Here is a 144179-nt window from a genome sequence, read left to right on the forward strand (position 1 = left end):
ACCTAAATTATTTGACCACATATTTCTGTAGTTGAAAAACATTTTATTTATTTATCATAAAAATCAAGCAACACAGAAAAACCCCAATTTTGGCACAAGTTACATGAGTAACATGTTACATGAGTTACATGATAACTAGTTGCTGTTCCCAGTGGAAGAAAACCCTTCCTACTTGGGCTATTCTAAGTTTCTAAACCCTCAAACAGCAATTTCAACAACAAAAAAAGAATGAATGGTTATTGTAAAAAAAACTAAAATGCAGTGTTTGGCAGAATATGAGATGTCAGAAGTTATTTCAAAGCTCAGCTAAAAGGATGTATTTAGATAAAGAGTTCATGCTTACAGTCCATCTTCCTAGCCATTATTCTAACTCTTCTCTATTGTGTCTGAGCACCTAATAAAGATGAAGTCATCAAAACAATACAACCTTATCTCTTGAGGGCATTGCACCCAATCTTCAGGTAGAAAGTTGAAAAACTGATTGATGAGTGACTTGCCAAAAAATATACAGAGAATATATGTATTGATGCCTGGAGTTAAAACCTTACTGCCTTACCCAGCAGTTCCTTCAGCACATAGTGGTGAATAAGGACCTAAATAACATCTATAGCAAAATTTCATTTCCTCACATTAGTTAAATCATTTACTACAGTAAGTAACACAGAAAAGTATCACAAGAGCAGCCATATGATGTCATATGAAAGATCTGTTTAGCACAGTATCCGACCCTCATCAGTGGCTGAAAACAGATGTTGAATGCTGTCACAAAAGCTGAATTATCCTTCTACTACCCTTCTACTAGCACATTTGCTTGTCTGATCTTCCTAAACTGCATGTCAAAGTAATGTAGAAAAACTCTGTGGGCTTTCCTATGTATTATAGACAAGCTATGACAATTCAGCTCAGTAAATCTGAGCTACACAGAAGCTACCAGTCCTGCCAGGTAACTTTCAAATCTCTTCCATCAGAAGTGATTATTTATTTTGTTATTTATTGAACTCCTAACTCGACAAAATTTTTTAGGGATCTGCAAGTCAAAAAAGGCTGGAGATTGCCTATTTAGAGATTAGGTTTTGGGTGATTCAGCTTCCTGTTGCCTGTTCGTAGCTGAGAAAATTCTACCATCTGCTGGAGAGAAGAAAATCTTCTCTGGTTCCTTCAGCTGTAACTACTCCTCCTGTACCTCATGTGCTCATCTCATTGTTGTTTCAGTACTTTTTTTATTTTATTTAAAAGTTTAAGATGGTTTAATGATCCTGTGTGCATAAAGATTTGTCTAAGTCACTTGTGTGCATTCATGTGTTGATATCTCGGATATTCACTCAGTTTTTTAATTCCCACTGCTGTTTCACAGTGAGGCAAACACAGCTTCACTTCATTCATAGTAATTAGAAGCTGTATGTGGGGGAAAAAAGCTTACTTGACCATAGTTTATTACTTATTGAGGTATAAGGTGACTTGATCTAGTATGTTTCTGAAAAGCAGGCTTTTCATGCAGACTACAACAGAATATAAGCAAATTAACCCAATAATGTCACTCCAATCCACTACAGTTCTTTACTTACTACTTTGCAACTTCCCACTAGCTTATTCCTAGGAAGCAGGACCAACAATTCTGCCTGAGCCTTTGTCTGGAATCAGAAATGGCCTAAGTCAGCTCTTCAAATCCTGGCCAGTATTGCAGGTGGACTGAGCCACTCAACCGAAGCACTTGTCACAGCAGATACTTTTTCAGACTTTGGAGGCTACCTAATGATGAAAACAAAGAGAAGCCCCTGAACCCCATTGCCTGCTGCGAGGTTTGACCATCATTTTTTCTTAAAGCACACAGCAAATGCAGCGCTGATCCATGCACTACCTGTCCCTTGTAATGAAAGGAATGCTGTGGAAGACTGGGCTGGCAGTTCTTTGGGACCCTTTTCACAGTCAGCTTTCTTCAAGACCCCAACCCAGTACAGGACATGTGCTCATTACATATTTAAAGCATGGTAACAGTTTCTTTTTGTCCATCCTGCCAGCCTGCTATCAGTTTCAACAAAATTCAAGTTATCTGAAGGAAGAATACATTATGGCAACAGCCCTGCCTATGACAGTGCATTCAATTCCAGACCTTTATCAAAGAAGACAGAAGATTGGCATATTTGCCATCACTACCTCATGGTGTTTATGTCCCATGTTAAACACAGGACACCAGGTCTAGATGCACGCACACATACATGCCTACGAGCTTGGTTGTGCATCCTGGCTCCATCTGCCAAGGCTTTGATGGACGCGTTTGTTGGAGCCAAAGCAATAGCTATGGCCCTCTTCTATGCTACTTCTGCAGTAGCACCATCCTCACTCCTACAGCAAACCCAAGAGCAAAAACACCAGGAATGCATTCCTGGGTGAGTCTGCTGGGGTCACATGGAGCTTGGCAGTATCACAGACATTTATTGCAACTCTAACTAGCCCTTTACCCCTGTAAATACTTGTGGTATTTTTCTTCCAGCTAAGTTAGCTTTTGTACTACGATGGACCATAACAAAAACCAGCAGGAAGCCAGGCAGACAGAGAAGTTCTTTGCTCTATTCTTCCTCAGTTTCACTACTTCTACTACCATAATGCAGCCCCAGTGTTCAACATACTCTAGACTCCCAGTTTTTAAACACCATTTATAATGACATACAATCTAAGAGTCAAACTCTTCCATAACTCTGTAAGTCACAGGTTTAAAAAATTTTATTTTATTCTTTCTACCATGTGTAAAAGCAAGGAAACCGAAAGCAATGGGACTCATATTCTGAACACTGTTATTCTGCTTTGGTCACCTGCAGTAACACCATCAAAAGAAACAGAATGATTTATGGCCTAATATATAGCTGTCTGCATTATGAAAAAACAAAAAGGAGCACATGAAAATCTGGCAAGGTAGCTAAGGTATCTTTGATCTTATATGTTATTTCTCTCTTCAAGTACATAAATTAAAACAGTAGGTTTCACTCTGCATTCTGTGCATCTGATACCTAGAATAATATGAAGAATCATGTAAAAGGACCTTTCTCGAACAATCTGAAGTCCGTTCTTTGAAAAGGTGAAAATCCATCAAGCCTACTGCTTGTTCCCTCCTGGACAGTTGCAGAAAAAAAAAGAAAGAAAAATCACATTCTGCAGTGTATCTGAAGATTGATAATCTACCTCTGGCAGATCACTGAGTTCTAGGGAATTTTCTGCATAATGGAAGTCAAGCACGTGCTGACGGGGAATGAGGGCTTTGGATGATTTTATTACAAAGTTACAGCCTGAAGTTGTAGTTGCAAGACACACTTCCACCTATTTCTATTTTGGGCATTTGCAGCAATCCAGCAGTTACCATAAACTTCAGCCTGACTAAAATGCATTGGGCATTAGGCAGAATGTTTTCCTTGTTATAAGCTACTGCTGTAGATTATCATTTCTTTTCATCGTACAGCTAGAAAAGAATATAATGCTGGAATCCTTTGATGCTTTACATTCAAACAAGAATAAGCTTTTCTGATCTAAAGCCACATACGGAATTAGAAAAAAAATGCAGGAAAAATAGTTTGTGAAAAAATCAGTTCCTTGGTGTGCATGAGGTATTTTAGATAAGAACATCATAGATTTTCTCAGGGAGTGTCAGCAAGCAACGTCGTAAATAATTTAAAATGCATATATGCAAGGAGATGCAGGAAATGCAAGGAGATGAAGAAAAGATGTAAAAATAAAAAAAACTGGAAAAATTAGAACAGCTAATTCTTATGATGTTTAAGTGAGGATAGAAAATACACACTAGAATCTTGCTTGCAGACACACTTTTGTTACTTCATCTACATTATGACTTCAACTGGTTTGTCTAATGTACACCCCCATGCAGATATCTGCATTAGTTTATCAGTTACTTATTTGGATGATCAGCTTGAAAAAAGTCAACATAACTTAGAGCTACCTACATATTGGCCTGCACTGGTATAAGTAAACAATTTCTAAAAATGTCATTGAATTCTGTATATGGATAAGACTTGAAATATCTCACTGGATATTGCTTAAAAGAGCAAAAAACATCTTCTGGAGAATCCATTGATAATGCTTCCATCATTCTAGAAACCAAGGTTAGAGAAAAACATTCTCTCTCATAGGCCTGTGAATGAAAAGACTGTAAGCACATCCTTATTTTATAGCTGTTTGATTGCTCTTGCTTCTTAGACACCTAGGAATCTCAACATCACTCAGGTTTATGCATGCAAGGCCACACCCTCCAAAAAAATGGCATTAGAAGAATATCAGTGTTCGAGAAATGCAGTAAGATCCAGGAAGGGTGCCTTTGCTGGTTTGTTTCAGTGTCTGGCAAGATGCAGTACTCACCCAGTACAATAACTCTATTGAATCAGGACCCCTGTCTGAACACAGCACAGAGAATATACCTGCGCTGGGGATAAGCAGTGAGTAATAGTAAGTAAACAATATGTGCTTTCAGAGATCAAAAAAGGGGTATTTTTAAAGGTAATAGATGCTAGGGAGAACATTCAATTTCCAAATCATGTTAAGAAGATCATCATCATTAAAAATTTGTAAAGGTTTATTAGTTAGAAAAAAAGCCACACCCATCAGTAGAAATGAGAATTCTCTCTCCTGAGCCCACCCTTACCAAACCAGCAATTGAGTCTCTGTCTCCCACAGCCACTGAGCTCAGCCTTGCTCCAGCTACAGATGTCCTCTTCTTGCCCACAAGTTCTTTTCCTCACCCTAAGCATTTCTGTTTGCCCTATTGTTTTCCTATAGCCTTTCCCTCAGACTGCATCATCCCATACTGCTCACTCTCTGTAGCTGAGACAATATTAACTATTTCCTTCATCTGGTGTCTTGCCCCCCTACTCATCCTCCAGTAAAAATTTCCTTGAACAAAACTCAACATGTATCACAAGTGAACTGCTTTTGATGTGATTTATTCTAGACATGATTGTAGAAATCCAAGCCAAAGCCCAAAATACTAAAAAAGCAGCATGAAAATAGCTTCCTATTGCCAGCAACAGAGTAAGAAGCTGTGAATTCTTTTATTCTGACTGTACGTTATTTATAGTAAGCAGGCAAGCACAGGAGTGACTGCAAATGACTCCGAGCCAAACAGAATCATGGTGAGATTTGCCAGGATATGAACTCATCATCACTCTCTCTCACTGCAAAGTACAGAAAAACAGGGAATGAGGATTTCCTGCCTGATATTCCAGGCTTTGAATAGCCCATTTTCTACCTTGATCAAGTACAAAATAAAGCAGGCATTTCTTCCTGCGACAGAGTGCTAGCAAAATGTTGAGGCACGGGTTTTCCTGAGGGTTGAAAGTCTTGTGCTTTTTGGTAAAGCTCTTGCTGTTTGGGATGAGTTTCCCTGCCACCTCTTAATGAGTTATAATGCCCAAGATGCTGAAAGAAATAGCGCCAGATGGAGCTAGTGATTTATGCATTGTCGGGCACAGAGGATAAGTGAGAGTGCTTATAGGAGCCATCTGTAGCTTTATAAACTGATCCTATAGTCCATTCATTATATTTGGGCTCGACACCAGCAAGAGGAAACCAGTACACAAGCGGCTGTGAACTGCAGTGGAAGTATACTAAGATCAGTTGTAACAAAGGTTTTCAGCTCCCTGGGAAGAGTAGCTTACCTTGGTCTTTTGATGAGGAAGAAAGCTCCTCCTGAAGATAATACCCCAATGCATCACTCACAGACATAAGAGTCTTTTCAGGGTAAAGTTTTCCTCTGTTTGAGAAACAGTCAGAAAACCTGGCATGCTTATTCTTTGTCACTTGGGTCAAATACTTCGACTTTCTACTTCAGCATTTCTATTTATGAAAAAAGAGGATACTTTACGTAGCTCTTATAGATATTGTGAAGCCATTTCTATATTACTAAATTGCTTTTAACATGCAAATGCACTCTACAGTGAAATAAAATGCATATTGCTTTTGAAAGGCCATCAGCCCATGTTTTAGGACATACAAAGCATGTGTTTCAAATGCCTGTCTAGCCATTTTTACAGTACCATAGGAAACCATGGATTTAGCAGAAGTAAAAGGTGTTTAAGACCTTTGTTACAGCTGGGGATGTCATGGAAGATGCAGTCTGGGGACATGAAGCCCAAGGGAGGCCTGAGGTGAAGGAGTGAGAAACAAAGAGTGGCAGAGAGCAGCCATCACACAATCAGCACCTCCCCCTGGGATGACTGTGTGTGACCTGCAGTGAAACAGGGGACTGGCATGGGAGCAGGAGAGATGTTGGGCCAAAGCAGAGCTTGAGGAAGGAAACATGTTTCCTAAAGTGTTTAATTATGTTCTCTCTTTTTCCCCACTCAATATCTGAATCAGTGATCAGTAGTTGGGGCTAACTGGGAGTAAATAAAAATTCCCTGATTTGAGAGTGTTTCACCTGTAACAGGACAAAAAGAAAAAAAATCAAACCCACTTTTCTCCCCTCCTGCAATTCCAGGAAATTCAAAACTGTCTCCCCCCAGGTTTTTTAATTAATCCTAGAATTGGGCTGGTTTTGCAGAGGCTTACAGGTTGTGTACCTATCTGTAGCTGTTCTCCCTCCCTCCCACTTGCACAGCTGTGCCTTTCACTGTCCTGCTGTCCCACACGCCCTCTCTTTTCATCTCATTTGCTTGCAGGTCTCACCTCCACATTTTTTCTCCTGTGCCTATTCCTATGCCTTCCTTTGCTGGTTTTTTTTTTTATTCTAGACTTCACAGCTGTATCATTTGTATGAAGCATAGCAGCTCAAAACACATTCCCCTAGCAAGCAGTGCTTTTCTGAGGAGTACTGGGGAAGCAGCAGGTGGTTTTAGTCCTACTCAGTTTATACTGTAATGATCACTCCATTGACTTAACAGAACCCTACCCAGGAAGGCAGAATTGAATTCAGAATCACTGAAATTTATTAGAAGTAACAATCTAGGTTCAGATTCAGCCATTTTTAGTTATGAGAAGCACTATTTAATGGAGCTATTTGCCAAGTTAAAACTTTCATGAAAAAAATCAGCCCCTGAAATTTTGGGTTTCAGATTTGAGGATGCAATAAGCTTGAATCTACACCCATTCCCACTGGTGTAACTCACTTGGAAGAGGTGGGTTCATTTCTGTAGTAAAGTACCACAGTGCAGAATCGGGTCAGAAATACACACTGGAAAATAATGTAATAAAGTGTCCAACTACAGTGGTTTTTTTCAGTCCTATGAGTTCATGGCTATTGAAGACAACTTAAACTGTGCAAATGCTTTTCTTCAGCAAACAAATGCTATGCACTGGCTGGACTTCATGAAGCCTTTACACAAGCAAAAATAGAAGAAAAAGCAGCATAACTACCAGAGTTCTCGCTACCAGAGAACTTTCACATTTATTTCAATAGAGTACATGAAATTAAGGATACTATTATATTACCTTTAACCCTTTTCTAAAACCCACAAGAGTCACTGGCAGCTTTTCTGTTTTTCAAACCAGAAAGCTAAAATTAAGAGTAGCTTATATTCCCACGCTCCAGATGTTATATTTAGACTGCGTCTTCCTATGTATTAAGGTATTACTAAATTTAAAACATATCACATTGATTTCCTCCTATTTAGAAACTTCCTTAGGTAGAAGAGGGCAATTCAAGATGATATTTTCTGATTTATTAATGCCAGCTGTTGCTCATTATCTTGTTATCTTCTAGTGTTTACACAGAGATAACTTATCCTGGAAGTGAAAGTGGGCTAAGTATATTTTCCTTGGTTGCTTTCTTCTCCTCTTCTATCCTTTCAAAGACCATCACTATGATTTCCATTTCACAGGCCTCTAGAATTTCCCTCATCCTCAATAATATATTTTCTTATGGAAATAAATAAAGGGCTCAGCACTCCTGGGCTGTTGCTCATGGACAAGTTTCATGGCAACTGCACTCACACAAATAAAACCTAAAAGGAAAAGACAGCTCAGATATTTCATGAAACAGAAATGCAGAGCCATTTAGGCAACTTCCAACTCTATTTGCAGACAACAAGGTTACAAGCAGAGAGGAATGACAAGAATTTTTTTGTAGCTGGGGCAACGGTGAGCATACACATCATATTTAATTTGTGATGTTTATAGTTATAAACATAGCTCTCAGCATATAAAGATCAGCTGTCAAGTCCAGATGTGAGACACTGGCCTTTAACACATTAAGAAGGTGTAAACATGATGAAGAATGAAAAATAGAATTGCATGACATGGTAAGGACCTAAAAACACGTGGGATGTATTGCTTTTACATAGTTTTCTCTGCATCAGACTTTCTTATGACATAAACAAAGTGTCAGATAATACAGGAACTGTGTGGTACGAGAACTGAACTAGAGAAAATTGCCTGAGTTGCCTTTCCCTGATTAGAAAATGTTTCATAAGCTTCTGACAGGCTGGAGACCACGTAATCACAACACACATTTGCAGAGGTGGATGGAGTCTTGATTCAATTGCCCTACTGCTAAATAAAAATCCTAATAAGACTCTGAGAGAGGTCTATTCTTTACACTGAATTAATGAATATTTGTCTGTGAGAGGAAATCAAATGTGACAGTAGACTTTCTTTGACAAAATCCCCCAAGCACTGACTATATAACCACCCTGAGCAGTGAATATATGTTTTGTTTTCAGTAATGATGTACTAGAGACCAAGCATTTACAAGCTAAGTGAACTTAGCTATCTGCCAAGAAAATGAAGGAACTGATACATGGTCAACACTACTTAAGGTTAAGATGAGGCCTGGAAATAGAGTATGCTTTGTGGATTATGCATTAATGACATACAACATAAAGACACAAAACCTACATAAATCAAGGGTATGAATCAAGCTGGCAATCAAGGGTCAGGAGGGAGGCTTACAGCAATACACAAGCTTTAATTTGCAGTCTGCTAAGGACCAATTGCAATTGCTGTTTCCACTGAAGCACTGATGTCAACAGCTAGTCACAAGAGAACCATATTCATACCTATCATGGTCCAGCTGCATGATCTTGCATAGCCAGCAACTGAAAATAGGTCTGAGAAAAGGGAGGGCCTGGACTCACTCCGAATTAACTGAATTTTCTTTTTCCAAATTTAGGCTATATAATAGTATTGCATTCAATATAATAGAGAGTTATTGGAAAAAACATAAGGGTGAAAGAATCATCCAGAGAACAAAAGCACTCCAAAAGGAGACTGAAAAGAGAGCCTTGATAAAAAGCCTGTGATGGAAGGACCAGCAGGTTCTGCCCAGTAACTTGACAAGGGACCAGAAAGAAACCTCACAGCTATGGAGGTCCCTTCCTCCTGCACAAGTAGGCTATGACCTTTTGAAAGACATAGTCTTTATGAATTTGAGTATATTTTCTTCCATTTTGTACACTGAGGAAAACACAACATGTCAGCCAGAAATTCTGGAAACGAAGGTTCAGCCTGGAGCATCCTGATCTTAATGTGCGCGTCTTCCTTCCTTCCTGAAAAATCGGCACATGGTAAAGGAATGGTGCCAATGGGTTGGCCCCAGCCAGCATCTTAGTCCCATGCAGCTCCTCCCTCCCCCACCCCCCCACACCTGTAGGATGGGGAGAGAACCCAAAAGGTAAAAATGAGAAAACTTGTGGGCTGAGATAAAGAGTTTAATAGGGAAAGCTAAAGCCATGTAGGAAGCAAAGCAAAATAAGGAATTCATTTACTATGTCCCCCCAGCAGGCAAAAAGAACTGACATTTTGTATGATGTGAATGTTTTACATCCTTCATGTACATTTACCATTCAGTGCAAGAGTAGATGCATTTTTGTTTTCTATTTCTATTTCCTCACAGTAACAAACACTAATACAAAAAGTTCTGAGAAAACTGACTGCAAAGATGTGCAAGCTAAGTGGAAGATGAAACAGGTGCATTAGGTCTCCTTGCTGGAAGAACTCCCTCTCAGTAGGATTACTGGATTAAAATCCTACTGATACAGCTAAATATAATCTTATCAAGATCAGTCCTCTGTACATGAGAAATGTGAAGCTCTCTGCATGAAAGTTGGAGGCTAAAAAGAGGCACAGGGGGAGAAAGAGCTTCTTCAAGACAGAAAAGGAGATGATACAGCAGATATTTAAAGAGGAGTTGTCAGACAAGAGCATACTGAAAACTGCAAAAATGACAAACCAGATCAGGGCTAAGAATACTTGAACTGGTGATGCAGAAGAATAAAAATATGCTTGTACTTGAAAAATGCCTGAGTTGAATTAAAAATCCTGTAACATCATGTCCTAAATAACTAAATATAATGCAAAAGATCAGGACTGACATATCTCATAGAGACAAGCTTAGATCTAAAGGAAGGAGGAACATTCTGTAGTGCCAATGTCTGTGACAGAATGAGTAGTTCTACACCTTATAAAATAAAAATGTGATCTAACACTGGAAAACTAAGTTTGATTTTTTTTTATGTTAGTCCTGTGCATGACTGGAGTAAGTGATGGATTACTGCAGCAAAAGTAATTTCATAAGGATAGCATTCATAACTGTGAAGAAACTGAAGACAATGAGATTTTCTGTACTGAAAATTATAAATACTTCAGATACCTGCCACACAGCTTTTAGAATCAAAGTGAAAACATTGTCATCTCATTTTTAATTAGCACAAACATGCTGACTTCAAATTAGAGACAAATAATTAGCAATGTCTGTAGTTTTAAAGCTTCAAAACATTGCTTCTAAAACAGCCATGTATTACCAAACTCCATCACAAAAAGGCTACTACTAAACATTGTTTCATACCATGTACAATGTACTTACCACCAAATAATAACCCTTTCTAATTTTAATTAAAACTCTTAATTTCATTGATGTCAGAATGCAGATAATTTCTCCAAAATACGGAGCTATGCAGAGAGGTCACAAGTGTTCAGTGGCTGCAGAGCTGAAGGCTCTGTCAGGAGCACTGAGAGTCTCCCACAGAGGGACATGGAGGGACACAAAACTATGCTGCTTTCCATCAGAACAGGCTAAAACCATTTCAGGTGAGCATTTGCCTAAAAAGTCTTTTGTTACTTTGTTCAACCCCAGCTGCTTTTTAATTAAAACCAAGATTTTTTAATTAGAACTAAGATCTCAATTTTAACTTTTACCAAAAATGTTTTCTTTTTCAAGCTGAGAACAAAACCCTCCATTCTCTTTGACAGGTGTTGGAAGCCAAAACTTTCAGGAAGAGCAAGGAAAGGACAGCTTCCCTGAAAACATAAAACTGCTTTCCTCCTCATGTTTTTAATACAATATTTCTAGTTTACTTCTAGTTTTGTTACTTTTTCCCTAGCTGTCAGACCTCTCTGCGCCTACAGATGTAGCAGGAAACTACTATACACCTCAGAGAAACCAAAAAATACAGGGAATGTGTGCAGAAGTCTCCCTTGCCAGGACTGTAGACTTCTCACTTTACTTCAGACTTTACTGTTGCTTTTAGTCTTTCTCCATTTTCCTTTACCCCTAAAGCCCCAAGTGGTGAGTGTTACCACTAGATAATAAGATAACACCCAGCAGGATTACAATGAATAATCCTCTAGTGACTCTGCAAGTGTGTTATCTGAGAACAGTGCAAATTTTATCTTCTCTCTTAACAAACCTTGTTTGTGTTCCTATAGCACCTACCAGCCCTAATCATGTGCATATCATAATCAAAGATATGTACAACCACAAAACAAAACACTCTGCCTTTTTGTTGGTGTTCACCTTCAGCTCTAAAGTACAGATGAACTTGGGAATGAACCATGAGATGGCAGCACTGTCAGAAGCTCCCAGGCTCCACATGGAAGCTGTTCTTGCCTGTGGCTGAGCCTCATGTCTAGCACACAGCTCTTTTGCTCACCATTTCACCCTTCCTTTTGCAAGAGTTGGGTCAGGAGGGAGCAGCTGTAGGTAGCTGAGGTGAAAGGCTTGGTTCAATATGTTATTGTAAATTTTATCCTGTAAGGAAAAAAGGAACTAGATGAACTCTTTGTGGTCCTGAGTGCATTAATAAACCTTAATGGCTATGAGCAGCCTCATCTGCAGCTCCTACTTATACCCATAGGCCCAAGAGCTCTATTTAAGCTTAGCCCTGGGCCTTCAGTCTTCACCTGAGCTATGTTAGAAGAGTACTAAGTCTATGCCATAGTACTTCTTGATCCAAGCCTCAACCTGTGGACTGACTACCTGGCTTGACATCAGCTTGGTCTCACTGCCTTGGTGGTTGCTGGACCTCACCCTAACCATGACTAAGGGATTTTGCTCCTGGCTTCACCTTGGATCTCTCTCTTCATTCTGATACTGCTTTATGATCTGGACTTTTGGCTGAATGTTACCTCTGTCTCTAGGTCTACCTGGCTCAACTACTGTGAGAGTGGGTCCTGGGTGGTGAAGTCCCTGCCCTGACAGTAAGAGCAGTTAAGTTATTAAGTTATCCTTTTTGACTCCTAGCTCACTTTCCCTTCAGGGAACAATCCTGTTCTTACTGTTCCCTGACAACCTCAAACATCAGATCCACCTTAAAGTTACTTGAATCCCTGCTATTTTAAATGCGTTGGAAACACGGTCTAATTAAAAGCCTATGTCAAAGATGAAACAGCTTCTCCCCTTTCATGCAGCAGTTTTCATATCCTTTTTCTGACCTTCACATTAACAAGGTTGGTAGTTGTGGTGTTCCTACAAGAAAAAATAGATCATTCTTTCCCTACTAGCTGTGGGCCTCCTGTTCGTTTATACCTGGTCACAGATGCAGGCAAATGCTTTCCCTAGTCCAGCTCTGGGATCCCCAATATAAGAAAGATGTGGACCTGCTGAAGCAAGTCCAGAGGAAGGCCATGAAGATGACCAGAGGGATGGAGCACCTCTCCTCTGAGGACAGGATGAGAGAGTTGAGGCTGTTCAGCTCAGAGGACAGCAGGCTCCAGGGTGACCTTACAGCACCTTCCAGTACCTAAAGCAGACCTACAAGAAAGCTGAGGAGGGACTTTTTACAAGGGCATGTAATAGGACAAGGGGGAATAGCTTCAAAGTGAACGAGGACAGATCCAGACTAGATATAAGGAAGAAATTTCTTATAATGAAGGATGGTAAAACATCGGAACAGGTTCTCCAGAGAGGTGATTGATGTTCCATCTCTGAAAACATTCAAGGCTGGATTGGACAAGACCCTGAGCACCCTGGTTTAGATGAAGGCACTTTGCTGGGGGGTTGGACTACATGACCTTCAAAGGTCCTTTCCTACCCAAACCATTCTATGACTATGTAATTGTAATACCTTCAAAATGAAATAGGGTAGATTCAGATTAGATATTAGGACGAAATTCTTACTGTGAGGGTTGTGAAACACTCAGATAGACTGCACAGAGAAGTTGTGGATGCCCCATCCCTGGCAGTGTTCAAGGCCAGGTTGGATGGGGCTTTGAGTAACCTGGTCTAGTGGAAGGTGTCCCTGCTCATAGCAGAGGGCTTGGAGCTAGATGGTCTTTAAGGTCCCTTCCAATCCAAAACATTCCATGATCCTATGTATTTGTGATGACAGTTGAGTATTTCTTCCACCTGACAGCCCTATGGAGTGAGGTACAAGATCCCACTACTCATAATTTCTCTGTGTCCTCAAATCTGAAAACATGATACTTTGTGGTCATTTCCCCGCATTTTCCCCATAAGAGGTCCTTCAATGCAAAATATCTGTGATATAATTCAGCTTTGTGTAAACTATGAAAACATCAGCACGTATGTGATTCAGTGTAAGCCACGTGAGCAGAGGTCTGAGCCTCTCCATAAAGTATTGTATTTTTGGTGTGCTGCCAGCCTCCCCCTTCTATCACAGACAGGAATACAAGAACTCTGTAAAGGTACAAAAGCACTCCAAGGAGTAAGTAACAAGAGTTTACTGGTGATGGCCAGGACAAGCAAAAAGCATAGTGTTGTGTCTTGGTTTAAAGACAAATGAACTCTCTCCTCAAACATAGAGAGACAAAAATGCAAGGAGGTATAAGTGAAAAAATAACAATTTACTGGCATGCAAAATAGCAGCACCATAAAGATATAAAAGAACTCGCTTACCCACAAAAAAAGGGGAATTCACGGCCTCGTGGGGTCCCCTGGGAACAATGGGGAAAGAGAATGGCAGAGGGTCCTCTCCACCAACGACCCCTGTCTGTCCAACTAAACAAAAGAAACAATGGGAGAACAGGGGCAAAAGCAAAAACCCAAGAAAACTGTGTTGCTCACAAGGAGTTACACTATTAAACTGGCTACTCTACGTCACCTGGTCAGGTTCAGGTCTTAACTGCAGTGGTGGTATTAGTTCGGAGTCTGTTCCATGCCACACGCTGCCCCTGGCACGGTGTCTTGGCTTGGCTTGGCTGGGCTGGGCTGTGGAGTAGCAGCAGGGGCTGCTCTGGCACAAGCGAGCAGCGGGAGCAGCGAATCATGCGGTGGGATCTGGATCAGTTCGGCAGCGGTCCGGGCAAATGGCTGGGGCTCCCCATGTGGGCTGTCGCGGTCCCGCGTGGTGGCAGCGATCAGTTTCACGTTTTTTCTTTCCCCACCTGAGCGGAGAGTGAGTGGCGAAGGCAACGGTGCGATCCCCGGGGCTGCTTCGACCCTGGCATGGAGCAGCGAGGCAGCTTTGCTGCTGTTCCGGTGTGGCAGGAATGATTAATGACACTGAAGGGAGACCCTGGAGCAACTCTGACCTGCACCAAAAACCCTCTCGAACTCCCCACGCCAGGTGGGCTGCGTGGCCGCTTCAGATGACATATATTCATTGCTATACCTCCCTCCCCTGGCTTGCAACCATAACGTGGATTCACCTGGCACACTCAGTGAATCAATTTCCAGCTGCACACAACAGCCTGGTATCATATCCTTTGTACATCTGAAATTGTAACCCCTCCACAGTTGTTGAGCATGACTTGAAGAATTCCATGTTTTTTTATGGAACTTTCGAAGTGTTAAAGTGTGAAATACTGTGACCTTAAAAATAGCTTTTAAAGCATTGCTCTGTCACAAGGCAAGACATAAATGAGTCACAAATTGCACACATGTGCAGGACTGCTTCCCAAAGCTAGACTCAGTCCATTGCCTAGACCGTGACCAGCCTTGCGAATTAAAGCTCTACTGCAAGAAACCCCCTGTAACTCTTGCAAGAGTGAATTATCTCATTACAGAGAGAAATACCGTTTAATTATAAAAAACTTTGTACAAAGAGCTTCATATCTAATGATGAAAACAGAATTGCTCTCTCTATTATTCAGCATTTTATACCTCATTGCTGAGAAGACAAAGCAATCTTCCACAGTCAGGAATATATGCCTATCTTTCTACAGAAGTATTAAAAAGTGTTGAGGAAGGAATACTCAGCCTTTTAATTGACTGATTATTCAAGGAAACAGAATGAAAAGACTGTGAGTGGAACATTAGCCCATGATAATGGTCTCCTAGTGACACTGCTACATAATTGAGGTACAGCAGATAATTCTATGAAAAATAGATTGAGCTAAAAGGCTTATTTTCAGAGTTGGAAACATTAATCCTTTGTCAACTTTTCTGCGTCATTAGTGAGCAGATCAGCGCTGAAGGTGCCAGATATCTTCTAAATGTACTGACAGTACTTTCCCTCGAAATAAGTGAAGATGCTCAGTATTTCCAAAAGTTATGCAGCATTTTACAACTGTTTTCAGTATTGTCAACTGACAGGTTGAAAACCTGAGGTATATCCTAATGTTATTTTAAATACAGTAACAGATCTAAGTTGCTCACAGTGGGTGGATCTTCTTACCATGGATGTGTTTAAAACTGCTAGGAGAAGAGGAGGCTGCCGGAGAGGAGGAGGCTCAAGGGGTAACCTTATCACTCTCTACAACTACCTGAAAGGAGGTTGTAGCCGGTGGGGGTTGGTCTCTTCTCCCAGGCAACCAGCAACAGGACGAGAGGACACAACCCTAAGCTGCACCAAGGGAGGTGTACGTTGGACATCAGGAAGAATTTCTTCACTGAAAGGGTGATTAGACATTGCAATGGGCTGCCCAGGGAGGTGGTGAAGACTGCGTCCCTGGAGGTGTGGAAAGACTGGATGTGGCACTTAGTGCCATGGTCTAGTAGACCACAGGCTGGTTCGGTCATAGGCTGGACTCGATGATCTCAGAGGTCTTTTCCGACCTAACTGATTCTGTGATTCTGAGAAGTCCCATTTTGAGACGGAACAAAAATGGAAGGAAAAAAAAAAGCAATGAAGGGTTCCTGTTGGGATGTTGGGAGAGATCATGTCTCTCGCTGACTTACAGGTATCCTTCAGTCCGCATATTATTTCCATTGTTACTACCTTTCGGCTTCCTATGTTATTCCTTAACACCACGCTAACAGAGCTCCTGCTTGCAAGAAGAGCGCTGCCTGGAAGGAAGCAGTACCGCAGTGTCCGTGTGAGCTGCGGGGCTCCCTCACGGGCTCCCCCAACTCGCAGCTCCCCGGCCGGGGGGACTCGCTCGGCTCCCGGGCCGCGGGGCGGGACCGCTGCGGCCGCGCCTGCGCGCGCGCTCCCGCCGCGGCGGATGAGCGGATCAAGCGGCGACCGGGTGGCGCCGCGCGGGCGGGGCCGGAGCGGCGGCAGCGGCTGGAGCGGGGACGGGGCAGGAGCGGCGGCAGGAGGAGGAGCGGTTGGTGCCGCGCGGGGCAGGCGGAGCCGGCGGCGGGGAGGGGTCCCGGTCACCGCCCACCCCGCACCGGACAGCTGCCCCTCCGCGCCTCCCGCCGGACGCGGCTGCGGGCAGAGGTGAGAGCAGCGGCGGGTCTGGGGCAGCGGACGGGAGTCAGGGTGGGGGTGTGTCATGATGCCACCCGGGTCCCTGCCGGCGCTGCGCTGCCGGCGGTGGCAGGAGGAGGTGGTGTGTGTGTTGCTGCCCCGCCGCCGCTGGGCGGGAGGGGGCTCTGGGAGCCCCTCGGAGTCTCCGGCAGTGCTGGGCCCGCGGTGGGTGTTGCCGGACGCTCGGCGGTGGCCGGACCGGGTCCCGCAGTGGAGGCTGAGCAGGGCGCGACAGGTCGGGTCGGTATCGGACCCCAGCGCTCCCGGTGAAGCGGGGCACCTCGGCCGGGGGCTGCAGGGCCGCCTCGCCATCCCTGGCTGTTCTGATTGCCGCGATCACACTCCGGGACACCCCGGGGTCCGCCAGCCACGGGTGGAAACCGCCTGCGGAATGCAGTTAAAATGTAGCTCCTTTGACTGTCGGCAGCCTCCTTCCCCTCCCACTGGGAAAACAGTCTTCTAACGTAGCAATGCCGCGGGGAATGAAACCTAGATCCGTGTTACTGTCCCTGGTCCCTTGCTGCTGCCAGCCGCGCTTGTGACTCTATTAGCAGGCCTTCTAAATGGCTCACTTCCGAAAGAGCGCGTTCCCCTCCTGTCTGAGAGCGTTTGTGCTTAACGTACTCGGTGATCGTTCAGATGAGCTTCAGACGTTTTCTTGAAATAGTAGTCTTCATAAATTGTGTGTTACAGCAACGCGCTATAGAATTCCTTCTATGAAAGGAGGAAAGCCATCAATCCAGTGTGTTACTGAAGATGTTTCTAACGAGTTTCATTGCTGCTGCTGTCCAAACAGTTCTTGGGACCGAGGACAGGAAACTTTTTAAGAACGGCTGGTTTTCATCTGTCAATTTTCATAATTTTAATCGTTTCAATTTAATCATAGAAAATATAAATCTGTTTGATCCATTAAGTTTTAATGTATTTGTGGCCCTGCTGATGCTTGTTAATTATCAACCTCATGTTTGAAGCGTTAAAGAGACAGGAGTTGATACTGAGTTGTTATCTGCAGTGAATGGACAGTAGCAGAAGTATATATGGAGTCGTGCTTCCCACTTGTCTTTGTCAGGTCCGTTCGTCAGCAAGTGAGAATTGAGAGTTGATACAGTTTTGGTTTTAAACGACATAAAAAAGAAGAGAAGAACAATTGCATTTGTTGGCTATCAAGTAGCTGTAGAAGGGACTGGTGAAATTTTCTGTGTGCTATTTTGTTTTAGAGTTCCCTTAAAGCTTTTGAGGTCATTTGTTGTTTTAGCCATGTACTAGTTTTTAATCAAAACTCCTGAACTTTGAAGTAATTTGTTTTGTGATTATACAACTTTCCAAAACTTGGCGTTAGAGCCCTCCTTTCCGGATGCTGGTTTAATACATTTGCTTCAGGATTGAAACTAGTTGGGAAAAGAGAGATGTGTGATTGTGATCACTTGTCGGCTCTTTGGTTCCTTTTTTTTATCGTTGTAGAGTTGTGAAGAGCATAGTCAGTCGTTTAGCTTGGAAAAGACTCTAATAATCGTGTTGTAAGTAAACTGAATTTGTCGAGGCTGATACAGCTAGCAATGAATAGATCTTTTTTTCTACTTTAATCATGGGTGAGGGAAAGAGCTCCTTTTAAACATGCTGCTCTGTCAAATTAGTTAAAAACTGACTTTTCAGTAAAGGGCCATCCAGCTCATATTTCTGCTGCACGTGTAAACTTCCAGGGTACTTCAAACTCTGTTCTATAAATGCTTGTGAAAGTTTGTTAACTCTTACAACATAAGGAGGAATTTTCTAATTTGCAGGAAAAAATGCTGGACTTGTATACTTTTTGCAGGGAACTGAATTGGGACAGAAAGTCAGGCTTCTCCCGTTCTTTTAATAGTGTTAGCTGTATAATCTCAGGGTTTTGCTCAAAAGGGAAATAAAATGCAGGAATTATTGGAAAGTAATTTTGGGAGAAAGGAAGTTTATTGAAGACTGCTCATTTTTAGATAGCCTTTTCTTAAATTCTGTTGAAGTGATCAAAAAGGGGCTGAGGTCATGCAGCACTTACCCATTTTCTTTTGTGTGCTGTTATGCTTTCAAAGAAATGGTTGTGCAATTACCTAGTACAAGAAAATGCATACTTTGTATTCTGTGAAGCTGTGCCCCAGCCTCCTCTCCATCCAGTAAATCTTTGCTTGGAGCACTCAGCCAAGTTTTAATTAACTGTGTCAAGTCAGTTATTAGGCTTTCATCTCTTCACTGATTACTGTTTTACCACCTGCCCCCCCCCTCCTGCCCCCGATTTCCCACAAATTCTGTTTCCTGAAGCATGCAGGGGAGTTTTCTAAGGGCTTTTGCTCACTTCTACCTCCTAGTGCTGTGAAATTCCTCTTGCTTTAGGCTGTCAGATAACTTATCTGTTAGTCTCTTGGTCTTCTGTTTCAGAACAGAAAATAAATTTTTTGGAGAAACTACTTGATGTCATATAATTAAAACTTCCCAATGGGTCAAGCAATGGGGTTTGCTTTAGTTTTGTTTCTTTGTTTCTTTTTAATGAACATGTATCAAGCTGTGCATTAGTCAAATGTATGCTTAAACACAATTTTTATTGTTCGACAAAATGGAGAATTGTAAAGGAAGACAGAAAAAGACCTTGTGAAGAAATAGTGATAGCTGTAGAAAACAGCATAGTCTTACTACCTACAAGTGTGGGTTTTGCTTCAGTCTATGCAGTGTGATAGAAGTAGTATAAACACAGAAGTCGATGATCCTGTTGCCCAAACTGTAATGTGGACATCTTGGTTGGGTAAATTGTGGTTCATAATACAGTATGCTGTTAATGAAGATCTTGCTTCTTCAGCAGATATACTGTTGGAGAGGAGAGGAGCAGTAATAGAAAGCTTTTTGAGGCAGGTATTTGTGCAGTTGCTGTTTTTACAGGAAGTGAAGCAGCATAGTTCTTCGCCTAGGCTATTTCAGTGAATTGGTGAGGAAGTAAAAAAAAGCACTTCTAAATGTCAAGTGATTCGTTAGATTTTTTCCTGAGTGAACTTTTTTTACTGTTTTTTCCCCTCCATATTCTTACGTTGTCATAATGATGTTGAATTAATTAATCTTTCCTGGCTTTTTAGACAATATTTACAATTAACTTTTATTATAATAGGTAGTTGGTTCTAATATAATTCAGAAATATATATCCTTTAAGATAGAAGAGGTGATAGGCAGTCTTGGTTGTTCGGTTTGGTTTAAAAAAAAAACCAAAGAAAAAAATAATCCAACAAAAAAACCCATAACAACAAAAAAATGTTTTTTTTTCCAAAGGCTTTGACTCATTTTAGAGGACTGTTTCTGGATTTTGCTTGAGTGATTTCTTTTGCTGTTCTGTTGTTTTGGGTTGATAACCTCTCTGTTTGGCTTCATCCTGTCAATAGTTTCCTGCCTTCCATCTGGTACCTAGAGCTTTCCCACTTATACAGAGTGGAGAGTCATGCTTTGAGTTTAAAGCTGGTGTAATGTAAAGGGTTTGTAAAGCTCTTGCTTCTGTTGAGAACGTATGAACAAATATTGAGACAGGTGTGACTTTTGCAAGTTTTCTAGATCTTAGAAGGTTTAATTGTAACCAGAAAGTATAAAAAATAAGTCACTGACTTTGAACAATAAGTACTTCATGGTATTGATAATTAGTAGAGGAGATATATTGTTGCTGCCTCATGGACTAATTGGAACCCCGGACTTGAAGAATCTGCATAGTTTCAGGGATGTTTTTATAAATTAGCTTCTGATTGAGGAGATGGTTTCTCTGCCTAAGAAACCCCATCAGTTTAGACACAGTTGAAGCAGCTTTATGTAGCTTTATCTTAAAACATACACTTTTTCAGCTTGTGGGAACAGCAAGTTGCATGCTTTTCTTGTGGTTTTTCTCATTTTTGTAATTTCATACTGTAGTAAAGAGACTTGGTGGATCTTGATGTTTCGAGGACTGACATTGACTTTTAAAAAAAGGCCTATGTGCAGTGTTGAATCCTCTAAATGGATCAAGTGAAGTTTGGGAAACAGTGCTCATAATAGGCCACTGATTAGTAGCAGATATGTTAGAAGTGTTTTATTCAGAGTAACTGGTTCTGAATTGTACACAGTTGAAATCCGGTGCAGTATTTTGCTATATTTGTTATAAAACAATGTTTTATTCCATCTGTACTCTACAAGAAGAAAATCTGTTGCAGATGTAACATATACAGTAGCATAAGAAGCCTCTTCTGAACAGCTAAAACTGCTTGACAGATGGTAAGAGGCATTTGGAAGTGAGATTTTAATTTTGAGGAAATAGCTTGGACTTCTGGTGTTAGGAGAGGAATAAATAAGCCTCATTTTCTTCACACTCTTAACTGTGGATATGAGGTTTTATATCTGCATGTTCCCTCAGTACAGGATACAGCACTGATCATCCATCCACTAAAAATACTACATCTGTCTGGAAATTCTTAAAGGTTAACAGTGACTTTGACACAGTAGTGGAATGTGTGTATATGATCTTACCCTTTTTTTCATTCAAGCATTCATTCGTCCATTTGAAAGTGTTCTCATTGCATCGAAGCTTGAGCTAGTTCATATGCTGTCTGTATGTTCATACATTTTCCAGTGCATTAATCCTGTCACCCAGTGTTTGTGTTGTAGTACTGCAGAAGCTGTTAATATGACTATTCAGTTGAGATAAGGAAAACCAGCATGTTTCTTTCCAGAGTTATCTTTTGCATACCTGCAAACAGAAGCCGTGGTATTTTGAAGATTATTTCAAAAGACCAGTGAGTTGCTTTTGAAAAGGATTGAACCTGGACATGCAGCTGTAATACAGGTCATTTAAACATGTGAAAAAAATATTTTTATTAAATTTAGTGTTCTTGCACAGCTTATGGAAGCATGCGTGTTGTAGGACACTTCTTTTAATTGACAGTTCTAGTTATTTAAGGAAATACGCATCAGAAAATAGGTGGGTTTTTTTAGAATTCACATGTTTAACTGGTAGTAAGAAGGTGGTCTAGTAAACCAGGTTGGGTACTTGACTGTGGCTTGGGCACTATTTATCTATTCCTAAGATAAAGCATTTCCAAGATTTAATAAATTAAAGGACACTTTTCATTTCTCCTTCCACCCTAACATAATGAATTATACCTGTAAATTATTTCCTTGACTCTTCAAGTAGCATAAGTATCATTCCAAACCTGGCTTTGTCTCATGTGCAGTAGGTTTTTTTCTAAATACCTCATGTGGCCACATCTCAGTGATTGCATATTTTTCCTCAAAAATATTCTTTAGATTTTATATTTCTTACAGATGATTTGGAGAGTTAAGGCAAACAATTTATTACTTAGAACTAGATGGTGATACTTAAAAAGAGTGTTATACTGTTGATACAAGATTTGTGTGGTAAATTATAGATTCAGTTGGTTTCTAGTTCATGAATTATAAAAGATTCCTGGATTTATTCTAAAGGCGAAATGTAGCATATTAAGATTGATGAAATACTTTTGGCCAGGTACACAGCAAGTTCCTTTGCTTGAAATTTTGTGGATTTTTTCTTCCTAATTACTTCAAAGACATGTAGTAGAAAGGATGCTTTTATGGGCAAAATGAATACTTTTTCTTGGTAACATGGGTGATGTTTGCTTAAATATTACATTGACGTAATTTTTTAGTTAATATATTCATATTTTATGGTCTTGCAGTCCTTGCAGGTTTTAAAAAGAAGTGTGATGATGCTGTAAATCTGTGATTAGATACTCCTTAAATGGCACTGAATTAAGAAACTCGAAACCTTAGCTTCCCTTGTCTAACTGAAGTGTAACAGGAAAGATCACTTGGTATGAGGATATGTGGTAACAGATATAAGCCATTTTAAGTACCAAATAGCATATTTTTCTCTTTATTCTTGCACACTTAGTTCTGATGTAAATAGCTGCTTATGGGCCACTCTTTTTTCTTTAGAAGCAAGCCATAGCATGGTTTGTTTCTGCAGGGGATGTAAGTACTGTGAAGTGTATGACTGGAGCTAGGGAAAAATAATGTTCACAGCCATATGAAGCTTTCAAAATAAATCTCCACAAATTTGTCACCCCCTGCTCAAGCTGTTCCTCCCAGACTCATCTCAGAGGTGGCTGCCTGAGGGACCTGCTGCGCCGTGCTCCTTTGTGCATGGGGATGGGTGGTGGAGAGGAGCAGCATAGGAGTTCTGTTCTTTGTGCAGTGGAATGCCAGTGCTGCTAGGAGGAGAAGGAGGAGGCAGTTTATTTGCAGTGGAGATTTTGGTGCAACTTGTGAACCTTTATGCTGCATAAACCAAATACTGTTCTTTAACACAGAAGGGATAGCTAGGATATTGTTTAGACATTAAACCAGTGAGCCTGAATAAACTGCAGTTTGTTGTTTTGCAACTGTGGGAGTCGCATCCAGCAGCACCATACTGTACCAGGAGAGCGGGTTTACCATTGTTCCTCACTGGGAACTAGTCTGAGAGGGACTGAAACATACTAGAGTTTGTCTGAAACTCTAAATACATAACAGCCCAAACCCAAATATTTAGCGTCGCTGTAGAAGATCACCAATCTCCTTCCTTGCACGACTTTACCTTTGTCTCATAAGAGCTCTATTTTAAGGCTTTCGATGTAAGCAGGCCTCCCATGATATTTTTTTCAGTATTTTTTCCAGTGGAAAGCAATCACAAGAACAAGTTTATTTGTGTCACTGAGCCAGTTTAGATGTCTATTTAGAGTAGTGCAATTGACTACATAATGCATGGATAATGTTTTAGTTGAAACAAATGTGTTATACCTTAATGCATATAATGCAGTCCGTGCTACTTGGGTTTGACTCTTGAGAGTGAACCACTTAGCTTTTTCTTCTCCCTTATCCCAACCCTCACATATGTAGTATGAAAATGAGGCACCTCACCTGCTTGATGGATTCATTTATTTGTTCTTTCTTAGGCAGTTTACCGTTGGTGTATCTACTTCATGGACAGGCACAGATAATCTTTGTGCTTCCTGTGAACACGGCAGTAGTGCAGACTCCTTGCCAGTGTTGCCACCTACACTATGGCTGCTGAACACGAAGCTGCATTTGTATGTGTGCTTGCCTGAACACAGAGTAACTCCAGAGTTACAACTAGGAGCCTAAACTAAATGTAAATGCTAGGAGTGGTGCTGGGTGGAGGCGGTCTGAACACCTGGGGAAGCCTTGTTTCAGGCCTTCGTCATTTCCAGGTGAAGAGAACCTGTGAAGTCAACCAAGTGCTTTATAAAGTGGACCTCTTTTCCCCAAGTAGGTGGATGTATAATTTAATTATTTTTGGTGGAAATCACATACTCCTATACACTGGCAACATTAATGCCAGTGTTGCCCTGCTTTTCCATATATCATGGAAGCTGCTGCACTGCACTTTTTGAGGGACTATTGGACACTCAAGTTTACTGGATTTTTTTTCAAAAAGGACTGAGTAACTTTAAAAAAAGGATATATACTTTAAGTACTTGAAACATGCTGATTTTATTAATGCGTAGTCCATGTATAAATATGGAATAAAGTATCTGAAGACATCCAGTTGCTAACTAAGGGAAGTGTTAACTTCTTGTAGTATACTAGTCCTAGAAATACAGGAGTGATCCAGAGTTGAAATATTAACATGATAAAAATGACAAGACTTGGAAATGGCACAACTATTGCTCCTTTTAGCAAACAGTCCTTGAGTAATTATGAATATATGTAATTCAAGTCTAGAGGAAATAGCTTTGTCTGGAAGCTGAAGCAGAGTTAAATAAATAAAAAAAAGCTTAAAAATTATTTGTAGAAGATTTCAAATAACAGCTAGTGTTACTGGGAGGAAAAAATGCAAGTGAAAAGTTCTGTAGACTTGTGCCAGAAATAGGCAGCAACTTGGGGTCAATTGCTTATTATCTTTCTGGACAATATTGGCACATGGATGTACTATGCACCAGCTAAACTTTGTTAATACTCTGCACTGTAAAACTGGGGCAAATGCAGTGAAAATTTGGCTTTGACTAATCTTAGTGGATTTATTATATGTACTATACAGCCACCATACATTTATTCTGAGTATAGTATACCAGACAATGTAATTTTAGAAAACATGTTTAATTTTGCTAGTATGAGCTGTACAGTTGAATAACTGATTATGCTGCAGCAGAAGTTAGTGCTATGTTATTCTTAATGCTGTCTTTCCCCTTTGGGAGGCAAAGAGAGAAGTCTGTGCATCAGAAGTCATTTAGGTCTTGTGCTAGGGAGCCAAAATACAAGGTATACAAGAGGAAATTTCAGCAACAATAATAATAGTGTTTAGATTTGCATATTTTCCAGCTCTTCAGATGCTTGACCATTAGTAATCCTCTGAATGAGTTATCTGCTCCTCTGCTCATTCCATTTCTTATGGGGAGACCTTACAGTCCTCTGTGGTTCTCTGTGGTATTGTCTTGCAGTTTTTGTCCCTAATCATATTCTTTTCCAATTAAGGCAATGTCATGAAAATTATGGTAACATGGAGGAGAGGGGCAGGAGGATTGAGGAAGTCTTAAAATTCTTATCTGAAGTAACAGGGTTAACTTAGTGTGACTGAACATCTGGCCATGCTTCTTGTAGCTGATGTCTAACATACTGAGGGTGGATGTAAGGTGCACATCACTAATGGGGGAGTATCTTTTGTGAGTGAAGAGGACTTCCATCACTTTACTAACGTAATGGCATCTGCTGTGCTAATGTTGAGGTGGCCTTTTTGCTTCTTTTCCATCCATTTTTTCTGTGTAAGTAGAATAGTGAGGGCCACCTTCTTGTTAGTTTTATTGAAGAAAAAGCATTTAGGATTACTGCTTTCTGTTGTGAGATATGACCTGTCTACTTTGTCCTGCAATTCCAGCTACATTACCTGTTCCAATTTTGGTGGATACTTCCATCTTTCCCCTGGCTTGGTCTCCTACAAAAATCACCATCAGAGTGCTGCAGGGAATTTTCTTTCTCATTTCTTGTAACTGTAGGCACCATCTGACTAACTGTGGCTTGTATTCTCTCCAGATAGCTCAGACACTGCGGAGGACTACTAGCTGGGGGAGGGGATTGGCTTTTTAGTTGTTCTGTTTGTTTGTTTTTTCTGAAGCGATAGGCCTGCTTGTGTTATTTACACAGTAGTGTGTGCTGTCTCTGTGTGATATACACAGTGCCCATGTAGTATCTGCTTCACTGCAAGGACTTGCTGAACCTGAACATAATTTGTGTGTGTGCATGTATATATTTGCATTGAAAATAAACCTACTAGTAAGACATTGGAAGGAGATGACCTCCTGTGAACTGCTAGTTGGCAATCCTCAGTTCAGGGCTCTCAGCTAGATCTTTAGGCTAACACAACAGTTGGGGTAGCTGTGACCTGGAGTCCTTAATTTATTTTTACTTCATTATTTATATACTAATAAATATTATTTAATAATATAACATGTATATTATATACTATAAATATAAATATATATGCTATGTATGATAAAATTATACATATAAAATAACTTCATTATTTGCAGTCTTCTTTAGAGAAATGAAGCTTTTTGTATGGGTAAGTAAAGCAACTTTTATTAATCTGTATGATGCAAATTGTAGACTTTGAAGGTATATCTTTGCTTCAATTAGTGTATTTAAAAAAAAAAATCCAACTTTAAATTGGGTCTGCACAATACATAAAAAGTTGCAATTCTAACACTAAAGATCTTGCTGGGCTGTCTTTTATGATCTGTTGGAGACTGAAAGATTCATGTAATAGCACATATTTCCTGTACTGAAATTACAATTTTGTAGTGTTTCTTTTGTTAGCAAATGAAAAATCTCATCGGTAATTAAAACGTACTCCTAGTGATTGTAGAGAGAAGCCAATAAACTTAATGTTTGAATCTTGTTTTGTACGCAGAACTAAGGACCCCGCACTACCCTACCTGTAAAGATTTACTGCTTGCTGTTTTTACAAACAGTACCTTGATTGTATCTTGCAAATAGGATTGTAGTTATACTTAACTATCACTAAACTGTGCTGTCAGGACAAACCTTAATGCAAACAGCTACATTAAAATACCTGGGATAGAAAATCATAAGGGGAAAGCATGGACTTAAAGCTTGTGATACTTGTAAGCTGAATCACAGAATATTCTGGGTTGGAAGGGACTCACAAGGATCATCAAGTCCAACTCTTAAGTGAATAGCCCATATAGGGATCAAACCCACAACTGTGACATTATTGGCACCATGCTCTAACCCGCTCAGTGGAGACACCTCCTCTTCAGAAATGAGGATTACATCTATTTAAATGGTGCACAAAATTACTGAATGTAAGGAGAGGTTCTAAGACATAATTTTGAAATTTTCAACAAGAATGAGTGTTCTACCTTGATGAAAAAAGTTCTTCTTTGATTAAAAAAGCAAGTCTGCTAAGGCAAAGAAGCACGTAGCAGAAAGCTTGTACATGCTAATCAAGGTAGAACACAGAACAGAGATCAATGAGCTGCCCTATAAAATGAGAGAAAATGGTGAAAAAGAAACCTGAGAGAGTGTTCAGATGGGTCTGTACCATGTCAGCTACTTTAATTAAATATTAACTATACCCACTTACTGTCAGTGCTTCAAAGAACAGCGCTCAATATTCCTCTCTGTTCATTAACAAGAATATTTTCTTTGAAGCTTAATAATCAGTTTCTTTCAGTGTCATATACTCCGTTTGGTTCTCAGCTCGGAGCAGGGAAACATACTTTATTTCTATGCAAGCTAAGAACTGGTGTAAGGAAATGAGGTCTGTGGTGTCAGAGGGCTTGGCTTTTGGTGGTTTGCTTTGTTTTCTTTTTAAATTTGGAGATCTCTGCTCTAGTCACTCTCAGATCACATGTTACAAATTGTATGTACTACCTTGCTGATCAGACACATTCTTGTTCAATTAAAACAATCTTTAATACTTTCCTCATGTTTTTGGCTTATAAACAATATTTGTATTCAGTGAACTTTAAAAATTTGTCCTTGTATATCTCATTGTTGATTTCTACCTTCTTCCTATACAGAGCTTGATTTATGTCAAAACGATTAAAGATCTGGTAGGTGGTGGTTATTTTTCAAGCGTAACAAATCAATGACTGCATGTTGTACCATTTTTTGCGTATAAGTATTTATTTTTTGTTACTAATTGACCAGAAAAGAACTTAAATACACATTTTTTACTGTTTGTTTTATCAATTATCAAATTATATTTCATCCCTTTTTATGAAATGAAGAAAACTGGTTGTTTTTTGCTTAAGTCACTTTCCTCTCTGATTGACAGGTTGTTTTTGTAAATATAACCCACTTGTGAACAGGACTTGTGTTATCTCTTAAAGTAAATAACCTCCATTTTAGCATTTGCCATATAAACAGCATAGATGGAATTGGGGCATGAATAAAAATAAGGTAAAAGTCAACATTGAGCTGTACTGTTTCAGTTGCTGTAGTCTGTGAGTGCTTCCAAGTATCACCTGTAGTCTTTCATTTGAAGAGAGAAGAAATTATTTACCTTTACAGGCTCTATAGATTAAATATTTGCCAATAGGAATCTCAGACAAATGTATTGCAGATCTTTCTCTGCCTATCTTCCTGCATTATAGTTCTTTGTTCTCTTACATGGATTTATTTCTGAACTCCATTCCTTAATTATTCTGCATTATAATTCGTGGACTCCTCCTTCCTCTTATTACAGCTACAAGAATTCATTATGCCTCTGAAATAGTTATCAGTATGACACTTCTCATGCTGTGAACAGTTAAAAATTATATCTTCCTGTCTTCTTCATCAGAACTTGCAACAATAGCTTATGCATCAGGCTGATGAAGATCCAGCAGAAAAATTAGATGTCTGCATGGTTTAGTCTACTTTTCGTAAAAGAGACCAGTAATTCTTCTGTAACACTGTGGTATTGCTGTGTAGTAACAGCAGGCTCAAACCACTTCTCAAACAGCTTCTCAAACCACTGACGTTTTTGGTTTTAATTTTAAAATTCAGGAAGCTAAGGCTTGTTGCATCTTAAAAAAACAGTGTTAAGGATAAATCGATTGTGTATTGTTCTTAAGAACTACAGACAATGAGTTTTAACTTTTTTGCTTTTAATTCTGTATACAGAATATTGTCTGGCAGTTGACCTTTTGTGAATTTAGTTTGTAGAAAAGCATTTGTACCAGCAGGCATGGTAGAGGAAGAGGAAACTAGAGTGACAGAGACCTAATGTTACTCTCAGTGTACAGTGTCCAGAAATGATAGCTGAAACATGTCTGAGGTATTAAACATAAGTTTGGACTGTGATTCATTATAGGCATTTTCTTGACATTTTTGTGGGTTTAAAAAAATGCTTAAGTTTCCATTGTTATCAAACAATTTCATTTAAACAGTTTGGTGTTTATTTTGTTTTCGTTTTTGTCCTTCACTGTTAGTTTCTTGTAGGTGATTAAAACTTCTTGTTTATCAGATGTTTCTATCTTAAAAATGCAGAGTTAAGAAGCTTGGGTTGTCTTTCTTGCCAGATGAGTAGCATCTTATGTGATTCATTTGGTTTTAAGGTGTTGGGGGAAGTGTTATAGAAGTGAGCGCTTGGCTTGTAGAATGAATTTCTGAATATGGTTTAATGCCTTGATAGGCAGATGATGTTTGAATTTGCACTTCTGTCTGTAAACTCTTGGAGGAGGGAAGGAAGAGAGAAATGCGGTGGGTTTTTGTGATTTTCTTGTTTGTTTTTATTTTGTCAGGGAGTAGCTGGTGTTTCTATGACTTGTAACTTGCTATAGCTGACCTTCTGCAGGCTGCACTCTGTGTTCTGCAGCAGGGCAGCCCAGACAAGGGAAATTGTAGAGTAGGAAAAGTAATTTCTAAACAACTTTGATCTTGGTGAAGACTTGGAAAAAGACCTGAGTAAAGGAAGGTGTGTGCATGTTTTTGGGGTTTTAATTTGCAATCTGAAAGCTCTCACTAAGTCCTCACCTCCTTTTCTGGTGTCAGGGGTCCCAAGAGTTGAGTCTTGAAGGAGGAGAGAAGAAATAATGGGGCTTTTCTATTACCACCTCCAGTTGTAGTAGGTACAGTTTTCCAACTTCACTTATAACCTGTCCTCTTCTTTTGACGCAATGTTGCCGTTGCCCTCAACACGGAATGAAAGTCCCCTTGAGGTCTGGGGGCCTTAGTCACCACTCTGTTACAGAGTCATGTTTGCTTGAAATTTGTTCTGTGTTTTTAAAAAAATAGATTTATTTACAAACAATTTATTTCTGTGTTTGTCCTGCTCTAGCCATCTTTTAGGCGATGACTCTATGTCATTAACTGTTTTGGTTATAATTTTCTGACACTTCTAAATGTCTTTTTTCCATTCCAGCAGTATTCCATGCATAATAGTTTTATCTTTAGCCCCACACGTTTAGCTCTCTTCTTTCACTTAAGCATATAGTAGCATATTTGTTTCTTCTTTGCTGCTGTCCTATCTGTCTTAGCAATTCAGAAACCTAGTAGCATTCTTCTGTGTTCTTGTTCTTTGCTTTACTTTCTCTGGAGGAAAATACAGGTGTTCGCTGATGTAAGCTCGCATGATGCATGCATATTTTGCAGTTGTGAAATTTTAAATGTCTCTATTTGAATCCTGTGCGTGGCAGTCTTTGCTGCTTAACTTGCAAAGATCGTGCTATTGTAACAGTGTGAGAGAAGCTGCAGTGCAGGTGCTTATGTCAGCGTCTCCTCCCTCCTCAAACAAATTACTGCAAGCATAAGCTGTAGAAGCAAATATAGTAACACTCCACTCCTCCCAAAACTGTGTCCAGGGAGGTTGTCATCAGCATAAATTTATTTGCTAGGAGCACTACTTGTAGGAGCCCTACTGCTGATATCAGATCTGATGGAATGCAGTGGTATCAGTCTGCTCTCCATTACATCCTTGGACTTTGTTTGCAGAGTTAACGAAGATGACATGTTATTTTGTGTCTTGGCTTCTGCTCCTCCTGTCACTGGTTCTGCTATCTCATGCATTTTCTAGTTGCCAGCAAACATTTTGCTGAGTAGCAAAGAAAGTAATTTTGATCTTTAGCAGGCCGTCCTTCCTCATAGGGAATGGAAATGAACCTCTTATGAATTCTGATTTGTGAGCATTACAAAGAGAAGCTTGCATGCTCTGTGTCCTGAGAGCTAGTGTTTTTGTACTTCGCTTGAGATGCATAATGAGGCTCGCAGCTAGGAGGAGGCATTTATCTGGGGGAGCATTGAAATTGCTGGTGAGGTGGTTCCTAAAGCTACTGACTTGGTAGTGATTGTGCCATTTTTCTACCCATTATGAAATAATGTGAACCCACCATGATGGTGGCATGGGATTTGCATAGTTTCCTCTTGATTCAATTTGCTTCTGATGTGCAGCAGAATCTCTAAGAGTTTTTGCAATGCGATAGAACGTACTTTGCTTTTGTCAACTCCAGTTAAAATTTTAGGAAGAAAGGGAATTATGGGTCAAGGCAATGTATACATGGATTCATGTGACTTCTGTTTCCAGGAGTGAGGAGTAGTTTGTTCTTGTGAAGCTCCTGCTGTGTTTCTCATGATGTGGGCAGTCAACTTTAAGACAAAAGTGACCGCTTCTGGGAGGTTCTACATGGAAACTGTGTTGCTGGCAGTTTAGTGTGTTCAGCTGTCTTTCACTGTGAAACTGAGATGTTTGCTGAGGCCATTATATTCTGGAAAGTGCCCCAATTTCAGGTCAGTTGGAAGCTCAGAGGGTCCAGGTGTACCCACCTACACAAGAACAGCTCTTTCTCATCAGGATTTTGGGGTTACTACAGAAAACGTAATTTCATTTTGGTCAGCTGAAATGAAATGTTTTGAGTGTGCTCAAATCCCATAGCAGGAACAGTTTATTGTGAATCTCTGTTTTAAGGATGATCTCACCTTAAAAATTTTTGTTTAACTGGCATTATTTATTACTATTTCTTTAGTGAACTGAGAAAATTGTTTTTCTAATTAATGCATCTTGCATATTTTCTTACCATGTGAGGTATGTTCTGGAAGTGCCTGAACTGAAGATTCTTGCAGCACCCTTACAGCGTATTTCAATAATATTCAACAATATTCTCTGTATTGCGGTCCTTGCCCAGGGCTGAGGCAGGGAGGTCAGCTTTGTGAAATACTGCCATCTACAGCACTGTCAAGGGTAACTGAACAGCAACCAAGAGAACTCCTTGGAAGTTGTAAGACTTGAAATATGACTTAACTGAACATGGAGATGATTCTGACTTTTAGCCACCTCATAAAGGATCTGTTTTTGAAATGAAGAGCTAGTTCAAGGTTGTTTATATACCCAAACAAATGCTTATTGAACAGATATATTGTGTATATTTGAAAATAAATTTTAAAAATGGAAAAAAATAATTAACACCACTCTGAACTTCAGTAGTGAATAAAGTTATACTAAGATATAGCATGTATATTACTGGAAACAAAATTCTGATGTTTAAACTGAGTTGTAACTATAAAATGGTGCTCATCAGCTCAGAATCACTAAACAATCAGAAATTGCTTTACCTGCTTTTCCTTCTGTTGGAAAAGTAATGTTTCTACCTAGTGTCTTAACTGGAAAAAAAAAAGCATGACTTTATTTGTTCTGATGCTAAACACTAATGATGATAATTAATATGAAGGCATAGATACAACAAGAAAGTACAGAGAGATACAGATTTTTTTTTTCTGTTGTTATGATGCAACAGCCTCCTGTACCAAAACAGCTTAGAAAAAATTGTATTGTCCTTAAAAGAGCAGAATTTCATACCTGGCTTAAAATCTTCTAGTATAATATGAATTTCAACATCAAATGGAAAATTTTGGAAACCAGGAATGGTAATAATTTACTTTTAAGCAAACCTAGAGAGTGCTTTTGGTGTGCACCTGTGACAGCATTTCTCATGTGGAATGGCACTTTGTTCAGAGTCTGGGTACTCTGAAAGGCTCTTGTAAGTGACTGGGCATATGTTTACTATAGTCTTCTGTTTCCTTTGATATTTAGGAGTGTGACTATAGTCTTCTATTCCCTTCATTATTCAAGGGTGTGGTAATAGAGTAACATAGTGATTGCCCCAGCTGCAACAAAACCAAGGCCTTGAAAAGAAACCTGATCATTAGAGATTCACATGCATCTGAATTTCATGGCAAGTAGGCATGATTTTTTAAGAGGAAATAACTATCATCTAGGAAAGATGATATTTTTTTCTGTTAAACCTTCAATTTTGCCTTCATAAACTGTACGTGTTTTGGGATCTTCGTGAAGAATTGAAGAATTTTTCAGTTCTTCTTAAAATGTGATTTATTTATGAATTATGATTTTTACTAAAACAGCTAACAGATCCTTGAAGGTGTCTAAGGAGACAATTGTGCTATGCTTTGTTTTTTGATTGAATGCAGTATTCTATTCTCCAGTCTCAGAGTAGATAGACTGCTTAGCATTTTAATTGGTTTTCAAGATGAATTCAGCTTTAATGTTCAAGGCCAAAGATAGGGTTATGAAGGTTAATTATACTTACCAACATTTGGGAACAGTCAATTCTCTTTGTATGTGAAGTGTTGGCATAGTGCTTTTCTCCTGGGGCGGAAATTGCTTATTACTTCATCATGCATCTGAATTGCTTGTGTGCTTATTGTTGTTAGGTGGTTTCGATAGGTAAGCCTCTCAGTTATTTTACAGTTTGGGCTTTGAAATATCCAACTGGCTTTTCACTTTAAATCTGGATTTTATCAAGTTAATAGCACTCCTGGAGTTACCTTAATTTTATATTCAGTGTCTGTTGCAGACAACTTGAATATGAAAAAGCTGAAATTATGAATATCACAGACTTTCTAGAAGCCATCACGGAAGTGTAAAACATGCCATTATATTAAGAACTACTGGCTTACAGTATTTTTTCTCAGGTTGTGATCATCAGGAGGTGGACAACTCATCCTTCTCTGAATTCTGTTGAGGGCTACAAAAGGAAGGAACAAAATCCTTTCTTATGGGAAAGATTATGTATGCCTGTGTTTTTGAGGTGTTTTTGAGATCAGAGGCTCTGCATGCTTGTTGATGTCATTGAAATCAATATTACATGTGCTTTTTGACAATTCTTAGAAAAAAACAAACCAACAAACTTTTACTCTCCTACATGTTCATTATAAGATTTCTTTGATAAATCAGAGTTTTTAGAAGTTAAAGACTGTAGTCGTAACTGCAGTGTACCTGCTGAAGTTGACTGGTTTGTATCTGTGACAGCTGGTTTTGGATATTCAGTCTGGGCACTCAGTTAACAGTGAACTGAAAATGCAGGACCACAAGGCTTCTCCCATCGCCCCTTTTAGCATTGCACATAGTTGGAAGCACGTAGTGCTGGTTACTCTTACAGCTGCTCCTGCAGGAAGTCTAAAGGGGTCCATGCAGTTTTCCTCCTTCCGACATACCAGTGCAATGTGTGAAAGTGAGCGTCAGAGATGGGATGTGCCCCAGGAACAGACTCTTACTCCATGAGTAAGTTGGACATGCGTTTTTGTTCAGTTACAGCTTTTGAGCTATTGCTGCCTGGCTCCATATACATTGTGAAGTACAGAAATCAGCGTTTCATTCTTTTCCTACATGCCAGACTTGAAAGCAGCTTATGCATGTATTTCCAAGGGAATAAAATGTGTAACATTATACACAGAGGTGTAGTTAACTGCTGTGGCAGAGATACAGGGTATTGAATTGCTTTATGCTAATATTATCTTGGTAATTTAGCTCGTGTTATCTTGGTATTGTGTGTAATTTTAAATATGAAAGTAAATTATAAAATGTTATTAACTGATAACTCTTGTCAGTTTGGGTGACAGTATTGGAATGAGGTAATGCTGTGAAAGGGAGGGATGTCGTTTTTTTCTTTTGAAAGATAAATACATTTTTTCTTGGAATTATTCTTACTTATTATAAAAATAGCAACAGAATTTGTTTGAGCTCACAAGTGTTGCATCCTTCCTTCCAAGCACTTGTGCCTGTCTTCTGTCTGACCCTGCATTCCTGAACTCTGTGATGTCTCTCACAACCTGCACTGTGCTGTTCTGGACTCCCTTAACTAAATGAGCATTGGGGGGCTGGATAGAGGATGGTGGAGAAGCAGGATTCAAAACTTCCTATCACAAAATGCTATGGTATTGCACAGCTGAGAGGATTGTATTCACTTTAAATCAGGTGTTCAAGCTATCTGATGGCCCTCTTAAACCATTTTATGGGAAAGAGAATTCCCACTACTTGAGTAGACTGGGTGGAAGGGCAGGAGGAGGTGCCTTGTCCATTAAATATTTGTTTAGCCTTGAACACAATAATTCTTTGTCTAGGATGCTATTTTTTTTTCTCTCTTTGTTTTCTTCTCTGAAGCATTTCAAAGAACTTTCAAGGAAGTGTCAAGACTTTGTTTTCCTGTACATGCTTACAACCACTCCCTGGTTGTCAGGGAACAGAACCCTTTATCCCAACCATGACATGTACTAAATTCATGCAGGCAGAGAAGAAAGTATCTCCTTTATTGGTCCCTGAAGCAAAATGTTAAATGTACCCTGATGATATGTGTTTCTTGCTGTGAAGAATCTTGGTGTCTCCTCCCAATACTGGGAGCAAAAAGCATTCTGCTCTTCAGAAATGGGATAGCTTTGGGAACAAAATGTCTAACTCCTGTGCTTGAGGGCTGGCTTTGATGTGTGAAAGGCTTACCTTCTATTTTCAGCTCTGGCAAAAATTATTTTTTATAAGTTTCTTGTTTGTTTGTTGCAAAGAGTGTGAGCAGTTGCCTGACTTCCATTAGGCAGTGATATTGACCTGATTTCTGAGGGCTGTGAATTACAGGTCCGTTGTCACTTGATAATGCTTGTAATTCTTCCATAGCTGCTTGTTGTGGCAGGCTAGGTGCTTCTCCTCACCCAAAGAAATGTCATGGAGGAGCATGTAATTTGTAGAAATAGGTGGGTAAACAAGGGGTTTAGTGCTAGGTCACTTGCCAAGTCTGCAATGCAACAATATTTTACAGTTCCAGTGGATCAAGCTATGTCATTTTAATGTTATTGGTATCCTGGTTAACTAAAAGCTATTTAAGATTCTGTAAGATGCTGTAAGATTCTTGCAGCAGTTCCAAATCCAAGTTGATCAGCAGTTACTCAGTAGCTTCAGAAGACAAGCTTGGATGTTTGGTGCTAAAAGCACTAGTCCTTGTTAAGGCTGTACAAAGTCCATTTGTAATATTTTTTTCCTGTCTTTAGAAAACCCCCACAAAACAAAAACAATGCAAAAACTCCCATAAAAAAATAAAAAACTTCCCCAAATAAAAAACCAACCCCACCAAAAAACCTATGAAAGATTCTGAATTGCGAACGTGTAGAATAGCACCGACACCTGAAAAGCAAAGTTATGTTCATCAGCTTATTTTAATTCAGTATTAGAGTGAAAAAAATAAACTTGGCATCAACAATGGAAATCTAAATTAGACTTTCTAAATCTTTTTAATAAACCATGATGTGTAAGCCAGATAGTATCACTGCCTGTTTGAACCTGCTGCTACTTTAAGTTAGGATTTTTAGAGTTTTTCCTATTGCAGTAGGCTACTCTGACCTTTTGTTCCTAAATTTTCATACAGATATCATCTATCTTGAAATTGTGGAAACTACCTTCTAGCACTAGCCAAAAGAAATCCAAATGAAGGCCATCTCTTTTGTCATCAACTCTATTTTAATATCAAGAAGAGGCACTGCTGCCAAGATACGGAAATTAAATTGTACATGAGAATAAACATTAGGTTCCTGTTAGAAATATCCAAATTTAATCCTGTAGAAAGTCCATTTCTTAAAAACCTCTCAAACATAATATAACTGTGTTGCAGCTAAGCACAGCTCAACTCAGACATATTTGTCTGTGTTAAGTCTTCTTTCACACTTTTAATCTTAGAACTTCCATTGATTTTTCTATTTTATGTATTTCAGTTTAGAGCAGAAATTAGGATTGTAGTTACTCTCTTACCTGAGCTCCTTGAAATGTATTCATGATGCTCATTAGCAGGACCCAGAGAGGTAATATCAGTTCTTATTTCGCTGAAACAGCCATTGGGGTACAGAAAAGTGATTCTGTACTGGTAGGTGTTTGGGAGCTCTGGATGAATAAAGATCATCTATTTTATTCACTCCACATTAATGCTATTCTTCAACAGTACTTGCTGGTGAAAAAAATTATTGCTACTTCCAGCGGTGCTTGCTACCTTTGAAAGCAATCGTTTATATATACTCTCAGAACAGCTTTCTGCAACTTTATTCCTTATACAGTTGATTGTATTTTTGACCTGCAAGTAAGGCTTAAAATATTTCTATATCTATCATCTCATTGTAAGATGTTTAGATACATCATTTGATGTATTAGACTTTTAATACCTTCTTGAGGTTTTTTCAGCACAATGGATGAATTGTTATTCATATTCTTTAAATGTTTTTCATAGTCTTGAAATAGTATTTTTTTTCTTTCTTTTTAATGCTTTGACTCTCTGTTTGACAGTAATGTCTGCCAAGGTGAAGTATTTCTTTTAGGAAAAGCAAGGTTGGATTTTGTTTTGGAATGTTCCATGCAGAGGAAATCCGGATCTATCTCCTGTCTCAGGATGGCAACTGATTCCACTCCGGCATCAGAAACGGAAGGATTTGTCCTGCCACCTATCCAACTTGACTGGGGAAACATATCTGCTGACTTATCTTACTTTTTCATTTCAGAAAAACCTTAAAAAACAACATTGCTTTTCCTTTTGCCTTGGCTCGATTCCCTTCATATCCTGCAGGTGTTGGGCGAGTGTGTAGTTGTAAGCACAGTCTGTGCTTACACAGGCTGTTACGGTTGTAATGGAGGTGAGTTAGAAGATGACCCTCAGCTGTTCTTTGCTGCTGCTGTGCCAGACCTGTAGGAGTCCTATGACCTAGCTCAGTTTAGATTATGTGCATTCTGTGAGTGTCTGTTTAAAATAATTTGCAATAGGGGGGTTTCTGTGACAGAAGAGGGTTAGGGAGCACCCGCACAGACAGTTCAGAAAGGCAGAAGCCACAGTGGGAAAAGAGGTGGTAAGGACCAGGTGTGGGGGACTAGTAATCTCCTAATCCCTTTCAGTTGTCTCTAGAAGAATGTGTCACACTGCATCTTCATACAGCTGCCAAAATGAGAGAGAAAAAATGACAGGGTGCCATCTGGCCTCTCATTACAGTGCAGAACAACCTTTTTCTTTTTTTTTTTTTTTAATACTCTGAGCTATTATGAGAGGCATCTTGGTTTCTAATGCAAAGTTTTAGATGAACATGAATTAACTAGATATCTGAGGAGATGCAGGTGTGTGTGAAAGACTATTAGTATTACCTTCACAGATGTGAAAGAAAACTGCTAATGCTGTTAGAAGAAAGGCAGGATTCCTTGACTTTAAAGTACTAAATTTAACATGTTGCTTTCTTAAACCTTTTTTAGATTTTGTTGTTGTGCAGGAAAAATGCAAGGCCCAAATAGCAAATGTACCCTTAAGTTGCAGGGCAGAGTTCTGAAAGGAATATGGTTTAGAATGTGTCTAAGGAATATGGTTTGCAATGTGTCTAACCATTACTTTGAGGGCATCCTTTTTTCTTCAAAACCAAAACTGTCATTGGCCAATTTAACCTTGTTTAAGGTTCTGTATAGCATCCACATAGTTATTTTACTGGTTGGTACTGCAGTAAAATAATGTAAAAAATAAAATGTATGTAAAAATAAAATGCTAGATTTGGTGTTGTAAGGTTAGATTAAATCTTCTTTGCCTAATTCACAATGAAGCAAAAAAAAATCTTCTGGATATTTTATGAAGCTTCATAGGATCTCTCTGATTCTAGCTTAAATGAACAGAACCAATGATTTATTGCCTCTCTTATTCTTATACTCAAAAGTTAGATTGAGCCCTAGGTAAAAATGTCTTGTGGAGGCAAACTGTGTAATGCTTCCAAGTAACTAGACACCTATAAGTGAAGAAATAGACATTTTTACTGTTAAGACTAACAACTCATTTTAATTATGGGAACAGTCTTGCAGAATATATATCTTGAAGATTGGGACAGGTTGGAGAGCTTTGAAGTGTATTTCAATGGCCAAAGGACTCCTGAACCCTTGGGCTTTAGCTTTTAGAGAGGATGATGGATTTTATTACCTGATGGTTATTCTTACCATCTCTTCTGTACTCTATTTTTATCAGGACAAGTTTGTGTCTGGTAGTAATCTATTAAAGTTTGTCTCTAAGGTAGTAATTATTAAAGTTGCAGTGGATATTCAGAACTTTGCTACACTTTCCTTGGTGTTCATTGCCATCTAACTCTTTCAAAAGACGGCAAGTGGAAGCACAGTCCAGATACCTCAGCTAACTTATTTCTAGAGATGTTTTCAAGTCTTTTTCTTAAGCTTCAACTTTCCTGTTTTTTGGTGTTTTGGTATTTGATATTTTTTTCCCCTTCTGAAAACAGCACTACAGAAACAGAGGAAATAGTGTTCTTTGCATGTGGACTGTTTGGGAAATGAAGGGGCAGGTGATGAAATGTGGGGTGGAAGGAAGTGTTATGTACAAGGTAGATTTGGTGGCTGATAGCATTAAGTGATCACAGTATACCTGGGGGACTTGAGGCAGTTGTTGAGTTCTGCTGTACTTATACTCAAGTAGCAGAGTTTTGAGCATTCAGACATTCCAGTTCAGAGTTAATGTAACTGTCATTTGTCATCTATGACTTCTCCTATATAATTACTGATTTTTGTCAAGCTCTTCTGTTTGGACTGACTTAACAGTAGAAGGAACCTAGAGATTTACTCAACTCTCGAATTTCTCTTCTAGAATTGCACAATGCAACATCTTCCTAGTTCTTCCAAGTTCTTAATAGTGTAAGATGCTTAGCTTGAGAGCTGAGGAAAAATCGTGATTTCTTTGTTTACCAGATATTTTGCTGAATCGTTTTACCCTGTTGCCCCTCCTCCATGTTTACCAGTAACTGAGCTTCAGTTCCTGCTTTCTCGGAACTAATCACAACAAACACAGAGTACTTGGCATGCAGTAGCACTGTATCATGTGCAAGAAATTGGCCTGATCTGTAGCTTGTTAATGAAGTGTACTTGTTGTGTGGACTTGTTAGCTACGAGGGATGGATGATCTGTGGCCTTACACTACAACTAGGAGGCTGCAGTTCCTCTGGTCCACTGGATTCAATGACAGCATGAGTTACACTTAGATTGAGAGCCTGGGTTTGATCACCCTAGTTAGATTTAGAACGTAGATTTCCTTTAATCTCTTAAAACTGATCCTATACCTGCTAGCTCTTAATTTCTATTAAACTTGTTCCTTTTTATTTGTTTGTTTCAGCACTTAGATACCTTTCTTAAGAGTGTTAGCTTAAACTTCCTTATGGACCTTACAGAACTGAATGCACTGATAACCACACCTCAGAACTGCTTACCTAGGGTTCACCTGGTTATCCTGATGAGTGGTTGAACACGAGTCATCAACATGTCCTTGCCACAAAGAAGGGGAATGGTGTTCTTGGATGCGTTAGACAAAGCATTTCCAGCAGGTCAAGAATAGTGATCCTTCCTCTCTACTTAGCACTGGTGAGTCCACATCTGGAGTGTTGGCTCCAGTTCAGGGCAACCCAGTACAAGAGAGACATGGACATATTGAAGAGAGTCCAATGAAGGGCCATGAAGATGATCAAAGACCTGGATCATCTCTTTTATGAGAAAAGGCTGAAAGAGCTGGGACTGTTTAGTCTGGGGAAGAGAAGGCTCAGGGGGATCTCATCAATGTGTATAAATAGCTGAAGGGAGGGTATAAAGGTGACAGAGCCAGGTTCTTTCCAGTGGTGCCCAGTGATGGAACAAGAGGCAATGGGCACAAACAGAAACACAGGAGGTTTTGTCCCAACATCAGGAAACATTTTTTGACTATGAGGGTGACCAAACCAAGGACGTGGGTGCATTTTTATCCTTCTTGACATCAATGTGAACAACTAGTTTTCTGTTTTCCTAGCATGCCTTGCCTGTCCTCGTTGCCACGTTGATCTTTGAAATCAGTGTATTATTCTGCTTGTGTCATCTTAAAAAAAATTGCAGTATATTCTTATCTGATACATATCTCAGGCAATTTAAGTGCTTTTACTTATTTTAGGCTTTAAGTAAAGAAGTCAGGCATCCAGCAGAACTTAGGTCAGTTTGGAGGTCAGAGCCCTGGAGAACACTTCCCCTTTGGAAAGGCCGGATCAGCATGCAGTAGCCATTTCACCATGCACTTGGTGTTGCCTGGTGGCACATCACAGGTGAGGCTGTACCTTGCCTATGAGATGTGATGCTGGAGTGCAAGAGGGTACTCTGATACTATAACAGATCACAAAACAGTATCGCAGTGCAAATGCCATATCTAATGACCGTAGGTGATAGTACTTAGGGAGAAAGCAAAACCCGTTTCAGCCATGAGATCAGGCAAAGACTCTTGATGAAACTCTCCAGATTTAGTGAAGTGTTTGAACTGAAGCTAAGCTGTGGGAGAAGGGGAAGAAGAGTCTTTTTGTGGTTTGAATTATGATTTAATGTTAGAAAAGTACTTCCAATAGGATATTACTGCCACAGTGTCAGGACTAAATTCTCTAATGTGCCTGGAACAAGTATCATGTTTGGTGAGGAGCTTTTTTTATACTGGCAGAAAAAGGGGGTTGTATTTCCTAGTAATGCCTTTATTCGGTTAAACAAACATTCCCCACAGTAAAAGTTCATGTAATCTGGTTAATTTAGGGAATTTGTAAGTCAATGCAGAGTACTGCCAAATCCACTTCACTGATCTCTAAAAGACTGAACAAAGGCTTGCTGCCACAGTCTTCTCTCATGGCCAAGGCACCCAACTTGTGCTACTTTTGCTCTGTGATCTGTGTAACTGTATCTTAGAAAATATCATGTAACGTTATAGTACTGAGACATACATTTAATGGCTTCTGATACTTTTTTTTAAATTGATGGGAGTTGTCTTCTTACCTCTTCCCACAGAACATTTAAGCATCCATGTGTGTAGATAGTTAAAAAAGATCCTGTCCATGCAGAGTAGTAGCTTTCACTGATGCATGCTTTCCTTTCCTTATATGGGAGACCCAAGGAGGATTTTCCTATTTTCAAGGTGGAACTAACTGAAACCCAAATAGTTAAAAAAATACAAATGGACGAAGCAATCTGTTAAAATCATAGAACCATAGAATGGTTTGGGTTGGAAGGAACCTTAAAGACCATGTAGCTCCAACCCCCTTGCCATAAGCAGGGATACCTCCCACCAGACCAGATTGCTCAAAGCCCCGTCCAACCTGGCCTTGAATACTTCCAGGAATGGGGCATACACAACTTCTCTGGGCAACCCGTTCCAGTGTTTCACCACCCTCACAGTAAAGAATTTCTTACTAATATCAAATCTAAACCTACCCTGCTTCAGTTTAAAGTCATTCCCTTTTGTCCTATCACTACATGCCCTTGTAAAAAATCCCTCTCCAGCTCCCTTGTAGCCCTGTTTAGGTATTGGAAGGTGCTGTGAGGTCTTCCTGGAGCCTTCTCTTCTCTAGGCTGAACACCACCAACTCTCCTAGCCTGTCATCATAGGAGAGGTGCTCCAGCCCTTCTTCTTGGCCTTCTTCTGGACTTGCTCCAGCAGGTCCACATCCTTAATATCTTGGAAACCCCAGAGGTGGATGCAGTATTCCAGTTGGGGTCTTGTGAGAGCAAAGTAGACCTCCTGATGAGTGACCTGACAGAGTCACCTGCTGGCCATGCTTCTTTTGATGCTGCCCAGGATGTGGTTGGCTTTCTGGGCTGCAGGTGTGCATTGCTGGGTCATGTCCAGTTTTTCATCCACCAGTATCCCAAATTCATTTTTCTCAGGACTGTTCTCAACCCATTCTCCACCCAGCCTGTATTTGTGCTTGGGATTGCCTCAACTCAGGTGCAGGACCTTGTACTTGGCATTGTTGAACTTCCTAAGGTTCTCACAGACCCACTCTCAAGTGTGTCAAGGTCCCTCTGGATGGCATCCTTCCCCTCCAGTGTGTCAGCTGCACCACACACTTTGGTATCATCATCAAAAATAAGTTAAGATGGAATACAGATGTTAACAGAACAGGTTATGGATCATGTGATAAGAGGGATGCATTTCCCTTCTGCATTAAAGATATGTTTCTGACCTGTTCAACCTTCTTCACAGTTGGAGAGAAATAGCTTCTTTTGTGGCATGATTTGTCTGATAGGTACAGCTGCGTTAAAATAAGCAATGCCTTTGTAAGAGCTGGATTGTATCCATTGTCTATAAAAGAAAAATGGATGACTAGCTGGATGCCATCATATAGTTATTTTCAAATAATTTCAGCTTGTGTGTGTGTCTTCCTGAACACTTAAGCTTTTAAGAATTATGATTGTGAAGGAACATTTGTTAATTAAAACCTCAAGCCAACCGAACTGCAAACACTTGGGAATGTGGAGAGAGCAGCAAAGGCATGTCATAAATGTCCCCCAAAAGCTAAAAAAAACCCAAAAACAAACCAAAAAACCCAAACAATTATACATCGGTTGTATCTTCAAATCTAATGGTTGGGTTAACCGAATTAAAAAAGAGCTTGTTCGCTTGTGGAAGCACCCCTTATAGTAACCTGGCTGCATTTACAAATAAATTCTCCTTCCCTACATTGATTAGAACGTTGTTTCAAAGCCTCAGGGCTCAGATGGTTAGAAGCATTCTGTAATTTTCAAAATAAATATGTTCTCCTTTTGCTGATAGAGCCCTTTTCCTTCCTTGATATTTATTTTGGCATATTTCAGAAGCAATATTGTTCACTTTTAGCTTTCATTTTGCCAAAAAAAATAAGCCAAGCTGGCAGTCTACTCATAAGCTAAGCAATGTCAGGGAAGGTAGTCCTTAACCATTTCTGCACCTGCTTTACTGGTCAAACATGAGCAGGCCGAATTTTCTCCTTCCCTCTCCCAGAAAACTTCACTGCAGCTTTTGGGACCCTGCTGGATTATGAGCGTCTTGGGCACCACAAGTGGCCATGAATGCTGGGGATTAGACAGTATGGTACCTGTCTGATGATACTGCTCTTGAGACAGAGATAAGGAGGGGATGTAGTGGCTGTGGTCATGTGAACAAATGGAGGAGCAGAATACACCAGGAGCATTGACAATAAAAATTAAGAGTTGAAAAATGTTAAATATAGAGATGGGTTAAAAGTTTTTTAGGGTAAATGTTCCTGTGTCAGGAAAGATCTGTTTATTCAGATAACTTGAGTGTGGTTGCAAGTTTGCATAACTAAAAAAAACTGGCAAACTGCTTTAAATATCAGTGCATACATCTGTTTGTTATGCAACTCATTTTTCATCCTGTTTAAAAGAGCTTAGTGTTTCCGTAAATTGAATATGCATGCAGTCTGGTGTTGCTGAATTTCCTGCTAATAAGAGAACCTAAAATGGGCATGTGGGGGAGAGATGACAAGGAACAGGCATCAAGTGATTACCCAGTTCTGCATCCTTGCGCTGGGATGTGGAAGGTATGCGTCGCAGTGCCTGCTGCTCCAGGAAACAGACCTTCTGGGGCGAATTCCTCCTTCTGTGGTAATGCTATCTTTCCTTTTATTAATACAAATTAATCACTTGTAGTAATCTCCTTTCAGATGTCTGCTTTTTCTAATTTACATGAGAACATGTAGCCATACACTTACCAGTTATGCTTTCCAGTTATATGCCACCTCAGTTAATTACTCAGGGGCTTGAGTAATATCCTCGTCAGTTCTTTGGACTAAGTCATAGGGAACTATTAACTTTGCAGTTTTGTTAGCACTCAGTCATTTTGTTAAACTTTTTTTTAATGCTTCCTCTTGTGTTTTAGTGATATATGGTAAATTGCTATAGTGTGTTAATACTGTATGTTTTTCCTGAGGAAAAATTCTAATTCTAATGTGCTTTACATAATACAAAACAAACAGGATAATAAAAACATTAAAAGTAGTTGAATAAATGTTTATTCTTTATAGTGATATTTGTTTTTATGAGTGTCTATTTCTTAGGCAGGCCTTGAAACACAAGACCTTGTGTATTCTGGTCATCCGTTTGACTTTCTCCCATTCTCCTGCATGCAGGATGCTCCTCAGGTTCCCTGGTGGGGATACTTCCTCCCACCTCACCCTTCTGTCCTCATTTAAACTGTTTCTACTAAAGCTTGCTGTAGCTTTATATATACATTAAGCATGATATGATAACATCCTATCTTAAAAAAAACCCCATTGTCTCCATGCTACCCCTGCTCTTGCACAAGTGTTGATTTAGCAATCTAGTTTGTAATTTAGTGCTTCCTGCCCCCTCACCCCACCCAAGACAAAATGAAAGGGAAAAATGTGTCCTTGGAGTAATTCTCTGATCAAACACTTTCTCTGGCTGGTGGTAAGGGTGGAGAGAGCATGGCTTTGCTGAGAGTGGAACCACGGGGTTTTCTTCCTGCGGAACGCTGACTGTCCTGTTTCACACAGTTCAGTGTACAGCTTTCTCATCTGCTTGTATCTTGCTGATGGAGGCCTTGTAGAGACCAGCAGAACAATGACTGTAGTTGGACATCTCAGTAGGCATCCCAATTTGATCTGCTTCTCCCCTGAAACCCACTAAATGAATAAGTGGTTAAAGCATGTTTTTTCTACCAAGTTTTGCTTGATTCCAAAGCATTTTCTTGTCTCACTTGTGACTTCAAATGTGCTGTGAATACTACAATTCATTGTAGGTTTCATTCTCTTGCAAAAAAATTAAATAGGAAACACTTAAAGAATGAGGCATTGCTTTCTGTCTGTGTGTGGTGACCTCCAGCTGAGTGCCTGCTCTGCCACAGAGGGTGCTGGCTTGCACAAATTATTTAATTTCTGTGTCTCGGTTCCACAAAGCAATACACGGCTGTTTTTGGAGTTGTGCTGGGAAGCCCTCAACTGTGACTACTCTGGAATAGCTTTTTCTGTACCCAAATAGCTTGTGTGCCTGTGGGATGGGAGTGCTGTGGCTGCTGGGAACTCTGGAACAAGGGGAAATACAGCAAGAAACCTGTGGGTTTCTGGGTTTTTTGCATAACTTTTCCTTATTTGTAATAGTTAACGCTTGCCTGTGTGAGTAGCTTTTGTATTGGCCATTTTATTTGAAACTATTCTATCCATTCCTAAAAAGTTGATTTTTTCTGGGTAAATGTCCATGTTTTGCAAGCAACTGTAAAATGCAGAGTTTGCATTTAGGACTATTTACACTCTTAAAACTTATGGGAGATAAAGTGCAGCTCTCTTAACAGATTGGAATTGAATTACTGTATTTTTCTTCTCTAGGATCTCGAGCAACAGGATGGAAGAACTCTAACTGATAGAGAGACAGACAACAGGCCCTTTCAGCATGGAGACGACCCCAGTTGATGGGGAATTTGACAGAAATTCAGTGAGTAACTAAAATGTGCCTTTGTGTAATGAGATGAATGTGAAGATACTTTTGCAGAGAGAGGGTAAAATGGCTTGAATCTGTTCAGTTTTGGTTTGAATTGATACTTTTCTGGTGAATGTATTTCAAATATCCTGTAGTATCATGTACCATTTCCTAGATTCTCATGGCAAGAAGGCTGAATGTCAAAAAACATTTGGATTTTGGATTTGATTTACTTTTTTGGATTTTATCTCAGAGTCCCAAAGAAAAAAAGTATTCCTCTGTCTAACTGGCATTTTGCTAGTTAGTGACTATGGACAATAGTAAAAATAATGTATTTCTTGGTGGAATGAGGAGCAGAAAAGGCAGGAGGAGTGATAATTATATGTTATCAGAGCAATCTAAGGTTAAGAGTTGATAATCTGTACTGATAACAAAATTTCTGATGTAGCGAAGCTCTTTCTAAGCACGGTTTAAAACCAGGAAAGGCTAGTGAGTAGTATGACACTTCATCATCATTGTAATATTGAAATTATTTAAGAATTTGGTTTTCCACAAGCTGTGTTATGTAGAAGCACTCTAATAGGTGAAGCAGGAAATGTTTTTCAGTTTCCAGAGTTGCTTCATGATAGAAAGCACTGCCTCCCAAAGGCAAAAATAAGATATATTTTCTGTAACTGTGGTGAAGGTCAAGTTTAACACTTCATTAGTGACAAACTTTATTTGTGACAGTCAGCTACTACACAGAGCTATTAATTTGTTCAAGTGTTTTATTACTTTTTTTAACTGAAGTGATGAATTTGTAGAAAAACTATTTTGCAGTGCATTAAGAAAATCCTTGACTTTTTCCTGTAATAAACAAATTCATTGTTTTGTTGCATGGACAACACATCTATATCCCAGATGCAACATACTATGAGTATCAACTGTTGACTTTTTTTAAAAAAAATCCTGTTAGTTCAGTTGCTCTGCTCCTTGTTTCCTAAAATAAAAAAGTACCAGTTCACAAAACACTTCAAAGTAACATAAAATGTGCTAATCTTCTTTTTGTGACGTGCATTCAGAATAGCATGGTATTTAAAAGGTATCTTGAAATGTGTCTCTGTATGTCTTACCAAGTCTCCTTCAGGAGAATTGTAAGTGTAACAATAGATTGCCTTTTGTCCTATGTGCTTAGGCACCTAAAGTGTAATCTCAGAATAATTTTTTTTAACTGATGGTATACTGTTACAGGCTACTCTAAGCATTTCTTACCAAAATATCAGCTAGTGGGGTAAATGTCTGTCGTAACTGCAGTTACAATGTCAAGTTTTTTGTTTTGCATGCAGGTGTTAAAAACGTTTTTGAAAGCTTATCTGGTAGTCTAGTGTTCTTGATCTGGTGTACATCATAGTAAAAAAAGTGAAAATTAAACAATAAAACCCCCATATACATTTTAAGAGAGATCGACCCAGTAATTTTGAAGACCTTGAATCAATGCAAATCCTGACTCTTCCCAGAATTTTAAATTTTTTTAAATCATGTTTAAAAGTTTTCTGTATTCCAGACTTTTAGCTGCAATAGGTTGGTTTGGTTTTGAGTTGTTTTTAAGTTCCGTGTGTCTGATGAAAATTCATTAAATACATGAGGTGGAACATGCATGATGAATACTGATCAACATTTTTTTCCCATCATTTTAAGTTCTTTAGGATGTTTCTAGGAGGTACCCGAAAAAGCCCTTTTTTAGAGGTGTCAGCTTTCTAATTTGTTTTCTTTTGGCTTGTGTGTAAAAAAAAAAAAACAAAACACAACCAAACCAACCAAACAAAAGAACGGAGGAGGAGATTACAGAACTTAATACTGTGATCTTTTCAGAATCAATATAGGGAGAAAAGTCTTACATTAAATTCTTATATTTTCTAACAGTTAGGTTTATACATACTGCAATAAATCTGAACACAAAAGCTGTGACAACTCAGCAAACTATTTTTGTAGTCTGGCACCATTAAAACAATGCAAAATACCAGAACCTTTGGTTTGAGTTCTTGTTTGAGAACAGTTTTTGCCTATCTTTCTGTAAAATAGTAGTTTAATTTAAACAGCCCTCACTGACTCAGAATTCAGAACATTACATGGGAATGTTTGGTAAAAACTATTCTTTTTCAAAATTATTTTTTTACTAATTTTTAGTTGCCTTTATATTTTACCAAAACATCTATTTAATAAATAAATTGCCTGTGATATAGCTTGTACAGTCAGTCCTTGCTATTTAAATACATCAATAGACATAGAAGTACCTTTTTTCCTTGAAGTATAGAATAGAAGTCCTTTCTACTGATCAGACTTGCAGGTTGGGTTAGTGGTCCTGAATTTAAATGTAACTGGAATAATCTTAATGATTTACACATATTCAGCGACTGCCTTCAGGAAAAGTCCGTCTTCAGCAGGGTTGAAAACTCTAACTTGGCTTTAGAATGTGCATTTCAACTCTATAAAAAATGTGGCTGTAGGTTTTGATTGTAAAACTAGTAAATCTATTTAAAAAACTTATCTTTTGTAGTATGAGATTCAGACATGTTAGTATGACATATGCTTTTTCTTTTCCCCTAATATTCAACAGGAAAAGGATTTTGTTTTTCAGGACAACTTGGCAGATGTAACTTAAAGTTTAGTAGCAGTTGTTATTAGTTTTATTTCTGAGAAATGAATGTCTAAAAATAGTGCTTTTCTGAAGCACATGAGCTGCCTTTGTATAAAACCAGAATTATGGCTGCTGTCTCATGGGATGCTTTGTATTGCTGGTTTTATTCCTAAATCTTACTCAAAAACTTTACTGTGAGGAGGACTAGGTTTTGTATGTTTTGGTAGTGACATTTCAAGGAAATTGTGCTTCAGTAGAAGCTAAATTAAACATGTAGTGTTGAGAACCTGCCTTGTCAAAGGACTTGTTCTGTAATCTGTAATAATCAAAGTCATCAATTATATAATGTGAAAGTAACAGTAGGCTGTGCCTCTGGAAATATGCATATGTTTCTCTTAATTTTGCATATTTAGAATAAGAGTTGTGGGAGGCGATGGACAGGAATGTCCTGAGAACATTCTTTTCAGAGCAAACATTGAAGTAGTAGAACTGTCATGTTTTGTTCCTTTAGTGGTTTGGATCCCAAATCTGCAGATATATGAATTGCAGATGACAGAGGTGCAGTAGGCCACTAGAAAATGAAGAGGTCTTTTTGCCCAAAATCATCTCATTTCAGTACCTTAACATCTTGCATCAGTGTTTAGAAATATATATTCTGCATGTTTTAGGTAAATACACAGGCCCAAATACATCTAATGAAGAGAGGAGGTTGACCAGCAACAGAGGTAGTTTGGTGTGTAAACAGAATGTCTGTTGGAGAAGATCAAGGACAGAGTTAGACAGGCTTGTGTTTCAGCCTCTGGTGTAGGAGCTGTTTGTACCAGTTCATAGGATTAACCATGCAATGCTAAAATATTTACATGAAAAGCCCCTGCACCATCATCTCCGGTGACAGGTTACCCTGCTCTGTGGTGTCATGTTGTATCTTGGCCAGGGCTGCTTGAGAGTCAGGCAGTGAGACTGAATCTGCTGCGGTGCTTTTTCACTCTTACTTCTTCAACATGTAAGTACTCACTGCGAGTGAACATACTGTCTCAGTCTCTGACACTTCTGATCTTATATGTCCATTTACAATGTATTTTTCCAGATCTGTGCTCTTGCTTTCCAGCTTTTAGTGTGAAATAAAGCAGACCAGTGCTGAACAGCAGTGTTCTTTTCTGTCCTTGAGTCAGTTGCTGGATCTCTGTACAGTTACTGCAGGCTTCTTGCTCTCTTGTCAGTCACTATTCTCTTGAATCTAAAATCAGCGTAGGGTAGTACAGTTCCAGTCCAAACATAAATTGTTTCCTAATCTGCAGTTATATTATCTGTACGTTAAAAGAAACACTTTGCCTTAAAAAGCCATTGAATTCTTGAATACTTTTCATGTACTAGTACCGAAACCTGCCTGGTAAGTTCATGGGTTCCCTTAGCAGCATTTCACTCTGATGTAAATTTAGTCTCTGATAGGAATTGAAGGTTATTTACCATGTTTGCTTATATTTTATTTCAGCCTTCATTGTTTAATCAAATCTTGTTATGGAAACTACAGAATTATGAAAGAAGGGTTGCCTCACATTTCTAATGATGTGTAATGCAGTTGCTATATTCTCACTGCAATACTTTACATTTGCACATTGCACTGTAATACCCAGAGGCAGATGTGAGGGTTAACAAAAAGAAATATATTAAAAAATCTGTTTTGAGATCAAGAGTGCAAGCGAAGACACTTACTTGCAAAGATTTTGATTATGATTTTTCTCTTTTTTGTTTCCTGCTGTTTAGTCCTGATAAAGAGAGGCAAGATTGGATCCTCTATAAAGCAGGGCAAGAATTTATCTTCTTTATGGAATATAAGTTTTTTTCCTTGGGGATATAGAAGCTACATCATGTTTGGATTTATTTTTAAGGAGGAAATGTTCATGCTGATCAGTATACTTGTTTTCTCCTTTTCACTGACTTCAAATGTAGTAAATCCTTTAACACGTAGGTGGAACTTGCCTTACATCTGTACACAGCTGAGCACAGTGGGATCTTAGCCTTGATTTTGGTCTTGGTTAGCAATGATTTAAAAAAGATTTCATATCAGATATCAGAAAGGAGTACAGACTATTACTATGTAGTTACCCTCCACTACTGCCTATATTTGATGCATTCAGTGGACCACAAATAATTTTTTTTTACATGATTCTTTGGAAGTACTTTGATGTCCTTCCCAAATCTTCGTTCGCGAAGCCTAGCCATGATGATGATGATGTAAAATGTCCTCTTAAATTTAAAACTGCACTGCTTGTCTTGCATCCTAAGCCATTTAAAATATTACCTGTGTTCATAGATGAGCTGAATCTGTGGCTTCTAATTTTGTGTTTGTGTGCAAAAGCAGTTAGGTTTGGATCAAGCATTAGTGGGTGCTTGCATGTTTTTGATGGTGTTAAAGGTTTTTTCTTTCCAAAACTCTTGTCTGAAAGTGGAATGGTTTTGGAAACAAATTTTGTATTATTTCAGCTTTCTTCAGAGCTTCAGTCTTTTGAAAACATTGTGCATCAAGTCATATTAGCACTAAATTGCTGGTGGAAAAATTCCACTCAGAATAAGCAGTTGAGGTAGTTGCTGTTTACTAATGATAGCTTCTAATAATGGCTTTTCTATAAGCATATTTGTCAGTTTTGTTGCTTCACCTTTTCTGAACTAAGGTCTGCTAAGTCTCCTTTGGCATTGAGGTGCATGTTGTATTTTAGTTATGAACTAACACTGTTTTAATTGTCTTTCTTCTTTCCTGCTGCTGCTGCTGCTTTTGTGCACTTGCTTCTTCCTGGCCTGGATTTTTATGTTTGCTGTTCTTCGTTCTTCAATTGTATGTGTACACAGCAACATGGTGAGAACAGAGATTCTCATGGACCATCAAGTAAGTAACTCCTCTCTTCTACAGTATGTTTGCATATATGTTCATAATAGCATATATTTTGCATATGGGCTACTGGGTTAAATACTAGGTTTTCTTCTGTATCATAATTGACAATTTGAAGTATGACGAAAATTTGCTGTTGGAAAAGTATTTTGCCTGGCATGCCACTCATCTGACTGTTTCCCTACCTTAACTTTTTTTTTTTTTTTAAGCGGGAAAAGTTTATTCTTCACCTCTCTCAGTCATGGCCGCCAAAAATATATTTCTTATATTACTTATCTGGAAGAGAAGAAGCTATTTTTGTGTGTTTGAAATGAAACCTTCAAATGCTATTGTAGTATAGATAGTAAAGATATGGAAATAATGGTTCAGAAGCGCTTTTATTTTTGAGCTTGTCTGTTTATACTGCTATATGGTTACTTAATTTCAACAATTTTACATATTCAGAACTGACCAGGTGTATATACTGTAATACTCCAGAAATGGATCTGGTGAAGCGATAGGGGAAACTTCAGATGTGGGTATTTATGTGCTTGCATTCAGCCAAGGACTTGTTGGTGCTGTTGGTTCATGGGCATTAGGATGACAGTATGATTGGCAGAATAATTTTGCCTGGGATTGAGAGTTTGCATGCGTGGGGAAAGGAGAGGTGCAGGTACAAATTGTTTCTTTTTGATAAGAAATCTGCGAAGAAGCTGTGGTCTTAGCTGACGTGGCTTATTACAGACGTTAAGAAAACAATGTTGAGTTGAATCATAATAAACCTTTTCCTATGTCTGATGTCATTGTACTATTTTCAGGGGTATAGGCACTTTCATATGCTCCTTATTGAAACAGAAGAACTGAGAATCTGACACTTAAGATTTTTTCTTTCATAGTCTTACCTGAAATAAATTGGCTGTAAATACCCTGATTTGTATTTCTTCGATGCATGAATTGTACTGAAAAACTGTGTATTAGTAATCTGATGGCCAGTATGATGAAAATGAACAAAGTATGTATTCTCAACTGTAACAGTTCTGTTGGTATTGAAATGTGTCCTCTAAAGAGTCATGAGGAGGCTTTGGCATTTACTAATTAATGTTTCTTCTCTAAAATTATCCTCTACTTGTCTTCAAGAAGATAGATGATATGAGTTTAAACTCACTCAGTTGAAGAAAGGTAGGAAGAGAGGTGGTCTTTCTCTTGGGTGGCTGCTCTGAAGCTTGAGTGAAAGTCTAAAACCAAATCACCACTTTGAGGCCTTTGAGTGGAAGGAATGGTTGGCAATGCCATTGTATGTCTTCTCAGACACATTGAGCATATGCATATTGTCATGGTTTGAGATAGTCTCCAAAATCCAATTCCCTAGCTCCATCCCCCTCCCACATCTCAACCTAATGTGAGATGGGCTTTTCCAGACAAAACACACCAGACTCAAAGTGGGGGAAAGGGAATATATTACAATGACTGTACAAATAAATACCATATCACATTATACACATGATCACAAACTATCTCTACCATGACATATAGTATTTACAATGATCAGATCTCTTCTCCCCTCCAAATAAAAGTCCAAGAAGAAAAGAGAAAAGTCTTTCTGTCACTTCCTCAGGCCACAGTTCCTTCATTTCAGTTTTTTTTGTGGCACTGGTTAGTGTCCTTCATTTTCCTGAGGCAGCAGATTTAAGTGTGGCAGTCAGGATTTTTGTTCTTACTTTGTGGAAATTTCAACCCCGAGCCCGAGCCTTCAGGGGATTTCCTTGTAGATCTTCACTCCTCTTGAGTTAGAACATTGAAGGCAGCTTTCAATTCAGTCTTACCAAAGCTCTTCTGCTCTGTCTCATGCATGCAGCAGTTGTGGCTGGCTTTCTGCCAGCACCCACAAGGGAGGTATCCAAGTCTCTCTCTCTTGGCCCCATCGCCTCACAACCGAGGGGTCTTCCATGGACTTCGTAACCCCAGACAAGGTCGTATCACCACGTCATATCACGAAGACACAGGGGAGTCTTCGTGACGGTCTGGTATCTTCAGGAGACTCAGCTCCTTGCTTGCAGGGCCTTTGTGCCCTGTCTCTCAGGCTGCCACCAGGCAGGAGTGCGAGGGGGGGGAGCCAAGGTCAACTCCCCCCGCATTCCATCTGGCCGTCCCGGTCCAGCTCCGGGACGCCCTGAGCTTCTCAGCTCCTCTCTCTCTCGTGCTGCATACTCCAAGGCTCCTCTAAAATAGGAGTCCATGTCCCTCTTCTCCAAGAGGGTCTCCAAGGGAGGTTTGGGGGATCTGGTATCAGTCTTACCCCAAACTCTGTCTCTCAGCTGCTGGCTCTCTTTCTCCTGGCTCTGTCTTCCAGGAGTCTTCTCTGCGGTGCTGCATGTTTCTGTTGCTCCTTCAGTTCAGGTCCTTATCTCCTGGCTCTCTGCCACCTTCTCCGGCCAGTGTCGGCTGCTGCTCTGCGCCCATGGAGAGAACATCTCCCAGCATAACTACAGGCACCTAGCCCAGCTTTATGCTGTTCCAGGTCCCTGCAGCCCCCCAGCCAGGGGCTGGGAGGGCCCAGAGGGCCCAAGAGGGCCCGAGGGGTTCAGAGCCCCCTTCCTCGTGGCTCTACAACATGGCCACCCCTTCTACCACCAAAACTACAACTCTTCTCTTCCGGTCTGGTTGTGATATGTTTACATTTCTGCAGGAGCGCCCATTGGGCAGAACTTCAAAACTTCCAGAGGTTTCCACCCCTTGGGGTCTACCACTTTTCTTAGCCTCTGGGGGAAAACAAGGTCCAAACCACGACAACACTCCACCCCTCGCTCCTGCGAAATTGTCAACATATCACAACAACTGAGAAAACTCTAATCAACATGCAATCTTCAATAAACTAAAATATAATCAAAATCTCTCTACTACACATCAATATAGTATTATCACAAACTTAACTCTACTCTTAATACTTAACTTACATTACTATAGCCTTACACTTACTCTACAATGGTACAGTCTGTGTTTTGTCTGGAAAACTCTTTCTGCTACCACAAGCATCATGGCTCTTATCTCTTTTCCCCCGATGGTTCGCAACCATCCTCTGCTACCATTTATGTCATGGTTTGAGATAGTCCCCAAATCCAATTCCCTAGCTCCATCCCCCTCCCACATCTCAACCTAATGTGAGATGGGTTTTTCCAGACAAAACACACCAGACTCAAGGTGGGGGAAAGGGAATATATTACAATGACTGTACAAATAAATATAACATCACATTATACACATGATCACAACTATCTCTACCATGACATATAGTATTTACAGTGGATCAGGTCTCCTCTCCCCTCCAAATAAAAGTCCAAGAAGAAAAGAGAAAAGTCTTTCTGTCACTTCCTCAGGCCACAGTTCCTTCATTTCAGTTTTTTGTGGCACTGGTTAGTGTCCTTCATTTTCCTGAGGCAGCAGATTTAAGTGTGGCAGTCAGGATTTTTGTTCTTACTTTGTGGAAATTTCAACCCCGAGCCCGAGCCTTCAGGGGATTTCCTTGTAGATCTTCACTCCTCTTGAGTTAGAACATTGAAGGCAGCTTTCAATTCAGTCTTACCAAAGCTCTTCTGCTCTGTCTCATGCATGCAGCAGTTGTGGCTGGCTTTCTGCCAGCACCCACAAGGGAGGTATCCAAGTCTCTCTCTCTTGGCCCCATCGCCTCACAACCGAGGGGTCTTCCATGGACTTCGTAACCCCAGACAAGGTCGTATCACCACGTCATATCACGAAGACACAGGGGAGTCTTCGTGACGGTCTGGTATCTTCAGGAGACTCAGCTCCTTGCTTGCAGGGCCTTTGTGCCCTGTCTCTCAGGCTGCCACCAGGCAGGAGTGCGAGGGGGGGGGGGGGGCCCAAGGTCAACTCCCCCCGCATTCCATCCGGCCATCCCGGTCCAGCTCCAGGACTCTCTGAGCTTCTCAGCTTCTCTCTCTCTCTAGTGCTACATGTCCAAGGCTCCTCTAAAATAGGAGTCCATGTCCCTCTTCTCCAAGAGGGTCTCCAAGGGAGTTTTGGGGGATCTGGTACAGTCTCTTACCCCAAACTCTGTCTCTCTGCTGCTCTCTTCTTCTCCTCCCTTTCCAGGAGTCTTCTCTCCGGTGCTGCATGTTGTTTCTGCTGCTTCTTCAGTTCAGGTCTTATCTCCTGGCTCTCTGCCACCTTCTCCGGCCAGTGTTGGCTGCTGCTCTGCGCCCATGGAGAGAACATCTCCCAGCATAACTACAGGCACCTAGCCCAGCTTTATGCTGTTCCAGGTCCCTGCAGCCCCCCAGCCAGGGGCTGGGAGGGGGCCAGAGGCCCCAAGGGGCACAGAGCCCCTACCTCGTGGCTCACAACATGGCCACTTCTCCTCAACAACCCCAACTACAACTCTTCTCTTCCGGTCTGGTTGTGATATGTTTACATTTCTGCAGGAGCGCCCATTGGGCAGAATTTCAAAACTTCCAAGGGTTTCCACCCCTTGGGGTCTACCACTTCTCTTGGCCTCTGGGGGAAAACAAGGTCCAAACCACGACACATATCAAATCTTTTTTTCAAGTGGCAGAAATGGCATGTGAAACCTAAGAAGAATTAGAATAATAGAATAGAAGGAACCTTAAAGATCATCTAGACTCACCCCATTGGTGTAAGGAGGAACATATTCTACTAGCTCAGGTTGCTCTGAGCCCCATCCAACCCAGCCTTGAACACTTCCAGGGATGAAGCATCTACTATTTCTCTGGGCAACCAGAGAAGGTGGTTCCAGTGCCCCCCCACCCTCACAGTAAAGAATTTTTTCCTAATATCTAATCTAAACCTGCCCTCTTTGAGTTTAAAACCATTGTCCTTGTCTTGTCATTACAGACTATGGTAAAAAGTCTTTCTTATAAACTCCCTTCATATAGTGAAAGGCTGCAGTAAGGTCTCCCCAGAACCTTCTCTTCTCCAGGCTGATCAACCCCAACTCTCTTAGCTTTCTTCATAGGATGTGTTTTTCCCCCCCTCATAATTTCACTAGATGAGGCCTTCCCCAGGGACATTTTAAAAAACCCATAGAAGTCTTATTTCGGTTGTTCTCACGTAAATTCATTGGAAAGTGTAAGGGCTTTGAAGATTAGTCAGAAACTGAGTGTGGGTTTTGAGACTTACAGGTTTTGATTAGTTTGCCAAGATTTCACTGCAAAGCTGTTTCCTGGGTTGACTGAATTGTGGCTATCACAAAAGTGGCAAAGAAAGAAGTATTTCAGAAGTTACAGCTAAATGCTATATCTGTATTCAGTAGCAGCCTTTTCACCTCCTCCTAGTTTTGTTTTCATCTCGTGTCTCGTGTCTTAGACCAGTCTTATTGGCTTCTTTTAGCCATCCTCTCCAAAGCACATTTCTAGCTTGAAAACCTCATTTTCTAGAATGAAATGTTTTGCAAGACAGCAGTTGAATACCAGTTTCATAAATAGCAGTGAAGTTCTTAATAGAAATCTATGCACAAGCACGTAACATCATTGACTGAGCATCATTTTGTATTTCAGCAGTGGTAACAAACAGTGATGAATCACAGCTTGCAACTCCAGGAAAAATGAACCAGCAACAGGGGAAAGAAGCCTATTTTACTCCAACCAAAGAGTTACTCCAGCCGTGTCTGAGCCCAGGAACTTCCCATAGCCATGGTAAGACAAAACTGTTTTTTACAGAGGTTTTCAAGAACTTAAATTCTGATATTAGTTATATGTTCCAAAAATTGGTTGAAAAACACTGCTTTTTACAATAAAGAGGTAAGAAAGAAAGCATATTGAAATGTTGTATGTAATTATTTGTATCCTTAAGTGTTAATCTGAAACAGGAAAAAATTCATTATGTGGTGCACTAATTTATTAAAGCATGCTATGATGGGACAACAGGCCATATAATGGGAAATCATATTTGTGTGTAACCAATGGTAACATTCTTTTCTCAGTACTTAAGTTGTGTCTTTATGCCAAAGTGTTATGATGTACCACCTAAGCCTGGAATCTTTGTGCAAAGATCTTTTAACAGAAAGATCCTTCTCTTTAGAAAAGTGAAAAAAAAGAAAAGCCTTAACACAACTTTTTGCCAGCTTTCAGTCTCTCTGCCTTGCTAAACCTCTTGGAAACAAACTCTCTGTGGATCCATCTGAATTGACTGGATGCAAAGTGAAACTCATTAGTAGACCTGTCATGTTGATAGTCTGTTCAAGAAACAAAAAACCAAGCAAATAAACAAGCTCTCCTTGTGCTTATTTGCATTGGATACCGCTTGCATTGTCTTATTGCCTAGGATATCATTAGATGTGTTTATTATGGTGTGTGAAGTCCTTACTGAAAACTTCAGGCTTTTAAAATTAATATTCTCTTCCCTTTTACTCTTGGCAGCCATGCTAGTCATCTATGCTTCCTTAGTTCTTCCCGTGAGTAGTGTTCCTGAAATGGCTTTTTATTCTTTACTTTTTTTGGTATGAACCTCCCTAACTCCCATAACTTGCTTTGTCAAAGTAATATTAGTGTGTCAGAGTAATAAAGGCAGTGTCTCAGGTAACTTTAAATCATTTTCCTGTTTTCCTGTTGTCCTAGTTAGAACAGCTGGGACCAGTTCATCACTATATGGGTGTAACCCAAAACTGTGTATTCTATACCCTTCCATGCCATTTCCCAGAAACTGTTATCAATAGACCATTTACACCATCTGCCCAGAGCAGCCTGACACCTCAGGCTATAAACTGGGTGTTAAGAGGCCTGTGAGACAGGAGGATGCTCCTGTCCTCACACCCATTGTGGAATTCCCCGCCCTGAGGGAGGTACTGGGCATTCCTGCCTGAACTGGAGGATATATAATCTTGGGGTTTTGGGAGTTTTTTAACCACTCGTGGGATCCAGAGGAAAACTGAAGACCACTGCTCTCAACCAGACTGCAACCACCACTTTTCAACTGGACTGCAATCACCACTCTTGACCAGACTGCGACAGCTCTCCCACCAACAGGTTTTCCCTCCTCCTTTTACTTTGGACTCAGGGGGCCCAATGAACACCACTCTGTTCATGCCCCAGGGTGCTGGGTTATACATTTGGGGTTTGTGGGTAAAAACCAATTGTTTGTCTGTATAATCGTACTTATTGTATTAATTTATTAAATTGTTATTCTGATTTATAATCTCTCTTTCGAGTTGGGTTCATTTCCCCTGCTGGTTTACCTTTAAACCAGCACACTCATTCAGTACTATTTAGATAAGAAAAAAACCTTTTAAACAAAAGATAGTTGTTACCATGCTGAAAGTAGTAATCTTTTAGCGTATTTTAAGTTATTATGGTAGTATTTTCAGTATTACCCATAGCTAGCTCTGATGTATTTTCTAATAGCTGCTATTATCTCACTGGAACAGCTCTTGATGTTCTCTGGCTTGTGTTATGCTTAATCTGGAAATATTTTCTGGAAATATATGTATAATATACATATATATATCTTGTTTGTAATTTTTATTAGGGTTAAAAAATTTTTTTGTTATTCTCCCTATTTGCTGTGTTGTATCCCTTATTAGACAAATGCTGTAGTTATATGTGTATTTGAATATTCTAATAAAGTCTTCTTTTTAGTGTTGCTGTTTTCACTAATCTATAAAGTCAAAGTGTTGTGGTTTTTTCAGGGCTTTCACTCATAGGAATATCATTAAAAAGGCCTTTAAATGCGCTAAGACTTGGTGGTGCTACATCAAACTCTTTGCAGAGATTGTCCTCTCTCCTGACTATTTTTTTCCCTCTGATTATTTCAGGGCTGATATAAGTGAACTTAAGATGGTTAAATGTATTTGTGCCTTTTTTAGCATCAGTCATCACTGTCTTAGTCTTCCAGGGGCACTACTAGAAATAAAGCTGTAGTTTCATGAAACAAGAAATTTGGCTTGCATTCAATTTGAGTAGTGAAAAGATAGGATGTGGGCTAGGCTTCAGCAACCCACAGTTACTAACTTGTAGCCTATCTGCAACTCAGGAGGTGTAGCTTTGATTTTTATGGAGGGGGATGACCCATATGTAAAAATTGGGTGAATATTCTATGGTAGTTATTCCTATGGCAAAATGACAGTACTAGAGAAAATGTGAGCTTATTACATATGGGGAAAAGAGATGCTGTGGAAGCCTGAAAAATATGAAGTAAAACAGAGTTTAAAGTGATGGAGTATTTGAGGTTAATTGTTGTAACTGAAATCCAGTTAACAAAGGTATTTACAATAAGCGTGTATGATGAGATAGGAAACGTTTAAGTACAGAATTTAAAGGCATTTACTGTGAATTACTTTTAGTCACTGGCACCTGAATTCATCTTTAGGAGATAGATAATGTAAATAAATAATTCAAAATCATGCTGGGCACAGGATAAAGAGAATCAAAACAGAAAAATGTGTGGTACGGTCTACAAAGAACTGATTAGATGTATATAAAGGAGAGCTGGGACATAGGTACTTAGCTTTTGGTGCTGGACAGTTGGATGTTGTCGAATGCTATTTGGCTGCTATTACCTGGGTTATGCTTCCTCCTGCCTGAATAAAAGTTCCTGTGTTGCAAGGCCAGTTTTGTATAGAGCTTGTAGTTCAAAACCAGGTGAGCTGGAATGAAACAAAACCTATCAAGAGGCAATCTCTGGAGCATCCAGCACTAACTTTGATGTTAGCAGAGAAACATCACCATGCATGCTGGATTCTTTGGCTGGCCAGCAGCTATCCAAAGGGAGTCACGCTTTCCATCTCATGGCAAATCTACTGGAATAAGCTTCATTTGTGCCTTCTGCTTGTATTTTAAGTAAGATCCTAATGACAAGTATTACAAATACGGTTGAAACTAGATGAGTTTTAATATGAGGAAGTGGAGGTAAACATTTAATGTCAGTTTGGGCCATTGACTTTCTATTTGGAAAAAGAAGAACCATGTAATGTGCCAATGTAAAGTTGTAAGTGGTATATATTTTATAATTTTAGGTGCTCCCATGTATAAATACTGTTTGACCATAGTTCTGGATTTCAGAAAGCTTCTGTTTTCCTGTACTTGTTTGCTTAGCTTAAGACACATGTCTTCCTCTTTCCTCACTCCTGTCACCTCGTGAGATGGAACTTCGTATGTTGTCTGAGCCGGAGATGAGGAATCTTCTTTTAGGAGTCCAGTGCGGATTTGTTTTACAAAGGTAGAGAACAGTTTGATCTGGCAGCATTGTCTAGTGATTGTTCAGCAAAAGTCTATTTACAATATTGCTGTTCTGTATAATCTTTGTCCTTTACTCTGAGGCTGAAGTAGCTTAACTTTGAGGCTACTGACTGGCACGTGTAGGTGTGGAGGTCAGACTTGCTTCCATAGAAAGGTTCAGCAAGGTTGTTTGAAGGAAATATATTTAAAAAAAAATGATGGTAGGGATTTTTCTCTGAGCAAGTTTGAGCTGGCTTCCCGCCAAAATCTCCAATGCTCAGCAAAAGCCCTTCCCCTCCCTCTCCTTTTCGGCAAAGGAAGGAAAGGGAAAAAAATTATAGAAACTGAGAGAAACCGAAACCAACCGAATTATACCAAAATATATGTGTATTTTTACATATATACAGTTATATACAGTAAGGATATTATGTCCCCTCCCAAGAAAGGGGAGAGGGGAAGGGAAAATGGGAAAAAGGGGCAAAAAGGGACAAAACCGAAACAGGTATGCAGAATTGATAAACCCGGTAACTAACAAAATAAAGAACTAGTTAAATCTCACCACTTCCCTTGAGAAAAAGCAGGACAGTTGGACACGGCCCAGTACTCTACCCTCACACATGGTAGACAACATCTCCAGGAAGGCCTAGGCTGAAACTATCGCATTCTCATATGATCTCAACCTGTTTATGTAGAAAGTTTAGAATTTTAGTGGTGAAATGCTAAGTGAGCCATATATAGCACTGAGCCCGAGATGGACTTCTAATTGTCATGGATTAATTTATTTCTGCCTTGCCCATCAAGTAGTTAACTAGAGTGTCAGAATAACCTAGTCCTGATCATAATGCAATTAATGTCTTGAACATACTAAATGATCATAGTATGTTTTTTGGTAAATATTTTATTTAGAATTGTCAGACTTGGAATTGGACCTAAATAATTCAGTAGCCTTTCGATGGAAACTTTAATGAGCTTGGGAAGTTAGCTTTATCTGTAAAGCTTTGCTGCTGTTTGTGGGATGGTGTGTTTTTAGGCCTTAGTGAGCAGCATGGCCTTGCCAATTCAGCAAGACCAGGTTTTTTTAAGTGTTGTGCATATAGATGTTAGTACTACTAAATCATCTTCCAGTTCTAGTAGCTGACACATAGACTGTATAATGCCAGTTTAGCTCATTTTCTGTGTTTGCATTCTGTGGTTGAAAATGTTATTAACTATTAATGGACAAACAACTAAAGTTTTATCAAGCTTTTTTTTTGGAATTTTTCCTTTTTTAACTTGCTGTGTGACCAAAAGCAATAATTGAAAAAATTATTTTATTGTAGTTAAAAAATTAGCATGAAAAGTATCAAGTACAAGACTACATTTTCAGAAGTTGTAGAGCAGAACTGTGCATGCTGATGTAATCTGTCAAATTATCCCTGGTGAATTGGAATCTTGTAAATCTTTTTAACTCAGACGAACTGATTTATTTCTTTGATAAAATGGTTTAATATAGAAATAGTGATTACTGAAAATTTATGAAAAAAATCAGAAGTCTTCTCATAAATGGTTTTTAATATTTTTAACTTATAAATATGTTCCTAAGACATACTGCAAACTTTTTATGAAGACAGCATAGATGCTTAAATAGCAATAAGCTCTATTGGTGGTAAAGAGAGAAATCTAGTTAAGATAGTATTATTAAAAGGATGCTTGAAAATGTCAGACTTTCTGTATTTTTCCCATCTTTATTTGAACCATTGAGATGCAGATGGGGTGAAAATGTGAGTAGTATCTCGGAAAAGCATTATGAGGGATGTAAATCTTTCAGCTAAATTAACAGCTTCTTGCTGTTGGGCTTGGGTTTTGGTGGTTTTGGGGTTGATTTTTTTTTTTTAATACTTTTTCCAGTCAGTTCATCAAGTAAGGGTAAGCAGTGTGTGTGTAAGGAAGTGTGTGCCCAGAAGGAGCATGACTTGAGATGAGAAACTGCCCCTCTTTTCCAGTAGAGAAGTAGTTTTTATTCAATTTGCAATACGATAAAAACATATTCTGTGTTACGTGACTGAGAAATGAAGTGGCTTAGGTGCAGGGAGGTGGGTTGACAGTGGAAACAAAATTAGAGGTCAGCCAGTAGTGATGATCACCATGAATTGGAAGGAGGAGATAAAGCTGATTTTTGGGGAAGAGTGAGGGCATTTTTGGCTGTGCTGATCTTGTACTTTAAACAGCTCCAGAGTAAACATTTGAAGGATGTGGTAGTGCTAGGATTTTAATCCACAGGATGCTGCATTTTGGGAGAAAATACAAATTTAACTATTTTTGTATATGAGAGAAGGTGGAAAGTGAAGAATGGCTGTTTTCAAGCAGTAGGTCCTAAAGAACACTTACTAGCTGTTGACGGGATGAGGTAGATGCCTTTGGATCCATAATGACCAAGAAAATACAAGACTCACATGTTACTGACTGTCTGCCTGAGGCAGCAAACAAGTTAAAACTGGTTTGTTGTTGACCTGTGCAACTTGCAGTTTTTAAAAAACATTTCTTTTGGTTGTTTGGCTCAGTTGATAGCAGTAGCACATTTTGTTTTGCTGGGCAGTAAGAAATGTCTGGAGCTCCTGACCCATCATCCCTGTTCTTGGGCCACTGGTGGTCGGTGTGCAAGAAGCCCTTGAGGCGTAGCACACATCTCCTCTTAACCAGCTGTCAGTGGAAGACAGGTTGCTGTGGACCAGTGGAAGGAAAGATGCAGCCCCATGTCAGTGAACTGGAATCCTTTTCAAAATATTAGCAACTCATACCTGAGATGGGCACTTGGCTTCGGTGGTTGGAGCACGTTTCTGCCAAGAGGTCACAAGAGCCTGTTCTTTCATGTGGATGCATGAGACTGGCACCACAGCAGAGAGGAACTGCCTTGGAGCTGGAGAGAGAAATCCTGCTGCCCATAGTTATAGCAGATGGATGCATCAAGCACAGGGGAGGATGTAACTCCACTGGGAGTTGATTACTGCTTAAATGCTAGTTCCTGCTTTTTGTTTTTCAACTAGTGCTTTCAGTGTGTTAATAATTCTTTTTGATAATAGTATTTGGCTTGCAGATGGAAAAATCTTGCCAATCTGTCTGTTTCCAGATCACGCTGTTTCCTGAGTATTTGGGTTATATTTAATCTTTGATAGTGGTTTCTGTTTTCCTTTGAGCTTACTCTGTACATCTAGACAAACTTAGTCATGGAAGTAACTTCATGCAGTCTCCTGTTTCCCTTCACTATGTCTGTTCTTTGAATAGAGAAGCTGAAGAATGGCTAAATTACTATCTTGACACAATAAGAACAGTTTATTACTAAGGCTGTCATGCTTTGTTACTTCACTTAATCTTCCCGTAAGTCTGTCTCATTGTCTCAGCACTAGAGAAGAAACTGTTAATGGCCTTCTTGAGGCCCTCCAAAAAGCTTTTTTTTTTAATACTTCCATATTAACAGTAAGTATTACTTCTGAAGTAAGCCACCTTCTCTCCAGAGTGGGTTTAATGTCTTAGAAAAATGTTAACACTTGCTTTCTCCTGCCCCATAGGAATTCTTTCTAAAACCCTGCAAGCCGTCATGCTCACAGACTCTTGGTCTTTCTTGATGCTTCATCGGGCGGTGTTTTAATTTGTTTTGCCTTGTCTTTTGATGATGAGGAAGTATCTTGTAATCAGCAGTGTATAGGAGCCATGTGCACTGGTTGTTCTTTTGGTAGTTCTGGATTAATATCTGTTGTACTGCTGCAGGGACCTGACCCCAGTGACACAGGTGGTCACTTTTAAGGTTTTGACAAAGAGTTCCTCACGAAGGTGAAGCCCCAGTTCCACAAAATTGTATAACTTACTTCAAATAACTTTAGTGATGTTTGTCTCAAATGGGATGTGAGTGGGGTTCTGGTCACAGTAATGGAGGAAGGAGCTTGAGCCCTAAATAATCTGATTTTAGTCTGTGTTATCAGACTGAGTTTCTTATAAAATGTTTTAAATTCTGCTGTGTGTGGTTAGTCTCCTGAATATATTATCTTGACCTCCTGCTTTCTTACTGTAATGCACAGTCTGGCACAATCCTCTCTGCAAGTCATTGTGTGTTTATTAAAACTTGCCAATGCTACTCCACCCAGTGTTTGTGGCTCGGGTAAATTACATGTACTCCCTTCTGTGTGGGTTATAGCTTTATGAAAGTGTGTTACAGAGTTTCAAAAGCACAGCAAGGCTGATTGCTGTGAAACAGCTCAAGCAATTTCTCGTTGTCCATGACAATCTCTGGCCTACTTGAACCTGAGCTGTGACCTTGAGAATCTCCTAAGGGCTGACATGACAAAGGTTGAGACCTGAGCAGTAAGCAGGCCTGTTTACTCTCTGTGGGAGGAGCTGAGCAGGCTGTTAGCAAGTGAGGAGGTGCAGCCAAGTACAGTTGTCAACAGTGCATGTGGTGTTCATTCAAAACCACTCTCAGGCTTGCCTCTGGAATTACGCTTCAGCTAAACTGCACTGGACTTGGAAATACCAGAGAACAGAAGAATATTTGGTGAAAGAAACTTACTGTCCCAACTTGTAGCCTCATGGTTTAGGTATCTTTTTTTCTGAATCAAATATCAGTGCTGAAGGCAAGTATATCTTTAATACCCTTTTTGTTAAATAGGAGAAAACTACTTTCACTTCAAGTTCATGTACAAAAATCAGGTGTTGGATAAAAATTTTATAGGTATGACAGTCTTCTTGTTTTTCCTGTTTTCTGTGTGCTGCAAAGCGTGTGTTTATGCTGCATGTAGAGAATTATTTATGACCTTTTCTTTTCTTGGACTGGGAAGAGAATTCTACTGCGAAAGGTAGCATTGTCAAAATGTCAGGGCAAATTACTGTCAGAATTGAAATGCAAGTCTAAAAGGCTTCTGCTGCCTTCTACTACACCAACAGTTTCCCTTCCTCCTCCTTTTCCCTTTACCTTTCACAGAGTTTGGTTTTAAGAAGATTTTGGCTTTTCCTTTTGTACCTACCTCTAAGGGGAAAAGGATTTTTTTTAAATTTGTATCACTAGATATACTCTTAGTTATATTACTGCATTAGTATCAGTTTGTGTAATGTGATTGTTATTTTAAACTGCTAAAATCTGTATAAAAAGGATTGTTACATTTAAAATTTCTGAGTTGGATAGTACAATTAGATTTGATTTGAGTTCAGTTTCCATGCTTGGAGCTCATGCCTGTACAATTCAGAGATGTCTTTATTGATAAACCTATGTTTTTCTCAGCTTGTAAGTATTTTTCAATTGGAGAAATGTTTGAAAGCTAAAACCAGGCTTTGTCAAAAGTGTTCATGAGCTGTTCGAATTGCATGTGTCTTCTATTTGACTTTGTTTTGTATACGGAGATTTACATTTTGCTTCAGGCAATATCCTGGAAGAATGTCTTAAACATAGGATGATGGTTTGTTTTTCAGCCAGCATTTACTACTGAAGAAGCCCTGATTGGATAGCTGATATGAGAAATGCATTCTGCCTTTTAGAAAAATTTATACAACAGATAAATTTTCCTTCTCTAGAGAGGTGTTCAACAGATTGACTGAGAATGGTTTCTTCCCTTCGTGCTCCCCCATCCCTCTAGCCTGAGATACATGAACTAAATATTTCAGTCATATGGGCTTTTTTATCTTCCTACTGATTTAGGTGTTATATAAAACAGAGAAATCCAGGATGCTTTTTCTCCCTTTCAGTGTTATACTTAGTCTAGTGCCTACTTTCATGTGGTAAACTTTTGTTTTGAGAAAACTCATATTTTCATGTACTGATACAATGGCACACACCTGATGCATTTAGGCTAGCATGCAGGTGCTTTCTTTTTTATGCTGGCTTTTTAGCTCTGTCTGACTTCTGCAGTTGGACTTGGCTGTAATTGTGTTTCTGAGTATTCTGAAACTGTGTACACTTCTGAGCTGTGTATATTAGTACATTTTATATCAATTTATTAAGGCACTGGGAACTAATATCAAAAGGATAGAAGGCTTCCTGGGACATTAGTCTAAGATCACTGAAGTCTGATTTCATCAGTACATTGATCTGTTCTGTCTAAATTTATTTTCAGGGATGGGAGAAGTAGAAGAAGGATTTAATGGGTTTTTTTGTCTAATATGTGATGGCTAATGAAGTGCACCTTTCAAATGTCATATACAGAACATGCAAATAAAAGCACTTTCAACTACTTAAAAGTACCTCTTCTTCCTTTCAGAAATCCAATTTATTGCAAGGAATTAAAAGGGTTTCTAAGAGCTTTGAGCACTGAGTGTATGGAGAGCAGAAACCCCTCTAATATCGCAGGCTGATGCTCAAGAGTTAAAATAAAATTGAGCTTAGAATTACACCACGTAGAAGAATCCTGATGTTTATTAAAAGTTGCAGCTTCCTTTTGCTCTAACAGCCTTTCAGTTTTGTCAGGTGTCTCTGGAGCAACACATACTACTTTAAAATAGTAGAAGCAAATGAGCATGTGTATAGAGGTATTCACAGGCATAATAAATCACAAGGTGTTAAAAAGTTGGAGAACTATTGAATTTTTACATGGTTTGACTATAAATAAGTGTTTTACCGCTGCAGATTTAAGTGAAACATGAAGATGATGGGGGGGGGAGGGGGAAGATAAAGGATTTATATTTGATTTTCGCTTTTCTTCTTCTTTTGTGATGGTGAGACAGAGTCATATGTTGGCAAGAGGCACAGAGCCTGCCTTTCCTGCTTTGCTGTTTAGTCGAAGTCCAAGGTTCTTAGAATACCTGAGTAACAGTTTCTCTGATTGGAGAAAGATTCACAGGGAGGAAATGTAACATTATCCATATTGAAATGTTAATTTTATCTACCCTAGATTTCAGTTTCACTTCTAAATGGAGAAGAGGTCATAGGAAGGAGAAAGAGGTATTTGAATCTGTTCCTGTTTACAGTTTGGCTACATGAATAGTGTCAAGGGAACTGAGAGGGCATGGAGAGACATAAGGGGAAGGCCTTCAGGATAATGTTGTTTCATCAAACCCCTGGAAGTCTATTCACTTTCTCGTAACGTGGACATAAATTGGCAGAGAAGACTAAGTTGTGGAAGAACCAAGTAGGCAGGTTCTTCCACCCTAGCAGAGTCATGGTCAGTAGGGCTTCAGAACTGGCACATGCAGACCAAGTGGTGTGTGGGCTGGAGGCTCATGCTGGAGCCTCCCCTCCCATTAGTCTGTGAGATCCAGCTACTCTGGTACAAGACATGGAAGCGTCCTGATACCAGTGTCAGCAGAGCTTTCCAGGCAGGGTCATAACCCTGACTCTGAAAGAGGAGATAATAACCCCATTAACTGGGCAAGATAGGTCTGTAATGAGAGGATACAGTTCCTTCTGGGTGTAAGGAGAGTTCTTCTACTGCAGCTTTCTCTCGATTTTAATTAGAAAAAAAAAAAAGAAAATACATGTTCTGAATAGATTTGGATCAAGGTAGTTGCTCTGTTTGGTAGTTAAGCAGATAGATTTGGAGAAGTGATATGGAGCTCTGTTTATTAAAAGAGAAAAAAAAAGAGAGAAAAAAAAGTTTTGTTCTCCCTTCTTGCATTTCTTCCTGATTGCCCCAGCATTCCACTCCTTTAGTTTTTCATCTACTTTTCCTGTTCCTTCCGGGACATTTGGACAAGGACTGCTTCAGCTGAGAGAAGTGCGAGACACAGTAATGGATAAATGAAGACAGGCCTGAATATCTGACATGTTCATCCAGTTTTTCCCACTCCCTGTGCTCAAGTGAGTGGTGTTTTTCATATTTCATATAATGGTTTCTCTTGATGGCTAATTAATGCCTCATGTTTGTTTTTTTCTGGTACATCTTTTCTCCTTGTCATATATTGGGACATTAGTCTGTTACAAGCCATGAAGAAATTATAGTGATTTGGTTTTTTCTTTTGCATAAGCAGGTGGAGTAAACAGTATTATTTGAGAATTAATCACATTCATGCTACCATTGATTTAATTTGTGGGCTGTGTTTCACTTTGTAAGATAAGGAGATATCTACTATGGAGTAAGGGAGAAGGCAAGTTCTTATTTGCAAGCCAATTCTTAGTGTCTTATTTTTCTGCTTTCCTGCAAACAGAGAAGGTTTCAAAACCTATTTTGTCAGAAATAAGGTGTGGTGGGGAAAATAGGATCAGCAGAGAAACACCAAATGGGAAGGAAATTGCAAATATGGAAGAGGGTGCCCATGCAAGGTAGTCATCAGGGCAGAGAAGCAGGTGAACTAAGGAGAAGGAGGTTAGGGAGAGCTTATTTGACTTTATTCTGGTAGCTGCCAGCAAGAAGAGTTTGGATCAGGAGATTTCTAGTCTTGAAGCACAATTTACTGGAATATTTTTTAAGCTTAAAATTTAAGTTGTCCATTTAAGTGTTTTATTCATTGCATAAAATATTTGGAGCATTAACAATAAAAAGCCTTTTTTGTGGAGATTATTTATTACAACTTTTCCAGGTGTCAGGCTGGTTTGTATATATAAATATGAGAGAGTTTTAGAGAAGAAAAAGCAATCACCTCACCTTTTAAATAAGAAATGAAGATGTTTAGGTTATGGTAATCAGTTGATAAAAACTAGTTAGGTAAGTCCTGAACAGGAAAGTTCAGCATGGCTGCATAATGCAAACCATTGACTCCCTTTTCAGATTTTTGTAGTGTACCACGATATCAAATGGGGAAGCCGCATAGCTCATGAGTTTGTGCTCTCTGTAGTAGAAATTTAGGACTTGAAAGACTAAAAGGAACTTGATTTAAGGAATCCTTAAAACCTAAATAAACACCATTTTTGTGTGCTTAGAAATGAGTGGGACCAAAACTGAGATGTAAAAAATGAGATGTGTATTTCTGGAAAAGAAGACCTGAAGCAAAGCCATTCCACTTTAAGCATCGTAATGGCTTTGATGAGAGGAGTGTAGTGTTACTTGGCTTGCTGCTGATTTGGCAGCCTCTGTCTCTTCACTGCATTTTTCATGTGTGCCCTTCGTTTGTTTCTTCCCCCCCCTTTTTATATCTTACTCATCAGAATGTGAGGTAAAAAGCTGTTACTGCAACACTCTTATTCCAAGCAGCTAATGCTAACCAGCTTTCACAGAGAACATAATCCTTACACAAACATCTTAACTCATGAAGGAAGAGGGTCCAGTGCGACGTAGGTTTTCTTCATGTGCTGGGGTTTCATCTGTGTTTTCTCCAAGAGCTGATGGCCGAAAGCTTGTCCGGAATGCTTCATTTGGAGGATATAACGAACTCTCTCCTGCTTTACCAGGTTTGTTTTGGTCTTGCATTTCTTAAAATATACAGAATAGGATATAATTTCCACTTCCAGTTTTTAAGCTTAAATGAAAGTAATATACTGAGATGTTGGTAGAAATCAGAAAGAGTATTGCTTCTGTGCATTTAGGTAACAGCTCTTCATAGTAGCAAGATTTGCAGATGGGCAAATGAGTAAGTTAGCTTTTACACTGCTGCAAATCTTGCTTTAAAATGCACTGGTGTATGCATGGAGACTGACTGGAATGTCTTGGTTGTTTGGACTTTAATTACTGATGTTCTGTGATGGGGTTTATAAATGCCTTCCTCCCTTGTGCATTTCACTACCTTCCCCCGCCCCCCCCAATGGATTTGTTTTAAAACAGTAAGGTACAACAGAAGGTTTTCAGTTAGCTTGAACTGCAGGAGAATCTGCATGCTTGTCATCAGTGGTTTGACATAAAATAACAAGGTAGAAAATGAGGGCTGAAAACATAACCTTGCTAAACTCTGTAGTGCAAGATTTTTAAGATTTATAACCCCTGAAAGGGCTTGAATCGCCTTTTGCTGAGATTTGTTGTCTCCTGAAAATCAGGAGTGGAATATTGAAATAAATTTGTAGAGTTTCGTTGTCCATAGTGTGTCCCTCTGATATAGATACCTGAATTTTAGCTTTTATTTCAGGAAGCTTCAATGCTTGAAAATGTGTTACCAGGTCACCTCTTCCTGAAAGGGAACACTGTAGAAATTGTGCATACTTACCAGAATTACTCTGTATAGAGTGTGATTTATCTTGTGCATGCGCACACACGCACTTTATTGCATAGTCCCATGGGTGGAAGGGGAGGGAGGACTAAAATAGCTTTCACTTTGTATTGCACATCTTCTGCAGTAGGGCTCACTGAATTTGTAAGCCCTGGTTCTGAAGACATGGAGAAGAGTTGGGTGCAGCGCATAGGAGAGGTTGCAAACTGGTGATTAGGGGTGTCTCTGCATCAGTGGCCAATCCTGGCCTGCAGAATCATTGGAGCAGTGTGTTCAGCCTCAGGCGGGTGGGAGACATGACATCTTATTAAACTTCCTGTTTTACCCTATAACATTTCCTTTCACTCTGCTTCAGAAAATGATTAGCCTTGTGCCAAGCATCTAACACTGTTTTATTCAAGCTGCTCAGGAAATAAAGATCTCAAAGCCTGAAAGCATGAGGCTGGCAACTAGACAGATCCTTCCTACCTTTAAAATAAATACGTGCAATCTGGTAATTACTGAAACAAAAAAGGTTTAGTTTTATATTTGCTTCCTTCATATAGAATTCTGCAATTGAAGCTGATCGCTGTCCGTAAGTGGACAATGGAAGACTTCTTAACTGTTTTCCATTTGTTCTGCATTTTTTAATGAAAAAATTCAAGTGTAAACATTTAACTAAAAATGTTTTCTCTTTTGGAATTTTTCATATATCTCTGAAGAATTTAAAACATTCTTAATATGCTGGAAGGTGTAGTCTTTTAGACTTGTTTAAAAAAAGAGTAGTTGTTACCTGTCTAAAAGATGCTCATGTGTAGTTACAGTGTTGACAGTCTTTGGTTATTGTTTATTTTATATGGTATTTACAAAAGAAAACACAACTGTGAGAGAATAAAAAGGACTTTGCTTACTTTTCTGATTACTTCAATTTCATAATCCATGGAGGAATCTGAATTAGTTAATACGAGACTGTATTCTTAAAACTGGTTGCCAGTAAGCTTTTGAAAATCAGTCAGTTAAAAAGACTATTGTTCCCTGTGTTCAATTCTTTAAAAAGATTATTTTGGATTTTTTCTGACCTGTTTATTGTACAGCACCAGTATTGATATTTCCCACTAAATGTAGCTCATACTTCTTCCAGAAGCATATAATTTTTCAGCTCTATTATTTGTTCTTCACAACTGCACATGCACACCAGTAATCAAATCGGGCTCTTCCTTTCTTTTCATTTTGTAGTCAGCAATATTGTTGCTTGGCTTGCTATTTATGATTTTTTAATGCATTGCTTTGCTTTTTTACTGGTTCTTTTGTATGTTGGAAAAGGATCTCCCAGTGAATAGGTATTACTTCTTTTATGGATAAAATAGATCTGACATTAGAAAGTAACATGTGTTTTTCTGGTGTAATTTTTCATGTGTCCTAATTGCAGATGGCATTTGCTGAGAGGTACAAAACTAGTATTTGAGATGTAGGAGTTATGTGGTCAGTTTTGCTTTTTTTCCCTTGGGGTGAACAAAACCACAAAACTGATTAAAGGGACATATTGTGGGTGCAACTTTAAAGAATAATCCTTGTGTTACGCTTGAAAATCGAAATGTATTAACTGGACAGTTTTGTTTGAAAATGTGCTCTACTACAGACTTTATCCTAAGCAGTCTTTAAGCTTAACTTAATCCTCATTTTTTGTCATCAACAGTGTTTTGAAGGATTTTTTTTTTCTTTTGGTATTGACTACATATTCTGGCTCAGTCTCTAAAGAAGCACTGTTGGATTTTTTTTTTTTCATCGACATCTTGTGTGCAAAGGGTTCCAGTTTCTTCAGCTGTGTGCAGTTGTCAGGCTCTTGCATCGGTGTGAAAGCTCATCACGAGTTTTTATGTAGGTTTTGGCCTGCAAGTTTTGGAAGGACTTGATGAGTGCTCACAGTAGGAACACACTATTGGAGAGTTTCCCTTGGCTTCTAAGGGAACCATGAACTGCAGCTGACTGCACTGGCATTGGGATCAGCTTTCAGAGCCCGTGGGGCCTGTGCTGTTAAGACACGGAAGGCCACACTGGGAGAGAGTCTGTTAAGATATAATATTGCTTTGAACACAATCCCTGGTGTTGAGAACTGCTTTAGACAGTACATAGTGGAGCTCTTAACTCTGAAGATTGCTTTCAGGATTGTAGATAGAAAATTATACACAAATTCGAGGGATTTAATAGAGAGGAAAGTAGAGAAAGGGACTGCATCTCCAACACCTGAATTTCTCCATTGTGAAATGTGACCTCAGGTTATTTTGCTGACGAGTTTCTGGTTGAATTACAAGATGGGAAAGAGAAAGTAAACTAAAATATTAAGTCCAAGACCACTGCTGATAAGCACTGAAAAGCTTGAAACACTTTCTTTTTATCAGACCTTGCCTCTAGCCTCTCATAGCCTGGTAGTCTCTGCTCCAGACACTGATTCAATGACTTTTTGTGGTGCAATTTTTAGTACTGTTGGGGTGAACAAAAGCACAAAACCCCCCACCTTTAGAGATGCAGCTTTCTTGGCTTTGCTGTTGTATTTGTCAGAAATCCATAGATTTATTCTTCATAACTGGTAGCAGGAAGAGTGAAAACAGTGTTTCTTATTGATGATTCTGTGAGTATAATTGTTCTGTTGTTGTTGTTTCCTTGACCAAGTATTTCTGTGGCAAAGTGTGTATGTCCCACATATAACTTTTTGTGATGTTTCAGTACAAATTTACCTCCAGGTGTTAGTATCAAACTGTTCTTGTTAGAAGTAAGACTGCTTTCTAGTATTGGGGTGTCTCCATCTTAATAGAGGCTCCCTCAAAAACGTGTCTGTAGTGATTGAGGCTGTGTCTGGATTAGCACCTGAGTTAGGATTAATTTTTTTAACGTACATTTTAGCACATAGGGAGAAAAGCCATCTATATTGTGAGTGAGCTGATCCCTTCTATACAGAGGGATGTTACAAGTAGGATGGTGTGAGATGTGAAGTTGACTGACTGGGTTTCCTCACAGACCGGGATGGAACAGTGCAAGGTGCACCAGCAGGTGCAGCACCCTGACTTGGCTTTGCTAAAGAACCCCTCAGAGAGCCCTTTTTTGTGCATGTGGGTGAGGAAGGAAACAGTGAGTGTGGTGGCATAATCAGCAGACATGCACACCTCTTGGCTCAAGGCACTGAAAGGAAGGAGGTGAAATTCATGGAAATGGAACTGAACTTTGGTCTTCATGTCCAGTTCTCTGGGACAGAATAGCTCTTTATGTTTTCATTTCTGCTTGGTGATACTGATAAAAAGTATTTGTGAAAATAAAAATGTATGTCCATTAGATAAGGATGTATAAAATCTTTAAAGCCGTTGTGCTTTAGAAAGCACACTGTGAATTATAACTTCTCTTCTGTTAAAATAATGCTGACTTAGCAGTTCCTCGCTGATTCCCATCACTATGTCTTCTGTATGTGCCATTAAATAAATCAGTAAAAATGGGAAAGTAACTAGAAAAGGCCTGCATTGCATTTTCAGTAGGAGTTTGTTCCTACTGAGGGATTTCTTTTGGGTTTTGGGGTGAGGATTAAGCCTCTGTACTATGGTTCTGGTGTGTGTTTGACTGCCTGACATCTGATCTGGTAACTTCTCAGTGAACTAAGGCAGATCTCTGAGGCTTGAAGCAACCTTTGTTTTGTTTCAGCACCTGATAACTAGTGCTGTAAAAAAGTGCTTTTGTATTTAGTGTTACATATGAAATGTGGCTTATGGTCTCTAGATCAGGACATGCCTTTTTGTGGATTCCCTAGTCCTACAAATCTTCTGCCTGTCTAGGTACTTCTTCCCTGTGATCAAATGGTCTTCTGTGTTACAGGTTTTCATTAGCTGAACAAACCTATTGCAGATGTGTTTGAAGAATTCCAAAATGAAGGGTTTAATAAACTGTGCATAGAATGACTTCTGCAAAGATGTATAAAAATTGTTTGGTGTTTGGTTTGGTTTGGTTTGGTTTTTTTAAGGCGTGTAGTGTTTCCTTTGTGTGAACATAAAATGAAATATTGTATTGCAGTATATAATTTTTAAAAACCTGGTCTTAATAAAGACTATTTGCAAAAGGTAATAAATATAATTAAAAAAACCTCCAAAAACCAAACCAAAAAGAAACAAAAGACTGATTACCAGACCAAAACCAAGAGGAATCTCCAGTTTCTCATGTAACTTGAAGATCAACCTAATGCCTCTTTAAGTCTGTGAAACTTCCCAAGATGTGTATAGTTTTAATAATGTATGTAATTGTGATAAATGAATAATTTCTGTATTGTAAGTTGTGGAAGGGTGAAGATATTAATAAAAAAAAAATCCTACAATGAACAAACTACTCAACACTGCTACAGAGAGTCAATAAAAATTCTTTCAAGGCTCATAGTTTGCCTGCACATACACACATTCTCCTGAAGAATGTGAAATCAAGAAGTTTCTCTGATAGAGCTCTGAAGTGAGAAGAGTTAAGTACCAATTTCTGTTTCAAAGTTGGGAGAGACCCTGTTCAAACGGGTGCTCTGAAGCGCTTGTGGTGTCTGTGGATGCAATTTGCCTGCTGGTGCAGTGCCCTCTGGTGGGTTGCAGCTCTAGGGCACCCCCGTACCAGGCTTCTCAGTTGTCTGGGCTGTTCTTGAAATCCATGGATGACTTCACAGTTATCTGCCTTCTCTCTGGAGTGTGTGCAAATGATGGCATGTTTACTTACTCGGATAAATGCATTGCACAATTTGTTTTGTTCCTGTTTGTAAAAGCTTTAGGCTACCACCACCCTTGTCAAATAAAATGGATTGCTGAGATGTTGTGTCCTGTAACTAGAGTAGATGATTTTTCTGCAAGAGGATGCTAGGTTCTCAGTGTATGTTCTGTGGCATGTAGCAGCTGTGTGGCAGCACCCAGGCCAGTTGTGAACCTCTTTTCCATAGTTGCACGTACACCAATTCACTTTGCTTTTTGGATACTGGGAAAGTGTGGGGTTTGTACTGTAAGTAACAGAGGATAAATGTGAGATTTCAACAACTGTTTTAGATAAAACCTTGTACTTAGGCTTATTCAGTGTCAAGTTGAAAGTATAAATTCAAGGCTAATGTAAGGAACCTTTTCCATTTTCTTGCAAAAAACCATGATTGGTGATCAGATGGGCTTTCATGTAGGTGCTATGTAACAATTATTTCTAGCTACAGAAATGAACAAATCAGAAAAGGCTTTATTTAGTATTCTGCTTTGTACCTGCATGCATGCAGCAGGAGAGAATGAGAAGATAAAAGAACAAAAGTTGGCACATTATATTTACAATGCATCAGGTTATTGGATCGGGCGCAACATTTTCCAAATACAGTGGACTGTTCTTGCCTCTTAATGGGTATTAAATTAGTGTAGATTGTAGTAGCTGGTACATTTTCAGCTGATGAGACAGACTGGTATGTATACATTATTTGAAAATCTGATCTACTTGCACTTTGCCTTTTTATGCTAAACACAATTTGCAAATTTATTTCAAAGGCTAGCTCATACAAAATGTTAATATCTTCAGATCATTGCAACAATGCTGTCTTTTCTTTAAGGTTTTGACAGAGGGAAGGATGATGTGTCACAAAGTAAAGAGGATGCAGCATATTCTATGTCAAAAAGTAAGGTAAGGAAACCAACCTCCTAATTTGGCTTAAGAATGTTAGTACGTAATGGAGTTATGCATTTTTAATTAAAGGCAAATATACTTAACTTTTGTGTAGATAATCTTGAAGATTACTCTTCAGAATCAGCAATAGGTAAAGATTAAAGTGAATTTCTTAATATAGTTCCCCGGATGACATCACGTGAAAGTTTATGGTTCAAAGATCAAAGTAGTGAAAATGAAATATGGACTCTTCTTCCTATCATCTTAGGGTGGGATGTTGCTTTGCCATATATAGAGTTTAAAAGCTTTAACTTACCCAACTGTGTTTCTGTTCTGTTCTGTGGTTTTCTATTTTCTGCTAGGATGTCTTTTTACAGAGGCAAATGTGATAACAAACACTTACACAGATTGTCAGGGTGCAGCAGGTATGGGCTGCTCTAGCAGGTGAGGACCTGAGCTTGAACACAAGCTCTCCCATTCCCAGTGGGACTGGGAGACATGCCTGTGTTTTGCCACTCTCGCACACAGCTCTGCCCACAGTGCTCTGCTACCAGGTGGGCACTGCACCTGTTGGAGGTGGTCCTGGCCAAGGCAGCCGCACTTTGGAAACAGAAGAATTGCACTCGAGGTCTTGACACAAATTTTTCTGTGATATTTGATGTGTCAGAGCCTTAAAGGGAAATGTTACAAAGATATTGAAGGAAAACCAAGAGACTTAAAGATTATGGTAGCATTTCCTGGCTGAAATGGTATCTCCAGAATTAGCTTCTGGAGCTGATGGTGCATTTTTTGGTGTGTAGCTAAGCTAAGCTAAGCTGTTGGTGTCTTACATGTGACTTGGAATTACAAAACTTCGTGTCTTTTAGCTTTACTGCATCCTAGAATGGATTCCTTGTCAGGAATATCAAGGAAATATACTTTACCATCCAGCTTGCTTCTGATCAAAATATTTATTTTGGTCCAGAAATCTAAATAATTTTTGACTTGGAAATCAAATTAATATGGTCTCTTTTGACTTGTATTTATTTCAGACACTCTTGATCACTTCTCTTTAACTATCCAATTCCTTTTTTCTCTTTCTTACATTTATTTTTCTTGGTTCTTGTCTTTCCAGGATCTTAAGTCTTTGTGTTCTTTGGTGTTACTTTTGTTTATGTCTTTCTGCTATCAAAGATGAGATCAATATTCGTACTTCTGCTAGTAGATATTCTTCTTCATCTGTCTTTTTGCAATTACTGCATGTGACACTTGATTATACTAGTGGAGATGAAGTAGCAGCCCTTCTTTCTAAGTGAGAATGGAAAAGCAGTGATGAGACTTGCCTGGAATCTGGTACCTTGCTGGGAGTTGCAGCAGGTTCTTTTAAAATGTTTTCTTCTAAATTTTTTATCCCATCCACTTTGTGTAGATGTAACACTGAGGAAGTTATTAGCATAGAAATACATGGATCACTGACCTGTCTCATAATCCATTCGACAGGTAAATGTAGAACTCTACTCAGTGTCATATTAGTGAGCTTTAAAACTGAGACAATGAGAAAATGAGTTTTTGTAGCCTGTGATACTTACTGGTTTATATGCATGACCTTTGGATTGTCTTAGCTTTCTGTAGTGAGCAACTAGAATATTTATGAATGTTTTGCTTAAGTTGCTCCATTATAGCTTGCATAATGAGTTCATTACCTCTTCTTATGTGACAGTGATAAGCATTTTTCCCCTCTTCTGTTATTACATTTAAAGTACTGTATTTCCTTTAACATCTAGAGAGAGGAATTTAATTTCAAGGTGTATGCTCATATTAAAGCTAAATTTTGAATGTCAAGAACATACCTCTACTACAAAATGAAGAGGTTTGCTTCGTTTTTCTAAGATATGTATGGAAATTAAAGAACATTTACGTACCATTGAAATAATGTTGCGCTACAATTTTTCCAGTTACTGCACATATTTTGTACAGTAACTAAGTAGATTCCTGTAAAGTCTTAGTCCTTAGAATAAAAGGTGTGAAAGTAGAATAAAGTTAAATTGCTTTATTCTGCTTGTAAATCTTTAATTTTTGTTTCTTTTTTTTTGAGCAGCTTGTGAGTTAAGAGTGCTCAAGTGCACTGGTTTTATTATTGCAGTAAGTTTTCCTCAAAGCTTGCATATTTTTTGATTGTCATTTTATAGTATTCCAGAATGCAAATTTGGTGAATAGATTTTGCACTGTAGTCTGAGATTTGAAATGCTGAGCAGCTTGAGAAGCAGTTTTCATGAACTGTCCTTGAATTGAATACACACTTTAGAATGTTACATTGATTTTTCCTATTTATTTGTTTTTTTGACAAGGCAGAAGCTTTAGGTCCACCCAAAGGCTTATGTTTCAGTGCACAAAGAAATAGAACTCTTTGTAATTTATCTAAGTTTGTATAAGTAGTGGATACCCACTCAGTGTTCTCTGACCTCCAGTAGGAATGATGTGAGAACTCTGTGATAGACTCCTCTTTTTCCCTTTTTTTTTGCCCCCCCCCCCTTCCCCAAAGAGTGCTGTATCCCACAGTGAATATTTGGTGGCTTGATTTCCCTTTTAATTAGTAGACAACAAGTAAACTTTGAACCTTAAAAGATGTGGAAGAGGCGGGGGAGAGAAATCATGTGGTGCTGAGGCAGCTTATTGTCCTGCATGAACACGGACTTGGGTGTCATAAACAAACCTAAGTCTATTCCCCTGTCTGTTGCCACTGTGAGCTTCTTGGAGATGACTTGCAAAGTAATCAGAGTGTGGGATTAAGGAGCAAGGAGCAGAACAAGTGCCATTAGTGGACAGTTCTATTTTGGTGATTTATAAAGCTGTATTTTCCTTCATGAGTTACAGGGTAAGTGCCTCTATAGCAGTCCATTTGGAGGAGCTGTCAAGTAATGGATGAAGACATTGGGATTCATATATCATGGGAATGACTCTTGTGTTTAAACACCAGGATTTGCCTAAAACATTCTCTCTCTGCTAAAATAACGCCAAGCTATTCAAGCCCGCTCTATCAAGTAACAGGCTACATGAGCTAAATATATACTGTACATAGTTCAGCTGTTTCTGGAGGAATCACAGACTTCTTTCCCATAAAACTTATATGAAAAGAGACTCAATAAATAGGTGGTGAACAGCTCATGTTACAAGTTGTGGCTTGTTGCTTTGGGGTTTTTTTTAAAGTGGGGAAAACAGTAGAGAAGTGAGTGGGAATGGGAACCTTACAAACATAACTGCACTGCAAACACTTTCTAACGTGCCTGCATCAGTAATATATCCTTGTATCTATCATTGTAATTTATTATGTGATTTGTGAATTTCAGTCTGAATCCAAGCTTTTCAATGGCTCTGAGAAGGACATCTCTTCACCTTCAAGCAAACTCACAAAAAAAGAATCTCTCAAGGTGAATTCATTTTCTAGTAACTCCTTATGAACTACAAATGTATTCACATAATTTTACCTTTTTCCCTAATGAGAAGAAAAAAATGCCAAATAATCATGAGACTTATGGAATATTTAAGTATTGTGAGAAGTTGTGCTGTTGAGTCTCTTCAAATTTTACTGTACTGTTACTTGCATAATGGGCTTCTATAATGCAGTCTTTAAGATGGCACACGATTGTAGATAACTCAGAAGATTACTGGATAATTCAGGTTGGCAGCGACCTCAGGATATCTACATGCAATGAAATGATAAATGGAATTATCAAAATTACAGTTTGAATGCATTACTTGTAGTTTTTCCGCTGCCTTTTTCCCCCTGTGTTGTAACAATACCATACTCCACTATTTGGCAGATACCATGTCAGGAGAAACGTAAAATTATTTGGCTCTAAAAGAGGGAGATACATTGCTGCGAATTTCTACTGGGGAGGAAACATAATTGATGGATAAAGACTACTGATCAGATAATGTACCTGTAAATCTGAATCTACCCCAATTCTCATTTTCTGCTTTACACCAGGAAAGGAAGAGGGGAGGGAGGTTGGTTTGGTTGTTTATTCTCCCGTGTGATTCTAACGGGAGTTTTAAATTCCTCAGTTTTAAAAGCAAATTGCAGAAGAATCTGAAATTGGCTACATCATAGCTGTTCTTGAAACAGAGCATGAAATGGTTGTTTGTACCTTGAAGTCAAATACTGTGTTTTAAAGCTACTTCTCTGCATCTGTACTGCAAATGGAATTTAGCAGGTTTTTCCTCATCTTGTATTGGTCAATGCCTTTTTATGCTGATAACTGGCTTATGGCTGTGACATTGTAAATATTTTTATTTACAGGTTCAAAAGAAAAATTACAGAGAAGAAAAGAAGAGAGCCACAAAAGAATTACTTAGCACGATCACAGACCCATCAGTTATTGTTATGGCTGACTGGTTGAAGGTCAGAATCCAAGTGTGAAACCTGAGTTGAAAATGTAGCAGCTGCTTGCTGCTTTCTGACCAGAACAGAAAAGGCTCAATCTTTTACTTGCTGTTAATGTTTTTCTACAGGCACAGCAGCCACTAATTGCATCCCAAGGTCTCTGTGCTCAAATCCTAGGGGAGTAATAGGGGAACCTAACTGCCACTTGCTGCAGTCACCCTAGTCACATGCATCTTGCACATATAGCCATTAACTTTGGATGAGTTGGTTTTGCAATTCTTATTTTGTCCTTCTCATTTTACACTTTGAGGTGAAGCTCTGTTACATCCATAACAGCAGTGAAAATGATTCAGTCAGATATTTGAATATAGGTTTCTTTCTGCATTTTGGTGATTTTCTTTTCCTCTATTAAGAACTAACTGGTACAAAAGGCAAGGAATTAATTTCTCAAAGATAGCAGTAAATGTTATCAACAGTAGTGCAGTTAATATATTTGTACATATTCCTTACATTTGTAAATATAATCTTTGGATAGAAATGGTACAGTAGTACTGTACTAATAGTGCAAGAAAAAAAAACCAAACAGTAACTTGCCAGGAAAACATTTCTCCAGTTTTTGCAAAAATCAGTGTAAACAGGCTAAAATATTGCCCACAGATCAAGTTGTCATTCAGTCCTACAGACACAGAAGTGAATAAAATCCAGAATTGACAGAATTGATGCAAGCAGTCTAATGAGATGTGGAAATTCAGAGAATTGAAAGGTTCTTTTATTTCACATACATGTTGAAGCTAACACCTGTTTTAAAAGCATTTATCTAAGAAATTCAAATATATATGAGTTAGTTTGTGAATATCTTGCTTTTCTTATTAAGTCTGCCCTGTGTTCAGAGGAGTTCTGTTTCCAAAGATTATCCTGTCTTCATGCTAGTGATAAAATATGTTTCAGATAGGAAAATTCATTAAGGTTTCAGATTAATTGTCATACTTCCTATATCTGGATGTGTGTATATGCATTTGTAGAATTAAGTAGTCATAAAGAGAGAACAGAAGAGAGAGCATTGAAATTGTACCTTTGTATTCTTTGATCAACCTGGATAAACTTTTGATAGACCTGATAAACTTTGCTTTGAAATAAAAGCTAATAAATAATTTCAATTTTAATTTTGTTAAGGGGAATGGTTTTGGTATTGATTTCACTCAGATATAACTGTAACTATTTATCTTCTAGATTCGTGGTACCTTGAAAAGCTGGACCAAACTGTGGTGTGTACTGAAACCAGGAGTGTTGCTTATTTACAAAACCCCCAAAAATGGCCAGTGGGTAGGAACAGTGCTCCTGAATGCTTGTGAACTCATCGAGAGGCCTTCTAAAAAAGATGGCTTTTGTTTCAAACTTTTTCATCCTTTGGAGCAGTCCATATGGGCTATAAAGGTTAGTGGTAGCATGCATGGTTCTTAAAGGATGAGTAGCGTTAGCGAGCCATGAGTAAAGACAACCTTAATGAAAAGCTGAACTGCATTTTCTGTTACAACTTTAGTGGTTTTTTTTATTCTGAATATAAGCCTTCAACATCTCGTCTTGTTCATCAGAAAAACTATTTGATTTATGCTGCTCTGTAAACAGCTTTAGAAGTGTGGTGTGCAAAGGGATGCCATTAAAGAGGGTAATGCCATCACTGGCAATCATATGAAGGAATGAGTGTTTAAGGTATTTTACATCAATCAAATCTGAGAAATTAAGGTGGGATTTGCCAAAATGAAAGAGTTCTGTTATAAATGTTTTTTGGTGTCCAACTCTATATCCTTGTAATAAAATGTCACCCTAGTTCAATTTGCTTGTAAGAGTAGAAATTCAAGTAACTTCCTTGTTCAATAATAGCTTATATTGCAACTTGTTAGCCAAGTCTACTTGGTTTTGGCTACAATGTTAGGAAGATAAATATTTTCATCCAGTTCTGATGTCTGTTTGCCTTGTCATAGATGGCATAATATTGTGAGTGGCTCCTATCTGTGTTGAAATGCACAGTGTGTGTTCTGCACAGCAAAGGTTTATTTTTATTTCTCAAAAGAATCTTTAATGCTTGCTATTACTCATTGTTTACAATCTGATAAACTATTGTAGTCCTTGTTTTGTGTTTACATGGTGAGGGGGTGTGGAAGCACAGCACAAGTGAACATATTTTCCTCCTGAAGTGACATCTTGCATTAGATGAGATTACCGTACAATATTAGGAACCTTCTCATAATTAATTAATTATGCCCTCTGCAACATCTTACAATCGTACAGTTAGTAACTATCTTATGTTCTAAATCTTAAATTGATACAGATGTACTGTCACATCTGTTGAATATGCTGAATTGATTTTGTCATCCTTTTCTTAGGGAAGTCAGTCAGTATAATTCCTGATGCTTGTGATCATTCTGAATTGTTATCAATATTAATGTTATCTAAATTTACCAAACTTAGATCAAATCATTTGTACTTGCTTTTGAATAATTTTGTTTTATTACTGCTTAGGAGGACTTTTCAGTAATTAGTGATCTCACATTTGCAGAATACAAACTTCATATCCTTTTCCAAAGCTGTAGCGTTTGGTGTTAATGTGCTTATTTATGACATGTATACATACATTGCAAAGTGGTGGCCTGTCTACAGAAGATCAGAAATCAGTCTTATATTTCTTTATTGCTTGGCAATGAGAAATGGATTTGTTTGTTTTTTTTAACTAGATATTTAGAGTTTAGAGGACATGCCCCACCAGATTTTTACTTTTTTAAGGTAGGTCAAATTTTAAACCTGAACCAGTTGATATTGTCCATTCTAAATGTGCTGAGAGCTGGAGTGGCATTTGTTCATTTTGGTATGGCTATTTGCAGTTGAGAATTACTGGATTTTATTAGATGAAAGGCCTTGAAGTTTGAAACCTTTTTCTGCCTTGTTTACCTAGTCAGTCATAATGTCCTAGATTTATTACCATGAGGCAAACTTGCATAAGTGTAATAGCAATTGACTGATCTAGAGTAGATTTACCAGAAAGAGCCTCAAGTCTAAGGCAAAATGAGCCTTGTTTGAAGTCAGTGCAGGAAGATGGCATTGCAAGAAGCAGGTACAGAGGTGTTAAGTACTGCGGGAGATTTTCTCGCTTGAACACACTTCCTATAGTGTGGTGGCAGACTGCAAATTCTCTCCTGCAGTAGTTTGTGACCAGTCACTTCACATGCTCCCTTAAGCCTGTTGCTGTGGTCTTTGATGTTCCTCCTACACTCTGATGAGGTAGCTGATGCACTGTACTTTGTTTTGTCTTTCTCATGTGCCTGGCCCTGATGCCATTTCAGTTTCCTAAAATTAATAACTAGAAAAGTTAATGCGAATAATTTTTTGTGAGTAAATTTAGTCAAGGGTGGCTGCTTATCAGTTTTCATTGCTGTTTTTGAATGAAGGTTCATGGCATTTGAGTTTTATTGGCATGAATATTCTGTAGGAAGTAAACTTCAAAAGTTTTTTAATCTCATGGAATTTTTAACTTGACCATTGCCTCGGAGTAGTTGTAGCATCATCCATCAGGAGCAGTCAATCCACATAAAGTTACCTAGCACATGGAAACTAATGTGCCTCTTGTACAGAACACTAACATACTGAAAATTGATTTTGAAACCATAATGGGTGGTATTAAAGAAAAGTATCCAGTGCCTTTGGAACAGCAATCCATTAGAGGAAATCAAGATCCATGAGCAGTTCTTTAAATTAAGTCAACATACGTAAATGTTTGCTATAAATTACTCATTTGGTTTTAATGTAATGTTAAAACACTTGGGGGAGCGTAACTTTCTTGCATAAAAAAAAGCAAAACCAGACACCAAAACCACATTTCATCTCTAAATTATAGTGGCTTGGTACAGAGTAAGTAGCATACCCTAAAGTGCCCACAGTATGAACTTAAAGGACAGATCTCATGAGCAGAAATCCGCCCTTAGTCCATGTCCTGTGACCCAAGAGTTTTAAGGACTTGTGATGGCTGAGGCCTGTGCACAGTGCTGGTGCCATGGCCCCTCTGTGCAGCACCCCAGCACTTCTCCCCCCCCGCCTGGTGTGGTGCTCTGCCATGGTGCTCTCCCCTCCTCCGGTGAGAGTGGGCTTCTTCCCTGTCTTCCCACCCTTAGGGTGAGCAGTGGCCATGCATGGGGTTGCCCCTTCTGGTTCTTGGTATCCACTAACTCCTAATCCCAGTGTTGCTGCTTCACCAAAGACTTTTCATAGGCACACCTTTCTGCTCACTAAGAGGGAGACTGAGGTTTGGAGTCTTGTTTCTAACACCCAATTGCTGTTACTCTATGCTGAGTAACAGCTGAGTTTCTGAACATCATTTACACCAGCACTAGCTTGTCTATATTGGTATTTAAGTGCCACCAAGACTACTTGTTTATCCGCTTCTCACCCTCAGAAACGTTCTGGCTGTTTCATTTGCTTGCTTCTAAAATAATCTGCCTTTATCTGCTTTTGCTCAAAACTTCTGCTGGCTTTCCAATTCCCTCTTCTAAACATTATACTGGCTTTTCATTAGGCTTCTCTGGGGGAAATCAGTGAAGACCAAAGTGTGTTAACTCATCAGTTAGGCAGACTTAACCCAGCTTTCAGTGATAGCTTCAAGGATGTTTATACAGCCCTCTTTGCCTATCAATTGTCTTAATGTTACCATATGTAAACTTTTTTTGGAAGGGGCTTTAAAATGGTTATTTAACATTTTATTCCAAAATGAAATGGAAAGGTCTTTTGGATTTTATTTTTTTTTAATGTGAAATGTGAAGAACTTGATAGTGAATATAAAACTTTGGCATTTGATATCCTCTGTGTATCTTTTGGTTGAACTTAATGGCACAGTTGCCGATGCCCTTTATAGAGAGACTTAAGCATCTAAATGTCTTTTTTGTGGACCCAGTCATCATCTTGGTTTTTTCTTGATAAAATGACAAGTTTACAGTTAGGCATCTGAATATTTTGTGGAATTGACTACTGCATAGGTAGAGAAGTTGAAGAAGGAGGAGGGAGAAAGGATTAGTGGGTTTCAGTAGCAATACATAGCAGTTATTTCCCTTTTATTTAAATAACAATTGACTCATCTGTTTTCTGAAGACAGGCAAAAATTGTGCAGCTCTGGATGCTGTTGGGACACCAAACACACTGGCATATAAAATAAACATGAAGTAGATCCCTGAGTAAGACCTCCCATTCTTTGCAAGGGTTTGGCTTGCACTGGTGTCTCTCTATTCTATGAACCATAGCATCCTTCTATGAGTTGAGAGAAATCTTTGCTCTCATCCAGAGCAAATGACACTTGAGGGGGAGAAAAGGCAGTTGCTGTACAAATGTGGGGTCTTCTGCTAGGCAATATTTGTTGTAAATCAATTCACTTATATCAGCCCACAGGCATGTCTTTTGTTTTGCTTGTTTTCAGTCTTACCTCTTCAGCTGAAATATTGAGTGGAAGAGGAATAGCCTGTCCTTTGTGATCTCTTTACACCAATCTGCAGGAATTCCTGTACAGTGAGGGTGACCCCCATGCCATTCCTTTTGATGCTTTTGTCATCTTGCTATAAGTAGCATCAGCAGAGCTTTTCCAAGTTACTATGCCAAGTCTGATTTACACAAAAAAAACCTGAAAAAACCACATCAAAAATTTTTTTAATCCCAAAGACCATTCTTTTTAAAGTGAACTTGAATTCGGTCCTATGCTTAGAATGAAGACTTTGAAGAAGAAATCCAGTAAAAGAGGGCTGTCCATCTTTCCATTCATGTCTTTGTTAGATGTTGCTGAGTGACAGTAAATAGCCTTGCAGTGTGTCAACTTGTTATTGCATTAAATGATAAACTGCAAAACTGAGTTAAAATATCTGATGCTGTTCCTTGTTTTATCTGTTTCAAGGGTCCCAAAGGTGAAGCAGTTGGTTCTATTACTCAGCCATTGCCCAGCAGTTATTTGATCATCCGAGCCGCTTCAGAATCAGATGGTAAATAGATGTTTCATTGTTTTTCAGCAGTGACAACAGTTAGTTATTAGAAAGAGGTGGTTTCAGTTGTCTTATCATATCTGTTACAGCACTTTAATTGGAGTTTAATTGTTGTTGAAGTTCTCCCTTAATTTAGTACATTCATTTGTGTTGGTACTAGTAGATTTTCCTGGTCATTGAAGGAAAACTCCTTGCAGTTGCCTTGTGTTGACAGGGTAGAGGAGGGGGAAGGGGTTATTTATGATTTAGCTATATTAATGTATGTCTAAATATCAAGCTAATGCCTTTTTAAAGTGCTAATGTGCATGCATTCTCATGAAAGCATTTGTGTGTTAAGTGCAGCAGTTGCATAGAGTTCTAGGAGTAAAAATTCCCTCAAGACGTAGTTTTTTTAACACCCTTCATTGGGAAGGTGGTGATCAGTGCAAGTACCTTCCAAGGCTACAGTGTGAAAACAAAATTTAAGACTGTTGTTTAGCCTTTCTAGCAGGTGCTTTTTCATCTACTAGTTAATTAAGTATACCCCTTTTAAAAATAGTTTGCCTTCTGTATTGATAAATTGATTTGATATACAGAAATGAAAAATTATGAAGTGGAAAGAATACACAAATTTCTTTAGTAATTTTTTTTCCAAACAAAATTAGAATATCTGCTTTTTATATTTTGAAACAGTATTTATATGCTGTCTTTTTCCACACTGTTATCAAATTACTTGGCAAATTTTGCCAACTGATGCAGTTACTTAGTCTTAGAATTAGAGCAGGGTTGCAGGCAACTTTGGAGGCATTCACAGTCAGGGCCTGGGTGGAGTCAGACTTTTATTAAGGAAGAAATGCTGAAATATACTCTAATGTAATTATGATTTACCTTGCATGTCCTGCTCTGAAGCATCCTTATAGCAGAGCTGGGTAGTTGTAAGTTGTTCTTATGTCCCTACCAGATTATAAAATCTAATGCATGTAACATGGAACAACTCTGAAGTGTGTCTTCAAAGGCAATGTAAGCAGGCCTAAAAGACTAATTTTCCCAATTAGAAAATGGAAGTAGTATAGTTCTGTTCAATCCTTAATTTTTGGTCTAATACTAAATTTGTTTTTAGGCAGGTGTTGGATGGATGCTTTGGAGCTGGCACTGAAATGTTCAAGTCTGCTTAAACGTACAATGATTAGGGAAGGTAAAGAACACGATTTGAACTCTTCAGCAGACAGTAGTCATGTCTCTTTCTATGGTCTGCTTCGTGCCAACAACATGCACAGTGGAGAAAACCTCCCGTAAGTGAATTAATTACTAAACCTGATTGTCTTTTTGGCAGAACCTTGTAGTAATGACTTCTCCACAGGGACATTAAGGCTGCAGTTCATTTTGCTCCTGAGTTCTCTTTACATGCCTTCTTTGCACTGTGTTTTATACTCTGCACATAAAACAAAAAAAATCTTTTTTCAAGCAAAGTGGATCCAGAGAAAAGTTTGGCCCAAGGAACTTGAAGCTGAGTATCACATCAGTAAGTTTTAAATACTTGGTTAAACTGTTCAAGATAAAAAAATGAAAATTTTAAGTTGATGTCTCTTGTTAGCTTCACCAGAAGATAAGAAGCTTAGTACATGTGGCACAAGTTGGTAGATGTGAATTTAAGTTGCTGTTCTTAATGGATGAATAGAGATGAATAATCTTCTTTAAATTATTTCAACATGTCTCATCTTTGAACCATGGATGTATTCAGTCACCCTATTATTAAATTAAATGCATAAAAGTTAAAATTGCTGGCATCACTTGGTATCTAATGTGTGAGTGCCCTTGACTAACTCCCTGTTTATTTCAATAAATGCTTTCAGCCAGCTTTTGAGAGCATAAGCTTGTGTGGAAATACATTATTAAACAAGTGTAGTGAATGAATGGTGTTTTCAAATGCTTCAACTGTGTTACCAAAGTGCATTAGAAATTATAACAGATTTAGTCCTGTATTTGAAATAATTGGGTCTGAAGCTTGTGCTATGAACAGTTTCTCTCAGTAGACTTCCACTAATTCAATATACTTTCAGGTGGACATATATTTATTTCAAATATCTCCCACCTATGAAGACTTTGCTGTCCATCTGTCTTTTCTGAGAGGGCAGGAATTTTGTACTGCTGTTAAGAGTATGCTCCTGTATTTGAGACAGAGGCCTAAGCTGGGAAAATGTAATTATTTTTGGAATAGATGGTCTGAGAAAAGCACAAAAAAGGCAAATTGTTGCCTCTGGCAACAATTCAAGGCCCTATCCAGATGACCAAGCTTGGCTCAGCTACAGTTTTGCTCCTTCTGTTATCTTGCAGAAACAATATAACTGCTGTGTACAATTCAGCTGGAGATCTGTACTCTTGAAAAGTAGTTTAATATCAGCTGCTGGCCTTGATTGCAATCACAGCAATTAGCTACAGCTGTTAAGTCTAATTAAGATTAATGCTTTAATTAAGTAGATCTTTTGATATAGCATATTCTAAGATTATTTAGTGTGTTTAACTATCTAAGTGAAAACCTGGCAGGTCTAGCTTTAAAGGAGTTGGCAGAAGAGGGAGAAGAAAGGTGATGAAAGCAATTTTAGCTTCCACTGAGAGCAAGCTTTTTTAAGTATGTTAATAGCAAGAGGAGGTCCAAGGAAAGCATTGGACCAATATATGTTCAAGATGGTCACTTGAAAAACAGGGATGAAGAAAAAGCAGGCACATTCAATGCTGCTTTTTTTTTTTTTTTGCCTCAGTCATTAATAATGCTAGTAGTGAATTTCCATTTGTGGGCACTGAAATTTTAAGAGATCAGTGTATCAGCTGAATGTTTTTAAGTCCATGGGGTCTGATGTGATACATCCCAGAGTACTGGAGGAGCTAGTGGATGTTATGGCAGGAAATCTCTTAAGCATCTACCAGAGTCTTTAGGAGTCTGAGGAGAACCCCACTGACTGGAAATTAGCCAACAGTATTCAGATTTACAAGAAAGGCCTGAGGAAAGACCCAGGAACCTACAGACCTGTGAGTCTAACCTCAGTATCTGGAAAAATTATAGAGGTCATACTGTGTGCTGTTGAAAGACATTTAAAGAACAGTGCAATCACCAGGCACAGTCGGCATGGGGAAAGTCATGTTTAACTAATGTGGCATTCTTCTATGATAGGATCACTTGCCTACTGGATGAAAGGAAGGCAGCGGATGTAGTTTTTCTGGATTTTAGTAAGGCTTTTGATACTGTCCCTCACAAGATCATTCTGGACACGTTATCCAGCTATGAGATGAGGAGAGTCACAATGTGCTTGACTGAAGAACTGGGTGAATGGCAGGACTCAAAGGGATGTGGTGAATGGGGCTACATCTGGCTGACAGTTGGTTGCCAGTGGTGTCACTCAGGGCTCAATCCTAGGGCCTGTTCTGTTGGGTATTTTTATCAGTCATCTGGATGTAGGAATTGCTGATGATACCAAACTGGGAGGTGCTGAGGGCAAAGAGGGCAAGAGGGCAAACCCCATCCTGGGGTGCATCAAACCCAGATAACCTGCTGGTCAAAAGAGATGATTATGCCACTGTATTCAGTGTTCATGTAGCCTCATCTTGAGTGCTGTGTGCACTTCTGGGCCCCACAATTTAAGAAGGATATGAAGGTTCTTGACTATCCTGAGGAGGCAGCAAAACTGGTGAAAGAGCTGGAAGGCATGTCCTGTGAGGAGCGACTGAGAACTTCCAGTGTGTCTAGTTTGGAGAAAAGGAGGCTGAGGGACTACCTGATTGCTCTCTTACAGCTTCCTGAGGAGGGGAGGTGGAAAGGGAGCTGCTGAACTCTTCTCCCTGGTATCCAGGGGTAGGAAGCATGGAAATGGTTTAAAACTGCATCGGGAGAGTTTTAGGCTGGACATTAGGGAGTATTTCTTTACTGAGAGGACGGTCAGACACTGGAACAGGCTTCCTAGAGAGGTGGTTGATGCCCCAGGCTCATCAGTGTTTAAAAGTCATTTAGACAATGCCTTTAATACCGTGCTTCAACTGTTGGTCAGGCAGTTGGACCAGAACACTTGCAGGTCCCTTCCAGTGTAACTGTTTTAAACTTGGTATGTTTGACAGTTCAGTGAGAAGAGGACATCCTATATGTTTCCAGCAAAGCTAGTTTGACACTGCTGCCAGATGAGGCTTGATACTGGCAATTTTAGTATATATTTTATTAAGATCCTAGTTTGGAAACAATGAAATTATTGTGTAAATCTGAAGATTCATTTAGCCTTTTTTTTTTTTTTAATAGGCTAAATGACAGTGAAGTTGAAAGGCATCACTTTAAAGATCAAGATACGTACTCTGACAAATCTGATAAAGAAAATGACCATGACCACGAGGAGTCTGATAATGAAGGATTGGGGAAAAGCGAAGAAAGCGACAGCGACACATCAGAGCGACAGGATGATTCTTTCGTTGATCCAGACCCAATTGATATCAAGGAAACTACTTACTTAGAACAGAGTCATGAAGAACTTGGGGAGGTATAAGTGCTGTTGATGTAGTGAGCAAGCAGCTTTTCCAAATAGAAAGCTGGTATTTTAGGGGTCAGACTACACTTGAAAACTGACTTGCAGGATTGGCTTTCCATATTTTCAGTAATAATGAGTGGAAAAGGTTCTGTTCACCCATTCTGCTTTGCCACTCTTGTGCTAATGTATGAGATTTTAACAGAGACAATGAAATTATCTGGAATATTGCTTAGACAGAAGGTGCTGTTTGAAAGGGCCACCTGCAGCAGAAGTTGACCATGACTACTTGTTTTGTTGTTACTTCTATTTGATTTTTATGAACTTAGTCCTGGTTTTTCTTCAGGTAAAAATCTTCAAGTTGAAAGTTTGAATGCAAACTGACACTTCTTTTTTCTACTGCAAGCAAGGAGTTAAGCAGCTGTGGGATCTGCAGAATTTAGTGGAAAGCTTGCTGTGTTCCTGATGTCACCTTGCATTCTAATGATACCCCAGATACCATCCCACTTCTGCAGGTTGTTTTATGTATCTACACAGGGAAATATGAGAGGGATTTGTAAACCAAAAAGCTTAGTAACAGAAATAGAGATAAGCTTTCTTCTAAAATCTCTTCTTTCTCCTCAAGTGCTAACTATGAGATTTTTTCATACCTATGGAATTTGCATACTTTATGCTTTAGTGCTTTCTATTGTTGTGTCTAGACAAAGCAATATTTTAGGAAAGCTGAGGAGTTTAGGATGACAACAAATTCTTGAATATGCATTTTAGAACTGTTCTGAAAAGGTGGTTTTGCTTGCTTTTCCTACAACTATTGCTTTTGATTTCAGAAACTGTAAGGAAGAATATCTTCCCTCAGACAGAAGGGAGTATATTGGAGTGTGGCTGCTGATTTTGCTCATTTACCCTTAAGTCATATGTTTTTTTTAAGAAAAACCACTGATACTGCTGACTGGTCAAGGCAGTGAAAAGCATAAATGTATCAGCTTTCATGGTTGGGAAAAGCTGGTAGAATGAACAGCCCTTTGGTGTATAAATCATGCACTGAGAACAGAGTAATGCACTTGATGCCTAGGAAGGGACTAAGGAAGGTTTTCTGAACAATATTCTACCTCAAGATTTTCTTGTCTAGGGCTGATGCAAACAAACAGTTTTTAATGCTGAATAGTATATTAATCATACTTCATTAAATATGTATCATAAGTGTATTTATAGAAACCTGATCTTTCTTCCATAGTTACTTCAGCATCTCTGAGTGGTTCATTTTAAGTATCCATTTTCCATTCTCACTGCAACCATAGGAAATGTTGACCTGTCTTCTGGAGGATTATTTTCTTTCTCATTTCTGTAAGCGTTTTTTGGTTCATCCTAGGCAGGAGAGGCTGCTCAGACAGAAGTAGTGTCAGAAGAAAATAAAAGTTTGATCTGGACACTATTAAAGCAAGTCCGGCCAGGAATGGATTTGTCCAAGGTTGTACTGCCTACATTTATCTTGGAACCTCGCTCTTTCCTGGACAAGCTGTCTGATTACTACTACCATGCAGACTTTTTGTCTGAGTAAGTAAATTCTATCTCTGGTTTTCATTCTTTCCTTTTTTTTTTTTTAATTAAAATAGGGCAACAGTGTCAGATATCCTTGCTTTCTGAAAGCTAACTGCCTAAGAATTCATATAGTACATCTTGAAGTCTGGCCCCTCTTAGTAATTTAATAGCAATCATGTTGCAGTTTAGCTTCTGAAGACTGGTTAGAAGACTTCTCAAAATTAGTTTAATTATTTTTTCTCAAAGAAGCATATTTAAAATGGTAATCCAGTACCAGTTAAACTTTTAATACAGTGTTAAGTTCTGTCTAGATTTATAGTTGCCTGCTCAAATGTAGCTAATAAATTAAAGACTGTAAATTGAAATATTATTCAACTCAGAGCTCTGCACATGACTGGGCTGGTTCTCTGGAGTAGTATCTTATAAATGGAAGACTTTAGTGGAGGTGGAACAGAATTTGTTGTTACAAAGAACAGACTCAAATATGGAAATACGATTTCTGATTTTTTGTTTGATTTCAGTTTTCTGAAAATTATTTTAAAACTTTGAATTTGGTGAGATTAGGCTGAAAGTTTTACAGTACTGCAAATCACAAACCTGTTGTTTTAGTCAGCTCATAGATTCAAGATATGTCATAACATTTGATAGTGTGTTATAGCTGAGACAATACTGGTTGTGTTGTCTCAATAAGCTGACAGTCTGTGTGTTCTGTTTCACAGAGCTGCTCTTGAAGAGAATGCTTACAACCGCATGAAAAAAGTAGTGAAGTGGTATTTGTCAGGATTCTACAAAAAGCCAAAGGTGTACTTCCACGTATTATTTTGTTGTTAGTCACTGTGTCTAGTTTGAGGGCTTAGGATTGTGCTGGAGTAAATTTTTCTTTTTAAATTACATTGTTATGCATTTTTTAAAAAAGCAAGGTTAAGTGCTTAGGTTTTATTTTTTACACAAATAGATCATGGAACTTTCTAATCCCTTGCCATTCTTAAAATAGACTCTATTCAATTTCTTTTGTCCCTCGGAGTAGAAGTTGAGCTAAATATTTTTTGATAAAGTTAAGCCAGTTCTATATTTATCATTCTTCAGTGATAACATTCTGCAACTGGAGGACTAATGTTTCCACTACTTCATTTAGCTTTTCACTAAATACTCTTTATAGTCGTGTTGGTGGGAAACAGTATTGAAAGTAAGTACTTACTACCTAACTTCAGACAAAAGCTCTGTAATAATTCTACCAAAAAAAATCTTATATTCTGTGTGTCCTTACACGTAGCCTGGAATAGTTTTCTGGATATACTAAATGTATGACAATTTCCTTAGAACGAAGAGCAGAATAACTGAGCACAATATTGAAATGATGAAATAAAATACTATATACTTTAGCACATATATCATGTACTTCAGCATATATATTATTATTATTTTTTTGTGTGTGTCTTATCTTCAGTGACAGACTGTGGCTTGTGTACATGCATAGAGCAGTTACTCTCTATTTCCTTTTAGGGACTAAAAAAGCCGTACAATCCTATACTTGGAGAGACTTTCCGCTGCATGTGGATTCATCCAAGGACAAATAGCAAGACTTTTTATATTGCAGAACAGGTAGATGCAATGACTGGAACAAATATTTTTAAGAAAAATAAATGTGTTGTATATTTGTGCTAGTAAAATGACATGGTAGTTTCAGAAAATTATTGAAATGTATGAATAGTATCCTAAAAGCTCTCCTGGTGATCATAGTTTTCTTACATATGTCTCTTTTAAGTGTCCCTTCCTAGAGAGACAGAGAGAAAGGTGTTTACAGCATTTCTGTTCCCTCTTACTCCAGGAAAAGTCAGATGCTAATTTTCTTAAGTCTTGAAATTCAGTAGGTATTTGCTTGATCTTTGTCTATAAAGATTATAGCCACATTTCACATAAATTAACTGTATTCTAATATGTGCAGCCTGAAGTTTACATTCTGTCATTATTAGCTCAAGTTTTATACAATATTGCATGTTCTTAGTTTTCTTTTTTTCCTCTCTTTTTTTTTTTTTTTTCAAATATGTGGGTTTTTTTCCACAGGTATCACATCACCCTCCAATATCTGCCTTCTATGTTAGCAACCGCAAGGATGGTTTTTGCCTTAGTGGTAGCATTCTGGCCAAATCAAAGTTCTATGGTAAATAATGAGGGTTTCTTGGTTGTACTTTTATTGAGGAATGTAAAATAGGTGCACTTGAGCTGTGTTTTGTGGGTGAAAGAAGGCTGTTAGAAGAATCAATGTTTGACTGTTGTATTATCTTTTCTAATTTCTATTTTTAGAGTATTTTAATTTTTAATTGGAGACACTGTATTATAGTGGCTTCACTAGACAGAACAGATTGCAGTGCTAAATATACTGATGTTCTTAATTTTATTACTCAGTTATTAGGAAATATTGGCTGTTGTCTTTCAGGGTGAGAAATATGATGTTCTGTTTTTGAATTTCAGGGAATTCATTATCTGCCATACTAGATGGAGAAGGACGGCTAACATTTTTAAATAGGGGAGAAGATTACGTAATGACAATGCCATATGCTCATTGCAAAGGTAGTGGGGTTTTTTCATGCTCTAGATGGTAAAGTTTTGAGAACAGAAGTTTGTTATTCTAAATAGTTCATTATTCTAAATAACATACTGTGTTGGATTCAAGCCTGTCATCTGGAGAAGAGTGTTCTGAACATTGGCAACATTGGTGGATTTAGGCTTCTGCATATTTTATAGGGAGAAAAATACATCTGTTGTTTAAGCCATGTTTTATTTTTTGGCACAGAAAAAGATTTTTTTTCATAAAAAGTAAGAAATAGTAAGAGCATATATATATATAGCTGTCACTACATGATACTAATTTACTGTTGGAGTTGCCTTTTTGTTGGAATGATTTTGAGCTTTTCCAATATTTTCCTCTTGTAAACATGGAAGGCAGTGTAGTATCTACACTACACTTTGTGATTCAAGTGTAAATCATGAACATTTGTCTTTATGGGAAACCAGTCAGTGGTTTGTAAAGCTTTCTGGAAGGTCAGTAGTGGTGCAAAATACATTGTAGAATTGCTTATTTTTAAGGTGAAACTTATTCAGGATTGTCTACCCATATATTCCAAAATTCTCATTCAGAATAGCTAGAATTCTCTTTCAGAAGGCCAACTATAAAGGCAGCAAATATAATACTTTCTTCATTTGAGGTGTATGAAGATCAATTAGCAGAATTAGATAATTTGACATGAGCTTAGTAGGCTTTTCTCTTTCCATTGTTTTTTAAAGTTTTTAATATTATGTTCAATTTTTTTATGGCTTTGGTGACTAAAATAATACTAAACAATTAAACCAGATAACATATATTCATACATTCAAGTCAAACAGGAAGAAGGAGGACTAATGTGACTAGTAAAGCTAATAGAGAGGGAGAAAGGTAGAAGAATATGGAGGGAAGGAGAATGTGCATGGTGAAACAAAGGTATTTGCACATCCATCCACTGTATGTAAAATATATTCAGTGTTTCAAGCACTGGATTGCAAGGGAAAGACATGGGAAGGAAAGTATGCTCAGCATTGTCAATCTTGTACTTGCAGAAGTCTTTAGGGAGGTGATCAGTGTTGTTTTATATTGGTTGTCCATGATTGCCTTCACCTGTGGTCTGATTGCACATACTGCTTCTGCTCAAGGGAAGTTTTTCTTTGTTCTTTTTGTTGTAGGTTATTTTCTTGTCTTAACCTCAGAATCCCTTCTCCAGTCATTTCCAATAAGACTAAACATCACCCTTGCTAGAGCCAGCAGAGTATGCTGCCAAAGATATGTCTTCATAAACCGTTTTTCCTGCTTATCTGTAATTCACTTAGATCTTTTTGTTTCTGTTTGGGTTATCTTATTTGGCAGAAAGGTCATGATTGTCGTTAGGAAAGGTCATCTGAAAATACAACTTTTCCTCTGGCACAAGCATGTTTACTCTAGGAATTGTACCCACGTAGCTTATGTTTTTTGTTTTGTTCCGTTAAAAATACTCATTTTACCTTTTTTTTTTCTCTTGCAGGAATTCTTTATGGCACAATGACCTTAGAGCTTGGAGGAACAGTCAACATCACCTGTGAGAAAACTGGCTACAGTGCAACAATTGAATTCAAACTCAAGGTTAGTAAATGCTGCTAGTGGGCACAAAAAGGAGAATGAACATAATGATACTTAAAAAAATCATTAGGTGACTCCTTATATATGGTCTGATTTAGTATGGAATTATCTTTCGGAAAATAGAGGAATTTTTGTTTTAACTGCTACATTTCCATATGTCTGAATCTAGCAAATTGTGATGTTTTTAGGTTTTTATTTTTTTAATAAAGGAGTTGTCATTCTTTTCTTAATGTATTCTTCTGAATCCAAAGGTTTTGACTGAAATTTACAGTGCTCTATACATGTCTGGTGATAACAGATGCAAACATATAGTTAGTTATATGACTCTTAAGAACAGCTCTAATGGGGAAAAAGCAATGGTCTGTCTCATCTTCAGCAGTGGCAACAGTGTGTGTCTAGGAACGTGTTGGAACAGGGAGAAGTGTTCAGTGATCTGATCAGTGTTTCAAGCATTTTGTGTGTTGTTGTTAATACACCTTGGTAGTTTTTATTTCTCTGAAAATGTTCAGGGTCTTTTTAAACTCCTAGAGAGCCCATGGAGGAGAACTCACACCTACCCTCTTTCATCCTGGGTAAATTTAAGTTGCTCACAACACCTCAAATAAAAATGAGTCCAAGGCTAACAGTTGGCTAAGATTTATGTCAGCCTAATGCCCAGTGGTAAGCAACAGTTTACATGGACTATTTTTGGCAGCTGAGCATAATGTAGGAGCATCTCTCCATTCACATAAGCTAAACAAACGTTTCTAAACTACTTCTAGTACTACTTCTACTAATACTACTACTTTCTACTTCTGAAAAATACATTTGCCATCTTTGAGGCAGAAACTGATTTAAAGCTGAATAAATAGTTGCCAACAAGCTGCATGTGGAGAGGGAAATTTTATGTGATTGAAATTACAGGGGAAACATAAAAGGTGAGAGGCTGTGTTAACTTTGCCTTGTTAATTTTGCCTTGTCAGTCCACAGCATACATATGCAGTCTGTCAAAAGGCCAAAGAAAATCCCGGTTGTTGTGTTTGTGCAAGAGTTAATCTCGTAACAAATGGTCCTTGGCAAATTGGTGAAATTACCATAGCAAATGACTGTCCCCTTCAGGATATTATTGTGTCACTGTTTTCTGCATTATTTACTGTTTTCTTTACACATTCCTTAGACAATACTTTTGCTCATCAAATCTCTTGAAATATAGCCTGAAGAAACTACTTACTGTGGTTTTAGACTTCTTTTGGGAATTAAATCGGAAGAAATAATACTAAAAGCCATCAGAGCTGTTTACAGCACATTTCATAAATGCACTTTTTTCCTTAACACTAAACATAGAAACAAAAATAATAGATTATCAAAATAAACATGAAACCATTTATTTTTATTTTGCAGCCTTTTTTGGGTAACAACGACAGTGTTAACCAAATATCAGGGAAAATTAAGCTTGGCAAAGAAGTTCTGGCTCTTTTAGAGGGTCACTGGGTAAGTAGTGAGTGATGGTCTTTTTTTAAATTCTGGCTGACAGTTGAGACAGGTGAAAATAGCACTTAGTTACAAAAAAGACCCAAGTTTAAAAAAAAAAAGAGTTAAGTACTGCTTTTATAGAAAGTATTCAAGAAGGTATAGAATCAACATAGTGCTATTTGTAGCTGTTAGAAAATGGAGAAGTTGTGCATGTTTGAATAGTTAATGAAGAAAGTAAAATGTTTCTTCACAATGAAGCTTGTGAAATGTTTTGGTATATGCGTTAGTACTATGAAGAATTGTTATGGCACCAACATGAAACATTTAAGCTTGTTCCAGTTCTTGTGAGGTGACATGGCCTTGCTGGTTTTTGAACGTGGTAATGATTCCATTGTTCCAAGTTAGAACCTACTACAAAAGGGAGAAATAGAATTTTAAACTTAGCATATCTAAATATCCTTAACTGCATGCATTCAAAAGAAAATAAATTCTCATTACAAAAAAAAAAAAAACTTATTCCTCCCTTTTTTGTAATTTTGGCACTCTTTGACATAATTACAATTAAGGTAACCATATCTGTTACAGGACAGTGAAGTTACTATTACTGACAAGAAGACAGGTGTTTCAGAGACATTCTGGAACCCAACATCTGATATCAAGCAGCGCAGATTACCTAGATACACAGTGAAGTTTGAAGAGCAAGATGACTTTGAGTCAGAGAAGTAAGTTCACTTTAGAACCATGTATTTATTTTGACAAAATAAAACTCATCATCTTCTCCAAATTATAAGCAAATTATAATTTCTTTTCCATGTTTAATGATACTGGCCTGTAAAACAAGTAACACTTAATAAGATCATTATTTATAAACTTTACAATCATGGAAAGTCATGGTAGAAATGTAGATAAACATATTACAAATGGTAATGTTCTGTTTGGAGGGTGGTCTATTTACTTAGCCTATAGTTGAAGAAATAGTTTGCAATTATTTTGTCAACCAGATTCTGTCTGTGTATTGTTCATTTGTCAGGCTTTGGCAACAAGTGACAAGAGCAATAAATAATAAAGACCAAACAGAAGCTACTCAAGAGAAATATGTTCTGGAAGAAGCTCAAAGAAAGAGTGCCAAAGAGAGAAAACTTAAGGGTGAAGAGTGGACATGCAAGCTGTTTGATCAGGATTCAGTCACAGGAGAATGGCACTACAAATACGCTGAGTGAGTCTTGAAGTGCTTGTAGCAAAAACTGCTTGTTAAGTGCTTGAGGTGATGTTGCTGAGCCTCTTCCTGTGGCTTTAGGAGCAAAAGTACTGAGACATACAGCTTACATATAGTGACAAATCTATACTATGTTCTAGGATTTCTTGGGCATGGCACCTTGGGGTTTATTGTGCTCCCTTTTTCCCCCCTACACTGACCAAAGCAGCTACAGAGATTTTCCATACCAGCTGGAAATCAGAAAATCAAGTGTCTGAAAATCAGAGAAGCCTGTGCTTAGTTGATTTGAGCTGTTTAGTTTGTTATGTATTAGAATAAGTCTGAGAATAACAGGTTTACAGCAATGCTTAATGCTGGGACCAGGTGGCTCTGCCTGGCTGTCGAATATGCCCAGCGTACATGGGTGTGCGTGAATCTCTGTGATGATCTGGATCAGAAGATGAAGATGTAGCTGTCTCCCTGACTGCTGGGATGCATTCTGTGTTCTCACCAATGTCACAAAAGTCAGCTTGGAGCTGAGGCCTTTACTAGTGATGGTTTTCATAGAATACCCACATTCTACTGATTGTTTTTCAGTACCCAGCATCGTTCTATATTGTAGAGACTGTAAAAGTAAAATATCCAAGGATGATACACGCTGAGTTGAGTAACTCTGACGCCAGGGATGATTGAAGTATATTCCTGTGGCTAAACCTGGGAGACCATCTCCTTTCTGTAGAAGAATGGCAAATATTGGGGCAGTGGCCTAAGTATATGTATAGAGAAGACTACAAGAATCCTGAGTACTCTTCATGTCTCCAAGAAATTTGCAACTTAGAGATTTCCTGGAACCAAGCAGAGAACCTGTGTATTTAGCAACTCTCAGTAAATTTATTTCCTTGAATTTCCTTGGTTTCCTTTTAAGTTTGTGCAGACTCTTAGCACTGAAAACATCCAGCAGCAGGGAAATTTCCTAACTAGATTAAATGCTCTGTGACACACCCTCTCTTGGTTTGAACCCTCTAGTGCTGTTGATGCCTCTTCCTGTTAGAACAGTCCAGCTGAATTGACTGCCCATACTCTCAAACGCCGTGTAAAACCATTAGGAAAAGTACTGTACTTCAAATCTGTTAGGTATTAAAGCTGCAGGGGATAGTCTATCTTGCTAATCTGCATTATTTCATGTGTCCTTGAGGCCTTGTGGTTCAAGGATGTGCCATGGAAATTTTACTATGTGCTAGAAAGCAGCCTGCACTGTCAGCATTCTTTGGAAGAAGCTTCTGTCTCCTTTAAGCGTATAATGCTGGCTAACCACCTGGTCCATGTAGAGAGCAGTCTTTTATGCTCACTGTGAAAGATGTGGTCAGTGAGCTGTGGCATTTGTTAAGGTATCTGGATTATAGATTTAGGCATCTGGATTACAAATACAGAAGAGAGCAATGCCTAGTTCTTAACCCAGTTACCTCAGATGGCATTTAATTCAAGTCAGGTTAAGCTAAGATGTTAAGTGCAGGACTATGTTCACCACACATGAAACATCTACAAACTATTAAAAGGCATACAGAAGCACATGAAAGGAAATCCATGCTTAATCTACTCTCTCTAAAGCTACACGTCAGAACGACCCTGATGCAGCTCACTTGCAGTTTCCTGAAGCAGTCCACTGAACAGCTGTAATCAGTGGGACCATTGGTCTTTGCTTTTGGCTACTTGTTACTCTTCACTGAGCTATGTGTCTTACGCTTTTTTTTTTTAAGTTCTGTATCAGGCTATACTTGGAAAAGCGTTCTTAAAAAATCAGAACAAGAAAACTGTGCATAGCTCATTAGTGTCTCATGAAGCCAGTCTTGATTACTATTAGCCCCCTTTGGGATGAAAGCAGGTTTGAGGTAACTGATTCTTAACCTCTTCTTCCTAGGCATCTTTTAAAAGAAAAAAAATTGCAACAAAAAGTGGTCAAAAACTAAAATAATTTTTAAATTCCCCTAATTTCCCTGTAGTTCTAAAATAATAACTGTATCTTATGCAGGAAATCTCTCCATGTTTGACAAATGCATATCACTGGCCAAATAAATTCATAATGATATTGTTGGTTAATACAGTAGCTTGTACTCTTACCAGCTGGCTGAGGATTTGACCTGGATGTGAAGTTTATTTTTTGTCTCTCTTGGCCCTTTAGGTTAGGACTGGGCTATAAGTGGAAGATCAGATCACTTATTCCATGTCTGACTTTTATATAGGGAGAGCTTTAGCCTCTTCATACTGAGTAGTTACTGAGCAAGAAAATATTTAAATCACTGTAGTGTTAATAATATTTCCTTTTTCTAGTACCAGACCATGGGACCCTTTGAATGATATGATCCAGTTTGAAAAAGATGGCACAATCCAAACAAAAGTTCGACATCGGACACCAATGGTATGTTCCAGTTCTGATAGCACCTGCAGCAAGATCCAGGGACTTGCATATATTATGCATTATCTGTATAAAGGTCATCAAAGCACTGGGATTGATGGGAAATGCTGTTATCCAACAAAAATGTTGTTTACCCAGTCCATAGGCTTTCACTTGTGTGTTGCATCCTAAGCAACAACCCTAAGCATGTGAACTTGAATGGATGGGAATATAAAATATGCAAACTTGAACTCAGCAGTTTAATGTGTATTATCTTATAAATGGTAAGATGCACAAACTTCAGGCTGCTTATGCCTCAAAAATTTTAACTTGGACTTCTATTGAATATTATTCTTTTAATTGTAACTGTTAGAATGTCCTGCTTTGCTACAGTTCTGGTTCTCTGGAAACAACACTTAGGTTTATCAATTTTAGGTTACTGTTCCAAAAATTAAACGAAAGCCAGCCAGTCAGAAGAAAGGAGAGTGTGGTTTCTCATCCCCGGAGCCTGATAACCAGGATTCCTCTGGGAGTGAAGGTATGAAAAGATACATTTGCATACAGAAATAATAAATTTATTTGACAGCTAAAGAGTTCAGAGTCACACATACTCTTCTTATCTCAGTGACTGTATTATCTTTTATATTACGTTGGATACGATGTGAAGCACATTCTGGAAAACCAAAGGAGCAGAACAGCTCATGGTTTTAATTGCAGACTTTCCTTTTAAATGCAGGGTAAGCAGGCTTAAATGCTGCACATATTTAATACCTGGGGGAAAAAAATGGTGTTTGTAAACTCTTTTCTTTCTTAAAACAAGATGAATTGTTTTAATTTGTAGATTAGTATGTGGCTAGGGGGCAGATTTTTGTTGTTGATAATGCTTGCAAAAATTAAACAACATTGTGAGTTAAGGATATTTCAAGCACCTAAATTGCTGTCCTTCTGGGCTATAGGTGACTCCGAAATAAAGGTTTCAGTAGAAAATAATTAGAAAACTTTCTCCTCATTTTTGCAACTGGTTTAGTTAGTCATTTGTACTTTATTCCTTTTTTGGCTGAAGTCACTTCAATTACATCTGGCTTTTCTATCCTTCAAGCACAACTTCTGAAGCATAATACAAGAATAAGGAAAAAAGGGGCAGACCTTGGTGAACTGCAGAGTGCCATTGAATCTATAAAGGAAACACAAGAAGACATTAAGAGGTAGTACTAATCAAAATGCTTGAAAATTGTTTAAAGAATAGTAATTCCATAGCTTTTTTTCCCATTTTCTGCTTTAGAGCCTTGCTGTCTTTATTCTTCTTCACAAATATTGATTGCTCATTGATATTTTATAGTTTTTCTCAAAAGCTCCCTTCGATAGGGAGCCTTAACATAGTAGAAAATGCCAAATTGTCTAGTTTGTAATTTACAGGATATTGTTTTCTATCTTACAGGGACATTATGGCTCTACGAAATAGAGTCTCTTCTAATTCACCACCCGTGGACTACCGTTTCCTGCAGTTTAAGCACTATGTCTTCATTTTACTCTTGGTTCTACTACAGCTCGTCATTAATTTCTTGTTCAAATAGGAAGTGTGAACAAGGGCCTTCTCAAACTGGAACGATCAAACTGTTACTGGGGACCATATTTTAAGCTGGACTTTAAATGATGCAATATTATCTAAAAGAACCGTGTAGCAACAACTCACAGAACTTTGCGTCAGTGTTCATGGTTCAAAATCATACTCCTGTCTACCCAGTTGAAGTAAGAATTGTGTAAGTGCCAGTACACTCTTGCTCCTGGTGTGTGCCTCTGTCTCGTAGTCATACGACATCAGCCTTGTGTTTATATTACATCAGACACTGTACTGATCAATCTTCACCACAGAATAGATGAAGTTAAAAACTCAGAGGTCAGACCTCGTAGGTAGGATGTGATTCCTATTATGGTAGAATGATAAACAAACATACTTCGTTACATATAAACTTATCATTTTTATAAAAAAGGAACTTTTGAAGTAGCCAACAGCTTTTGTAAATGGCGTTGGGAGTTTGGAAGTAAGCTTTTGCTTAAGGGCAAACAAATACATTATTATACAAAAAATCATGAGCGTTTGGAACTGGCAAGTAAAAAGCTGAAGTCTTTGGGAAATCTGCAACATCAGGCCGTGCTGATTTGTTTTGGAAGTATGAAGTTTTTATCCTGAATCACTATAGGCTTGAAAGACAGCTGTTTTATAGTTTTAAAACTTCAGATTCTTCATAAAAACATTCCTGCATCTACTGTACAGAGCACATTTTTAACAATACAGCACCCAGGAAGGTACTGTCTTGGTCTGCTCTCTCTCATGAACTGCAAATGTCAAGAATTTCTGGTATGTTTGTAAGTCTTGATAAATCTACAGCTTTGACTTTAGATTTGTGTATGGCCATGTCAGGGTAAGACTGCTGATGCCAGAATTCTTGCTTATTTTTGAAACAAAATGTGAAGACGAAGAGGTGTGTTTAGTGTGTAGCTTGAGCTGAACCTCTCAAAAGGCAGACAATGTAGAACAGGATTCAGGTACTGTCATGAGTTCACTTGCAAATGAAAACACGTGTGTTTACAAGGGGAAAGTTCAGAAATTTTGCAGTGGCTAACACCACATATATCAAAAGAAATGAGAGGGATTTGTGAGGAAGGAAATCCCTCCTTACTGCAAGTATATACTACCTACCAGAATACATGAATACACCTACTTAGTATGCTGTAGCCATACAAATTAATGTGAAGATTAAATTTCAATTCAGAAGCAGGGTTCCTAATGTTTTTTTATTTGAAGAAATATATGCATGTGTAGAATTTGTAAAATTTCAGCAAAAAAATTTAGTGCTGGTGTTTATCTGGGGAGTTCCTTATGCCAGTCAAGCATACCAAGTCAAGAAGAAGCTGTAGTACTGTAAGGATACTCTCAGTTACCCAGATGAGACAACAGGAAGATGAGCGGCACAATGTGAAGTGCAGACAAGTTCATTTTCAGGGGATCCTCTCAGGAATCAAATCCATCCTGGGCAGTGGAACAGTTCAAAGGGCATGTTTGGCTTTTTGGCATGGCCAGGTTATCCCTCTGCCTTGAGTAGCCTCCTTGACTCACCAGGTGATCTGCCTTTCTGTTCTGCATCAGTCTCACTAGTATTTAGTGAAAATACTGTTTACTCTTTTATCTGTCTAGCTTATATATTTCTGTGGCTGACAGCTTCACACACCTCCCCTTCTTTTTTACCTTTCCCCTTCTTTGAGCCTTAGCTATGTAAAAGTTTATCGTGTAAGCACTCAACTTCAGCATATTGCTTACAGCTTCACATTAGCATGGTTTGGTCTTGAATAATTTTTCTGGAATGTGGTACCTTAAGCAGATCTTGCATCTATGGGCAAGACCCAAGTCCCTTTGTAAACAAAAAATTACAAATGCCTAAGTCTCTAAGTGGAAACTGAAGTTGTTAGCCATGTATAAAATAGCATTAAGAAAGCAGAATATTACAGCTTTCACTTAACGTTCTCAGCCTGGAATTTGGCCATTCGTTATTGCATTCAGATGTCAAAGCTTCACCTGTCTTAAGATCCAGTTCGAGCCTTTAAACATATTCTGTACATGAGAATAATCCACTAAATGAGATTTGGGCCATGACTTCAATCCCCTGAAATAATACTCTGCTAAATTTGTGGTGCTGAAACTCTTGACTGATAGTTATAAGTTTCTATTTCCCTTGTAAATTGAAATGTCCTTCTGCCTTTTCATGTTCATTTTGTAATCACTTCTGTTCAAGAGCAGTAGGTAACACAGTTTGCATGTATTTGTACATGGACCGCGTGGTAGTAACTGGATTTGACCCAGCAAGCTGGCTGGCAGCTTGGTGTTGGACAATGTCAGACTAAACAGATTTATCTGAAATTCATGCTCAGCACTTGAACAGAGCAAGACAAAATCCCTATGCTTATTTTCCTCTTCAACTTATTTTTTAGAGTTGAATTCTGTTGTAAAAGTGGTTTTAGTGATGATCTGAAAAGGTAAAGGATATGTGATGAAACTTTCTGAAAAGTAAAATTGCAGACTTCTTGAGTGTATGATTAGATAAATTCTGAAAAGTACAGTGAAAACATAGTAATTCCTATTCTGATGGGTTTTATATGATGTTCCCTCATTTGAATAGAACAAAGAAACTTCTTGAATTTTTACAGTACAGCTGGTCACAGGCATGTATGGAGCCTTTTCTTTAGTGTATCACCATTGTCCTGTTTAACCATGATGTATAGCAGATCTTGACTCTCCTGCCTGCTTAAGACTGAGTTCTGCTCATAGTTATAAAAATGGATTGTACAGTTTGCAGATGTTGGAGAGCTGTGGCCTCCTACTAGTTTTTGAAGTTTAAAACAGCACTTCATATTTGATTTACAAATCTTGTTTTGTTTGGGTTTCTTCTCTTGTACAGGAAATATTTTCAGAATTTGTTGCCATGTGGTTTTGTTGGGTTTGTTTGTTTTCAAATGCACTCTATGCCTTTAATTTGCCATTTAGGTACAGATTGCCTAGTTGGGTACAGATGACCTAAGCTAAGAAAAAGTAAATATGCCACGTGAAATGCAACAAGTATCATTTTCAGCAGTAGATGATGTTTCTTGCATTTCACATGTTGATTCCTTTTAAATAGTTGACATTACATGAGAGTATATAGCCTGGTTGTCGTGTCAGGTTTGGTTTGGTTTGGTTTGGTTGTTGTTTGCTGCTCTCCTGTGCCTTTGGCAATTGTTTTTTTTGCTGGACTAGTGTTTATGAAATAGACTTGGGATTCAATGTTTCCTATAGTTTCTTAAATGCTGTTACTTTTGGTTATTACCACTGTTTGTGTAAATAACGTATTACAAGAATTCTGTACATCTGTAAGTTTTAATTATTTTTACTTCAAGAGTATCCTCAAATCACAGAAAATTTAGCAGATATTCAAGTATTGTAAACAGTGCCTTCTTGATGGGTTTCTTGCTGTTCCGAGACATGTAAAGATTTGTCAAATTTGTGCCATATGTAACATCTGACCTTTTGTTAGGGCTTTTGTGTTTGTGAACTGATTTTCCTGCTTAGTCAGACTCTGGGAGGGGAAAAAAAACTTTTAAAGCATTACATTACTCCCTCTTTCTGGCTGGTGAGCCGAAAGTGGAGGATTTTGGGTGTTTACAGTGAAGCTGCACTACTTTGTAGTAATACAGAAATAGCCATAACGAAGTAAGAACTTCACGGAGACATTATTTGGGCCTTTTCTTGTAACTTTTTCTCCTTTCTGCCCTGCCCCGCTCTGCTAAGCGCGAAAATCAGCCCTCAGGACACAGCGCCCGCCTCCCCCGTCCCCGCGTGTCCCGCGCAGTCCGTCATTCGGGATCACCGCTCTCTGTGAGGGATCTGAACTGTAACAGGGCGGCGGAATCCGCCGCCGCCGCCTCCAATAAAGATGTGTCGCACCTCGGCTCGGCCTCTGGGCTCTGTGCGCCGGTCCGCGGGCCGGACGATTCCCGCTCTCCCCGTCCCTGGGCCGCCCCTCGGCCCTTGCCCAGGCGGCCGTGACGCGCGGCAGGCGGAAGGGGCGGGGCGATGGCGGCGGCGATGGCGGAGCCCGTGCCGGAGCTGCCGTGGCTGTGGCAGGAGGCGGCAGCGCTGGCGGGGGCGGTGCGCGGCGCGCTGGGGCCGCGGGGCGGGAGGGCGCTGCTGTTGCGGCCCACGGGCGAGGCGGTGCCGACGCGGGACGGGCGGCGGCTGCTGGAGGCGCTGAGGCTGGAGCCGCCTGCGGCCAGGTACCGCGGCGGGGGGGCCGGGCGGGGCCGGCGGCGGCGGCTTCTTAACGCTGCCCGTGTGCCCGCAGGGTGATGGCGGCCCGCGCCTGCAGCCACCGCGCCGCGACGGGGGACGGCGCCAAGAGCTTCGTGGTGCTGCTGGCGGCCGTGCTGGGCGGGCTGCGGGCGGCGGGCGGCGGCGCTGGGCTGCGGCGGGCGCTGCGGGCCTTCGAGGCGCAGGTGCTGGAGCGGGCGGCGGCCCGGGGGCTGCGGCGGCACTGGCGGACGGCGCCGCCCGGGCTCCCGGAGGCGCTGCTGGAGGCGCTGCTGGAGCCGTACCTGGCCGGCCGGCTGGGCCCTGGCGAGCGGCGGTGCCTGGCGCGGCTCTGCGCCGAGTTGTGCCGCCGCTGCGCCCCGACCGCCGCCGCCCGCCCTGAGGCGCTGCGGCTCCTCGCGCGGCGGTTCGCGGCCCTGCACGCCGCCGTGCCCGGCCTGCCCCTGGCCAGCTCCACCATCCTGCCCGGCATCGTCCTCCGCAGGGACTTCGCTGCTTACTGTCCGGCCGAGGGGGAGCTGCGGGCCCTGCTAGTCACCGAGCCCTTGCAGCCCGCCCTGACGGCCCCCGGCGTCGAGTTTGTTGTCGACTCCGAGGGTCAGTATGAGGCTTCCCTGCGCTGGATCATAAGGAGGACAGAAGCCTTAGTGAAACACTTGCAGAGCAACAGCGTTAAGCTGTTACTGTCGAGCACGAAGCAAGACGAAGTAGTTATCTATTATGCCCAACTATATGGTGTTTCTGTTGTAGAGTGCTTATTGTCGGAAGAAATGGCCCTTATCAGTGAAATCACCGGCGTCTCGCCTTATGCACCTTTTGGTGATGACATGTACAGGGAAATCACTGAAACTGCGGTGGCATCGTTTTGCCAGCCCTTGCTGCTTGGCTCCAAGAGATGTGTCCACATTGGCTTCACCAGTGTGTGTGCCTTCCAGCCCCATTGCCTGATCCTTTGTGGGCCAGTCGATGGGGTCAATGAGCAACATGCTGCTGCTTTACAAGAGGCCTTCACTATGCTGCAGCAGCTGTTTAAAACAGTCGATCAGAGGGGGGAGTGCAAAGCGGAAGGTGAAAGCCAGAACAAAGCCTCAGATGTTTGCAGTTGGGATTCTTCACCTACTCAGAAACAAATTGTAGTAGAAAATATTTCTTGTAATAGTAACCAGGTTTCTGAATGTCAGCTGAAAGCACTTAGTGATGAAACAGAGACAAAAATTTTAGCCCCTGATAAGAGTAGTTCACTGGTGGACAAGCAAAAGAGCTACAGCACTGCTGTGTTGGCATGTAACGCTGATACAGTGACTGCGTGTGAGCTCCTGGATGTTGGCAAAGGTCTAGAGAAAACATGTTGCAATATAGTTCCATTTAAACAGGAAGAGAGTTGTGTAGGTATTGCACAGGATCATTCCAGCTCCCTCATAGAAGCAGGATCACTTTTGCCAGTAGGAGGTTACTTTGAAATCCTTTTACATTATTATATTCAGTACTATGCAAAACAGTGTCAGCAGTCAGAGGTAGCTGTCGTATCTAATGTGGTTGCTGATGCTTTGCTAAGTATCCCTAAGGCCTTGTACAGGACAACAGAACTAGACAGCTTTACCAGATTCTATCTCAAAGCTGTTAATTCACTCCGAAAAAATCAACCACTGCCAGGGAACAAGGAAGGCTTAGAGTCAGTGTATTGCAAATACCAGTTAGTCGTTTCAGTTCTTCATTGTGTTACAGAGCTTCTCTCCATTGACTTAATAATTGGTATTAAGCAGCCGGTGCAAAAAATTGAGGACCATGATTCAGAAGATGACTTTTGAAATCATTAATAAAGAATGGTTTTGATTATGTCTTATGTCTTTATGTCTTCTTGTCAAATGGATGTGTCTCAAAATTCAGTGCTAGAGACTAAAAGACATCTTTTTAAGTCTAGAGATCTAATGTGCTACTTCTTTTAGAAGAAAAGGAAAAAAAGGGCTAACCAGCTGAAGATAGCCTGGGACAGCTTGGGAGAATGTGTTGACTCAGTTTACACACCACAGGGAGTGGTGTGTTTGGGCATGCACTGAGGTTGTAGCAGCCTATGGGTTTTTCTTCATGCACTGTTTCCCAGAGATTATTTCTGTTTTGTGCTGTTATTCTATTATATTTCTAAATATGGGTTGTCCTCCATGCAAAGTGAAAGTCAGGTACACATGGACGCATGTTTCGACTGAGATCCAAACTCAAAACATCATGTAAAGTGCAGGCATACTGGTATTAATAGACAAAGATTAAAAGAACGTTTTTTAAAAAAATCTTGATGTTTTAACTCTCCTTTCTGCAGCCCTTGGCAAACTTACATTCTGCCCCATGTGAAATTCAGCAGACTATTTTGAAGGTGCTCACCCCAACCGCAAGGAGTGTAGGTGCGTTTTAAGCAAAGTAATCCTATTTGTCAGGTAGCAGATTCACATATACAGGCAGGTAGTTTCCTTTTTTTTTTAATTAAAAAACAGTTTAAGTTGCATGAATAGTAATGTACAATAAGACTAGATTGAAACTGCATGCTGCATGCAACTCTTGAGAATGGGAATGGTCTGTTTTTATTTGTTGGTTTGTGTGGGGGTCGAGTCTGAACAGACTTTTACAGGTGCTGGGATCACACTGAGACAGCCTCCATTCCCCAGCTTTCCTCCAGCCTCCATCCCTGCCGCTGGCCCAGCTGGCTCCCTGCTCTACACCTTCCCTGGTCCTTCTCACTGATCTCTGGAACACTGTCTCCTTGTTTACCAAATAGGCATTGCTTAGTTTCTGTAGTGAAAGTTATGCAACCTAAGTATGGCCTTACATTTTCATCCATGCTTAGCTGATTGCTGACCTTTAGTGTTTTTGGCAGCTATACAGAGAGCATCGTTAATAGGAACCAGGCACAACAAAGAATATTATTCTGTTGTGTCACAAATCTCACGCTGCTGAATCACGTTTGTAAGAGGGAATAGGGGACTGCAACATTTTGTTTAGGAGCATAACTGTATAGTGGCATATTTTATATTTTTCTGTATATTTTGCATGCAGAAAAATGTATATGGTTTCTGTTGTTATCTTTATGAATCATCTTCCAGAGCCCAAAGGTAGGGCATTAATCACACCATGTGAGAAGATTAAGGAAGATTAAATTCTTCACTAGAATTCCATTCATCTGTTCTAAATTTGCTTTTTGTTATGTGACAAATCTGCTATTAGTGGTAGAGACTCCTGTTTTGATTTCTGAATTGTTTCTATGCTTGTTTAGGTTAATCCATCCCCTTGCATATTTTTTTTTAGTGAGGTTCTTTTAAATCTCATGCTAAGAGAGAAACTATTTCAATATTCAGTTGCAAAATTCTGTTTACATCTTGATCTTGAAATCTAAGAAACAGTGTGGTTTTGTCACTAGTAAACACAAATATGAAATACTTGCTCTATTTACTATTGCATTTATCACATTATTGCTCTTAAGACTGAACAAATCAAGAGAGTAATGTCTGAATTTATCACCAGTTGCTTTGGAAATGCATTGGCGTAATAAACACAATTATAATTTTGCAGCATCATTTTGTGCAAGGTGTCATTTGTAGTCTGTTAATGAGACTAGAAATAGATGTTTGGATCTAGAATTATGTAAATTACTTCCCTCTGAGAATATTAAGCTAATAATTATATCCAGGAATAGAAATTCTAATTTTTTCATTCCAAAACTAAAAATAATGATAGCAGAAATGTAATAGATGTAATATATAGTAGCTCCTTCTTTATTATATGATTCAGTAAAAGACTAGACTATGTAAGCAGTGTTTATTCCTGTGATAGATCAAGCACTGCACTCTTTCTAAAAACAGTTCTGTCAAAAAGAATACAATATAGTTTTCCATAGGAACACCATTTGTGCTAGTTCAGCAGACAGTTTATTTCTCACAAAGTCACCAGCAGATAAAAGAACTGTTACACTGAGGCTTTGGTTTAGTGTGGGATTAAGGGCACATCAGTAATACTGTGTCCTGCATGGCTGTGTCCTAAGCCACCTACAGCAGAAATCACTATAAAAGATAAAATTTCCATTTAAGGTATTTTAAAAAAGGTATTGTTTTACTAAACAGAATCTCTAATCTGTTCTTATTTTGAGATTCCCAGTAAAATAATCCAGAATGGTGATTTTGCTTTTGATAATAATCATGACCTACTTTCAGTGGGTGTCTTCATTTTGCAGGCTTAGCATCTGATTAAATATTACCTTAAAATGGGAATGCAGAGAGGGAACACATGGTAGGGATTTCTCAGGGTATGTGGCAGAACAGACAGTTCCAGATGAGAGTAATGTCTGCTGAGATTTTAACATTAGACTTGATACGTGTCTGATATCATGTATAAGGATTATATTTATATGCCACTGCTTTTAGAACATTGAAAGTCATTGTAGAAACAGCTGGATTATATTCATAGGGCAAATAAACTGCTTGGGAGCTGTTTTCTAAAATCAGAAATACTCTGAGGCGTCTAATTACTGATGCAGTACTGAAAAAGGTACAAAATAGTTACACAATGCTCAAAAAAATTTAGTCTGTTATCAGTGTTGACTGTACTGGAGATGTTTATTGGCATAAGTGTTTTTTAAAGTACTGGTGTTAGGAGTATAATCCTGAGGACCAGTGCCCCACAGCAGGGCTTCTGCCATTCCTGTTGGGACTGGGGATAGCTCTGCCCTTGCGCTCCAGCGGTCACACCTAAGAGTGGTCCTACTGTGCCTAGCCTAAGATGTTCAGTTCACCTTGTCAGAGTGTTTATGAATGAATTTTGGCAGCTCAGTAAATCTTGCAAGCTGTGGTGTAGGTAAGTGGAGGGCTTTTTTGGCATTTCCCAACTACTGGTGCTTATAATAGAGCAAGTATTGGAAATTGCATTCCCTGTAATTTGAGACCTTTTTGTCACCTTGCAGAATTTTCCAGTGAGACACTTTTTAAGCCTTAGCAGTTATTAGCAAGTATTATCAGCATTCTTTTGTTCTAGAACTCCCCTCTATTTCAGAAGTTTGGCACCTGGGCTATAATCCTAAATGTTGCAGAACTTACATGGCTTGGATTTATTAAGAGGAGCCAATTTGTAATCATCCAGAAAGCAGGAAATTTTCTCCTCCTGTTTTAGTTGCTTCTATTCTGCGTGACTGTGAAGCTCATGAGACAGTGTAATACAGTAATAACTCCATGGGTGTGTGGGTGGAGAGGAGGGACAAGAATAAGAGAAGTCAGGAGATAAGAAGACCCAGTTCAAAAGGAAGAGCAGAGAAAAGATGAAGATTGAATGGTGAATAGAGCATAGAAAAGGACTGTCGTGTAGAAGGAAGAATGTAGAGTCTCAGATACATGAATGGGAAGAAACAGCCTCAGCTTTTGCACCTACCTCCCTGGGATGCAGTAGCAAAAGGAAGGCATTAAGTTCTGCTCTCACCTTGGAAGACTAGCAGAAGATGGTTGCCAAGTGGACAAAAAAATCCATGAAATTAATTTTCTCCTGTGCTGATGTAGGAGAGTAGCTACCTTGGAAAGCATTAGGAGCTGTGGAGACAGCCTGTCTGCATATCTCAAGGGAGTCCTGGGCTGTAGACTTGTGACAGCCTGAGATAAGAGATGCACATTTCTGTTCCTGAGGTTTGAAGAGTCTAGGAGTGGATGAGAAATTACTGGGTGTGGATTACATTTGTTTAGATAGCACATCTTGCCCTCACTGTCCCGAGCCTCAGGAATGTGCTTTGATCCCTAGGTACTTGCAAAGTACAGGCAGGGGTCATCAGTAATACAGTGCTTGGCTCCCCAGCCTTGGTGAGCAGAGGTTCTGGGCTTGAGCTTGTGTGGTGCCTTGTGCCTGGGGAGCACTGAGCCAGTTCATGTTACAGGTCATACTGTGAAAACACAGGGTTGTAATGGGAAGCTGCTGGGTTTACTGCTTTGAAAAGAATTGCATGAACTGTTATTGAAGCTATAAATCATTGCCTGATAAATTTGCCATCTGCTAGGCCTTAGATAATGAATCTAAATTTACTTGTGTTTGAGCATAGAAAGCCTGTCTAGGACCTCAAAGCTTGTTTTTCATAGTGAATTATAACAGGAGTTCAATGCCATTAGCCTCCTTATTGTAGGGAAAAATTAATTTTCTTGTGTAGTTCTGACTTCTCATAAGACTGAACAGTTTCAAGAGAAACAATTATTCTAGAAATTATAGATTACAACATTTCCATTACCAATCTGTTATTGACAACATCTTGTTTGTTTAATAGCTAGCACTTATGACCATGAAAAAGGTCTATCCCCACTGAAAATAGCAAATTTCTGCCTTGCGTACTCAGACTCCAGACCTCTAATCCAAATGTATTCAAGTGATCAGAAGATACTGAATTGACAGGCTACCAGCCCAGTAAAATTAATTGCATAGTACTTTGGAGCAGATGATGATTGATACCAGATTTTTTTTTTTAATAACTGTTCTCATTGTTTTTCCTACAGAAAAAAAAAAAAAAGCATGGTTGAAATAAAATGTGTGAACAAGAGCATAGATCATTTTCCTGCTATTGTATTTAACATATTTGTGCTTTAACCATTTTTTCTGTGCTGTCTCTAGGATTTTGTAAATATGATTAATATCGGATTTTAAAAGCTTCGTAATGGTTCAGTAACTGCCTGACTTTGGCTGTAACATTTTAACTGCGAAGATCAAATTATAATAAAAACACAGAAAACATCTCTGAGTGTCTTGGAAATCTGATACTATGAACCATTGGGGAAAACCAGTGGATTTTGTCTTCCAGAGTTTTATAACAATGTGTGCCTGAGATTAGGATTGGGTCCTGAACCAGCAGCACCTGCAAACTGTGTTTAGTATCTCATAAATTATGCAACCTTTTAACAATTGTACCTTTACATTTTGACACTGCTCAGGTTCATAACAAAGTCTGAATCTATAATGCAGAGAAATAAATTTCTCATTATTCCCACTGGATTTCTGTTGTCAGAATGAGTGGGTGTTCATGTCAGAAGGTAGAATAAATGCTAGTGCCTTGAAATGCTGCCTCTACAGCTCCTACTGTTGTTGCACTTGTCATCGTGAGCTTTCTAAAAGCTCCAGTTTTGAACTTGGAATAAATGTGTTCCACTCATAAAAACACCCACATCTGTAGGAAAAAAATATGTGTGTGTGTGTGTGTACCTGTCCTTAGTTTCCATAATGTGACAGGTGTTTTCCCTCACTTGTTTTCCTCCCTTGCACTGTTTTGAAGTGCCATGTGACACTGGGCATTACCTATCTGTTTTTTTTCCTGAAGGTAGAAAGTTGTCATGTTCTGTTAAAATCTTAGATGCAAGAGTTTCTCTTGACTTACTACTTATCTGTTCAGATATTTTTAATTGCCCTATTCAAAAATTATGTTTGAGAGTCATTGAATGATTCAATAGAGAACAGCAGATATGAATATTCAATTTAAAGAAAGCAAATGCTGAGGACTTTTCAAACTTTTCACAGTGACAGGCATTTCTTGTAGAAATAACTAACCAACAGTTGATCTTCTGCAGGAATAGCTGTTAAATATCATGGAGTGAAGACATCAGCTAGAGGAAGAGTCAGAGTTTAAGACCCCAGGATTTTATCATTGCTGGCACTTATTTACTGCAAAGCCTGGAGTAAGTCAGTTATTGCCCATGTGATAATTTTTCATCATGAGATATTAGTGGGCTTCATATTCATGAAGGTTTCAGGCTGTGCTTTAAATCTTTGGGAATTCAAGGATGGATGCAGGTGCAATCATTGTCTGTTAAAAAAAAAATTAATGCATTGGATGTCCTCTCAATCTCTCAACTATCTTTTTATAAAATGTGGAAAACTGTTTCTGCCAAGATTGCAGATATTGTGTATTTTCCTTTACCCGTGACTAGTGTAGGAAAACTGAGTTGTTAATGAGGAAGCAGGCACCACTGCTGCGTCCCTTTCCCTTCTAATAGAACACCGACTCCCTCGCATACTAAGGATTTCTGCGTGCAGTACGGTGAAGTGTTTAAAATGAGCCTGTCCCTTTCCCTTGCTGCAGCCCTGTATTTGTTCCTATGTTTTCCTGAGCCATTGCACATGACTTGAACTCCAAGCAGCTTGGAACAAGTGAAAATCAGGATATGTGGTATAGACCCCATAGCAGTGACTTCCAGAAGGTGTGAAGAGAAGCCCTGGTATCCCTGGCTGAGCCAGCCTTCAAGGGCAAGCTGCCTCATTCCTGTAGCTTGCATGGCCTGTGTGTGGTATAATGGTGTCCAGGTCAATTATATGATCTTCTCCATAGTCAGACAACTAGGAGTGTTGCCGTACTGCCTGGCACTAGCTCTGTCTCCTAAAAGCAATGGAGGAGAAGTGTATGGAAAAGCACTGCCTGGGAAGCTCTATATTCTTCCTGTGCCACCTGATTTTTGATTTATTAGTTCCTTAATCCAAGTCCAGATCTACTGTTTAGGGAACAACACATGCCGAATTGTTATCTAGTGTGTCATTTGGTTTGCTGGGAGCCTGAGTTAAGTGTGCATCAGACTATCCATGTAACACTGGATGATTACATTGGAATGAAACGTGTAGAGACAGAGACCATTTAGTGGGTTATACTTGTCACAAAATTCCAATATTTGCTTCTGTGAATCACCAGCACAAGTAAAAATGTCTTGCAATTCTCCTTAGATTGCTAAATTTTAACTTCATGAAATAGTCCACATTTTGGAAGATTTACTACTGCCATTAAAATAAGTGGTCCAATGCCTATATATTTATATTTATCTTATATTATATTTTGCTTCTTTCTCCATAGCTATTGGAGACCACATTTTTTAAAAAATGCTAGAAACTTTGTGTTTGCACTATAACAGGTCCAACACAAACCTCTAGTTCAAAATAAAATACTTATCTGGGATCCTAATCCCCATTTCAATGCTTCAGCCCTAATCTACAAAGGAGGAGGAAGTAATTTTACTCAGATTTTGTCCCAGTGGGCCAAAAGCAATACTTTTAGGGGTTATAAGAGATGATTGGGGTTGCTTGGGAGTCAGCTGTTTAATGCTTAATTCACAGGTTGCCCTTTCTATAGGAATTCTTGTATTCTGAATGTGTAAAGTATTAGATTTTTATTTGTAGAGTTACATATGTTAGTTGTGGTCAGGTTGTTACAATGCTCTGACTTTGAATTTTAGCTTCCTCACGTACCTTGACAGAGCATCCTAGCAGCAAGGAAAAGGACAGAGGCATGACTGTATTAAAAAAGCTAACTAATTACCTTGAAGATTATACGGGAAAGTCAGAGAACTGAATCATACACCATTAGCAACTGAACCCCCAATTTTATATTAAAAAAAAAAAAAAAGAGTTCATGCCTATTGTTGCTCATAAATCAAGCAACAGATTTTGATTAGAATCTGACTGCTACTGCAAAGGAGAATCCCAACCACACCAGTGTGTGGATGACATTAAATGTCAGAGTACTGATGAAACTGGGAAGCGGGGGAAGCTTTTTTTGGGCTTTGCCATGACCAGGAGGGACAGACTGGTCTCATGCCCTGAGCTGTGCATAGCTGGAAAGCTGCCTTGCCTTACTGCCTGCTGAAAGAAGTCACTTGCAGTGATTTGTCTTAATAAATAAAAATCAAATCCAGAGTACAAATGGAAAAGATACAGAGTGTACAGTCCTGGAGCTTGAACTCCCCTTTGCATTTGGTGAAATGGAGACCTCTTTTATTTCCTAAATTCAAGATACTCTACAGAACATGGGTTCCCACAGGATGTCAACTTGAAGGTTTTAGGTTTATGAGGCAAAGGACATTGATCCTGAACTCAGGAGAGCTTGCATTGACTCCACAAATTTGAATTCAGACTGTAAGTGCTGTGAAATGGGAATGGGAGTCAGGGGTTGGACTGAAGGGGCCTATTTGCATTTGTCTCTGGTTTCATTGAGAGCACCATGCTTATTTATCAAGCCAAGGATATCTGCTGTCTGCAAGGCAATGACTCTCAGTTCCCACTGAGATGCCAGAGCTGCAGGAGACAGAACTGGCCGTCTTCCAGAGGCAAGCTAACACTCCCCATGACACAGCAGCCTCCCATGCCGAGGCTGGCAATCTTTCTCTGACTGCTGTGTGCAGCACTAGAAAACCTTCCAAAGAAGAGAATTTTTAAAAAAGAAACAACGCTTCGTATCAGTAATGAGAACAGATGTTAGCCTCAGATTCCACATCTGCTTCAGGTATCCTGGATGCTCCTCAGGGCCTTATGCAAAAGCAGCTTAGGCACCTATATACTAAATGAGCCTGGCTCCCCTCTACCTCTTTTTTACCCCAGATGAAAGGAAACCTCTTTCTTTCACTGGAGGCCCTTCTTTCTGCTCCAGACACCACATGTGAAACCAAGTAAAGGTTGTGCATGCTCCGGGCATTGTTGATCTTGAAATGTCACCAAAGGATGATGGAGGAACTAGGAATCCTGAGAAGCTCTGAAGCATTTGTTTGGAAGGTGTCAACCTACAGGTTAAAGGACTGGAGAGACCCTTTGGCTAAGCTAGTAGTCCTGCTGTTATCTTATGGTGCCCTTCTTTCCATCCGCTTCTTTCTTTACTGTTAATATATTTTTGTAAACTCTTTGCCAACAGCTCCCACTGAAGCATCTGGTCTCCTCCAGGCTGCTTCTTGCTCTTGGTTCCTTCAGTTCTTTGAGGTTGAGAGGAAAACTAGCTCCAAAACATAGAATAACATGGTATTTTTGGTGATGGACAGGGTTTGAATCTTTAGCGTTTTTAATGCCTGCCCGTCTGCAGATTTTAGATGTGAGGGATGTGTCCCCTGGAACTGTCTTAGGCGAGCCGGGTCAGAGGGAGCCATGAACTCTCCCAGTTTCTCATGACAGATTTTGGATGTAAGAGATAAGCAGACTACAGGGCTCAGTGTTCCATAGCTGTCTGGGCAAGCTGCCTTTCATTTCATATTAGCTCCCTGTCCGACAGACTGGCACAGCTCTGGTTACAGCTGTATCCCTGTTGGGATGGGGTGGGAGGGAGAACAGCTTGTCAGAAATCTGCCCAACCCTCTCTACCAAATGCAAGCCAAGAAAGACTCACTTTCCTGATGACTGCATGACGGGTGATTGCACATGAATGCACACTGTTAAAATTCCTATCTGTGTATAATTTAATGATATTCCTCACTGACTGTGTCCACTTTTCTACTTGGTTCATGTACAGCATTTATTTAGTGTTTTTTACTTAATGATGGTTTACTGAAGTTGTCAGTCACAAGAAACAGCAGAGGAGAAAATTCCTATCATAGGAAAGACACAGATTAAAAATAATGTCCCCTCTGGAAGAGGCAGTAGTTGACACTGGAGTATTTCAACTTTCTTCATTGGCTAATGTTGTAAAAGTTGATATCTCTTTAAATTGATGACAGCCCTCTAAATTAATCATGGGTTTTGGTTTGGTTTTTTTAAAAATAAGTTATCCATCAGAATGGCAAAGTATGTTTGGAAAGAAGAGCATTGTGTTATTAAGTTCATCTAGAAGTTACAGAGAAAAACACAGCCTGACTGTTAATTGTTTTACTTCAATGCCTTTTTCTGATATTGAGAGCTTAGAAGGGCTCAATAGTGATTTCAATTACTTGGGTATAAATCCAGAAAGTGACAGTGGAGTTGGTCCAGATTTACATAAGTACAAATGAAATTTTAAGAAATGTCTGTGTAGTTTCCTTTCAGGCTTTAGATATAATTATCTTAATTAGCCTCTCAATTCAAGGGTCTAATTTCCACCATAGTTAATGAATAGCACTTACTCACACTTACGTGACTGAATTATCTGACTTGAATTATCACTTTTAGGGAATATTCTAAAGGCTCCTATTGAGAAAAATAGCCTCAAAGTTCTCCAAATTTGTTTTTCCAAGTATAAAGACTAAATATAGCATTTGTTCCCCAGAAAATGTGAGTGACAGGGATTAGTAATTAATGAACAACGTGGCCCATTTATAGTCCTACCAGCACAGAATTCACCGTGGCATGGAGAACATCAAACGAAACAACTCAGTTGACTTCCATGCATTTAAAACAATGAGGAATAAAGGATTAATTCAGACTAAAACTGCAAATGCTCCCTGGGTTTAGTTAACACTAATAAAAACATTGAATAACAGCTAAGAAATAATCTGAAACCCAAATTTTAAAAGGCTGAAAAATAATGAATGAAATCCTGAAAGTATTGAAAGTTGTAGTTGAAAATGAAGCTGTGTTCTGTCACAAGGCTTTGCTCAAAGAAGACTTTTCAGAAGTTTTACTGAAACCCATGGGTTGTGTTTGATTGTCAGTGTATTAAATCACTCCCAGCCCATTCTGAGACATGCTATGCTTTGACTACAAGCAACCCTTCAAGACTATGGTATTTATTAGCAGTTGATCATTTTCACATGGTTTTCTTTTAAAATAGATCTCAGGACTGTGTTGCAGGGGCCCCAGTTCCTCAAGACTCATTTAGGAAGGGAGCATTTTACGCTCAGTGCCCTGGGCAGGTGTGGAAAGCAGAGCAGAGCAGTGCTCCCAAGCAATCTGACTCCATGCCATGTGTCATTGGTGGGGGAAAGTGGAATTGTGCAGCAGCTGCTGCAGGGGCTCCAGACCATTGAGGAGATGGCAGCGCCTCTGAGTGAGGATGGCAGAGCATGCTCCAAACCCCCGTGGAGGGATGCGACACCAGGCAAATGCCACCATGGCTTGCGGTGCTCAAGTGCTGCAACTGCCTTCACACCTTGCTGTCTGTACAGTGCTCCTGCAGCACCAACAAAGGAGCAGCAAGCCTCAGACGTCCTGAAATTATTGGGTAAGCTATGGGATCAAATAACCTTTAAATGATTGGCATATCTCCAATTTCTGAGATGCATACTGCAGGCATGGTTTTTGCTGCATTGTCATAAGGTAACACAGTAGATTGAGCAGGAATTGCTGTCCTTCTCAACAGAGGTAACATAAATTATCTAAAAAAGCACTCCGACTCATGGTCTTAAAATATTGCTTATTGTGTCCTCACAATAAGGCCTTTCCCTAGTCACGACTTTATTTGGTCTCCCCAGTCGTCTTCTTAGAGCACAACCCACTATTTAAGCCTATCTCTGTGCATGGCTTCAACCCAGTCATTTTCTAATGACATGCTTCTGGAAAAGATGAAGTTGGTCCAGCTATAACTCCAGTTGGCTGTGGATAGGAGAACGTTACGTGTTTGCTGCTTTCTCTGCCCTTATGGAAATAACCAAAGTCCTTCTTGCAACTTTGAGTTTCATTGTGTACCTCTGCTGTGCTTCAGGTATAAATCAACCACAGCAGGCACTTGCTGCCTGCTACACTACAAAGCATCAGACACTATCTGTAAGCACTGCACACAATTTTGCTTCAGTTCAGTAAACAATGTACATGGCTGCTGTGCTTCGAGTGAGTCAGAGACCTAGAAATGAGCTGTTACTAAACAGCAGGGTACAAACTAGGCTTTTCTTTACTCAATCCAAGCACATAAAGCGAGTTATTGCTATAAATATTTTTCTCTCTGGCCTTTTCTTCACTGCAAAAAGAGGTGTGTTCCTAATGACTGTTAGATATCCAAACCACAAATATATTAAAATTTATTTGCTTGTTTATTATCGATTTTTAATCTGCCAGCTCCTGTGATGCTAGTAAGAATGAAAAAGGCATCTTTTCCCATGCATGGTTTTGTTCTTGGTGTACCCAGTGCAGCAGCTTTATCTTTGGAAGATCCTAAAGCCATCTTTTCACTGTTTTTTTTTTTACTTACTAGGAAAAAATCTTTACTTGTGCTGGAATCTCTAAATAACCCTTGTGTCTGTAAGCCCCACTGAGTGAAATGGTGCAGGATTAAAACCTCACCTGGCTTTAGCTACCATCAGGAGCTAGTCCTGAAGGAGGCCACTGGTCCCTGCTGGCACAGCTGGCTCTGGCTGAAGGCTACCCTGCTTTCCCCTGTGCTTCACCGTCTGGGCTGATGAGAAAAGAGCTGGTATGATGGGCACTTGGTTTGTTGCTGTGCTGCAGCAACCCCCTTGGCATTAGAAAAGCTCAAGAATAGGTTTGCTGCTGAAATATCCAGCCTTCCTTTTGGTAAAGCCATGGGTTAAGCAGCAGGAGCCTCCTCAAGTGTGTGTGAATGATGTCATCAGTGGAAAGTAGATTTCAACTGTATTTTTGAGGATTGACAGCAGATGCTTCACTGTGCCTCACCTTCTCACTCAGTTCTCTGTCTCCTGACCTTCTAATGAAAGACATCTGTGAGGCCACTTTTTCACCACATCTAAAGGAGGATTTGCTTTTTTATATAATTTTTAATTGCCACCACTGGCCTTGCCTTATCCTGTGTTAATCGATGTTCTTGGATTTTGAACCAAGATCAAAACGTTCAGGTTTTGCCACCTGAGGCAACACATTTATAGTGCAGTGGTGGGTTGAGTGAGGACTGAGTTCCTTTGGTTTATGTTAACCCAAGTGGTAAGTCACTTTCTGCATGTTCCTTCTATGGCCACTAGAGATTTTATAGAGGTCATGCTCTTTCCTCTCCTTCATTTCTCATTTCCAAGCAGAAGAGTCTAGTCTTTCTCATACAAAGCTTTTCTATACCTGTATGTTCAACCCCTTTACCTTTTTCTTTATATTTTCTATCCCTACGATATATATACTTTTAAAAGAACCAGTTGGAATAGTGCATGATACCTAAGGTATGCACATGCCTGGTCTTGTTAGTCACAGAACAGTATTTCCTCTCCTTGCCCCTAACATTGCTTCCCTTGTGACTCTCACTCACATCTGAGCTGGCATTTCCGATTTCCAGTGCCTTTGAGGTCTCTGTCCTGAGTGCCCACAGCTGACCCAGTGCCATGAATGGAGACCTATGCACACACATGAGTGGTGGTGGGGCCATGGCTGAACTTCATCTCTCCTTCACTCCCCAGCTCAACACCATGGGGCTGTGATCCAGAGTTCTCCACGGACAGCAGTATCAGGGTGGGTGGTCCTTGTTGTCCCCAAGCAAGCCCCTTGTCAGGACCTACTCTGTGTGGTGCCTTTGAAGGCTAGGCATTAGCTACCAAGGACAGACACCCCTGGGTGGTAGGGGAATTCAGAGAAAGCAGCATCTTTGATTATCCAGCTGTGCTGGGAGGCAGTCCTGGTGCTCAGGTGTTTTATCACCTTCCAGAGAGGGAGGAACAAAAATGTCACATGTGGTCCCTTGTCCTTGTGCTGTCTGGAAGGAGTACAGCCCAGGTGAGCTTGTCATGTAGCAGTGAAGTCCATCTGGTCCATATGGGAAATGGAGACACACGATCTGGGCAGGAGCCAACTAGCACTGCTGGGCCCAGCTCTTCGATCACATCTTGAAACAACTCTGATGCTGAGGAAAACCTGATATATTTGCTGGTGCATGACTGTGCAACCAGGCTTGGGAGGGAGGGTTGTGCCGTTGTGACACTTTTCCCCATCCCCAAGGAGCAGCTGCTGCCCCTGTGCCTGAGGGGCATCCTGTCTGTGCTCACAGCCTGGCTTCTTCCCACCTGATCCATGAAGTCTGTGGGGTACCAATACCCCCGCTAAGAGGAAAAAACAAGACCAGATCAGTTACAAGGATTTGTTGTCATTGTAACATTAAGATGTTAGGCAACCTTTGCAGTGCAAGTTGTTTCACAAAAGTATTCAAGGTTTGTGTGTGGAGACAGCAACATGGGAGCTGAGTCAGCATGGTGCCTGCCTGCCCAGCCTCTGCACCTCTGGACCAATTGTTTTGCTGTGAGAATTGCACCTTGTACAAAACTCCTATTTAAAAAGACTCTATTCCCAGCCTGCCCCTTCAACCCAGCCCTTTATGAGCATTTTTGGGACACCCGGACTCCTATTAATGCTGCCACTTAAAGCGTTTCCAGAAGGCTGTGCCATGAAGTTCTGGGCTGCCCTTGATTCCCCCAGCAGTCCCTGGGATGAGAGAGATGCCTCTAGCTTTGTCCCTCAGAGCTGAATCACTCCTTGACATGTCCCCCCCTTTCCTCAACCATGGGAGGTTATGAATCCCTCCTAGCGGAGTGTTTGATGCCTGGGGGGAAATTTGGGCTCTTCCTGAGTACCAGAGAGAAAAGTGTCCCATCTATTTTGGCACAAGGCAAAGCACAGGATTATTCCAGAGTAAAATAAATCTTTTGGCCTAATTAATAGCTCCCTTACACTAGCACAAAACTGCTGGAGTCATTAGACTGCTACTAGTCACAGTAGCAAATGGAAAGGACAGCCACTCATTCTGCAAGAGGAGAAAATCTTTGGAGAAGTTTTTTTCTTAATTTTGTTTCTTTTCCCCTTTTTGTTTTTATTTAATCCTTTTCTCAGCAAATAAACAAAGCCTTCCAAGTAAAATGTGCTCTGCGTGAATGAATCATTGTCATGCTTTTTATCCCTTGCTTTTAATAAATGTTATAGGATGAACAATGTTGCCCATGTTGATTAAATGGAAAATAATGAAGAAAACTAAGTGAAAGAAGTGAATCTCACAATCCATTTTCAACTGACTGTAAGACAGAGGCAGGAGTCATAAGCTACCAGCTATTTGTGGCCAGCAACCAAAAAATTTTCCTGAAAAGTAGGAGCAAGCTTCCTGTGGAGAGGCAGCAGACTTGCCAGATACAGAACCGCAGACTTATCTTAAATCAGACAACAGCAAGAAAAACACATCCATTTTCCTTGCCATGGAGGTAGCTGCTGGCACAAATGCTGCCAGGGAATCACACAAAGCTGACTAGTAAGGCAAACTGGGAAATTGCAACCTATAACTTAGCTAATTCCTGTGTGAGCAATTGGCAGCAGGCAAGTGAGAAATCAGCCATGAGAGAGAGGAATGGCAGACTGACTGGCTTAATTCTGGGGGTTCTGGTTGGGTATTTTTGGCAGATTTATTTTTTGTTTTCAACTCTGCTACCTTTGCTTTTTTTCTCTTTCCTTTTATTCTGCCTTGTGCACCTATGACTCTTTTTCTCTCTTCTTCTCTCCTTCCCTGACCAATCCCTGGTGGTTATACATTAAGCATATGTTATGTGCTGTCAGCTCATCTGTTGCAACAGTTTTTTCCTCCCATGAAACAGAATCTGGAATAAAACTTTGGGGAACTGACCCTAGAGGAGCACAGGTGCAGAGTCCATGCAGTGATGGCCCCTGGGGACAGCAACTCCAGCAGGACCCAATTCCCCAAATCCCCTCCTGAACAATTTCTGCCTCTACCTCACAGTTCTTAGGTGGTGTAAACTCATTTGATCGCAGCTTGCCTGCTGGCACAATTTGTTTGTAGCAAACCCAGGGCAACCGAACGTTACACAGACAGTGCTGGCCTTCACATTTGCAAGGGGCTGCTGTGCCCAGAGTGGAGAGAACAGGCTGGTTAGGGCCACCTGCCCAGCAATCTGAACAGACTGCCTGCTCATTTATGTCTCCTCCTGAGGTGTTTCTACATTCTGCATGGCCCAAAGCAACCACCTTGGTCTTAAAGGAGGGCTGCAGGACTCTGGCAGTGGCCTCCTCCAACCCACCTGCACCTCTTGCACCAGGTGCAAGGAGGGCTGCTGCAACTGCTGGGAATTGTGCTTCAGCTGGATTTGAATAAATCTTGTCCTTCACACCTGGAAAGGACAACTGCCAAGGACATCTCCCACTGCAGTCTTTTGCAGCAAATTTCCCTCTTCTTTGTGCATGGCTACAGACCTGTCCTACCCTGTACTTGATCAGTTTTAACATCCATACCCATCCTCACAGAATGAAAGCATCTGTTCCTCAAGACAATTTCTGAGGAACACATGTGAATTCGTTGAAATGTGGACTTGGGGGGTTGCTTTAATGTACTAAGCAGAGTTACTTTCCCCTTTGCTAATTCAGGCTGCAGGAACGGCACAAGTATTAGTGCTCAGGCAGAAACTGCTGCACAGCTCATGCAGCCTGATCTGTATGTGCTCCTGGTTGGTTCACCTCCCCCAGCACTGACCTTTGTCATGGGGCAGGGGAAGGCTTAGACAAAGTTTATAAGAGTAGCCCTTTCACTGAGCTACAAGGTGCAGAAAGGACCCCCTTGCTTTCTAAATTCCTTCTCAGAGAGGAGCCTGCGTACATCTGTATCCAATCTTAGCCCCAATTTTGTCAATGGTTTAAGTTTAAGGAATTAGAGAGGTGTGCTTAAATCACTTTGTCCCTCAGGTTTTAATGATGGCAAATAAAATATATTTATATAAAATTAATTATTTATTATGGCAAATGAACAGACAAGTGAACAGATGAAAGATCTTAAGCAGAATTATTTACTACACAGTGTAAAAGCTAAAATCTACTAGTAAAGTATAGTAGAGCATAAAATAGTATAGTGCACTATGTCAAAGCAACTGTATTAAAGCAATTGTATCAAAGCTAGCAAAAAGAAACAATCATTAAGTAGAGATTGATCTAACTCACCGCAAAATTATAGCAAGCGGATCTGTCTCTTTTACTTAACCCCTGAGGAGTAACCATGAAGAGGCATCCCTGCTTTACAGGAGAAGCTCCACATACTTCAAGAAAGTATGTGGAAGGATCTGCCATATGAAAATTGACTGGACTTTCATAGTTATAAAGTGATATACTCCCAGTCACGTGTTGCCAGGTCAGCTAGCAGCTTATCTGCCAAATCCTGCTTCAAAAAGCAGCATGTGTGTTTGAAGCTTGGTGAACCAGGCCAGTTTTAACATACTTCAACACTAAACCCAGCACCTTGGCACCACAGTAACTCATCACAGGTAGCTTGCATGGTTGGGATTCTCTGACGGGATTCAAGGCCTTATCAGGGCAGAGCATCCTGCCACAGCCCTGGTGGCTGGAGTGCATCAGGCAAGGTCTAGGGGACCACTGCCCACCAGTCCTGCCTGCACAGTGCCCGCAGAAGGGGTCTGGGGTGTTGGTCACACAGCTGAACATCCAGCTTGGTCCTTCCTTCTGCCTTCCAGAAGGGGAAGGAGGTTCATCCCTGGAAGTGCTCAAGGCCAGGCTGGATGGGGCTTTGAGCAACCTGGTCTAGTAGAAGATGTCCATGCCCATGGCAGGGGGGTTGGAGCTAGATAATCTTTAAGGTCCCTTCCAACTCAAACCATTTGACTGATTCAATGAGTGAACGCTGCTCTTTCTGCTGTGTCACCTCAGCTTTGCTGAAGAGTTGGCTGCCGGAGTGAGCTGCGGGCCTGCCAGAGGGGCAGGACACACTGTGCTCTGGCAGGCAGCTTGCCAGCTCCGGCTTACTCATGGGCAGTGCGGTCATCCTGGGACACCTCAGCAGACTCAAGGCAGCCCAGATGGGTGTGAGCAGTCACGATTTGACTGAGTGCTGCTAAATTAGGCAGAGAACTCATATACTTTGGCCATGGGGCACAACAGGCATGTCACCTGCTGTCCTCAGGGATGCTGCACCCAGACTCAAACCTGTTTGCCCAAAACAATGGAGAGGGACCTTGTAGGGGCACATTTGCCTTGTGGCTTAGTGGTGCAGCTCTCCTTGTCTCTGCAACACTGGAGCACCACGCTTGGGAAAGGCTCAGCACCCATCTGGGTCTGATGGGACCTGTGCAAGCAGCTTGTGTGCATAATGCCTCCCACCTCTTGCCACAAGCTCCTCTGCTCACTGTGGACCACACAGATGAAGAGTTCGTGTGTGCCCCTGTGTATATGTATGCATACATGTGCACAGGTGTAGGTATATATATACATATGTATATACTTATGTGTAATAGAAGGTAAACTGATTATGTAGGTCAATGCCCTCAGTCTCGATGAAGAGCCCCCTTGCTGCACAGTGTAAGGTTTTCAGAGAACACTGGTACCTGTTGGCAGAGAGGGGATGCAAAGATGGAAGGTCAGCACAGGAAAATGTTCAGCATGGGCCATGCAGGCATCTGGATACCTGTGCTAATGACTCGTTTTGGACAGAAAACAAACAACTAGGTGTGTGAGGAGGGCTGCACAGCCATTTGAACACCATTAATCTCTCATTTCTCATTGCTGGTCAGTTGGGGACTAGCAACTGGCAGTGGGAAAGTGATTTCGGAGGTAAGATCTGCTGTGTGGGAAGTTTTCATCTTGCATCTTCTTTAGGTGAGGAGACACAGGTGACAAAAGAAAGTTTGGCTCACATAGTCTCCTTAATTCACTTTCTGGTTTGTTAGTAAGAGATATCACTGCACCACGGTTGTTGTGAAGCTCCAGCAAAGCCCCAGCACTGGTGACTCCAGTTTGGGAAGCTGGAGTTCACCAGGGACTTTGACTTTAACCAAGACAGCTTTCAACTTGGACCCTGAGAAACTGCCTGAGTGATATAGATGGAGTATCCAAATGGAGGTACTTGGCAGCTCATCACTTTCCTGGAAGGGTGTCCAGAAGAAATAACATCAAACCTCTGTCTGCCTCTTGTGTTGTGAAAGCGTGTCTGTGTTGGCCTGAGAGACTCTCCTCTGAACCTTTTGCTTTCAGCTTTTGTTTTCTATGGCTGGTTCAAACTGAGACCTTGGCTCGTGGTCCTTGACAGCTGAGACCAGTGGCCTCGGCTGGCTTCAGAGGCTGCATAAACAATAGAAATCACAGCTGAGGAAAAGCAGCAGCTGTCCTGAGCCCCAGATGACTCTTACTTGGTTTTGACAAGATGCTCTCCCAATGGTGTTTGTCATTGCCAGTTTTCCTTTGTTTCTTTTCTCTCCCTTATCTCTAAAGAATTACTGTTGTGCCATTTCTGTTGCCCAACTGCTTTACAATCACCTTGAGCATCCTCATTATTTGCTTGAAAGAGCCTGAAGGACATCAGTTTTCCTTCAGCCCCAAACATATCAGCCAAAAGCAGCCCCCAGGCTGTTAGTGCTTCTCAAGAGCTCCACTGTCCAGATGTATGTGTCCTCCAGAGCTTGAAAAGGGGAATGTCACACTGCTCTTGTTATGTCTTTTGGGCTTTCAGGAGGAATATGGATCTTCCGCTTCATCTGCCTTATTCTTTGGCATCACAGCTTATTGTTACATGATGTGCTCTGATGGTGATACATCATCAGACCCTACCGGAGTGTCTTTCCTGTTGTTGGGAAGTACAAGACAGGCAATTCTCAGCTCTGCTGCCACTTCCTGTGTATGAGCCCTTGGCTGGTCTGAGTCCTCTCCATCAGCAGCCTCTCGAGCTGGAGTGGTGGCTCCAGGGGCTCATGGTGTTGCAGCTGGCATGGCTCACAGCCACCTGCCCAGGGCTAGAAGGGCTTCAGATCTACCCATGTAGCACTACCCACAGCAAAGGACAGTGGCCACAGGTACCTCCTGTCACACTCTTGAAGAGGGTGAGTAACCCACAGTCATTCTCACTTTACCCTTCTGAAGCTCAGTCCAGACTAAAATTAGAGGTGTCTGGAGGGTAGGCTCCTACAGACCATCTCCTGGCTGAGATCAGAGTTTACTGAAGCAGCTGCATCTCCTGACTGATTGCCCAAGTGCAGATGGTTTTAGTGCTGTTCTCAGGACCTCTGGAGCAGAATCATCCTGCAGTATGGATTAACTGGCACATGCCAACCCTGCAGATTTGGCCTTCGCTATTCAGAGAGGTGATTTGTCCTGGGAGAGGAAGGCAGGCTAAGCCATGTCTTCCAACAGTAATCCCTGCCAGAAGCCCTCCTCCCGGGAACATGAGCCACTGGTATCTGATCCAGTGCAAGACTGGCAAAAAAGCCAACCAAACAAGTCCATCCAATCCACCTCCAAAAATATCCCCTGGCCATGAGAGAACAGGCTCTAAGAGTTGTTGGGTGCCCGTTTTGCTTGAGCACGTGAAAAGTAAAAACCACAAACTTTGTGGAGGTGAGGCTGACGGGATGTGGGATGTTTCTGGGCTCCTTCCCAGGCAAGGCGTGAGGGTGAGCAGTCCTGAGGTGAAAGCAGAGTTGTGGTTTTACTCAGGTTTCACTGCAGGGTGGTTTGCCAAGGCCACCCACTGTCCCTGCCAATTCTTGTCCTTGTCCTTGGAGCATGTCTCCTTTAGGATTGCTTACACAGACTTTTCCATCTCAGGTTGAAAAAAAGATAAAACCATCTCTTTCTGCATAGCAGACTTCTGCAGTTTCCTCATCTTTATTGGGATTCAGAACTGAAACAGATATCATTCACTGAAAGAAATAGCTAAATGAGTTTCCAGAGCTCAGATTACTTTGGGAAGGAGGGGCATCTATTTGCATAATTTTGACGAAATACCAGATTAGAGTCCTAAGACTGAACGATGCTACAGCTGACCACAGGTGAAAGGAAACTGCTCATGTGCAGGTATGAAAATCAAGCACACAAAAGGTGCTGCTTTTCTGTCAATGCAAGGGGCACAGACAGAGGAAAGGGAGCTCAGGGATGAGCAGTCAGTGCAGCCACTGCCTCCAAAGAGCAATATCTGAATACAAGAGCAAACAAACTCTTTCCCTTTCTCTTTTTACCTTCTTTTTATATTTCTGCAAAACTGAAATCAGTCAGAAACCACAGCAATATTATTCTGGTGAGCTGTTTAATCCTTGCTCAGGGAAACCAGCATTTTCAGCTGTGGCTGCCCCACAGGGTGTCAGCATGTGGCTTTCTCTCCTGCTGAGCCATAACCATTTGCCTTTAGGGCAGAAGGAGAAATTACACTCCTTACTACTCAGACACCAGCCACAGGGCCCAGGCTCCTAGGGGCCCTGAAAGTTCAAGGTGAGATACTATCCCATCCCTCATGTCCCCTGCATCCAGCTGCTCCTGATGGCAGCCCCTGTCCCTGGGGCAGCAAGCAGCCACCTGACTCCCAGGGGTCTCTGGCTTTGCAAGGCACCCCACTGGCCAAGGAAACCCCAGCCTGTGCTCACCAGCATCCACTTTGGCCTGCTCAGCCCTAAGCAAGATAGCCCCGGGATGGAAAAAAACCCTACAGAGCTTGTCCTCTGCTCTTAAACCAGCCCATGCACTAAACGCTCTTCCAGCCCAACAGTGCAAGTCTCATGCCTGGGACTTGTCTGTCTTCGCTCCCTTAGCTGGCATGACTGGTTGTTGGGGACAAAGGCAACTGGCTGGTTGTGTGTTTCTCACAGCACGTCACTAAATGCAGTGCTTCCTTGCTCTGAAGTTTGTCTTTCCACACTGGAAGACACTTGGAGACAATTAGCCAGCCAGGTGGCTCAGTGCACCCTGATAATGTATCTGACTATGCAAAGGACTGCTCTGCACAAAAGGGAGGTTTTTCCTGCTTTGGAGTTCTGGGTCTGCACCCACCAAAAGATGTGGGAAGGCTCTCATGGGACTGCTGAATGCAGAGACAAAACACCCCTCGGTCTCTACGCTCACCAAAAATGTTAGGGCAAAGTGAACATCCCTTGGCATCAGGAGATAGGCTCTGTCAGGAGAGCTCATTATCTTTTATTAGACCACCAGACACAGGCAGGAGAAAAGAGCTGGCAAGTTTTGGTGCACACAGGTATCTCCAATTTTTTCTGAGTGTATTGTTTGGTCTAAAAGACACGACCTTTCCCTGCCATTCTCACCTCTCCTCTGACCTTAGACCATGGCAGTAGCAATAGCCTACTTGGCATTGTGTGCTTCTTCACAGAAATATAGTAGTGAACAAGAAAATGGTGGGCAAACACACACACAGTGCCACGGCGAGAACAAGTGAGATGGAGGGAAAACACCATTGCAGCTAATTAAAAATAAATAAAATCCCACTTCTTTGTGCCTTCCTCACTATTCCTCGTGGGAGAGGCATCAGAGGAGCAGGGTACTGGCTGTGCTTCAAGCCTGCTTTTGTTCTGAAAGCTTCCAACAATAACTGGGGTTTATTTTTGTCCATAATGTTGACTTCAGTCCTGCCCTGAACTATGCCGTGTTAAGCCTGAACAACTGGGATATCCTTGTTCTGGACTACAGCCTTTTGTTCATGTTGACTCCTATCACTGTCAAGCAGATATTGTTGTTTGAAGACATGTAGGTAATATTTGCTAGTTACCATTAGTCAGTAAGATGTATTTTTATGTCAGAAACCTCCATAAACAGAAGTATTGGGCTGTGGGTGGGACACACTGAATGCTATTGGGAGCATTTTTTGCTTCACCTTATTCTTTGCACAGACAAACTGTGGGCTGCAACCTACCCCCTTGTGCCAGGCACAGATGGCCTCTCCCCATCTGTGAAGCCTGATGTGCACCATTTCATCTCCCCTTCTCTTCCATCCCCACTATCGTTGGGCAGGGACAGAGCAAGCCATTGGAATTTAAGGTCGGTGTTTCAGGGGCTGAGTTTCTTCTTGAACCAGGGAACTGCACAGGGAAAGAACTGCTTTGAAAACATGAACCTGTTTCATTAGGATGGGGAAAGCCAGCTTGTCCTCCTTCCCGTGAGGATGCAAGGGGTGAGCGGTGCTGGAGTTGGGGACCATTGGGGGTTACCTCATGCCCCTTTTTTTTACAGAATCATCAGCCCTGGGGAGCAACAGTGGCCGTGTTTAAACACCTCTACAATTCAAAGCAGTTCACTGCAATCGTTGCTTCCCTCTTCTTAGGGCTAATTGTTTTGTGGTGTATGAGCTGCATCTCCCAGAAATTCTGACTGCTCTGGTTAGCAGACATGAACTGCAGCCAGTGCCCCTGCCCTGCACTCTGCTACTGTCCCCCTCAACCCCTCCCAAAGCCTGGCCCCAACTAATGGTTCACACAGGTAAACGGACTCCTCCATACATAACTGAGGGCACACATTAGCATATGTACATTGTTGTACACACCACCAGAGTACCTGCTTTGAAATACAGCAAATGAAAACCATGCAAATGGCTGGTCAAAATCACCAACCTCCATTTTTGACCCTGAGCTCTCTCTCCTATAAGCAGCACTCCCAGTAATTTCTCCAAGCACATTCTCCTGATCACTGCCACAGAAAATAGGAGGTAAATGCTCACATTTTAGCTTATGCAGAGCCTCTGTGTGGTGGCTTGGCTTCAGAAATATCTAGTAGGGAAAGCCCCTTGGGCTGGACACATCATACCTTTGTCACCCCAACTTTGCTGGAGAAATAAGTTCAGATGATTGAGATTTTGAGTTAGCTCTTGTCAGAGTAATTAATACTTCATATGAATGAACAGACATTTTCCCCCTTCAGCAAGATAGCTTTGGATAGGATCATATTTACTAGAGGCTAATCTCCCAGTGCCCACTGAAATTGGAGTGAGTCAAATGTTATCTTGTAAAAGAAACACATTTGTCACTTGAATGTATTTTCAATGTGTGACATTAGTCTTTCTCATTGTTCACATGAGAACTATTAAGTAAATTACTGCTAATTAAAAAAGTTGTCTAGCCAAGAAGTTTTTTTTAATTTTTTTTTCTCAAGTGAGTCTCAGAATTAATAGAATCAGAGAATAACAGAATCATAGAGTATGCTGAGTTGAAAGGGACCCATCAGGACCATCAGGTCCAGCTCCTGGACAGAAAACACCAAGAATCACACCATGTGCCTGAGAGTATCATCCAACCACTTCTTCAACTCTGTCAGGCTTGGTGCTGCGACCACTGCCCTTGGGAGCCTGTTCCAGTGCCCAACCAGTCTCTGAGGGAAAAACTTTCTCCTTATATCCAACCTAAACCTCCCCTGACACAACTTGAGGCCATTCCCTTGGGTCCTGTCACTGGTCACGACGGAGAAGAGATCAGTGCATGTCCCTGCTCTTCCCCTCACAAGGAAGTTGTAACTGCAATGAGGTCTCCCATCAGTCTCCTCTTCTTCAGGCTGAACAGACCAAGTGACCTCATCCACTCCTCACACGGCTTCCCCTCAAGGCCCTTCACTATCTTCGTTGCCCTCCTTTGGACACTCTCTAATAGCTTAATGTCTTTCTTATATTGTGGCACCCAAAACTGCACACAATATTCAAGGTGAGAAAACACCAATGCAGAGCAGTGCAGGACAATCCCCTCCCCTGACCCACTGGCAATGCTGTGCCTGATGCCCCCCCCTCCTGGCTGCCAGGGCACTGCTGACTAGAATAACAGTATCACTGAACTGATTTTTATATATATATATATATATGTATATATATGCAAATATATATACATATATATATAAAAACGTATTTTAAAAGGGTTTCTTCTGGCTGTACTTAAATAAAAACCATATAGCAAAATCAACTCAATTTGACTACTCTTACAGAGAAACAGAAATTTTGTTCTGGAACAATGTTTCTAGTTATTTCCTTTACAATAAAATCTGAGGCAGGTTTTAAAGCATTATTACACAAAATGAAACACGAAGCACAGAAGGAGGGAAAACAGCCTGTTGAGAGAGGCAGCCTGAGGGAGACGATGGTGAGCAGAGACTGAAGCAACAAAACCCTCAAACTGACACTCACACAGGAACTTTGCAGCATCCTCACAGAGCTAATGGGAAAATGTCACTCATCTTTGACTCCAAAATTTTGCCACATCACCACAAACCCACAGCCCATGGAGATGTTGCTCACAGTGTCTCAGCCTCTGTTCCCTTGTTTCTGCTTTTTGACCAGCTGTTAAAGGGGCTACTGTCTTTTTTGGAGGATGGAAAACTGTATTTATTCAGTTGTCTTTTTTTTGCACCAGGGAATGTTTTCCCATTTCCTAGCTGGCCACAGCCCTTCTGGAGCTCACCAGTGCCTCTAAGCACACCTGGAACTGATTTCTGATGAGGAGTTCTATGCAAATATTAAAATAAAAATAGAGGCTTGCTGCACTCCTGTATGTTTGCTGGAAAGCTCTCAGAAAACACATTGAATGCTGATTTTTTTTCCAGCAGTGCTTTCAGCACTTTCTTGACACAAAAGTGATGTGATAAAAAGTATTTTCAAGGACACTTAAGTGAAGTGCATCACTGTGTCATCTTTCCGGTTGAAATTCCACAAACAGAATAGTTTAAGATTTTTTTGCATAGCTTGATGACTGTCAGAAGTCTCTCCACACCAGCTTTGCAGAAGGTTGTGGATATTCTTACAAAATATATAAAATGGGTCAGATGATGTTCAGATCACAGTAACCTCTAGAAGAATAAATGCTTTTTTTGCAGCATTTATGGCAAAATAACAAAGAAGTCCTAAAGAGAAATGTAATACAGAGGATCAGCAACCTGATGAAAAAAGCAGGAAAGATCACTAATGTGACATTCAGAAAACATATTCTGACTAAAGACTACAGAACATCTGCTGCAGCATCTGCATTTGCATACCACAAATTAAAATAAATAGAATAACCCTGAGCTGTCATCTGCTCTCAGTTACAAGAGCACAGCCTTGCCATTTCCTCTGTGCTTGGGGTACGATGTCGTGATTGCCTGGCATGGCTTTTGACAGGAGGACAAAGTTTTAGCTGGCACAAGTTACCCTGACCTCCTCGGCAACAGTCACTGCTGATGAGTTGCTGAAGATTGATGGGCACAAGCTGCAAATACCCCCAGCAATGTTTTTGAACAGCATTGGGGATGTATAAGAGCAGGAACATGGATCTAAGGAGGGGCAAGTTCCCAACAGGATCTTCTTGTCTGCTCACAGCTGTTTAGGACCAGCATCAATCTCAGCTATGCCAAAGCGTAGTTTTATTAGGAATACACTCATTGGCTTATCTGTTGTACTGTGTGGTTTCCTGTGGTGTCTGGCTGCTCTACCCTGTTTGGCATCCTGAGCCTGCAGAGGCTTTTTATGCAGCCTCTCACCTTACTGAAGGCCAGACAGAGTAAACTCTTTATTCATTGATTTGTCACACATGAAGAGAAAGTCTCAGCCAAATTCAGGGCCAAATGTGCAAACATCTCTGCAGAACCAGCTAACGGCCCAAAAGAACTAGTCCAACCAGACCAGCCATACAATGCCTTAGGAACAGAAAAGATTTAGGAAGGTTTGTCTTCATTTTGCAGCTTAGGAGTTTATGTAATTCCCTGTAGAGAATACGGGAAAATTTGGCATGGCTGGGATTTGAAGTTATGTTGCTTGAACCCTGCTCTAACTTCAGCATGAAGGCCATCTACAAATCTGAAGTGATAATGAGCACAGGGATAAAACTAGCTCGGCCTGTTTTGCCTGATGCTGTTGCATGCCAAGGCACACCTCTGGGCACCAGCACTGGGGGCTGGGTAGCACCATGGCGGAAGAGTGACAGCAAAGCAATAAATCTCTTGAGATATAAATTACCATTCACAGTCATAAAATGAGAAGTGTTGGCCAAAAAAAAAAAAAAAGCTCTAATGTGGATGTGCCTCAAGCAGAGCTTTCTGCTGCTTGCAGATCAGTGCATATGGATACTTTAAACAAAATGCCCCAACTAAATGTGGAAAGATCCCATTTAGTGTAACTATAGGACTCTATTTCTAGAGAATTTGCCTAGTATGGGATTTGGTCCCTGTTGTTCACCAGGCATGGAGCAACAGCTACCTGGTCAGTGACATCTGTGACATCAACCACTGCTTTGTCAAAATTGCCCCTGCTGTGGAAGATCCACATCACTGGCATAGGACAGCCCACAAGGGCTGGTCCCCAGCCTGACTTTGACATGTCACCAGTGTGTGTCCTGAAGCAACCCTCAGCCATCCAAGGGAGAGTGTCCTAAACATTCAGATAAGGGATTTGAGGACCTCATGTTTCTGAGCTGCTCAGAAATTGCTCCACGGTCCTGGAGAGACCGGTCTGACAAATGGGAACATTTTCTCTGAGTCAGCTCTACGGCACTGAGATGCTCAGCTGCTGTTTCAGCCACAGACAGAGAGAGCAGCCAGTGTGCTCCTATGTGCAGAAGAGTAGCCCAGAGACTCCATTCATCAAAGTTTTGTAGCTACTTCTCCTCCAGTGTTTCCTGGGTTGGCTACGCAGCCATTTGCATCAGGCCTCTGTTATTCCTGTAGGGTGAGGGCTCTCCTAGGGACATGTGCAGTCACCAGGGGACTTCGCTGGATTTGTGAGCTACAGCCTTCCCTGCATGTCAGGCTGTAAACAGGCTCTTTGTAGTAAGATGGGATTTTAATTCATGCTGTTGCTAACTGATACAATAACCACTATTATTGAAACACCTTTATTGGATGATTTTTCTACTCAGAATTAGTAAGAATTTGCAGTTACAAGGCCTGAGCAACATCTTCCAATATATATCTTGAAAAGAAGTCACTTACACAGCCTGCACAGCAGCTGGTACCAAGTGTGTTGCTAGTCCAACCTCTAGCCAAGCAAAGTCTGTCTCCCACCACAGTTTTGGTTGGCATCTGAGGAGGAATGATTTTGTGCTATAGTTTTCAAGTGTGGCTAGATTTAATGTGCTCTTTTTTCCCCTCTCTCTGTCAGATTCTGAAATCCATGGAAGACTCCTGACTGGGTTTTTGCAGAGTGCTGATTTCACCCTTGTCATCCCACCCTCATCTTTTTTACTGCCTCTCACTGATGGAGAAGGAAAAATACTGGGTTTGTCCTTCCCCGCTCCTACTGCTCCTGCCCAAGCAGGGAAGTTCAGCAATGACTTTAAGGAAAATCTGAAAGGCCTTGGATAGCTTTTCTTTGTTAGTTTTGGCACTGACTGTGGCAAACTGGGCACAGAGCAGAGCTACCATCCGGAGCTCCTCTCCCAGGCTCTGTCTACAGGGCCTGTGGTGCTGATGCTCATGGCTGCAGCAGTGAGGTTGAGACAGAGCTGAACTAGATTTGCCTCTTTATTCATTCAATGACATGTTTAGCCAGAACGAGGACCCACTGCTCTGCTGTGGGGGATGCCTGGGCTCACACCCCTCATTTATTCTTCCTACAACAAGGATGAGGTATGCCAATGCCTGGACCAAAAGCTTGTGCTGAGCACAATGCTGGACTGTGTGAGTGAAGGGAACTGAGGCAGATCACAAGTTCTCTCTTCACAGGGCAACAGGGCTTTAAATATTCATTGCTTTTCTCTTGTAGCATATTCTGTACCTCTATATTTGATAGCTGAATTCAGTTCAGCCTAAAATGTCTCTTAAACAGGTGTAGGATCTGTCAGTTTAATCAAGAAAAAGAACTAAAAATGGAATTTTCGAAGCAGCTGCAAGAGATTGTACAGAACATCAGCAGCTTTGCACCAACACTACCTGTGTTAGTATTGCTCTTTCCTTGGTAGTGACAGCGAGCCCACATTGACTGGTGGCTGGCTCTCCACTTCTCAGAGGCCATACATCATCAATGGCATCAGAGACTTTTCTAAAATTGGTTCAGACTATTAAAGGAAGGGCAGCAGCAGAAAGAGGAATGAAAAAGTGACAAGCTGATAACATGTTCATTCAGCTCCTCTTTCTCTACAGATGAAGAAGCACGTAACTGAACTTAAAAGGAACTGCTAAGAAAAAGTCACGTGGAGATCATTAATAATGAATCACCCAAAGAGATGAGTGTCCAGCAATGAACGTTCTGGAGAAAGAATATCTCCTGTTATTACTGGGTTATTTCCAATCCCAACCATATTTGAGTTGTGTTCCAGTGATGACCTCTATCCCAAAGAATTTGCAATCCAAGTAGGAAAATCAGATGGGGAGCGGGGAGATGTCCACATCTCCTTTTCCTTGCTCTGCCTGTGCACTGACTCTGACTTTAGCAGGGTGAGCTGGGCCCCTAGAACCCAGCTCTGAGCATGGCCTAACAAGCTGGGTGTCCTGGCACTGCCCTGGTGCCACCACACTGCTCCAGATGCCATGTGGCTCATGCTCAACTGATAGGAACAGAGCACACTGCCTGCAAAAAAGGGTGCCGGTATCCCCGGAGAAGCAGACCCACAATGTCGCATTCCCATTGACTTTGGCTCAATGTGTCCAGGGGATGGCTGCTCCCCAGGCAGTCAGACACTTGGGAGAAACAGGAGAGATGTTTTATTCCTGCTCAGTGACTTGCAAATGCTTGAGCTTTCCCACAAACACCACTTGTGCTGCAGAGAGGCAAAACATTACAGGCAGCATTTTGCAAAATTATGTTTCCCTATTAAATGAAAACTACCGCTGTCGCCTCATCTGTTCCTCACCTCTGAACAGGCAGCACGTATTGGTTGAGCTGCTCAGGTTTTGGAGTTAGGAGCTCCTACTGCGAGTCCCATCCATCCCTTTCTTCCCTCTGCTGGCCTGTCACTCTCCCTCCCCAAGCACTCCTGTCCTCTGCCTCTTTCTCAGCTGTTACTTAACAAAGAACAAGCTGACTTGCCAAAGGAGAATGAATAAATATTAACACTAGAATATTTTCTAGCCCTTAAGTCCTGATCCTGTAGTTTTCATTTACATGAAGGCAGCAGGAGTAGTCATGTATTTGGGGGCTGTGAGAGGGAGCCCACTGGATGTGGTGCCCTGCTCTCACTGCAGTGCAGAGGGACACAAAGGCACTGAGCAATTGGCCAGGTGTGGGGTGCTACAACTCAGCCCTGCAAAGAGGGAGCATAAATGAGTTACCTCAAAAGGTGGGTCATGCTGTGCAGCATGTTCTGATAGGATCATAAAGCTAGACTATAGGGTATATTAGAGTATAGGGTGCGTATTTGTATGAATATAAAATTTAAGGGGTAAAGAAGTTGTGAGGAGGCAGTAGGGAAGAGCTCTGCCCATGCATGTGAGGGGGGGAAGTGCCTGCGTACTCACTCTTTTTCCTTTTTGTCACATCATTTATTCATCACAAAGTGCTTTTCAGAATCTGTCTTTTTGGGTTGGGGGAATTATGACACGGCACCTTCAAAGTATTTAAGTAATGCTCATTTCCAGCTGAAAGGCAGCAAGGAGCTTTAGGAGAATGCAACACTGCACACTAAGTGCAGTATGCTGCCGGGAGGGACACACTCATGTGGGGAAAGGACCTTCTTCACACTTTTCATCTACATCCCAGAGGTGCATCCCCCACTGATCCCTGCCTGCACCACTGCTTCCTGGAGAATGGTCCGCTGCCCACATGGCCAGGACTGCATGCCATCTTGGGTGATCAGGCTTTGCTACAGCATTTGACACATGGGTTTGCAGCCCCATGTCTGTGCCCTGGGATGGTGACCCTATGCTAAGGACATCCAGCATGGCTGGCAGAGCCTCTATTGCATCCTGTCATCCCAATCATCATTCCTCCCTTTACACAAACTCACACACAAGGGGGCCTTCAAGCAACCTCCCTGCCTGAGGTCTGAGTATTAATTCATAAGTCCAATAAGAAGGATTTTCCAATCCCCATATTGGTTCTATCTGACACAGAGTGCTGGTCTCTGCAGCATTATGTGCCCTCTCCTTCTCCCTGTCTTCACACGGCTTCAAGGAGACACACACCTTCTTCCCCCTCTCCAGGAAAGCCCTGGCCTTACTGACATAGATGGGCCAACACCTCCTGCCTAAATGTCTTCCTTCACTTTCCCTGTTTCTGAGATGGCATCATATTCATCATCATCAGTCAAATCCTGCACCAGTGCTGGCTTCCCTTTTGCAGTGAACCCAAAAAGCAACTTCAAACATAAATACTCCTGCAATATCTTCCAGCACGTTATCCTAATCCTCAGCAAAATAGACCAGATTTGGGAACAAGGACCAAGATGTCACTGACCCAGAGGCCAGGATAGAGTCATAGAATAGTTTGGGTTGGAAGGGGCATCTAAAGGTACCTCTAGTCCAATCCCCCTGGTCACATCAGATTCCCAGATCATACAGGAATGCATAAGCTATGACACCAGAATTTGACAATGGTCTCATGTTTCTTAGCAGTGATCTATTTATGAAGCCACAGAAGCCACAAAATAAAAACCCCTCCAAAACAACAAAACCCACACTGTAATGCACTTGGGATAGTGGTACATATCTATATGATATACAGATACATTTGTTCCTGATCCCAGGTGGCAATTCCATTATGGAGATAAAAACATGTTGAGCGTTGATAATTGTAAGACTATAAAGGAACGCAGGAAAATACAGCAGATACTTTATAGACTTAGAAAATGCATTTCTTGGCTGAAATGCTCATTAGTAAAAATTATAGATTGGTATTAATTACAGGAAAATGCCTAATCTTTGTGCAAGTTTTTATTTAATTTTTAAGCTTTATGTTCCAAAATCTAAGTTCTTGTGTGGCTTTTCTGCCCTTAGAGGATCTGCATCACTGTCAACAACAGGGAAGGAAAGCCAGATGATGAAAGAACATCTGGTATGGAGTTCTGCTGTTAAAAATAAGAAAAAGAGATAAAATACACTGCAAGATTTTGCAAAATAGCTTTCACAGAATGAACTGGTCTCCATCAGAGAAGAGTTTCCCACTTAATAAAGTTCCACAAGCTAATGGCAAGGTATAGACCAAAAATGGGGTCAAAAGCCATCCAATTCAGTGAGGTATTTTCCCCCTGAACTGAGAAAAGCTTTATGTTCAAACTCAAGTCCCATCATGAACTTGTATACACGTCGTCATAGCATGTGACCCCTGTAATGTGAACTGGGGTGGAGCTGACAGGAGTGGATGAATCCCTGTCCTTCTCCTGCCAGTCCCTGTGCTTTCCCCAGAGAGACTGTCTGTGGGACAGGGGCTTCCAACACCTTCTGCAAGCCAGCCTCATTACCTTGTCATCCTAGAGGTCAGCCAGCCACCAGACATCAGCTAACCAGAGATACCCTCCTCTCTGAGATCACACCTGCCAACTCTGCTCCCAGAACTAGGAGACAAATTGAAAATGCAGTGACAGCAAATAACTTCTACAATCTACAGAGGTGGCAAATATGTCAAAAGCATTTTGATATCGAACTCTCACTTGAAATCAGTGATCCAAATGGAACTCAACTTATTCCTTGTTGAGGGCTAAGGGCAAACTTAATGTTTTGGAATTCATTCACACATGAGCTGGATGGACTTTACGAGTAATTGCTGTATGCAGCATTTTCCTGCATCATGCATTATTAAAATCTCGCAGCTGCAGGAACAAAAATGAATGGGGCTTGCTCACCCATCCTTGCCCAGCTCCACACCAGGATGGGTGATATCCTGACCTCTACACTTTTACCCCATGATAAGTCCCCAGTCCCCTGTTCTGTCCTTTCTTGGGTGAAATCTCAGAGTTTGTCTCCTTATCCTTTTGCACTGTATTGCTGATACAAGAGAGGTGATCCTTGCCTTCGCCTAGATTTCACTCCTGGAGGGGAGCTGAGGGAAGGCCATAAGGAAGCCAAGAGCCACAGGTGGTGTTTTTCCCTGCCGCCTGCTTTGAAGAAAGTCCTTCAAACCCAAAGATAAGTGTGCAGACCCACCTACCAAAAAGAGCAGCTTATCAGAAGGCATTTCTCCTTGCAGACATGGCCCAGTCCTGGGGTGACTTGCCCTGGCTCCTGTTTTTCTGCTGCTTGCACAGGACACTTCTGTGTCAGCATCCTGCAAAGAGGTAGTGTTACACACAGCCTTCATCTACAGGTTTTGTTTGTGCAATCAGCAAGGTGCCAGGGCTGGGCAGTCATGAGAGCTCTGCATTTTGTGTAATTAGGCTGCTATACTACAGCCCAGCAAAGTCACATTGCTCCTCCTAACTGCTGAGTAAGTCATTGGCAGGCAACCACACATGGTGAATGAAATGTTTTGGAAGTCCTTTAGAGAAGGCTGTGGTGGTGCAACTTCTGGCACTGCAGCCCTCAGGTCAATATGAAAACTAGTCTAGGGAACAATCAGGAAAAGCCTTGAGATTTAAAAGCATCATGCACACCAAGCAGAATATAAAATAAATGCCAGCCTGAGAAGAGTGTCCCATTGGTCAAAATTCATACTCAACATTGAGCAGCAACCACAACACTGCAGGAATAAGCCCTGTTCCAGTTAATTAAGCTATACAGGTCCTACATTTTTCTGGTGGGGATAAGTACAGCTTTATGGAAAATCTGGCATCATGCAAATGTATGCCAAGATCACATGCTTCTTACAAAGTAGAATATTCAAGCATGACGTGGCCACTAAAAGGCTGCTAAAAGATGCCGCCTATCACAGCCCTGGTCAAAATGTCACATGCTAAACAGTCATAAGGAAACCATGCAGCTGGTCAGTCCTTCACACACACGTTTTCAAGGAGATGAATCTAGTATTCACATGTATTGACTTTTTGGAGCTTTTTGAGTTTCTGACAATCTGATGGACAAGCAATCTCCTTAGCCCATTGTACAACCCCTCACGAGGCTGTGGGTGGGTGTTTCACGAGGCATCAGTGTAGTCCTTGAGGTGCTGGAGTGGTGAGGGCAGGTAGGGGAACCAGGAGCTTTGTTGCCTTGCGACACTGGGCAATGGTGCAAGGCTGAAGGTGTCTCTCCCTCTTTTGTGCCTCAGTGATCAAGACACTGCTGAGTCAGACCTGCCACTGTAGGTACCCTCGCCACTTTTAAAATGACCCTCAAAAATAATCAAAATGTGTGAGAAGTCCCAAGGCCAAACAGCAGCCTGTGAGCAGCAGTTACTCAGAAGAGAGTTGAAAGCTCCCACAGTTGGACCCCATCTTCTTTTGCCCCAGAAGAGGGCATTAAGCTTGCCCCAAAGAGGGCATTAAGCTTGCAGCTCTGGTGGTGTCCCCTGGGCTTTCCGTGGTGGATGGTGCCCTTCCTGCCCTGTGCCCTCTCCTCAGGTTTTGTGGCTCAGACTACAAGCCAGCAGGCATTCTGGTTCTACCTCGGTGTCTACTTGTGGCTGACTGGGACTGAGCACAACCCTACTTGCAGCATCCAGCAGCTCTTCAGAGAGCATCTCTCGACTCACCACATTGATCTCATTCAGACACCCCCTCAACAGCAGCTAGCAGCCCATGTGGACCTCAGAGAGACCTCCAGCTGCATACAAACAACATACCCACTAAATATGAACAAAACAGCTCTGAGATTTCTGGGTCACACCAAGTCTTCTCTGAACCCCAACATTCCTATTCCTCAGTGTTGGTGGGGTCATTCCCAGGGCACCTTCATCCAGGGCATGAATACCCTGTTGGTCCCCACTATCCTCCTCCAACACCTTCCCCACATACATCTCCTTTCCTCTCACCTCCTCCAGCCTCTTGCTGCCATGCCTGCCTGGCAGGCTGACAATGCCTGG

General features: G+C 40.3%; 2 protein-coding genes across 4 annotated transcripts; both read left to right on the top strand.

The window, feature by feature from the left end:
* Window positions 1-16635: 16635 nt before the first annotated feature.
* OSBPL8 (oxysterol binding protein like 8) lies at window positions 16636-107684 on the top strand. 3 transcript variants are annotated; one of them, XM_064655615.1, is made up of 24 exons: window positions 16636-16778; window positions 46221-46326; window positions 51776-51812; window positions 57323-57460; window positions 76575-76645; window positions 79954-80034; window positions 80907-81008; window positions 82221-82424; window positions 86914-86998; window positions 88098-88269; window positions 91260-91494; window positions 92849-93033; window positions 93738-93819; window positions 94522-94620; window positions 95083-95179; window positions 95491-95589; window positions 97071-97168; window positions 98546-98635; window positions 99203-99339; window positions 99648-99833; window positions 102141-102228; window positions 102640-102742; window positions 103304-103409; window positions 103643-107684. In XM_064655615.1, the coding sequence occupies exons 2-24, from the start codon at window positions 46285-46287 to the stop codon at window positions 103776-103778; spliced, it is 2673 nt and encodes an 890-aa protein (XP_064511685.1). In that variant the 5' UTR covers window positions 16636-16778; window positions 46221-46284; the 3' UTR covers window positions 103779-107684. The 3 variants fall into 3 exon arrangements, with proteins under 3 accessions (XP_064511685.1, XP_064511686.1, XP_064511687.1); XM_064655616.1 differs by having other exon boundaries at window positions 57326-57460; XM_064655617.1 differs by lacking the exons at window positions 16636-16778; window positions 51776-51812.
* A 6-nt stretch (window positions 107685-107690) lies between these two features.
* On the top strand, window positions 107691-109879 carry BBS10 (Bardet-Biedl syndrome 10). The gene is made up of 2 exons (XM_064655618.1): window positions 107691-108009; window positions 108078-109879. Exons 1-2 carry the CDS (start codon window positions 107810-107812, stop codon window positions 109849-109851), a joined length of 1974 nt encoding a protein of 657 aa, XP_064511688.1. The 5' UTR covers window positions 107691-107809; the 3' UTR covers window positions 109852-109879.
* Window positions 109880-144179: the final 34300 nt, after the last annotated feature.

Source organism: Pseudopipra pipra, chromosome 5 (assembly GCF_036250125.1).
Source record: "Pseudopipra pipra isolate bDixPip1 chromosome 5, bDixPip1.hap1, whole genome shotgun sequence".
Lineage (NCBI taxonomy): Eukaryota > Metazoa > Chordata > Aves > Passeriformes > Pipridae > Pseudopipra > Pseudopipra pipra.

Bases quoted from the DNA above. Each gene is read 5' to 3' on its own strand.
- OSBPL8 (XM_064655615.1), top strand. From the start codon at position 46,285: ATGGAGACGACCCCAGTTGATGGGGAATTTGACAGAAATTCA. The intron at 80,035-80,906 runs GTGAATTCATTT...TTTTATTTACAG, and splicing joins CAAAAAAAGAATCTCTCAAG to GTTCAAAAGAAAAATTACAG. The intron at 88,270-91,259 runs GTAAGTGAATTA...TTTTTTTAATAG, and splicing joins CACAGTGGAGAAAACCTCCC to GCTAAATGACAGTGAAGTTG.
- BBS10 (XM_064655618.1), top strand. From the start codon at position 107,810: ATGGCGGCGGCGATGGCGGAGCCCGTGCCGGAGCTGCCGTGGCTGTGG. The intron at 108,010-108,077 runs GTACCGCGGCGG...GTGTGCCCGCAG, and splicing joins CTGGAGCCGCCTGCGGCCAG to GGTGATGGCGGCCCGCGCCT.